Genomic DNA, 105487 nt, shown 5'->3' on the forward strand with positions numbered 1-105487 from the left:
AATACGCAAAAAAACGCACGTAGAAAAAAGTGGAAAAAAACGAGATTGCGGGTGATTCGGGCCAGCATGCCATAGTCGAGTCAAGACCACATGAAGCATGGCGCAGTTGCGCAAGCAGCTGCGCTCAGTGCGCCGCGGTGAAGATGGCACTTGGAGTCGACGTGGGACCGTCGCGAACTGCAGCGATGGATGGTGTCAACAAGGGACTTGACAGACTTCTGTTGTGAGTCGTCGATTAAAGCTGAGAAGTAATTATTTGAGGAGGGCGGAGGATTGGCGGAGGAGGTGAACTTCAACTTTTGTGAACTCAGTTACCTCCTGCATAAGGTGCCTTGCCATTGTTCCATTTACATTTCCATTTGTCGCAAACAAGCACCTACAAAAATCGGTTAGCGGGAAGCTTGTGTTAATATAGTACCTTGGTTAAAAAACTGTCATTTTCGGTCTTGTATGGATGGTCACTTCCATGGATCTGATAGGAGCAGTCGTCAAAAAAGGAAGCGAGTGGGTTTTGCTGATGCTCTCAGCCAGTTGAAGAGTCCATGCAATAAAACAGGTGTGCGAATATTGTGCGGTGATTTTCGCAGAGCACTTAAAATACATGTCCTTCTTTATTGGATCCCTGGGATCTGCAAAGTTACTCCAATTTTGTTTTTTATAGCTCGACCGGGTTATTTCAATGTGTTCCTTGTGGGTTTTTCGGACAAGGAAAAGGCCGATATTCGGCGAAGTTGCACGGATGAAATCGACGTGAAAGATGTTAACCCTATTGATTCTGTGATATAGATAATGCTTTGCGGCTTAATTCCGCTTATTCTTTCAGTTTGTGTCAACAGCAGTTACGCATGTTGTTGTTAAGCTCCCCACAAAGAAAAATAGACATTTTCCATACGCTGCCTTGTATTATGCTGTCGTATCTGGTTTGTTCAACATGAAATATTTAAAACGCAAATGTGCATGCTACAGTACTGACTCCTAATTAAGGTGCGTGGATATTACGACCGAGTTGGCTGTCACATTCTAAAGAAGGGATTTTGCCGGAAGGTGACCATGAATTCAAACACAATCAAGTCGACATTCAAACACCGCTGCTCTCCAAATTCACACAAATAGTCAGCTTGTATGTTCGCGCACGTTAGTTTCGTATTTCAGAATGGGACCTGCACTGATTTTTTCTAGTTTTAGGTACGAAAGGTATCAGAAATCACGTGATTGCAGAGGATGTAACATTTTTTCACACCGTGTGTTCAAACGAGTTCTTATCCTTACTGGTCGAACGTCCGAAGGGAAACAGAAAAGAGCAGCGCTTCAAAGGTTTTTTTTTCTTCATGCTAAGTTCTTAAAGAGTAAGGAAATCACTTAGGCCTACCCTCTTACTTGCGCATCTAGTGTTTTATTTGTTTATGTTGGGTTTAGCACTTAAATATGTAGTCGGGTTAGAACGAAATGAAGCACGTTGCAGTTATACGGCTGTACTCCACGTGGCGCGGTGGAGGCAGCGGTTGATGTCGAAGTGGAACTGTCGCGAGCTACAGCGGAGAACGGTGCTAGCAAGGGTCCCCCTTGATCTCAACCGCTACGCCCCACAGCACTACTTTGAGTGCAACCGCTTTTGCAGCTGCACACATTTCGCATTGATTCTTGATGAGCTGTACACGGGTTTGTTAAATAATTTTATTGGCTAAATTTCTGGCAAAATCGCAAATCAAAAACGATAGCTCGATTTGGTAAGAACAAAACTAAGTCCAACATTTCTCTTTCCAAAAGCAAGGCATTAAGGGAGTTCGAGAGTTGATTAACTCTAATTAGATAAGGTTATCCACAGGTGATAAAGGGTGTGAGAGATTGTGGTCATTCCACACCAGCTGGATATTGCAATAACAGAAAGAAACTTGCAAGATGCCTCACTATATCACTTATCTTCCGCTAGTGAGATCGTGAGAAAGGTCCACTTTCTAAACGACCAGTGGGTTAGTATAGTAAAATCCGTTGAGTTTCCTCCCTCTTCATTGCTCACTTTAAGATTCACCTGGCGGCCTGTCCGGTGCATATCAAGACGCACAAACTCCAGTCCAACGCCGATCTGGCCTCCACTGGCCCTACCACATTCAAAGTGAGACCTATAATTAGTAGTGCGAGAGGTCATACGGATAGGATGAGGAGGTTCCTGAACACAATGTTTGCGCAAGTATTGAACCATATACCTGACAAACACCCGTATGTTCCTTGACCATCTGCGGGCTGCACACCGTACAAGAGACTGTGTCGTGGAGTCAATCGACGTCAAGCATTGAATAATAAAGTATATAATAACTCTGCGACACTTGTTCTGGAACTCCGTCGATTCCAAACTGCTGGAAGATCACTTTATACGGATTCTCAATCTCCCAGTTGATGGTTCTTTTCAAGTCGTGCCTCGACTTCGCTATGGAGCAGAGATTGGCTCCCACTTTAGCTACTTCGTTTATGATCAAAATTCAATCACCTGTTCTGGAACTCTGTCCTTTGTTCTACTCTCAATACATCGACGATCGCTTTGTCATCTGCGCCACCCAAGCGGAAATAGACGAATGTTTTGACTTGTTGATCCGACAGTCCGAACACATAAAATTTACTAGAGAAAAATCACAAGGCAATTGGCTTCCTTTTTTAAACATCCAAGTTGGCATCTAGAACGGTACGTATCAAACGAAATGGTATCTTAAGCTCAGTAATAAGAACATCTTGGTTCATTTTCTTCCTGTTCATCTACCTCAGATGAAGAAAACTGTGATTAATAATATTATTAATATTAATAATGATATTATAATAATGATATATTAATATATTATTAGTCCTGGGGAGAGAAAAGTTAACCTTGTCTCGCGAAATTGCTGTTTCTGATGGTTATGAAATCCGAACGTCTGATCCAGGACGATACCGAACTGTACGAGCACGGGAATTGAAAACTTTTACCACAGATGAGATATCTCTCTGCTTTCCTTACTTCTGCGATCCTTACATCTCCGATGAAATGACCACTGCTATCAGGCAGTGTCTGAGAAGTTGAAATACCACCGAACAATTTGAAACGTTAGCTAGTTCAGAATAGTTTATACGACGCCATCTGTACAACACTGAATTGAATTATTTGTCCCACAGCGAGATCAGGAGACTGCTTAAGATCCGTTGTGATCTACCTGATTTTTTGCACGAACTGTGACGACGAGTATGTTGGTGAAATGGCACGACCGCTATGTGTCCGCATCGAAGAGCACGTGAATGGAAAGAAAAGGTCACGGGAATGGACACCTTTAGGTGCCCATAGAACACAAAAACGTGACGGAGGCTACTCTGAAATCAGGGCCCAAATTTTAGCGTACGAATCTAAAAATCTCGAAAATCGCTAGAGACGCTAGGGCGTTTTGGCTCCACGCATTCTGCGCAAACTTTTTGATTATCAAAGTCTGGCGAGTTGCGACGCGTACAGTACGAGTGCCTATACGAATGCGCTCAGTTATAGTGTTGATGATCATATCACGAACACTATAACTGAGCGCATGTGACAGTAATTTTGATGAGATAAGCTTCCTTGCAAAGACATTAAACTTTAAACTGCAAAGATAATATAGCTAAACTAAGACTAGCTTTTAATAAACTCACGTGAACAACTCTATCTTTTATAGTAATCACTTTAAACCATTGGAGTGACCGATTGCACGTGAAAGACTTTACCTTTTATAGTAATCACTTTAGAAGGTTTAAAGTGATTACTCTAAAAGGTAGAGTCTTTCACGTGTTATCGGTCACTCCAAATCCAATTTTGTCTGACGTTCTCCGTTATAACACACTTTTGGCAGAGGTTACATAGCACCCGTACAAGCAACTCTAGTTCCATAAACTGAACTTCATGTTCATAGCGCAGGTCAACCTTTGAAGGTGTTTGGAGGTAATCGGGCGCTGCATTTAGTTAAGTAGGTAAATGCAGAAACGGTTGGTTCATTGTTGCTTTATATCCACTTTGTAGCTGTCTGTGCTTCTCTGAATATGACTCAGTGGAAATAACACATCCACGAGTTCAATCCTTTTTACCTCCACCTTGACAGTAACTGAAGTTCTGAACGAGGTTCTGTTGCATCTACTTGTGTTTCTAATATTGATGTAGTCAATGGACAATACAAAATTGATAACTTCTTGTTCGTGAAGCGAATGCTGCTACATCGTTGTCAGTGACATTCAGAGGGTTAAGAGGTTTCATTCAGAGGTTCAGACTTATCATCTCATATTTGTCCTTTTTTCTGCTAAACTAATGCAGTCCGTCTAAACAATTGATTAGCCTTCCCTCTTTTATTGGTACAAAGAATTTTCAGCCTCATCAGTGCAGGTGGAGGATCTACCGCTGTAGACGAGTCTTGGCGAGTTATTAAAGAAAGGCCGTCTAAAGCTGCTACTCTGGTATGCTGGTCTGTGCTCTTAGCAGTTTTCAGGATCTAGATTTTATTCTTGATAAAGATTCGATAAGAAGTTTTCCAGATCATACTTATGTTTTGGTTTTTTTGGTTTAGATATCGTGCATTATTATCGAGAACGGTGAAGATTTGGGTGCTCATGGAATCAATATTAACTTCGTTAAACAACTATTGATGAAAGGAGTTCCTGTACTGTATGAAGAAGTGCTTTCGCAGTTGTTGCATAATGAAGTGAGTCACAAGACAGATCACCATGCTTTGAGAAATGTGGTCAGCCGTCTTTCATCAAATCAATTTAACGCAAGCGGCTCTTCTTCAGAAGTAGTAATCAGAGATCTGGCTAATAAAATTTCCCTGAGTCACCCTTGAGATCAGAATGTGAAACAATCAGTTTCTGTAGTTCTCCACTTTTTTTTCCGCTCGTGTATTGTTCGTAGATAACATTTCTCTACGCTTCATTGTTTCTTATACTTTCTTCTAGCTCAAACTTTGTATTGGTTTTCTTACTTGCCATATTGATTCACATATTCAGCTTTAGGTCTCACAAATGTGTGTTTAAGGTCTTTCCAAATCTGGAGATTATGATGACGCATGCTGTTTATTATTGGTCCAATGAGCACCCCGTCAAGTTGACGCTTTCAAAACAAGAGCTTGATTCTGTTCGGAAGATCTGTTTGGAATCCGAAAACAGTGAAACGGAACACGAAGTGGTTGGTAACGTATGTGAATACGTCATTTTCCGTCACCTCAAGCTTAGTTCTAGACTTGAAGGATACTGATTACAACTCAGGAGCAGTAGAACTGGAGTGGTCTGTAGCTATAGTCGAATATATGGAATGCATAATAGTAACATTCAAGTAGAGTGCTTTGAATCTACATTTCTTTATTTTTTCAGCATGCAAAAGGCCAATTCCCCTATAAAAAGGTCAAGATATAAGATTGGAACATTGTTCGGTTAGCTGCATTATTGTTACTTAAAAAATTCGAGTTATTTCTCCTTCAAATTTATGTGTATAAATTCGCAGTTGATTGCAATAGGTCGGCGGATACCTCTGAAGAAGCACAAAATTTGTAATGTCACCTTGTGGAAGAGCAAGAATTCTATTATTACGTTTATTATTACATTACTATATTATTATTATATTTATATTATATTACTATTTATATTATATTACTATTTCTGTTATTTTACGTCCTCACATCACCCTGGAAGGTGGACTTCCACGTCGAGGTCACTGTTGTTGGAGAACGCGGTGGAAAGTGCCACCGAGCTCTCGATCAGTGGTGACACCTTAACCTAAACTAGTGGACAGACAAATGGTACAGTAAGATACTCGTTAAAAAGAGAAGTTTCCTGACACACTTTTTAATAGGAGTCATGAATTGATGGGTTAAAATCAATATATTCTTAATGAGGAGTTGGGTCTAAAAGTTGGGAATCAAAGTTAAAGTAATTCTGGGTGCTAGCCGCATCCCAAAACCTACTCATTGTGAAACTGGGTTCCACCCGGGATAGAGAAAAATTTTGGCCAATTTTCGCATTTGAGAATAACGAATATAGTTAATGTTTGGTTATTACTGGTATATGAAAAGGCTTCATTGGTCGTTTACTGAAGTAAATCATGGGATGAGTTGTATACTTTAAATCTTCAACTTCTAATCGATCGGTTGTACTCCCATGTGTGCAGATGTGACGATTTGTCTAGGTCGCACTTTGCTTCACTCAAAGTTGCCTCGCCAGCAGTTTTGTAGAACGTTTTATCTGTATGATTTTCGAGTTAAAGGGCTAATTTTTTAAATAAGATATCGCGTCTCTGAAGTATAGGAAGGGTTAAGTCCCTGATAATTGTGAACAGCAACACAACACCACATAGTCTGGCAACTTATCTATGCCGAACAACACGGATGGCGAGTCGTTTGCCCCGTAGGCGTGTCCGGAGGTGGGGCCTAGTCAGGGAAACCGTCACGCTTTCGGGCAAACAGTTACATTTTTGGACAAACCGCTACGCTTCTGAAAGAAACGGTGAAGTGAGGGAATAATAGCGAGATTTGAGGGCGAAAAGAATTAGTGAAGAAACAGTATTCGACAAAGTACATCAGAGTTCAAAAGGCGGATGGAACTCAGAAGAAGTTTCCTTTGAAATCCTAACTTCGACTAGGGAAAATCTAAGAGGAAGGGACAAATAAACAGATAAAATGAAAATGGTGTAATATGTAGGCATTAGCCGATCAATGTTGATCTAGTTTCACCATCTAAGCACAATTCGTTCACATTGGAGCTGCCTCTGAGCAACTTCCTTAAAAGTGATGGAAAGGCCACATAATCCACAGATATCTGTTTCCGATCAGCTTCACTATTGCCAGTTGCCGTCTCTGAAGGAGAAAACACTTCTTCTTGCTCTTCGATTATTTCGAACGAAGCGAGAGAAGGAATCGAGTCTTAACACTTAGGATTCCGCTTTTCTCACCATTTGTATATATTCAACATCAAAAAGAAGAAGTCTGAAATCATCTGTAGTAGTGTCGGATGCTTTAAAAGTGGAGCTGCGGTACAGGTAAACTTATTTTATTTTTTTTTTTCGTTTCCTTTTTCGAGACATACGAATTCATATAATTGAGTAGTAGAAGTAAAGGACAGCCAATGCTGGCTTTTGCCCAGATTCATTCTTCATGTGCACAAATGGAGCGAAGTATGGTTAGATAGCGTAATTCGATCGTCATTGTTCTCTAATTCCGATGAATTACAATATATTAATATTATTTGTTTATTTGGCCTTTTCCAATAGTCTTTCGTAGTTAAGAATTTGAAGGAAATGGTTGGTTCTCACCCACTTTATAAATTCTGTGTTACTTTGTCGTGTACTGCTCGACTATTTCTCTTATTGCATCGTTCTTCTCAAGAGTAGCGGTTTACCCGATGATGCTCCGCTCCTAAACACACAGGGGAAACACCAAAACACCCGAACAACTTCACTCATCCCTCATTTATTTATTGTCTTTAATCTGGGTGTTTGTGGGTGCGTCATTGAGAATCTTCAAGAAAGAAACTACATTCAGCTTAAATAAACATAACATTGCCTGATGGCACTCACTCTCAGGAAACTCTCTTTGTTACAGCCTTACTAACCGTCGACCACAGTCTCCCAACTTTCGAGCGAAGACAATTCATGGATCAGTTTTTTGAAGACTAAACAAATGGTGTTTGCTGAATATTGAAAGTGGGGATGAAGACTTGGTGAGAAGGCAGCGTTCGACGAAATTTTCGACATTGCAACCTCTCTACCGCTACGTAACCCCTCTCCTGTTGCGGACATTATTCACAAGTTTTTTGGAGAGGATGCGCAACTTCTACGCAAATCAGAATTTCGAAACATCAGGAACACTCCGAGCACTAAATCAGCAAGACATTTGCGAAAACACGTCGACTCATGCACTCCCACCCCACGAAATGGGGATAATTTCAAATGCTGCCTCTAAGCAGATTCTACTTGTCTGGTCCAATACGTATCTGCATTTTGTAAGGGCACACTGGTCATTTTGTGTTTTGGCATTCGTCTTGCGGACGCCTGTGAAACCCAAATTGAGCCTACCTAGTGACGGAGAGATCTCAACTGTACCTTCCCCAAACGCTCTTTCTAAATCCAGAGTTCATAAGGTGCTGAGATAGAATTTTGATAATTTCTGGTGAAGTAGCAGTAGTAGTAATAGTAGTGAAGTAGTAGTACCTTTTGAGCGCACTGCGGAGAAAGCACATCATACGTTTTGAAACTTTCTTACCTTAGGCCACTACTAACCAGAACAGCTGCCAACTTAGCACTTGTGTAAATACTGCGAGCTGCTGCCGTTCGAGAAGCTTGTGCAGGGCTATGTGTTTAAAGACGATACATTTTGACGAAGATACGGATGACGGTGTCTGCAATATCAGATCGCAAACTAATTTGAGTATTGGTCTACTTTCTCCTATGGATTTGTAGTGCGGCTGTTTCAATCCGCCTAAACCCAACGTTGCAGTCTCCGCAAAGGCAACGTATCACGAAACTTAGGATGTTGGGATCGCTAGGGGTAGGGAGCCCGTAGATCAGGAGCAGCTTTATCATGCTCAAGTTCCCCTCGTAATCAAGAAAAAAAGATGTGGCATACGGAACAGCCCTGGTTGCACCCGTATCCTCAACGATGCTCCTTATTATAAGTAGTAATAGATGATAGTCTGTAACGTGTCTGCGATTGTGTAGATGAGGCAGCTTCTGATGACAAGGTTGCTTCCTTTTTTCTGGCTCAGTAGACAGAAGTTAAAGTGATGACGGCCATTGTCGTGAACTACAACACCGTCAGAATCTATTCATGCAGAGATTCAAACACCGCCAATTTCGTGATAAGTTGCCTTGCACAGTGTTCCAAAGGAATTTCACTAGAAAACAAAACACGGAAAAACATTCATTTAGATCAGATTTGAGTTCGTGTATAAATTAAAAACTACAATTATTACTACACAGTTACGGTTTTCGATTTTGGGCTTCGCTTCTTTATTTATTGTATTTCGGAGGGAGAAGCAAAAAGCGGATTGACTTTCCTCAAAATCACTAGTTTGCTCACATGGTTCAAATGTTTTAAGCGATAATAAGAAAGTTCCACCGGTTCTCATAAATGTGGTTCCTAGAGTTCCTAGAGCGGCACTCAAGTTGTAAGTTATCTTTCAGCAGGATTTATCACTTCATAATAATGTATTTCACTAGATAAGATATAGAAAAGAATAAAATCACTGGCGTATCAATCCACTTGGGATGCGCCAACGCGTTTTACTGAAGTTCGTAATCGTTGGAGTATTTGGAACGGGTGTTGGCCCATACAATGACTTGAGGGAGCCAGCCGATGATCAAAACAGCGCTTTTGTCTTCCCAGACAAGTCTGCTACCAATTTATCGACCGGGGGTGAAAGAATGGAGTTGCACTAGGGCGATAACATATAACTGGCATTATTTCTTACGACCGAATCACTCTAAATGCTATAGGATTTTATTATTTACATTTCAGAGTTCAAATAGTAAGTTCTCTGGGTCGCCCACAGTGTTGAATTCCCATCTAACGAGCGTGAAGAATGTGAACGTTGACGCGTCAGAAACTGTGGAATGGTAAGTAGTGATACCGAATTTTCTACGTTCTGGTTCTGTGGTTCTCGAGAAAAGATCTTTAATTTAATCGTAAAGGAAATGTAGTATGAATAGAACTAGCTATGTGTACACTTTGGAATGTATCAGGAAATAATTCTTTTTCGTACTAGTTTATGATTCTGCTTCAAATCTGTTTTTTAGAACTGTTCCCCTTAACTCGATCCTACATCTCGTTTCTGACACTAACTTCATAAAAAGGAAAAAGTATTCGCTACTTCCCTCAGTTTCGATCAGAAACTCAATGCCACCTTATCATTTTTCATCGGACTTCTGCACTTGTAAAAAAAAAAAAACTTTGATCTAATTTTGTTGCGGACTGAAATGAAATGTATGGTGAAGTCAAGTAAAGTAGGATAGCAAGGTATCGTAAAGTGAGATATTTGTAGAGGAATCACTCAAACGGCTCGCTTCATTTACTTTAAACAAAGTAGTACAAAATTCGTATGTGATTTGCTGCTTGCAGGAATTGGTATAAGGGTTGCGATGATCTACTAGACGATCTGGAGAGGGAAATAAAGGAAAATCAGCTGAGACAAAAACCAGCATCGCTGTCCCAGACGAGCGTTGCGGATGAAGACAAGGTTTTGTTGTTCAGTTCAAACTACTGCAAACCTCGATTTTTATGGAAGCTCTCTTGCTTCCACAAGATCTTCTATCTCTTGAGCTGAATAATTCCCGCCATGAGTGACATAACCTATAATATTAAGTGCCGATATAGACTTTACTTGGTGGTTTCATTGACTCCAAGTTCTAGACGTAGCAGTAAATAGCATGGAGCTCTTAGCTTTGGACAAAAATTCACTGATAGTGAATTGGGTGAACACTCTGAACACAATGGAGAAACTTCGCACCTTTTTTTTCAAAAAAAAAGCCCACCAAACATTGACCTTCAGAAAGCGTTAAGCTTAAAATTAGCGGAATCGGTGGAAGCTCTCCCGACACTTTGAGAATGAAAATTATGGACTAAATTAAACTTCATTATGGAAAAGCTGTACCATGTTGAACTATGTAAATTTTGCTCGGCCATGTAAAATAGATAGAGAAGTGTCAGTTGAGTAAAATGAGATTACACCTTTGAATACTTTCGTTCCACTACTCGCCATTACGGCCCTCTTTAAAGGCTGCGTACCACGAATCTGGGGTAGTACGGATTTCAGGGGGAGTATACGTATAGGGTAGATTATGGAGACCGGGGTGGTTCCGCTTATCTCTCCCTCAGTCACTGCAAGCAGCCGGCCCCTGAATGCTGTCATATACGATGCCTTCTAATGCAGCGCGCCACCCTTGTACGCGTAGCGTCCCTTACTGCCTATCGGGGCAGTCCGAATTGATTTTCGACGAATCGCAGGGCGGAGGCGGCACAAGAGGTGGAGCGTTGCAATAGATGGCGTCGTACAAAACAGCATTCTGGAGGCGGCTGTTTGTCAGTCGGTCTTCATAATCTGCGACCCCTTATACGGATACCCCACATGAAATCCGTACCACCCCAGATTCATGCTGCCTTTAAGTGCTGCCCCTCAGGCATATGAGAATGTCTACCTTTTGAGAAATTGTGTAGAAAAGTTAGTTGATTTCGGTCTCTTTCTCTCCTAAAACTGTCTAGAAAATCGAGGAGCACACCAGAGTGTTCCTGTGAGGAACTCTTCTGACCGCGCAACTTAACTTCCAGTTCTTCTTCTCAAATTTCCTTCATAACGACATTTTCTAGATGCCTCTAGTCTGTCTTAATCATGAAGAAATGGTCATTGGGACGACAGCGGAAAATTCTGAGAATGCTTTGAATGACTGTGGTCTTTTCGAAGTTTTCGATTTCAGTGATCTCCAGGTAGTAGGGCTCCATTGTGAGGTTTCGTGAGACTTGTTGTAGTGTTGAGAGAGACATTTTCTGCAGAGTTTTATCGCAGCTCCTTCATTCGAGGGATGTTCGTGGAGCGATGTAATGCTAACACGAAGTCACATGATCCCGAAAGCATTGGCAAGAAGTGGAATGGTCAGTTTTACTTAGCTTTTTTGCTTTCTCATTTGTACTTTTTTGCTGGGATTGCACATCGTCGCTAGTATCCATATTGTTTAATATCAGATGGTAACAATTGCCCCATTGTGCATTGCTACCACCTCATTTTAGCGCGTTGAGCATCTCCAGCTGGTCTCTGTCCTTCATGCACACACTTACTCTCCGGCATTTCGATGACAAACAGAAACCTGTTTATTGCTGTCTCTCTGTGTAGTTGTGATTATACAAAACATTACAGTCAGATCTAGCTAACTTTTCCAAAGCAAGAGTCTACCTTCTGGTAATGAACTTGCAATGAGGGAGCCGGTAAAAGGAGCTAGTACACTACTCACAATATGTTATTCTAATGATTGCTGGGTTAAAATGTCACGCAAGAAATCAAGCATAGGTCCTCTTTCTGTCTCCACCCATCGCAATTGACGCGAGAGAAAGGGGGTGGGGAGGAAGTTTTCACGATTCCTTCCGCACTTTAGAATGTTACTGTCTATGTTTGCAGATTGCAAGAAATATTTCTTCCAGGTTTTCCATGAAATGTTTTTCATGATAAGTCATAGAACTTATAGATAGGTAAGGCCATGTTCTAGAGATATCTTCTAGATCTATTTGTTTTAAGGCATCACCAAGCGAATCTGGAGTGGTACGGATTTCCGATGGAGTATTCGTATATGGGGTGGTACATTATGAGGAGGAGGGTGATTCCGTTGGTTTCTTCCTAATTGCCGTGGAAAACGGCCCGGAAGGTACGGCTTCGAGCGTTCCGGCGCACTGTTGCACTGTTTTCTAAAAGGAGTTCACGCCAGCCCTGTGCAGCGCCGCATCTTCCGGGCCGTTTTTTACGGCAATTAGGAAGAAACAGACGGAACAACAGCCCTCTCCATAATCTACGATCCCGCGTACGAATACTCCACCTGAAATCCGCACCACTTCAGATTCGCGGTATGCTGCCTTTAGTTCATTTTTGTATGCATATAAACATCAAATATATGTATGTGTACATAACATATGTACCCAGTGCATTCTGGAAAATCCAACATATTAAGGAAAAGTGTAGAAAGGTAAATCTTCTTTCTTTTTATTTGTTCAAAATAGGATCATTAGATGTAATGTTTCTTAGAATAGGTAGCTGTGGAAATTTTTATGCCCGGACGATTCTCTGTATTCCCTCAAATTCGACGACTTTGGGAGGCAGTTGGTTGCGAGACTTGTTCGGGAGCAGATGTCGGATTTTTGCTGTTGAGTTTTCTTAAAGCTGCATAACAGCAATAGTTCTAGATGAGTTCCTCTTTTTTTTTGGCTGAAAAATCGATTTAGTAACAAATACTATACCGTTAGTTGAAAGGGTAGGTCTGGGAGGATGAAAACACTGACTTGATAATCAGCTGCCCCCCGCAAGTCATTGCATAGGCCAACAAGCGTTCCAAAACCTCAGCGATTACGAATTGCAGTAAAAAAACGCGTTATCGTATCCCAAGTGGATTGATACGCCAGTGCCTTTATCGTTTATCCTTTATTTTTTCATTTCAATGAAAAGTGGGTTCGTAAGCAGTTTGCCGCGTTATATCAATTTTTGTTTCCCTTTCTTCAACTGCACAAGGTATAGTGCTTTCCTTCCAGTGCTCAGGTTGATCATATTTTGTCGACTCGCTACATGCGCGATATCTAGAATATATGTAGACGTGAGTGCATTCCTTACATGAACATGAGCACATTGGTAGGGTAGGACAGTATGTGTTTTTCTTTCTCCCAATCAATCTTTTCTGTATAATATTTTCGGTATTTTCAGGAATGCGGCTCGTTTCCAGACAACTTGCGGCAGTTCTTCGAAGCGCTTATAGTGGAGATGCAGAATAACACTCCATCTTCGTTCATACACGATTTTATCTGTCATGAAATTGTCATTTCTCTACAGAACTCGCTGCATCCATCACTCTTACCATCACCGGATACCTTATCTCGTTTGTTCCATGATATAGCAAAGGTTCGGTTAACTGTCGCGAAATTGCATTTCGCTTAAACCAGATGTGTTCCAGCCAGAGTTTGGACAGAAGTTCGATGCGGCAAGTGCAGTTTATCGCTTACTTATGTTTTTTCTCTATCAGTTTCCGGCTTGCAACGAAGAAGGTCGTTTTTACTGGCTACAAGTAAGAGTTTTTCTTTCCGAACCAAAATTTCAATGATCCATCGCCTGCAGGTGCTCACAGACGGACCACTGGATGGTGCTTGCGCGCCGTCAAGTGACCGTCGCGGATCCTTTCTTGAGTTCAACAACCTGATGTCAAGAGTCGCTGGTTTCAGGAAGATGGTTCTAGAGACTTTCACGTAAGATATTGTTTCTTCACCATTCGTGGCTGCTTGTGGATTTTAAAGGCATCACTCCACGAATCTGAGGTGGTACGGATTTCAGATGGAGTATTCGTATACGGGATTGGAGACTATGGAGAGGGGGGTGATTCCGTTAATTTCTTCCTAATTGCAGTGAAAAACGGCCCGGAAGATACGGCTTCAGGCGTTCTGGCGCACTATTTTCTACAGGGAGTTCGACTGGAGCGGGCCAGCCTTCTGCGGCGCCGCATCTTCCGGGCCGTTTTTTTACGGCAATTAGGAAGAAATGGACGGAATCACCCCCCTCTCCATAGTCTCCCATCCCGTATACGAATACTCCACCTGAAATCTGCACCACCTCAGATTCGTGGGGTGATGCCTTTAATGTCGAAAACAGTAATATCATATCAAAGTAGTTCCTTTAATGCACAATGTGAGCTCATTTTGGTTTTAGCCCTCCATCTTCCTAGAGGAACAATAACAATGCATGAAAATGTTTAGTTCGATAGAAATTTAGTTTTAGTCATGATGGATCCAGTCGGGATCTCATGGAATTCATCGTATCTGTGCTAGAAGTGGACCTATTCAATATGGAGGTAAAATCACTGTGTTCTATCCTACCACATGCGATAATCTTTTGCCAAGACAGTTTTAAAATGCGCTAGGATGATGTGCTACGTTACAAGCAAGCTGTGTTTCTATGTTTACCTCCTCAGATCCTTTGATTATTTCTAACCTCCGCTAGTGGCATTGCATGCCGAGAAGGACGGAAACAAACTTTTGAAAAAGCCTCGCCTTTATTGATCAGAATGATCTCTGTGCACGAGTATAAGAGCTGTTCCGCATGGGATTTCTTTAAGATCGTATAACCTAACACCTCTTCCCAAAATCTCTCCAAGCATAGTGGTAGTGTTACATATTCTTATAGCGGTCTCTTCACATTTTTATTCTAATTACTATTGTTTCATATACTCACTTTCCGTTATCGTGGATAATATTTTTCTAATGAAGTTTACAAAATTCAAAAATCAATTTTGAATGAAGGAGTAGTTTATTCTTACAGTATAACGCTCAATATTATTAGCCGCGGAACACGTAAAATTTCAGTAACGCTTTGCCATCGAGCAATCTGCACTTCAACCTTAATTTTCAAAATTTTTACTATGATGCTTTTTAATTTTAGTGCTTCTAAAATCAGGTCATCCTGCTTTCCTTAGATCTCATTGTTTTTTTAAGCCTTGAAAGTGATTGTTGGGTTCCAATGCGAGTATAGCAATGTGATACCCAAATACATCTTACTTGACTTAATCGGCGGTCTAATGTCATCGCCTGACGCGATTACCCGCATCTTCGCCGAGGTGTGCCGTTTTTGAAGACAGCTCTGCCCAACCTTCTCGATCTTCTGCGAGAGCTTGCACAGAATCAATCCATTCGTCGCTATTCCATATTCTGCGAAACCTTACGTCTCGCCTGAACTGCCTATCCACGCCGAGTGTCCTCAGGTCCTCTTTCACCGTCTCAGTCCAGAACTTCCGTTTTTGGCCAAGTGGCTTCTTCCAGCTCGAACCCGACGAACTCCTCAGAACTCGTTGAACAAGGCGATCTGCCGGTCTCCTTAATATATGACCAAAGAAGCGAAAACGACTTACTTTATCCAGATTCAATGGCGGTGGAAAATGTTGATATCTTCCACGTCTCATCCACATCAATTTCTGCGTAAATATCTTCATTGTGACATACCCTAGGCCAAAAGTAGCCAAGTAGCCGTCTAAGCAGCTTTCGTTCCGTGCCGTCAAGCCTCTCCATAACCGTTGATGGTGCTGCCCAAGTCTCCGATCCGTACATCATGATGGGGCGAATTGCGGATAGGTAGACTCGCAGCTTGACTTCGTTGGTGATGGGGGTCGATCACAGGCATTTCGTTAAAGAGTTAAATGCAGAAGTGGCCTTAGCGCATCTTTGCTGAACATCTCTTTCGTAGCTGCCATTGTTCTTCAGCGTACAGCCTAGGTAACAGAACACATCGACGAGTTCTATCGGTTGTCCGTCCACCCTGATTCCCGTTCGTGGTCTCGAAGAGATCCACATCTGCTTGCATTTATCAGGGCGTAGGCGTAGTCCATAGGCTGCAGCCAGCTTCGATACAAGGTTGACAACATGTTGAAGTTTCGTACTGCTTTCCGCGAATATAACATCGTCGGCGTACTCGAGGTCAGTAAAGTGGCACCCAGATGGTGCCAAGACAATGTCGGCAGGACACTGGTCGACTGTTCTTCGCATAATTCGATTGCGAAATTGAACAGGAAAGGTCCTGCCACTGCCCCTTGTCTTACTCCAGTTACCACTTCAAACGGTGTTGTACATCCGGCTGGTGTTCGAACTGCAGCAGTTGTTCGTTGATTCATGTCATCAAGCAAGCGAACGAACTTTCCTGGTACTCCATCGGCGCTGAGCGCGTTGAGAAGACGGTCTCGGTGAGGAGAGTCGAACGCGGCTTCAAAGTCCAGAAACGCTAGTTGCATTGGCTTCGAATACCGCACCCAGATTTCGATCACTCTCCTGACAATGAACACCTGGTCAATCGTAGACCAGCCAGGACGAAAGCCAGCTTGCTCGTCGCGCGTTTTTTCTTCGCGATGTTTAATAAGTCGGTCCAAGATAATGCGCTCCAATACCTTGTACATAACACGCAGCAAAGAGATTCCTCGGTAATTCCTAGGGTCCGTGACGGATAACTTCTTGTGGAGGGGAATTATGATAGTGTGTCTCCACGAATCAGGTATCCTTTCGTCTATCCATATTGAACGGATGATCTTTGTCATCTCACGAATCCCAGACGGAGGAAGATATTTTAGCATTTCTGCGCTAATCCCGTCGTCCTCGCCAGATTTTCCATTCTTCATTTTTTGAATACAGACCAGGACCTTCGACACGGTCGGTGGCTCCTCGTTAACCGCGTATGTCGGTCTATGAACGTGTTCGAGTTCAGGGGCTGACGGTGCTAGCCGCTTCAGCAAGGTCTTGAAGTGTTCCTTCCAAATTGGAAGGGTTGCTTCACCGACAGCTACCCCATTGGCAGTGTAGAGGACAGGGGAACATGTTTTCATTTTGCCGCTATACTGTTTTAGTAGAGCATAGGTTTTCCGCGGGTTCCTGTCCCCCCACGCCTTCTCAAACTCCATCGCTCTTGACGTCCACTCGTTATCGCGGTCTTGTTGCAGTTGACGACACAGCTTCCTTCTAAGACGCTTTTCCTGATTGAAGTCACCAGCGCTGCGCGCGTCACATACAGAATTGTATGTGGATTTTGTTTCCGCAGATGCAAAGGCAAACTTCTTCCGCGGCAATAGAACCGGGAGCGTTTCCCTTGCAGCGTCCGTCCTGGACGGTGGTCAGAGTCGAACGCGACGTCCCAAACAGCTCTATATTTTCGGATATCTGACTGAGGAATGTTCCTCGCCAGAGCGTAGTCGAGCTGAAGTTTAAGAGTCCTCATCTTCCGCTTGCGCTGCTCTTCAGGCGTTAAAAGGGTTGACCCCTGCAACGTGAGCTGATGGCGTCGATGATTCCTCTTAAACGTGGAAGCGATGATGAGGCCCGTCTGTTCGCACAAGTCGACCAGACGGTCACCGTGCGCTCCGCTGCATAGTACCATTTTCCTAGCACATCGGATTGCTGTTCGAGTCCCATCTTTTGCGTCGATTCCGACAATGACCACCTGCTGGCTTGGTATTTTAGACATCAACGCATTGAGTTCATCAAAGAAGGCGTCCTTACTGTTGTCCTCAGTGGTTTCCGTAGGTGCGTGAGGCGCATCTAGACAACGTTGAGCCAAATTCCTCCATCAGGTTCTTGTAATCGTTCCTCACAGCTATCGCGCAGCCACCTACTTTGTTCTCATCAGCATCGCCGCAGTATATGGTGTAATTTTCGATGCTGATGACGGGCCGATCTCTCATGCGTGTTTCCTGCAGTGCAGCAGAAGGCACACAGAGATATCGCAGAAGTCTGGATAGAGCGGCATGTTGGAGTTCACTCGATAGTGTTCGGCTGTTCAGCGTGACGAAACGAATGTTGTTGCCAAAGATTCCATGCTCCCTTCAGGCAGTTGACCTTTCAGGTTATGGGCTTTGGCGGTATGCTGGACGACTTTTTGCAATATATGGGAGGCTTTCGCCATATAACAGTGCAGGTTATATAGCTCGTACGTTCCCAATGCGTACACTCGAGCGCCTGATTGCGTTTAGTTAAAGCAGGGCCACCACGTGCAGGTAGCAATCAAACTCGTATACGCGGCCCCCCAAATACATCTAAAAGAAACATAATAAATTTGTGCGAAACAGTGTCTCCTACATCGATGGTTGGAGAAAAGTAGTGTGATTCGTGGGCTATCTGGCAAGATACGGTGTTATGTTACAACTCATGGAGATTCTACGCAAATCCACGAGAGTAGTTTTTTTTTTGAGTAGAGTTTGCAAATGGTTTGTTCTCGCACATATTTGCACGCCACTGTGCACTGAATTTTCTTTAATAAGAAAATAAGAAGCTAATAGTTAATAACGATTATAATAAGAAGTTTTGCAAGATAAAACCATTGCTTAAATATTATTTGACAGTACACTGTTCGCATCATACACAATAGCATTTCAACGATTTGGCTGCAGTTAAACTCAATCATCCGAACGTGTGAGATGGAAGTTCACTAGAAAAATTCCCCAGTTCTAGCAACCCCGCGCGAAAATCCTCTTTTTTTTATTCCATGCGAACCTGTTTCAACGAGGCACTTCACAACAGAATTTTTAAACTCCTTTGATACATCCAACTCTGCGACAAAATCCCCTAGCTAAAACTCAAGTATACAACATTCTGTGATTGAAATATATAAATGATATGATGGATATCGTGCGCTCCAGCCAAAGAAATCTAGCTGAAAGTTCGTTTATTTTGTTTTGTTGTGCCAACCTCCTCTGTAGTACTTTGCAATAGCGGAAGAACTTAACGGGTACAAAGCTATGGTCTTTTGAGAGCGTAAAAGTGAATCATAAAAGACGAGACTATGCGAACAGTCAAACGTGACAATTCGCTGAGACTAAATGTGCCCTTTAGCTCGTTACTGTGTGCATGAAATTCTTTTTCCCGGGTGTGCCAACGCACGCACCCTACTCCTTCACTTCTTTGTATCTCTAGCTTTTTTTCTTCTTCAGGAGTATTTGCAGGGATGTGATGGCCTTGATACTAGCCAAAAGAGTGGAGAAGAGGAGGAAACCTGTAATTCTTCAGTGCACTCTCTGGCTAGGTAAATATTTTCTTTCTTTCTTCCTTCTTTGCTTCCTTTCTTCCCTTCTTTTTTTCCTTTCTCTGTCTTTCCTTTCTACCTTACTTTGTTCCTTCCTTCCTCTTTGTCTCAGGTGTATCTGTCACATCAACAAAGAAGAGCACCTTTTCACAAAGGGAATGAATTCTATGTTTACACTCTGGTTCGAGTGTTTCGGTCGGGACGTGTTGCTCTTGAACATGCCTCTGTGCAACCTCCTTGATCTACAGGAACGGCTCGCACAGATTCCTCTATTCGTCACTTCCCATATGCTGCAAAACTTGGTGTGTCACTTGAAGTGCCTATGAACACCGAGCGATCCGGGTATCTCTAGGTCGACAATGTCTAGCAGTTCAGCGTATCGAAACACAGTTGTTACCGAAGATTCCATACTCCTTCTTGGTAATTGACCTATTTTTTGATGGGCTTTGGCACCATGCTGGACATCGACACCTTGTTGCAATATCTGGCTAGCTTTCGCCATATAACTGTGTAAGTTATACACCTTGTATGTGCCCAGATTTGAATATATACACCACATACACGAAACAGAAGGGGTTGTATATTACCGAATCTGAGGTGGCTCATCTCTTCTCAATCGTCGTAAAAAAACGGGGGGGGGGGACTTTTTTTGTTCCCACGAGGTACATGAAGACGCTCCACCCTTGTGAACGCACCCCATCGACGAGCAAGCGGTCGAAGATCAATGAGGTCTTCTCATTAATCTATTCATGTGAACCCAATGAAAAGTCTCCCGAGGGACCAGAAAGTGTGCCAGGAGGCGCATTACGTACATTGTGGGAAAGAAAACGCCGGTATCACGCCGTTTTTCAGGACGACTAGAGCAAATCGTGTGCGCCCACTCATATTCGACCGAACATTCCAATTTCGTATATTTTCTTAACAAAGTTCTTCTTGAATGGTTTCGTCGAGATGTCCTTTTTAACTCATTACGTGCTTTCCCTACACTTTTTTCTTTCGTTCGAAATGTTTGTAGCTCTCAGATGCCAATAATTTGCACAGAATTCATTTGTAACTCTTGTAGTAAGAATGCTTCTCTGCTCCTTGAGCAACCCCAGAGCTCTTCGGTTCTGTGCGGTGTGCCACTGGCGTGCATTGTCTTCTACGACCCACATGAAAGAAGAAAACGTGGATTGGACAAGGCTTCAATGGAGACCTGTTTTGCAATTGTCGACAATGCTGTTAACACTACTTCTGTGCGTTTTTACAGACACTCTTTCACTGTTCCTCCTGTCCATACTCGCTGTTTCAGATTATGTGCGCACGTCTTTCTTGGAGACTGCTGTCAGTGTGCCTGGAAGGACTGCGCTTCTTTCTTGCCAATGTAAACTCTCATATACGCTTTCTTTTTGAATGGCTTCATCCTGTTTTTCAGACGTTGAAACTTTTCCACGCAGAGGAGATCTCAATCGATCTGCAAATGGATGTCGAAAGGCTTGGGCGTTATCTTGTCAAAAAAGGTGAGCACATTCTTTGAACAGTCTTGTTCATAAATACAGTGTTTCAATTTAGGCCTTTCTGTGGACGAAATAGTTTGCTTATTGCCTATGAAATGGCTTTCGGACATAATCCGTACAATGGGTTAAACGAGATTTTGTACTGCGTAGTATGTAAATAGTCTGCTTTCCAATTCCTACCTCGTTACTTCTCCATCGCTATTCCTGTCGTTCATCGCACTTGTGTGATTTTCATACATAATAAAGTGCTGATTAAAATTTTTTCCTGCGCAAACAATTTGACATACCCTTACCCTTGTTGCCACTGTCCTAATGTCAGTTAGTTGTTCTGTGAATGCTGTTGAGACTAGAGAAAGAAAACTAACTCAGTATTGTGCGGATAACGTTACCCACTAAAATGGCTATTAAATTTTACGCTGTTAGGGAGCCAGATCGGAGAATATTTGCGTTTTTAAATGTTGGATGCTGCCTATGAAGTGCTTCAAAATCATTGCATGTTTAATCCTCTGCATAGCAAACCATTTTAATTGCTCTTAGAAGAACGAAGAAATGAACATATGCTTTTTTCATTTGAATTGTCCCTCGCCCGACTTTGTTCTCTTGCAATTCTTCCTTGTTTTTCCTTCGTATCTTCTCCACAGTTTACATATTGTACTTTTTCATGACACTTTGAATCTGTAAAGTGACTTGGAACTAAGGAGTAAAGAGTGGAATCGCATTCTTTCCTCTCTCTTTGTTGAACCCTTATATTTATATGTACTCCTAATTGTGATTCTACCATGAATCGCTAATGAATCCTCCACGGAATGCCACCAGAATCGAAAACATTCATCTCTATATTTTTTCTGCTACGACCCATCTTTGTCGGGCGACGAAACTCCTTTACATTTCATATCACCTCATTTGTTCACGTTTTTCGGATGAGTCGGATATCACTAGAATGCATCACTCAGACATAGGAGAGAGCGTGGGTGATCATCGTTGCGTTACGATAGTTTTTGTTGGCTCGCGACAGGTCCCATCGTTATTATGACATAGAGTTAGTTCGAACGACTGGGAATCTCAGAAGAGAATTACGTTTCCTTCTTTTATTGCCAAGTAACTATCTAAGTCTGAACTTTCATTGCGAGCTCGATGTGGATGGTCCCGTAGATCCAGGCGAACGTCTCCGTACACCTCGTTCGTATCGTTATTTAAAGACAGAATGATTGGCTGAAAATGTGTATGGTGAAGAGGAAGGAGCTCTACATTTCCTTTTTCTTCTGACGAACCTGCACATTTTCGTTTGTATCCAAGCTGCGAGGTTAGCGCGATTAGAAACGGAATTCGTGCATGAAGAACCACCAACGAACGAAGACAACGAACTAATGCTTGCTCCAGACGTCCACTGTGCCGCGACTGCTTTCACACCGTAGGTTTGTGCCAGCTGTTTCATGTATTGGATCGGATCAGTGTCCCAACTAAATTTGTTTTGGATTGCCGATCAATTGCAGCCACAACCAGGTGCAGGAAGTACCTACCTTGTTGTTCCAGTGATGTAAACGATCAGCTTGTTCTTAGTGGAGTAGTTCTTTGAAAGAAATGTGTTAGTGATGGCTTGCAGTGAGCTACAATCAGCAGTCTAACAATCAGAACTACAATCCATCTAAATTCCTTAGTGTGCAATGAAAGCCTACAGCTTGAGCGTTTGTCCTTGTGATCCATCTTGTGAAAGTGTTTTGATAGTGTCGATCAATGTTTGCCTGTAAACACGCATGTGATGACAATTCTAATGGTAGGGCTTTGTGCTCATTGCTACGCTTGCCTTACCTGTCTTGTCCACTGTGGAAGTTCGTACCGTAAAGCTCGGAATCAATAGCAGTCGCCACCAATGCGAATTGTGTTTTGCCGTCGCCAATAGCGTTTGGACTCACGAAGTCGATCAGTGCTTGTTTGAGCTGAAATCTCCCAACTTATGGGTTTTTTTCAGAAAGTAGGTCTGAATTTTTGAAGCGGTTAGAGTTGCTCCGTACGGTATGAGGATTTGGAGGTCAGAGCTAAAGCTCAAGCGAGCGAAAATTTGCACGGAACGTGGTTGAGTTATGAAGAATTAGAGCTAAAATATGCGAGTTTTTTCAAGTGGAAAGAACAAGGATAGGAAGAAAAAGAGAAGCTATGACAGTAAATTTTTGGTATATTCGGGTCAGAACTACCTGAAACTCGGCACACTTGCGTAAGCAGCTGCGCTCGAAGCGGTGCGATGGAAAGCACCGCTTTAAGTCGAAGAGGGCCCCTTGGTAGCACCACTCATCGGTGAATTACGTTCCACCTCGATTCCAACCGCTACTTTTCCACTACACCACTTCGAGCACAGCTGCTTACTCAACTGCACCGAGCTTCATGCCGTTTTGACTCGACTATAAGTATATGAATGAGAAGCTCTCTTGCTACGTGGTGGATAACAGGGAAAATGTAGTTTTGGTGTTTTTTTCCTGGAAACTCTATTTTCCTTTTTTTTCCTCTTCGTAACTGTAGGCTAGATGTCATACCCTCTGTAACTAATGGTTAGGTTTCAGAGCCTTAGTCATTCACTTCCAGAAATAAGAATGCAGTTGAGGCCCCCCACCCCCCACAAATGCACCTTACTCTGTATAACCAACCATGGGGGCTAGTCTGAAATTCCGTTAGTGCTACTCTTACAAAATGAGGCTAAACGGTGCTGCTGCCTGGGTTGCATCGAACTGCTTCGCTAAAATAGGAAAAATTAAGTTTCAAACGTCGATCAGATTTTCTTCAGCAAACATCAAAGTTTTTGTATCCGAATGTTTTTGTGTCTCGGATCTATCGATGCTGCCGACAGCTATTCTTTGAAAACATAGCCGAAATTATTGGTTTCACACACTCAACTCACTTGAGCGAAATCACTAGCACTTATAGCGGAAGAGGTGTCAACGATCAGGTAAATATCGTAATTGAGGCCCGAAAGCTGGCATGGTACGGATGGATCCTGGCTAGGAATTGGAGATGTGGGAAGCATTGTTGTTGAGGGCATTCCAATGCCACTTAAAAACACATTCAAAATTGAACGAGGCAGATGTTTACCTTCAACGTTTACAAGAATAGCGGCTTGTATTTGATCTAGTGAAACTCACGGGCATCCGTTGATGTAAATCCACTGAGTTACGAATTGGAGTTGATCGCCGTTGAAAGAGTAAAAGACGTTGCTGAAAAGATTTATAAGGAAAGACAAGTTCGTTATGAACTGATCTGCTTTGATTTTTCTTATGCTTTAAAAACCAAGATGACCCCGATGGCTCAGAAATAAGCATAGACTCACATCCGTACCGTTTTCAGCTTGGAAACTACTCAAAATCATCCTAGTTTGATGCTGAAGCTCGGAAACGAATACAGGGGATGGGCCTACTGGGATTATACTCCGAATAGAACTGCTCAGTTGTTACATAATCTTTCTGCTACCGTGTGATGAGGCGAACGGTGAATTTGTTACAGTGGCAGCTTCGAATGAATAAGTACAAACTGCGACACTTATACGCGACTCGAATTCGGGAACCTTTGCAAACCTATCAGTGTCTGCAAATTTTTGAAGATTTTCTTCACTTTACACACACTTAAGTTACTTGTCCACCTTTTTTGGATTTGCTTCGACTACCTCGGTGTGTACAGCTTGCTAATTTTTACCGGTATAGATGAGGATATCTATGTACAACTCGTGGTTCCCAATCTAAGCGTTTTGTTGAGAAGCCGAGCGCAGTAATTTCAATATGGTTTATTTTCTGCAAACTTCTTCTGAAATAGAGAAGGTCATTTTTTGAATGAGTCATAATATTGCACGTCTAAGTCCATCAAACACGAGAAAAAGAAATCGAAAGAAAGAGAAACAGAATCTTTTACAAATTGGTGAAATGACAGCGGAAAGTGGTCGATGCGCTTTATGTTTCATTTTCGAATTTTATAACTGGAAATTCACAGAAGAGTATGGAAAGTTCCCTAAGAAGTGTTACAGATTGCAAAAGATGTCAATTCATGCATGGGATGCGATAATTTTAGGATGAAATTGTTACAAGAACGTGTTAATTCATTGCAATTTACTTAACGGCGGATCATGTTCCCTAACATACAACAACTTTGCAAATTTAAATGGAACTACTTGTTTTAGGACCGCTTGAACACTTCTTCGCGAAGTTTTGCTGAAAATGCAGATGTTAAATCTTCTGTAACTTATTAAAACGAAGTTCTCACCAAATCTCAATTTCTCCTTATTTTCTCTCTAATTTTTTGGAAATTGTCAACTAACTTGAGTATTAGTAATTAAGTATTTGCACTCATCTTAGAGAAAAAAGTGTATATTAGGAACTGGGGAAACTCTTTCCACAAAATTCAGATGACTAGCCAATGCTTTTCACTATTGGAACCATTGAAGATTTCCAATCGTAGTTAACAACGAGACACAGGTAGTGATTCAGTTGTTTTGTCAAAGAGAAGCAGAGCCCAGTATGTTTGCTTCAAGGAATTCGGACCACGCTATCTGTTGCACACGAAATGTCTGTTGGACAAAAAAAGTTCCACCAAGTTGAGGGCAGCATATCACGATTCCACCGCGATGAGGGGAGAAGCGTGAGACAGGGTGGTGCATTCTGGGATCCGGGATGGTCTTTCTCTCCCTAATCGTCATTCCTACGAAGTACGTTAGAACGCTTCTCTACGTACACATTCGAGACCTCTCAGAAGCCAGTTCATTGGTTGGGGAGAAGACATAGTTGATCTTCGATCGCCCGCATGCGGATGGGGCGCGGGCACAAGCGTAGCGCGTTGCAACGAAATCGTCGTAAAAAAAGGCGACTTCCACGCCGTGTTTTTACGACGATTAGGAAAAGATAAGCGGAAGCACCCTTGATCCCACAATCTACAACCCTATCTTGAGCTTCTCCCGCGTCAGATTCGTGGTATGCTGCATTTAAAGCAGTATACATACATTGGTTCCCCAAGCTCATACATGAGTCATCTACAGGTGAATTACAAAGAAAACGTTGCAAGCAATATAAGTATAATAATAAGTATATAATATAAACGAATTCTTATTGATTCTACTGCAATAGGAGTTACCAATTTACATACCAAGCGTAAAGCGCGTCATTATCATTTACTGAGCAAAATCACCTCTTCACATTTGTATCTCAAGAAACCATTGATATCTTCGGTTCAGTATATTCCTTCCGAAATATGTCCTACTCTTTGCTCTCCTGCTTCTATCGGAAAAGAGCATAACTAACTACCTCCACGTCCAGCATTTTGGCGTAGAACTATACGCCCCATCTCACTTTTCACGCCTATCTAAAAAAATGCCTATCACGTGAAAATGGAGTCTAATGAAACTGGTTCCCAGCCGTGTAAAAAAATCTCAGAAAATTGTAGGATCACTATCGCGATCTTTAGAATCACAGAACTAACAAAGAACTCATTTTTCAGTGGTGCAGACTTTATCCTTTATGGCTTTTCAGCGCTTTCCTTCCCATGCGCAGAGCTTTCACTGTTTCTGTTAATCACTTTTATCTAGGCTCTTTTTTGTGGTTGTGTTTTTTTTCACCGATTAACCTACCGCTGGTAACGTTTGCCTCTTAGTCGAAATTGTTCTTGCAAAGATTATTTATTACTAAGTTTACAAACATGTATACTTTGTCAACCAGCGTATTAACTTTTTTTCGTATTCTTCTTCTTTTTTCCAGGGTAAGAAGGGACCCTTCAGTTTTATTCCTAGCTTCCGGTTATTCTGTTGTTTTGTTTTTGAACTTCGTAATTTTTGTGGTGTTTGGCGCGTAACAGTTACGCTACAGCATCCTTCAGCATGCTAGGTCTCACCAAGTTCTCTGAGCAGTCCAGATTGTAATCTCGGACCCATTAGATCGTTTGTTCATCTGCTCATACTGTTTCGTAACCTCTCTAACGCTTCATTCCTCGCAGTTGGGGGAAATCGATTCAGTACCTACAGTTGGTTCAACACCGACGTGCGATATTTACTTATAGACAAGCTCTGCAGATGAATGCTAAATGAGCACAATTTGCAGCGAACTTCAACTAGGCCACAGAAATGAATTGCTATGTAGCCAAACAGAGTTTTCAACAAAATTGGCTACTAATTGCAGTAATTGCATTTTTAAACGCGGCAGCGAAGAAAGGCAGCCTGCACACGATGCGTTTCAACGACAACCGTTGGACCAGAGCCGTAAACGACTGGGGTCCACTCGACATGAAACGCAGCGCAGGAAGACTGCCGACCCGATGGCAGGACTTACGAAGTCTTTCAAGAAAAATCCCTATGCTCGTCGTGTCTCACGCGAAAGGAGAAACCACTGGGCGAGTCTGGCAAACGAACGGGACAAAACGGCCAACTATGTAGGAACAGCAGTCAAGGTGATTAAAGTGAATTACATTTTTAAGCATGGCACTTCCAATGGATTCCGCATGATTATTACAATATTCCAGATGGTACTAAATCACCCTGTACTGGTTGTTTTTTTTTGTTGTTCAGAAGTCTTCCCAATCGTAAGCGTCCTTAGGACTTTTTTATCTGACTTTCTTCCTTCTGCTCAATTGCTTTCATTTGATAAGTTCTTAGACGCTCTCTTGATTTGTACACCCTTTGCGGTGAATTATATCAACACAAACATCGTAAACTTCCTGGTTATTTACATGAAATTGGCTTACTATCAAAGCCGTGTTGAACGGGAAAAACAGAACGTGGACGAGAATGCAACGTTTATGAGGGTACTTGTTCGCACCACTAACAGAAGTGATTACTGTTCCATCAGCTCTCTGCGAATTAATTTAATAAGACGAACAAAGGAAATGCCACAGTCAAACAACGAAGTGAAGATGATTTTCTCTGTCTTATAATGTCATAGAAGAATGGGCAAGATGCTGCTGTTTCTTAGAGTAGTGGCAGAGGAAGGACGCAGAGATATCCCTATGGAATTGGAACGAAGCCAAACCTTATCCAAAAATTCATTAACCAAAGACAATTAGCTGAAAAATAGCTTGGTTGAGTCCGATAGTTGTGGTTAAGAATAGACTGAAAATTAATTAAATGTGTTGGGAGATAGAAGGTCTCCTAGCCGAACGTCACTGGGTGTAACGGCCTGACTCATATTTGACCCGAAGACCGATCCTGATTTGTCATCACTATGATAATTCGTTTTATTTCACGCACTTGCGTTACGTTACTTCTTTGAATCTCCTAAATTAAATAACGATAATATGTGTCAAACAGATTAACGTTATTTAATGTAGGAGATTCAAATATGTAAGTCTTAGAGGAAGAACACTGAAACATCTACAGAGCGAATTTACTGAGTATACTTGAAACAGTAGGTTGCGTTTGAGTTTGTTTGCATGATGATGGTCTACTCCCAAAGATTCGTCGAAATTGCTGTCTTTTTGTTACCGCATGAGGCATTTCTGTTGAGCTCGGAGTAGCCTGAGCAACCATTATCTTTGGAGGAAATCACTAGGAATCACTTATTCTCGAATTTTGTCTGAGGCGCAAAAGTACAGTAAAATCCTAACTATTGAGATAAGAAGTCCAAATAAATGCAGATGTGTAGTGGTTCTCCTTTTTTTGCAATGCTACTTAACTTTTTGCAGACATAATCGCGGATTTAGCTGAGACAAGGCCAAAGATACTGCTTAGGAACGTTCAGACTTTCATATAAAAGTCTTTAGATGTTAAATGTTAACTACAACTAACGATTCGTCATACCTAGGTTGTCCGGTGAACTGCGGCAGTGCTGTTGCTTGATTTTGGACGGATTTACCACCAAATCCGACGGCAAGCAGCTGAACGTAGTATTCTCTGTCTTCTCGTTAGTTGTGTTAAAAATCTGACTGACCATATCATACTTTCTTGTGATTTGTGCAAGAATCGAGCTACCTAGCACCGTTGTTCCAGTCCATCTTTAATTTTGCTGGATTTTGTTGTACGCAATATAAGAGACTGCAAGGTAGTAACACTTACGCGTCGGCAGATACAACAACCATGATGTGTTTGTATCCGTAGCGAAATCCGCTCGATGCCTCCACTTCGGATTCTTCTTTTACTAGAGCTCTAGAAAATTCGAAAGTATCTCTGTGAGCATAAGGACACTTTTGTTGTCCATACATACTGGTAAAGGTTACGGTCACTAGTGTTGTCATGTGCAATTGCGTTGATCGAGTTGACAAGATTCGTTCTGTTGACACTTGACGACAAGCTACCATACGATTTAGCACTCGTGGCGTAAGTATAAATGGTGACCTGAAAAAAAAAACAATATACTGCTCTTATAATACTTCCAGTTATATACTTTCTGACTGTAATTTCTTTTGGTTTAAGTTTATGGGAGGAATGCTGGGGATGTTTAAAGTATGGGTTACGGTATTCAATCGGAGTGTTAGCGGTGTTTTGTAGGTTTAACAATTTTGAGACAGATTACAGTCGAGCCTGAGTGAGGGTTTCGATCAATGCACTTTGGCGAAAGAGCTTCTCACTAAGAGATAACATTCTCGGGTTTGTACAACGTTGGGATCTCTCCACTAGTAGGTAGGGTTGTGAACGGAGTTTGTGAATTTCATTGTGAAAACTCCGTTTCATATCCATGGATTTGACTGCGCGGGTTTCAAGTGGGTCATGCCTATACGGGGACGGAGATTATGGGGAGGAGGGTGATTCCGTTCATTTCTTCCCAATTGCCGCAAAAAAACGACCCGAACGATGCGGCTTCGAGCGTTCCAGAGCGCTATTTTCTTCGACGAGTTCTACTGGAGCGCGGCAGAAATGCGCGCGCGTTTTTTGCGGCAATTAGGAAGAAATGGACGGAATCACCTTCTTCCAGGAATTCTACGACCCCCATAGGCATTGGCATTACCAACCTGAAACCCCCACCACCCCAGATTCGTGGGATGATGTCTTTAAGGAAGTAAATATTAACAAACGACGCCGTGGAACAAGTGAGGAACGTGACCTTATTTTTCGAGAACACATCAGTTATTTCTTGACCGTGTTTTCGCAGAGGTCATACAGTCCGGTAACTCCAGGTGGTCCAAATTTCTCGAATTCTTGTATTTTTGGGAGAATTGTCAATCTCTTCATAACTGCTTGTGGAGAGATTTTAAACTAGAGCACTTCTCATGGTCGCTGTCTCTAAGAATATGATCTTCCTTAAATTACGGAGTGTTTAATCGAAATAATATAATAAATATGCGGAAGTGACGTCGACTATTACTGCAGCGAGGATTAGCGTGGAGTCAATGATATGTGGAAATGGTGTGGAAAGGGCAGCTGAACAAAGTATGGAAAAGCTTGCGAAGCCTTATGTTAAGGGCAAAAAAGTGTGAGTTTTTTTCTCAAATATTGAGCTATATTATTCATCGTGGAAATATGCTATGAATTAGCACCAGTTGTACAGAATGATCGAAAAAAAGTTAGTTGAGATCAATCACAAGCAGTAACTCACCTGCGAGTCATACTTCGACAATGTGAGTTGTGATGTGAAGTCGAGTAGCCAGTTCTTGATCTAGAAAGAACGAACGGTTTTCTTATCCTTCTATGTAGCTACGACTTCATCGGAGATAGCAAACAATGCAAAATTGCGACAAATACCGCTCGTCAAAGCCTTGTAGACGCTGTTGAAGTGCTTTGTAACGTGCAAGTTTCTTTGAAACGAGGATAGCGAGGAATAGAGATTCTTGGACTTACTTTCACGAAGTCGTTAGCTGAGACAACGTTAGAAACGTCGACGAGAAAGGTGAAGTCCGCATCAATGGCCTGAAGATCACAGTTTTCTTTAGTTTTATTTACTCTAGAGCCGTCACCTCGCATACCTGTGGGATGCAGGGCACCTGTAGGCACAGCTTTGAAGCTTGTGCTGCGAAAAGAACCGAAGCGAGAGTGATGACGGTCCGCATCGGGAACGCAATGTGCTACACTGATATGCGATATCAGCTTGGTCGTTACCTTACTTCTTGTCGATAGGAAGAACCACACGGTGGCAAGAACCATAGAGCCAGACTCTGGAACGAAAATTCTCGCTGACATTGCGACCTTAATTGCTCACTTAAAGGCCAGAGATAATGTTCTTAGAAGAAACTACAACTCAATACTCAAGAAAATTCAGAAAATAATCCGGATTATGGGCTCTTTCAGTAGCTTGAGCGAGGGAGCCGATTCGCGTTGTGTTGGGATCGTAAACATCCACTTACCCGCTCCGTTCTGCAGGTGCAGGTAGCCGTCCCACCTCACAGTGACTCTTAGAAATACTTCGTCACGTCTGCATGAAGACGTGGAGTGCGTGAATGAATACCTTCGTGCTTCGGTTTTCTAATACAAAGGGTGCAGCCTGTTTCTAGAAAATGGACTCATGTTAGAAGAACGGAGTGGTTGACCTTGATTGAATTCAATATCGATTGATGTTTATGAACACGTATGCAACATATATATGCGGACTTGCGGAGGCCAGCCGTGCCAGTCGGTGTCTTAATTTCCCCAAATAAGTCTGGCACCAATCAAACGACTTCGAAAGGGTGAAAGGCTTTGTTGGGCTAGAGAGATTTCGAACGATCGGAAGTGCAGACGAGGTGAGAACATGTTGCCACCTCGGCACATCCACGCAAGCTAAAACAAACCTAACAATAAGAAGTGAGGTTGTAAATAAATAAAAACCCGAGAACTTGGGAGCAGTTTTCGGCTCTTCACCCCAATTCTTGAATCTAGGTCCATGAGAACAATATTTTAGTGTTTCCACTAATTGCTCCATCTTATTCATCTTAGCAGAGGAATTAGTTGTTCGAAGAAATGGAAGAAATTATTTTCGGCGTTATATTTATCATTTACGTCTCTCTCCAGAATCTCACTCACATTATTTTATATGTCCAAGGATTTCGTAGCGCTCCACAAAATCCGGTTAATATTTTATTCTAATATACAACCGCATATTCAAGTGCCTGCAATCAGTTTGCTACCTGAAATCACACTGCTGGTGGCCCTACTAAACGCAATCAAGCGTTCGAGTGTACGCATTGGGAACATACGAGCTGTACAGCCTGCACTATTGTATGGCGAAAGATTCGAGAAAAGAAGAAAAGCGTGGTGTTTTCCAGCACATCGCCAAGGCCCACAACCTGAAAGGTCAACTGCCTGAGGGGGGCGAGGGGAGCATGGATTCTTTGGCAGCAACCATTTGTTTCGTCAGGCTGAACTGGTGAATAATGTCGAGTCTCCAACAAAGAACATCAGACCTCCTTGTCCTGTCTTCTACGATATCTGTGTGCTGCCCTACTGGAAACACGCATCAGAGATCAGACCGTCATCATCATCGGAAACTTCGCTATCTACTACGACGATGCTGGTGAAGAAAGGAAAGTAAGTGGCCGCACGATAGCGGCAAGGAACGACCATAATAACCTGGTGGAGGAATTTGGCCCAACGTCGTCTAGATGTGCCTTTGTACGACCGCTGTATCGCTGAGGACGTAGACTCTGGATCGTAAGTGCTCACGCACCTGCGGAAACCGCTGAGTACAACAGTAAGGACGGCTTCTATGATGAGTAATTGTACCTCAATTGTAAAATACTCAGCCAGGAGGTGGTCATTGTCGGAACCGACGAAAACGCGAAGATGGAGCTTCAAAAACAATCTGATGTGCTAGGGAAATGCGGGTGAGCGCACTACGGATGCCGCTGACCGTCTGTCCGACTTACGTGAATAGACGGCCCTCATCATCGTTTAAAACTAATCATCGACGCCATCAGCTCACGTGGCAGGGTTCAACCCTTTTAACGTATGAAGAGCAGCTTTCTCCTTAGTCAGACTTCCGGAAATCCAGAACTGTTTGGAACGTCGCGCTCGAAAAAAAAAGAATGCGGTGCGAAATTCTTCCGACGTTTGTCTATTCATACTGGCGTGCGAACCAGAAAGAAGTTTAGCGATGCGGATTCCTTCACAAAGTGCATCCAGGACGCTGCGAGGGAAACACTTCCAGTTCAAATGCCGCCGAATATGTTTGTCTCCGCCGAAACAAAATCCAAGTATAATTCAGTATGCACAGCCCTCATCACAGGCGATCTCAGCCAAGAAAGACATCTGAGAAGGAAGCTACGCGGCAAACTGCAAAAAGACCTGGAAAACGGACAAACTTTAAGAGCGAAGTAGTTTGAGAAGGTGTGGGAGGACAAGAACCCGCAGAAAACCTATGCTTTACTAAAATAGAATAGTGGGGAAATGAAAAGATTTCCGAGACTTCCAATGGAGTGGGTGTTTGTAAAGCAACCCTTTCAATTTGGTAGGATCACTTCAAAACTTTGAAACGGCTCCTCCTAAAATCGAGCACGTTTATAGACTGATATATGCGGTTAACAAGGAACCACCGACCGAGTCGGAGGTTCTGGTGTGCGTGCACAAGATTAGAAATGGAAGCGGTTTTTGAAGCCGATGCGGTTAGCCTTTCTGGATTTCTAAGTCACTTTCGACACTTTCGACTCTCTTCATCGAGGGCATCTCCTCAACGTGCTTCTTGTCGATGGTCTTATATTCGCGGAAGAGAGTACAAAACTTCAACATTTTGTCAGCCTTGCATCGAAGCTTGTTCGAGCCTCTTAAGCGCAAGTAGGTGTGGGTCTCTTCGAGACTTTGAATGGGAATCAAGGTGGACGGACAACTGATCGAATGTCGATGACATCTGTTACCTGGAGAACAACAACAGCTATGAGAAAGATATTCAGCACAGAACGCTGAGGCCATTTCTGCATCTAACTCCTTGACGAAATGTCTGTGGTCGATCCCCATCACCAATGAAGTCAAACTGCAAGTCTACCTATCCGCAGTTCGCCTCATGATGATGTGCGGATCGAAGACTTCGGCAGCACCGTCTACAGTGATGTGGACTGCATAGCACGGAAAGGAAGCTGCTTAAAGGGTTACTTGGCTACTTTGGCCTAGGGTATGCCTCAATGAAGATTTCTACGCGGAAATTGATGTGGTATACCGGCGGATTACACGGAAGATATCAACATCTTGCATCGAAAGTAGCTACAGAAAATCGTCTTCGCTTCTTTGGTCATATATCAAGAAAACCGGCAGATCGCTTCGTTAAGCGAGTTCTGAGAAGTTAGTCCGCTTCAAGCTGGAAGAATCCAGCCGACCAAAAACAGAAAATCTGGACTGAGGTGAAAGAGGACCTTAGGGCACTCGGCGAGGTTGAGGAGATCAGGCGAGACCTCAGATTTCGCAGGATATGGAATAGCGACGGATGGATTGATTCTATGCCAACTCGCGCAGAAGGCCGAGAAGGTTGGGCAGAGTTCTGTTCAAGAACGGCACACTTTGGCGAAGATGCAGGTAATCAGGTATGCAAGTAATAATGGTGTAGGTGATTAGGTCAAGTAAGTCAATACTCATACTCCAATCGATTCGTGACTTCGAGATCTATCGATTGGATGGAACTGGAATTTTTGAGACTGACCAATAAAACAGTTTTGACTGCGATTCCCAGAGAACATTCAGAAATTTTAGATAAATCCGCCTTTTCAAGAGAACGATACTCATTAAAGGCATCACCCCACGAATCTGAGGTGGTACGGATTTCAGGTGGAGTATTCGTATACGGGATCGTAGATTATGGAGAGAAAGGCGGTCCCGTCCATTTCTTCCTAATTGCCGCAAGAAACGCCCGGGAGATACGGCTTCGAGTGTTCTGACGCGCTGCTTTCTACAGCGGGTTCGATTGGAGCGCACCAGCCTTGCGCATGGGCCGCATCTTCCGGGCCGTTTTTACGGCAACTAGGAGGAAATGGACGAAATCACCTCTCTTCCCATAATCTACTGCCGTATACGAACACTTCACCTGAAATCAGTACCACCTCAGATTCGTCGTGTGATGCCTCTAAATGATATTAGTACCGTGCAAATCTGTATTCTTCAAATTTTCGCCGCATACTCCAACTTATTTAAAATGAAAGGTCAGGTACAGAAGAAGAAAGTGTAAAGCTTGCAGCAAAACTCTCAGCAGAAATTCATGCCATTCCAAATAAGAAAAACGAATCTGCTTTCTCTACACCAAAATACTTTAGGTAATAATCGGATTACTTTTTTAATACAATTCCTTACTAACAAAGAATAAACAAGACTAGGGAAGCAGAAAATAACCGCATTCGCGTCTTTTTCGTCTTCTGTCAACCAATTAGCGACTTTAGTGTATCATAACTTGAACAGTTACATTGCAAAAGTTACCCAGATATTGCGCAGAGGTGTTGTTCTCCAGCGCAGCACCCAAGCCCAACCTAAATAAGTCAGATATTTAGAGGGAGCGAGGAATCTTTGCTAACAACTCCGTTTCGCTGAATTACCGAACATTGTCATTGTCGACTTGAGGTGGTCGGAGCGCTCGTGGTTTCGACAGCCAGTTCACGCTACACGCGAAATTTTGCAGGCTATGAAAATGTGGCGAATGGATGGATTCTGCGCGAGTTCTCGCATTAGATCGAGAAGGTTACGCAGAGCTGTGTTCAAGTGTCATAAGCTAAATCTACTCCAAATTCAATGCTGCCACAACTTGTCCATCCGAGATGAACAATTTCTGCAGTAATTTGTGGATGATATGACAATTTTTGCAGCGAAATGGGCTGCGCCTCGCTTTCCCTAAATAATCTTCACGCATGCTTCCATTGTGGCTGACTTGTGATCGGTAGCTTGTGGAACAGCTGTGCCCACTGCAACGGAAGATCGTAGGAGTCATTCATTAGATACACAAGAGACGGCTGTACAAACTATGCGTCAAAGAGATGGCACACTGTAGATTCCATTGTTATGTACACCGTATAAAAGGAGTGGATGGGCGTGAAGTACTCTCAACACTACCTCCACTCGCAAAATGCTTAACAGCCGTGTAAGTCGCCAAAACTGTTGAGTACACTTTATAATTTTGGATTGATAGGTTCTTCAGACAATCACTCTCTTTTGCTTCTTCGTTCTTTTCGCCGCCGTTGTGATGGGATCAGAAAAATGTGTGGATGAGCTAGGTAGTGTCATCTTCCTCTTCTTAGCTACTGTGCATCTGTTATCATAATAACTCTTCAGGAAGTCACTGCGACGTCTTTAGCTCGTTCTGTTTCGAGCCGAAATGGGCCGACATAAAAGCGAAATGCGCCAGAACTTGCGGTGTTTGTACTTTGTAATTTGTCTCTAAAACAATGCTCCAACAAATGAGTTCGCCTCTAGTATAAATAGAGCCTATTGTGTCGTGCGCGGTTTTTTGTTCCGATCGGTGTGGTCTCGAACTGGTCACTCGAGACAGCCGTGTTGTATGTTTGGATTGTATTCTATTACATACAAATAAACGTATTGGCATGAAACCTACCTCTGTGAAAGACACTCCAACCTGAAAAACTCTTGCTTTTTTTTTAGTAGAATAAGCGGCTCTGTGTTTTTATTTTGGAACTTGCTTGTCAAATTGAAGAAGTACATTACTACGAAAATGCGTTGGCGTGTGTTAAACCTAGAGACAATGTTCCGGTCTCCTGCAATGTCGTTGACGTCGTAGTCGTGGCTACTTCTCTACCGCAACCTCTTTTTCGAGTGATTACTTCTGATCCTTGAATAATCGAGCAGAACGTGGCCGGAGAGCTGGGAAGAAATACTGGAGAGCGCAGAAAATAAGGAACCAGCCAACAATATGCATCCTTCACTTCGCAACATCATGCTTAACTCGTTGAGAATTAGAGCCTGTTTGAAATTCATCGACAATACACAAAACTGTCCAAGTGCGGTACTCTGCTCCCTTCGAAGGAAAATTCGATGCTCTTTGTGTCCCATGCGAAACGAGAAACCACGGGGCGGCTCTAACACCCCATCGGGACATATGGAAGTATCATTGGCGCCCGCTCGAGCAAATCGACGACCAAAGGGAGTGAAGGTGGTCAAGGTGATGATACTTTTGAGGATGTCACGTGCGTTTCCGATTAGTATTTCGACTGCAACTCTCTTATCAGCAGGTTAAAATCTTCTACTAAGGTACGGGATGTTTTGTAGCTGCGTTCTTTTTGCACACCATGGGCTGCCAACAATTTTTATAGACGAAAACTGCAAAGTTTTCAAAACAATGTTTCTTTCTTCATGTTTTTCCCCTGTTATAAGCTGCGAAGATGCCTGTGGAATATACCTGACTGTAGCAAATGATCTACTTGTTTCTCGCTGTCCTAAAAAAAAGCCAATAACGTTCCCTCTGTTTTAGATCGTTTTTTAGTCATCATGCTTTTTTTTTCCTCATCCACATTTTCTTCATCTTTTTGGCTGAGTTAAGAAACTATTTTAGAAATTTATTCGACCAGTGATAAGAAAACCTATTATCAAGGCAATGTAGGACACGGGGCAGTTATTGTGACAATTTGATAAAATATTTCATAAAATGCACAGCAATGGAGAAACAGAAGAGAAACAAGGAAAGATTCGATCGAGAAAAAAAACTTGAGACAATTTATTACATCGAATTGTATCATATTCGAAAGCAAGTCAGTGAAGATCGGAGAAATTCTCCTTGAGATGCTCAGAAGGATAATTTGATAATTAAAGGAGCCATTTGAAGGCTCGTCGCACGACCGCCGGAACTGAGGCCCATTCGAAAGTTATAGTCTTTTCGTCCTCAGACTTGATGGTGGCCTAAGTCAAGAATATTTGACACAAATAATACAGATTTATTTATATCTATTTGCATCTACTACCTCTACTTTGATAAAGAGTAAAAGAAATAGAATACCTTGTACTTCATTTTTTGGGAAGGTTGAACATCTTTGCTTATACTTCCAGCTGCTTGCTTGGCATTATCGTGAAGATATTGTGCCAGTAACTGCGCAATACGATCAAAGCTAAAACAAGTTCGTTTGTTTGTACGATAAAGAGGTAACGATACCGAGTACATACGCATTTGCTGCATTCACACATGTGTTAGGATCTAGCGGATCTCTAGTCATTCCGTAAGGACATGCACAGTAGTGTCCACCGGGGGTATTAACGCAGCCGTGGGAACATCCACCATTAGCCATAGTGCATTCGTCTATGTCTGTAAAGAGAAATGTTGACAATTTTAGGATTGATTCCAAGTGTTAAAAGGTGCATAAACTATGGAGCTGGTAAAAAGTAAATGCCGGAGAAATCTAACCGATTACTTCTCTTAGAATTTTACCAAACCTACAATGAGGAGAGGAAACTTTCGATAGCGCCGTAACTGAAGTCGAGTACGATGCTTGTACTAAGATTAAGAAAAAACATGAGCCCTGCAGTGAACTGCTATTGAATAATGCTTATGTATTGCTCTAATCGTCTTTTAACCGTTAACTTATGTAAATTATTGGAAACATAAACATTGTTCAGTGACTGTTTTGATGTTAATTTACAAAAATTCCTTGTCATACCATAACAATATCCTTGCTTGAGTACGTATCCAAATGGACATCTTCCTGCATGCGAATCGATCTAAATTACATGTAAATTAAGAAGAGCCTGAGAATATATAGCTCCTTTTGTGTAGACCTTGCAAGGACACTCCTCTTCCGTTGCAGGAGGCAGGGTAGAAATCGGGCGGTAATCGTCGACGATGAAATCACAGGATGGTCTGACTATCGCTTTGCCTTGGTCACAAAGACAGTTGCACGGAGAAATTTGTGTGGGTTGTTGCTCTTCCACTGTTATATCTACAAGTGAAAGGGTGAAAAGAAACTGAAGCGATCAGAAATTTGCCCTGCATTTATTGTTGCGAGAATTACACTTCCTTCTCATATTTCTGAGAAGAAAAATAAAACTAACTTTTGTTCAGCGACACTTCAGTGCAATAATCTTCAGAAGGATTTGCAGATTGTGAGATATTTGAGTGTGTAGTAATGACACAAACGGTGTAGTTATGATCAGTGGGTAAGTTCTAAATGAGTTAATTGTTAGTATAAAAAATGAGGCTGTGTTGAACCACCTACATCTATTAGTGTCCCAAAACTGTCTCTACAGGTTGCAAATCGTCGTAGCCAGTGCTTGGATGGGGTAGACGGATCATGAGTATACATGACAGTATAATTCTGTATACTAAGGCTTTAAAAGGTAACTGATAATAATTGAAGTGTCGAAAAAGTACCGATTTAGTGTTAGTGCAGCAGGTCCACGTCACTGAGAACGAAGTAGGTGACTTGGGGACTGCCTCTACGTTTGTGGGGGTTAGAAGGGTGGCTGGGAGAACTGTAATGGTCAGCATTGGAAATTGTACTGTTTAAAAAACCTTACTACTGTAACAACACAGCAACCTGTTGTTCTTCTTGCGACGCTAGGCCTCATCTTTGTTGTTGTAGCAGATGTTTTAATTGTTGTAGCAGTGACATAATCACAAATAGCATAGGCAAACCAACTATTGAACAATTCATTCGGTGACGTCCAGTCAAGATGAATCACTCTGAAAAGGTACCACTGCGAATAATCGACGTTACGCGACCCTAAGAGTAGCGTAACATTCTCTCTGACCTCGTGCCTGCGCCTGTCATATCCGTCAGCAAGTTCGTGGATGGTTTACGAATTGATAACCCGATTATGTTGTGTCCAAAGTCATCAGAAGCATACTCTGCCGAAGGTAGTGCTGCGTCGCTGAAACAAATATGTTACGCAAAACACATCGAAAAAACGTAGTTGGTTTTTCCCACTACCTGCTCGTGCTGTCCGCGCTAACGATGAGCATTATCTTGAATGACCCTCTGATATGATTATCGCTGGACATTTCTACGAGGCTGTCTACTCCAGCTCCAAGTTTCGCAGATTCTTCATCATCACTAAAAGACGAATACATCTCTCATTGATCAATGCTCCACCTTCTTTATCTTATCGTCTGTTTACGGTGTCCATATGTTTTGCCTAGACAGCTTCCCGAAGAGACGAAGCGATCATATAGTCGTAAGTACTTATGCAGATGACGGTGACGCAACACAGTAGCGTGGCGGTCACCAGCGGATGGATGAGAGCCCAAGGCTATATTTGTCGGCCTGCCATAGCTTCTCTCTGGTCCTGTCCTACTTTAATCAATCACACACCGCAACCGTTGGGCAAACAGCAAATAAATAAATATATAGTGAATCAAAGCGTTTTAGAACCTTAGTTGTATACGTTACTTGGATAAAACACATTGTTTTTGAATGAAAGAATATCTTAGTGTCAACGTAAATAAAGTATTCGATGTACATGAACGAGAACAACGACGAAAGCATAAGAGTAAAGCAAGAAATCAATGAAATAAAACTACCACTTCGAATGTCATAATCTTTCTAATTGTTGAAGCGTTGTTAGAAGGGAATGACATTGGGAGGTTTTATGATATTTTCAGAAAATGTCGTCAGATTAGATATTGAAGGAGACAATTTTCGGGTACTTTGTTCAACCAGGCGTCTTAAGGCTGTCCATCAGTGCACGAAAACTCGAGAATGGGTCTATGTCTTAGTGGTAGTCTTCGAAGCCAAGCAATAGACGTGGAATAAGGTTGGAAGAAGGCTAACACTGCTCTGAACTAGTTGTATTCATTTGTTGAGCAGGCCTTTCAGAAACTTGCTGATCCTTGCAGATTTGTAGATCTTAGAATGTTTAAAATGAAAGGTCCCAATTGCATCACAAGGTCACATAATTCCATTCAAACCTCGATCACTATAGAGATCGCTGAAGTAAATTCTATCCGTTATAGGAGGAGCTTCAGTAATATTATTGATGTTTTGTGATCCAGACAAGCGTCAGCAAAGTGTGGAGTAGGGCTCTTTTGTGGGATAATTAGGATATTGGTGTTCAAGATATCTGCCTTCGGAAGACGCTACGGAAATTAGGATGAAAATCTTTGTCTAGTCATACCTTAAGAACACTAATTGTGGGTACTAGCGGCCGACTTTGCCTCGCATGCTGTTAACATTATACTTTAATGGGAAATCAATGTCAAGTTGGGAAACTTCGAAGATTTTCTGCTGTTCTAACAAAGAAATATTGCCGTATACTATTTTCCTACATCAAAGGCAGCGTATTACAAGACTGACGATGTTGTGGTCTCCGTGGGGAAATATAGAATTTGTGCTGTATGAATGTGGTTCTGCACAGTTTCCTCGAATCATTCTCAAAAACGGCGTGTGAAATAGCGTTTGTTCTTACGACACACGTGAAAACGCGTCACAATGGTGCATGACGAGCGAGCGACCAGAAATCAATGAGGTCTCTCCAGCAGCATATTCGATTAAAACCAATGAAGAGGCCAATGCTGAGGGAACCGGAGCGCCTACTAAGATGGCGCGTCCTAAAGTTCCTTGTTAGGGAATAAGGCGGTTCCCACACGCTTTTTGAAGCAGATAAGGGGGAAATGAGTGGGACCACGCTCATACCCGCAATCTACAACCCGAACTCTATGTTAGTCGACAGAAACCCTATCGTCAGTTTCGTGATACTCTGCCTTTAAAATCATCACCCCACGAATCTGGAGTTGTACGAATTTCCAGTGGAGTATTCGTATACGGGATGGCAGATTATTGAGAGAAGGGTGATTCCGTTCATTTCTTCCTAATTGCTGTAAAAAGCGGCTCGGAAGATACGGCTTCATTCGCTTTGGCGCACTATTTTCCACAAGGAATTCGACTGGAGCGCGCCAGCCTTGTGCACGAGCCGCATCTTCTGGGCCGTTTTTTACGGCAATTAGGAAGAAATGGACGGAATTGCCCCCCCCCCCTCTCCATAATCTACTATGTCGTATACGAATACTCCACCTGAATCCGCACCACCTCAGATTCGTGGGGTGATGCCTTTAACCATCTCCCACCAGGAGCCTACGCTTTTCCTTTACGGCTGCACGCATGCAACAGAAGATAGGGAAGAGGCGGAAAAGTGTTGGAGTATTCAGAGTTACATAGTTACATTGCTCACTATCCAAAGTGGAGGTAACCGTCTCGCTACGAAATAACATCTGAATAAGTGTCTCCATGATTCACTCTACATCGATATTCCGCATATGGCACGACACACGAAGCAAGTTTGTTTGAGACATGCAGAAAAGAACTCGTCGACAGCGCTGATTCAGCTACCTAACGTTCTGCAAATTTGCTTGGGACAGAGTCTGGACAAACTACTGTTTTGTAATGTAAAGTTAAGTTAAGTGTAATGTGAATTTGAGTAAAAAGTAAAAAGAGGGAAAACAACGAGCTACTGCTGGCTTGCAGATTTTGGCAGAATCAATCCACGCCATTCCACGCCCCAAATAAGAGTAACATCAGTAGATACTCGAAGAAGGAAATGAGATGTTCTAAATGTTAATGACCAGATTTTCAAAGAAATTAATTGTGCATAATTTCGACTAGCTGCCGAGAAATCCTTTTTCATCGTAATCAGTCTTTTACATTACATATGATTGACTGTCTCGAGTACGTAAATCTGAATAGTAATGATCACCTGTCTTGAATAACATCGTTTAGAGCAATTCCGATATCAGAAATTGAGAGTCCTGCGCGAGCGTCCAGAACCTTCTGACTGTTTACAGTCATCAAATTAAACCTTAAGTGCAACAATGTCATAAAGAAGCAACGAGATCAACAAAAGGACTTCAATTCTTACAACAACATGTTGTCATCTTGAGCGAATCGTTTTTGGAAAAACTGTGTTAGATGATCCATCACAAGGCGGAAGTCCTGAAACGGTTAACAAAATGATAGAGCACAGTTGACGAAGAATGTGTTCAACTGGGTGAGCTCGACGCGCTTCCTTTAGTGCAAATCAGATATGAGAGGAAATGTACGGAGCACGTGTAGCGTTCTCACTTGAGATGAACACATCTATCGCCGACTGTGGACGCATGGTTAATCTCTACAATTTTGTTCTGACCCTTTTCGTATCCAGTAAGAACTACTGTCTCAACGATAGGAACTGCTCCTGAAATTTCCGCAAAACTACAGTTTCGCACATCTGGGCAAATGTATTTCTAATGGCAAACGGGATATTTTGCTTCTTGTGACTTTGTCGTAGACTCTTTTAATTGTATGATGTTATTATCACCTCTGGTGAAGATCGAGCTGTCACATCTACAAGAATATTCATTTGGTACGGTCGCTTGACACCATCGCTGCAAAGTGGCGGATACTTGAGCGAGCGAAGGGTGACCCACGGCTGTTGTGTGACACTAAATATAACATGATTGAGATACCAATAAACGAAGCAAGTACACTGTATGTAACAGTGCAGTGTATAATGTAAATATAACAATGTAAATATAATATAATATAACTAGTATAATGGATGAATACCCAAATGACTGCAGATCTCTTTTGGTTGTGCGGTGGAATGTAGGCTCGGTCGCAGTGATGCCATGAGCTGGGGTGATGTAGCCACAGAGATGCCGGCTAATAGCTGATATTTGGTTGTCAAGTTCAAATGCGGTAGCGACCTCATAGACGCGATCAGGATATTCGCTTCCTTAAAGTTAGATTGCGTTCTGCTCTACAACTCGGAACTATTAATCTAACTTGTTCACATACCCGCAATTCGTTTCAAGGTTGCAAGACCTTCACTGTCTGCGTTAACCGCAAGGATGAAGAGCTGCACATTATAGGTGTTGCGAAGGTCTTCAGCCGCTGGGGCAGCATTTCCTCTATAACCTCGTCGGATCGAGCGAAAAACGCGTGTTTGCAATGGTAGAGAAGAGAAGTACAACTAACCTGTTCTTGCCATTAGTTATCATTATCACTACTCGTGTTGCGTTCTCCCTTCCATGCAGCTTTAAAAATAAACATCGGTACTATATAGCTACGCGTATGAGAAATAGAATCCAACCTGGAATTGTTGTCTGGCTGCGTTGAGACCGTATAAGGCAATCGCAACTCCATCATTAATCTTTGTGGAATCGGAAATCTGTTGTATCAAATCGATTTTGTCTTCATAATGTCCAAGCGCCACAGGCACAGCTACTTTATCGCTACAAAAATTTCACTTGAGTACTGAAGGAGTGTCTTTATCCTTCCTTCTTTATTAGTTCCATTCTGCGATCACCTGTAGACAACGAAACCGATGCGAGCAACATCAGGAGAAAGATCGAATCCTGCATCTACCAGCTCGGCGACACTCTCCCTCATCTCATCGAATTCCTCTGGAGAAAAATTCTCCGACGAATCCAGCATAATAATAACATCGGCCTGTAATTGCCAACCCTTACATGTCTCGACTGCTTGATCAGCGTTGATGATTGTCAATTGTAATATGAGGGCATTTAAATGGATTAGCAAACAAACAAAATAGAACTGCAATCTGGGCGGAAAAAACTTCTCTTCTTTTACCTAAACATATGAAAACTTGTCATCAAACAGGGATGATTGGAACAAAGATGACTCATAGCTTTCTCCCAAACATGGGGCACCGTAACGTGAGAAGTCACGCGCGCCAGGCAAGCTTGACCCGTCCGAAGCAACGAATGTGAGTGACAGTCGTTGCCACGTGAGGTTACGGGAGGTCGCGCCCCCAAAAAATGTGCAAGCACCAAATCGGCGTCATTTGTCGCCAACAGCTTACACTTTCCGCATCGCATGGTCGCCTTACTATTGTCCATCAGATGCGATCGAGTTGGGATCATCTCTAAGTCTTCAACCCGAGTGAAATTAGCTATGGCGTCACCTTAACCGCAGCAGCTAGTCAGCCATGCCGATTCTAGCGCAAAAGCTCATTATACAGCATCTGCACAACGCTTCAGGTTGTTTTGGTCGGGCTCTAGGCCTGTACTTCAACAAAAATAACGTCTATTTTGGGAATTGCAGAAATTGCAGCAAAACTGTTGGGGTTGTATCTATATGTAAACAGTTCTGGAGACAGGTCTAATAGGACCGGACCATCAAGTTCACTAAAGAAAAGTCTCGAACGCTTACCCTCCCTAGACGGTCGAACGGATGTCTCACTGAACGCAGTAGTAAGATCAAGAGACATTGCAAGCTGAAGAAAGTTCCCCAATTGGGCGAACTCGTTTATCATAGTCCGTTCAAGACTGCCTAATTAATGTTGAGTGAACGGATACGTTCAGGAGCAAGCGACTTCGATCTGTTTTGAGGGTCCCTTGGCGCAAACACAGCAGCTAGTGTTTGGATTTTAGCCAGCCTGCGGAGTTGGGCGGAGGTCCCACCACGCAAACGTCAACTGTAGGCCAGTCAGCAACACAACGGGGTGCAGAACGGGAGTGACGAATTATTGAGGGTCGGCGTCAAAAGTGTAGTCGTCTCATCGACGGGACCCAGCTGGTGTCCTCCTCCACCGAGGACGTGACGCATCGCGCCTGCAACCACGACATGTTTGATGCTTGCGCTATTGTGCACTCTGACCATAATGTTTTCCTTTGGTTTCTTTCCCTTGTCTCTCCATCCTTCATTCTACTAAGTGATCACACTTTATTTGTTATGAGTCACGTTATTTTTCTTTTACCAGCTTTAGTTTACGCTCTGTTTCGAAAGTACTTGGCCTTTCTCAAGACCCGCAATAGGCGCACTTGTCAAGTGGATTTAGTGTAACTGTCGAGCCTTGTGTTGACATTCAGCCTGGTAAGTCATTCTGTAAGGCTGAACGAGTTGCAGTGTTGCCCCCTGCCTTTTTACATCAGGTTACTGGTTCTCCGTTTCCCCTCCATTTTAGAAAAATTCGGTTATCATAGCAGCTCATCTATTCCTATATTTCAATTTTTTTTTCAATGGTGACCGATAGCAAGCAAAATGAAGGGGAAGTGGTATCGGACGGGATCTTAAAAGTTAGAGCAGTGGTTTTCAAGCTGGAAATCAGTGGAGTATCAGCCGCAGTAAGATGAAAAGTGATATTCAAATGGAAGAAACCCAGATATATTCGGGTCAAAACGTTCTGGAGTTCGGTGCGGTTAAACAGAGCAGGTAAGCAGCTGCGCTCGGAGCGCCGCGGTGAAGCCAGCGGTTACGATCGAGGTGGGGCCATTGTTAACTTCAGCCGGACGCTAGCGACTGTCCAAACTCGGTCGCGGCCGCTGGTTCCACACCTCTGATTCGAGTGAAACTGCTTACGCAACCGCGCCATTATCAGGTAGCTTTGACACAACTATGTGGTCTCTATACGGGAGCCGAGCTGGGATAGAAAACAGACGAGTGGTAATATTACGTTATTCAGAAAAATGCAACAAGAATTTTAAAAAATCTGGAATTTCCTGGGAATGAACCGAATGCTCCAGCAAATGCATGAACCTTGCAGTTCGTTCTCGAAGCTTTTCATATGTGGGCGTGCAAGGGTGCGAGCTTGTTAACGTGCAAAACATGACATGTGAAGAACAGCTATGCAAGTCGCTTTGGAAACTCGCAAAAGAATTGCAAAGCTCTGCACCCTGTTTTCCGTCCTCCGTATTCGCCTTGCGCCGTCAGGCTGGTACAGACGCTGAGACAGCACGGAAGAAGTTCAAATCCTGAGCAAAGAGTACCAGTGATTTCTCGAACAAATGGGCGAAGGTTCTAGAGGTCTACGGTGAATATATCGTTGAATCCTAATAGTTTAAAACAAAGTAGATTTTCTCCGAAAGAATCGACGCAAGACTTCTCAATAGAACCAAATGCGAAGTACACGTTGCGACCCATGCACATTTTCCACGCAAATAATCAAGCCTGTTTTCTGAAAACTGACTGTGGTGCTGATCCATGTACTTGCTGCCGTCGAGAAAAGTCTGAGTATGAAAAAAAATAAAGGGAAACAAGCTGACAAATATATCTCCAACCTGGTAATCGATTTGGCTACACGAACGAGATGGCGTAGACGACTGAATAGTAGTCTTCCTAACAGGCCAAGTGACTTGAAAGGTATCCGCGGGAGCAATCTAAATATTTCCACATAGTACTTCTTCTCCACCTTCATATACTAACTGATTATAGACTTTTGTAGGCACTTGGCGCTTCAATATGGCTGCTAATACTTATATGGCTTAGAGATGTACGAACTTGCATGCCACGTACAGACCCATTCTAGAATGGGACGGTAACTGAGTTGCTGAAGCTGTCTGCGCAGTGTTTCTTCTTTCTAGTGTTTCCACCAGCTCATTCTTTCCTAAGCCAAGACTATACACTCGGATCAGAACTACCTGACTTATGCTTCTACAGAGTGAGCGGTTGGTACCTTCGCTAGTTCCTATCAGGCAATAAATCAGGATGTATTGATCCAACCTGTGCTGCGTTCTCTCACTGACTGCGAGGGTCGACGGCGTTACTCTAAGGGCTCTATTCGAGGCATATGGCAGCAGTTTTCTTAAAGGCAAAATAATGCCATAGAAAATGGTCATAGCTCAACCTTTTACAGATCTACTACTGTTCGAGGAACTATAACTAATCGTGTTCGCAAAATTATAATGTACACTTTTTATCGTTTGAGATGTCTATTCTTGGATTGTCCTTGTCGGTGATCAGAAGAGAGTTAAATCTCAAGACATTCAAAACTAACTCTGGAAACAAAAACGGAACATTGGAGGAATAGTAACCAGATTCTTGTTCTTTCTCAGAAACATCAGATGAGTGACACTCTCTTTAGTCATTATGTGATTCATTTAAGACAGTGAACACAGCCATGCAGCCAAAAGTCTCTGGCTGCGAGAATTTCAGCATGGACCCCAAATCAGGCCTGTGAATGGATACGTGGGTTTAACACGTGCCACTCAATGAAAGAAATGATCATCATCTCACTTTGCAAATCATGTCGGCAATGGGACCAAGAGTCTCCGAGTCAGTGGCGATCCATCAGGCTTTGTAACCGGATAGATCACATTGCCACTTTCGTCTGTGGGTTGCACATTCTTTACTGACAGCTGTTCTCATCGAAGTGAATCCACTTACGTAGTCATGCGCAGCAAGCATCAGTTGGGTAGAGGAGACTCCGTCTTCCTCACGGAAGATCGTTGCTTACATCACGGTGGCATCAGTTGGACATAGGCTTTCCATCGGAACCAAGGGGTAGCTTCCACTGATTCATCAACGTAGGCAATGCGCTTACCATTCTTTTCCGACAACAGGAGTAGCATCAGGACGTCTAAAGTGCTAAAGTATCGGTGGGTTCGAGTGAGCGAATCCTGATTCGAGAGCTTTGTAACCGGATAGATCACGATTGCATCACTTTCGTCTGATGGAGTTAATTCTTTACTGACCAGACTTGCTTCGGACGACAGGAACACTTACGTAGTTGCGTCAGATAGCATCAGTTGGCCGTAGATTGGGCTAGATCACGTCTTCCCCAAGAGGCTTACCACTGGCATCAGTTGGAATAGGCATTTCGCATCGGAACCAGGAGGGGAGCCCCTGATTCATCAGTCAGGCAATGGCTTACCATCTTCTATCCGCACATAAAACAGGGTTAGATAGTGTACGCTCTGTTGCACTATCGGTGGGGCAGTGGACTTACCGTCTGGACCCACAACAGGGTAGATGTAATTTGCCTGATTCAGTCTGTGGGGAGGGAGCATGACCATCAGGTCCCATATGGTCTTCCTTCTTCATCTCTTTTCACCATAATAAGCTGACCCTCATCAGTGTTTTCCCAGCAGAATTTCAGTTGTTTGGTTAGTGGCAGTTATCTCATCAGCTGCATTTCAGGGTAACTCGGATAGCATCACATTTTTTGCCACTTGTCGTCTGTTCGCGTGTAACTTCTTTACTCGAAACCAGCTTCATTCCGAAGGAATTTCACGCACGTGTCAGAAGCATTCAGGTTGGTAGTGGCGATCCCGTCTATCCACAAAAAGAGCTCTACCACTGGCATCAGTATGAGGATAGCCTTTATCCATAGGGCATTTGTATACCGGTGATAGGCACGATGGCTTCACTTCTCGTCCACAACAGCGGTATGATCGTAATTTCCTGATCTGAGCTGCTGGCCAGCAACTTCTTTCAGTGCTGACTCCAAATTTGGTTTTCCTTTTACCCGTCTTGTTTCGCTAATTCGATGGAGTAAATCGTCCATCAGTGATAGTAGTCTCCCAGAAGCGTCTGTTGGAACTTCTGCATCCATCAGGCATATTTGTACGACGCGGATACGATCCTTATCATTGCCACTTTCGTCAAAATGATGGAGTAATTACGTCTTACTGAAAGTTCTTTCATTACGCGATAATCCAAAACCTTAACGCTGTTTGATGTGTCAAGAACAGCAATGAGCTCAATGGGAGAGGCGATCCAGCAATCTTCCCCAAGAGGCTCCTACCACTTGGCATAACAGATTGGCCAATAGGCATTTCCATCGGGAACCAAGCGTTGGATTTGTCAACTGGACGACCGAACTCATCGGTGGGCACAGGCAGCCCATCATCACCAATTGCATTCCCGACAACAGTGGTAGGATGAGGACGTCTGTGCATGATCGGTGGGGCAGTGGATCTACCGTCTGGACTCCACAACTAGGGTAGATGTCAATTTCCTGATTCATCTGTGGGGACGGAGGCTGACCATCAGGTACCACAATAGGTCTTCCTATCTTCATCCTTTTCAATAATAGTACCCTCATCAGTGATGGATAGTTCCCAGAAGCGTCAGTTGGTAGTGGCGATCCATCAGGCTTTGTAACCGGATAGATCACATTGCCACTTTCGTCTGTGGGTAGTGTTTTAGTAATAGCTTCTTCCGAAGGAACACTTACGTAGTTGCCAGAAGCATCAGTTGGGAGAGGAGATCCGTCTTCCCCAAGAGGCTTACCACTGGCATCAGTTGGAATAGGCTTTCCATCGGAACCAAGGGGAGCCCCTGATTCATCAGTAGGCAATGGCTTACCATCTTTTCCGACAACAGGGTAGATAGGACGTCTGTGCATATCGGTGGGGAGTGGACTATCCGTCTGGACCCACTAACAGGGTAGATGTACATTTCCTGACTTCATCTGTGGGGAGGGGCTGACCATCAGGTCCCAATGGTCTTCCTTCTTACATCCTTCTTCAATAATAGTACCCTCATCAGTGATATAGTTCCCAGAAGCGTCAGTTGGTAGTGGCGATCCATCAGGCTTTTCTCCTTCTTCAAGACTGCCCCCCACTGGCATCAGTTGGAATAGGCTTTCCATCGGAACCAAGGGGAGCCCCTGATTCATCAGTAGGCAATGGCTTACCATCTTTTCCGACAACAGGGTAGATAGGACGTCTGTGCATATCGGTGGGGAGTGGCGATCCATCAGGCTTTGTAACCGGATAGATCACATTGCCACTTTCGTCTGTGGGTAATTCTTTACTGACAGCTTCTTCCGAAGGAACACTTACGTAGTTGCCAGAAGCATCAGTTGGGAGAGGAGATCCGTCTTCCCCAAGAGGCTTACCACTGGCATCAGTTGGAATAGGCTTTCCATCGGAACCAAGGGGAGCCCCTGATTCATCAGTAGGCAATGGCTTACCATCTTTTCCGACAACAGGGTAGATAGGACGTCTGTGCATATCGGTGGGGAGTGGACTACCGTCTGGACCCACAACAGGGTAGATGTAATTTCCTGATTCATCTGTGGGGAGGGGCTGACCATCAGGTCCCAATGGTCTTCCTTCTTCATCCTTTTCAATAATAGTACCCTCATCAGTGATATAGTTCCCAGAAGCGTCAGTTGGTAGTGGCGATCCATCAGGCTTTGTAACCGGATAGATCACATTGCCACTTTCGTCTGTGGGTAATTCTTTACTGACAGCTTCTTCCGAAGGAACACTTACGTAGTTGCCAGAAGCATCAGTTGGGAGAGGAGATCCGTCTTCCCCAAGAGGCTTACCACTGGCATCAGTTGGAATAGGCTTTCCATCGGAACCAAGGGGAGCCCCTGATTCATCAGTAGGCAATGGCTTACCATCTTTTCCGACAACAGGGTAGATAGGACGTCTGTGCATATCGGTGGGGAGTGGACTACCGTCTGGACCCACAACAGGGTAGATGTAATTTCCTGATTCATCTGTGGGGAGGGGCTGACCATCAGGTCCCAATGGTCTTCCTTCTTCATCCTTTTCAATAATAGTACCCTCATCAGTGATATAGTTCCCAGAAGCGTCAGTTGGTAGTGGCGATCCATCAGGCTTTGTAACCGGATAGATCACATTGCCACTTTCGTCTGTGGGTAATTCTTTACTGACAGCTTCTTCCGAAGGAACACTTACGTAGTTGCCAGAAGCATCAGTTGGGAGAGGAGATCCGTCTTCCCCAAGAGGCTTACCACTGGCATCAGTTGGAATAGGCTTTCCATCGGAACCAAGGGGAGCCCCTGATTCATCAGTAGGCAATGGCTTACCATCTTTTCCGACAACAGGGTAGATAGGACGTCTGTGCATATCGGTGGGGAGTGGCGATCCATCAGGCCTTTGTAACCGGATAGATCTACATTGCCACTTTCGTCTGTGGGTAGTGGCTTACCATCAGGTCCCAATAGTCTTTCTTCCAAAGGAACACTTACGTAGTTGCCAGAAGCATCAGTTGGGAGAGGCGATCCGTCTTCCCCAAGAGGCTTACCACTGGCATCAGTTGGAATAGGCTTTCCATCGGAACCAAGGGGAGCCCCTGATTCATCAGTAGGCAATGGCTTACCATCTTTTCCGACAACAGGGTAGATAGGACGTCTGTGCATATCGGTGGGGAGTGGACTACCGTCTGGACCCACAACAGGGTAGATGTAATTTCCTGATTCATCTGTGGGGAGGGGCTGACCATCAGGTCCCAATGGTCTTCCTTCTTCATCCTTTTCAATAATAGTACCCTCATCAGTGATATAGTTCCCAGAAGCGTCAGTTGGTAGTGGCGATCCATCAGGCTTTGTAACCGGATAGATCACATTGCCACTTTCGTCTGTGGGTAATTCTTTACTGACAGCTTCTTCCGAAGGAACACTTACGTAGTTGCCAGAAGCATCAGTTGGGAGAGGAGATCCGTCTTCCCCAAGAGGCTTACCACTGGCATCAGTTGGAATAGGCTTTCCATCGGAACCAAGGGGAGCCCCTGATTCATCAGTAGGCAATGGCTTACCATCTTTTCCGACAACAGGGTAGATAGGACGTCTGTGCATATCGGTGGGGAGTGGACTACCGTCTGGACCCACAACAGGGTAGATGTAATTTCCTGATTCATCTGTGGGGAGGGGCTGACCATCAGGTCCCAATGGTCTTCCTTCTTCATCCTTTTCAATAATAGTACCCTCATCAGTGATATAGTTCCCAGAAGCGTCAGTTGGTAGTGGCGATCCATCAGGCTTTGTAACCGGATAGATCACATTGCCACTTTCGTCTGTGGGTAATTCTTTACTGACAGCTTCTTCCGAAGGAACACTTACGTAGTTGCCAGAAGCATCAGTTGGGAGAGGAGATCCGTCTTCCCCAAGAGGCTTACCACTGGCATCAGTTGGAATAGGCTTTCCATCGGAACCAAGGGGAGCCCCTGATTCATCAGTAGGCAATGGCTTACCATCTTTTCCGACAACAGGGTAGATAGGACGTCTGTGCATATCGGTGGGGAGTGGACTACCGTCTGGACCCACAACAGGGTAGATGTAATTTCCTGATTCATCTGTGGGGAGGGGCTGACCATCAGGTCCCAATGGTCTTCCTTCTTCATCCTTTTCAATAATAGTACCCTCATCAGTGATATAGTTCCCAGAAGCGTCAGTTGGTAGTGGCGATCCATCAGGCTTTGTAACCGGATAGATCACATTGCCACTTTCGTCTGTGGGTAATTCTTTACTGACAGCTTCTTCCGAAGGAACACTTACGTAGTTGCCAGAAGCATCAGTTGGGAGAGGAGATCCGTCTTCCCCAAGAGGCTTACCACTGGCATCAGTTGGAATAGGCTTTCCATCGGAACCAAGGGGAGCCCCTGATTCATCAGTAGGCAATGGCTTACCATCTTTTCCGACAACAGGGTAGATAGGACGTCTGTGCATATCGGTGGGGAGTGGACTACCGTCTGGACCCACAACAGGGTAGATGTAATTTCCTGATTCATCTGTGGGGAGGGGCTGACCATCAGGTCCCAATGGTCTTCCTTCTTCATCCTTTTCAATAATAGTACCCTCATCAGTGATATAGTTCCCAGAAGCGTCAGTTGGTAGTGGCGATCCATCAGGCTTTGTAACCGGATAGATCACATTGCCACTTTCGTCTGTGGGTAATTCTTTACTGACAGCTTCTTCCGAAGGAACACTTACGTAGTTGCCAGAAGCATCAGTTGGGAGAGGAGATCCGTCTTCCCCAAGAGGCTTACCACTGGCATCAGTTGGAATAGGCTTTCCATCGGAACCAAGGGGAGCCCCTGATTCATCAGTAGGCAATGGCTTACCATCTTTTCCGACAACAGGGTAGATAGGACGTCTGTGCATATCGGTGGGGAGTGGACTACCGTCTGGACCCACAACAGGGTAGATGTAATTTCCTGATTCATCTGTGGGGAGGGGCTGACCATCAGGTCCCAATGGTCTTCCTTCTTCATCCTTTTCAATAATAGTACCCTCATCAGTGATATAGTTCCCAGAAGCGTCAGTTGGTAGTGGCGATCCATCAGGCTTTGTAACCGGATAGATCACATTGCCACTTTCGTCTGTGGGTAATTCTTTACTGACAGCTTCTTCCGAAGGAACACTTACGTAGTTGCCAGAAGCATCAGTTGGGAGAGGAGATCCGTCTTCCCCAAGAGGCTTACCACTGGCATCAGTTGGAATAGGCTTTCCATCGGAACCAAGGGGAGCCCCTGATTCATCAGTAGGCAATGGCTTACCATCTTTTCCGACAACAGGGTAGATAGGACGTCTGTGCATATCGGTGGGGAGTGGACTACCGTCTGGACCCACAACAGGGTAGATGTAATTTCCTGATTCATCTGTGGGGAGGGGCTGACCATCAGGTCCCAATGGTCTTCCTTCTTCATCCTTTTCAATAATAGTACCCTCATCAGTGATATAGTTCCCAGAAGCGTCAGTTGGTAGTGGCGATCCATCAGGCTTTGTAACCGGATAGATCACATTGCCACTTTCGTCTGTGGGTAATTCTTTACTGACAGCTTCTTCCGAAGGAACACTTACGTAGTTGCCAGAAGCATCAGTTGGGAGAGGAGATCCGTCTTCCCCAAGAGGCTTACCACTGGCATCAGTTGGAATAGGCTTTCCATCGGAACCAAGGGGAGCCCCTGATTCATCAGTAGGCAATGGCTTACCATCTTTTCCGACAACAGGGTAGATAGGACGTCTGTGCATATCGGTGGGGAGTGGACTACCGTCTGGACCCACAACAGGGTAGATGTAATTTCCTGATTCATCTGTGGGGAGGGGCTGACCATCAGGTCCCAATGGTCTTCCTTCTTCATCCTTTTCAATAATAGTACCCTCATCAGTGATATAGTTCCCAGAAGCGTCAGTTGGTAGTGGCGATCCATCAGGCTTTGTAACCGGATAGATCACATTGCCACTTTCGTCTGTGGGTAATTCTTTACTGACAGCTTCTTCCGAAGGAACACTTACGTAGTTGCCAGAAGCATCAGTTGGGAGAGGAGATCCGTCTTCCCCAAGAGGCTTACCACTGGCATCAGTTGGAATAGGCTTTCCATCGGAACCAAGGGGAGCCCCTGATTCATCAGTAGGCAATGGCTTACCATCTTTTCCGACAACAGGGTAGATAGGACGTCTGTGCATATCGGTGGGGAGTGGACTACCGTCTGGACCCACAACAGGGTAGATGTAATTTCCTGATTCATCTGTGGGGAGGGGCTGACCATCAGGTCCCAATGGTCTTCCTTCTTCATCCTTTTCAATAATAGTACCCTCATCAGTGATATAGTTCCCAGAAGCGTCAGTTGGTAGTGGCGATCCATCAGGCTTTGTAACCGGATAGATCACATTGCCACTTTCGTCTGTGGGTAATTCTTTACTGACAGCTTCTTCCGAAGGAACACTTACGTAGTTGCCAGAAGCATCAGTTGGGAGAGGAGATCCGTCTTCCCCAAGAGGCTTACCACTGGCATCAGTTGGAATAGGCTTTCCATCGGAACCAAGGGGAGCCCCTGATTCATCAGTAGGCAATGGCTTACCATCTTTTCCGACAACAGGGTAGATAGGACGTCTGTGCATATCGGTGGGGAGTGGACTACCGTCTGGACCCACAACAGGGTAGATGTAATTTCCTGATTCATCTGTGGGGAGGGGCTGACCATCAGGTCCCAATGGTCTTCCTTCTTCATCCTTTTCAATAATAGTACCCTCATCAGTGATATAGTTCCCAGAAGCGTCAGTTGGTAGTGGCGATCCATCAGGCTTTGTAACCGGATAGATCACATTGCCACTTTCGTCTGTGGGTAATTCTTTACTGACAGCTTCTTCCGAAGGAACACTTACGTAGTTGCCAGAAGCATCAGTTGGGAGAGGAGATCCGTCTTCCCCAAGAGGCTTACCACTGGCATCAGTTGGAATAGGCTTTCCATCGGAACCAAGGGGAGCCCCTGATTCATCAGTAGGCAATGGCTTACCATCTTTTCCGACAACAGGGTAGATAGGACGTCTGTGCATATCGGTGGGGAGTGGACTACCGTCTGGACCCACAACAGGGTAGATGTAATTTCCTGATTCATCTGTGGGGAGGGGCTGACCATCAGGTCCCAATGGTCTTCCTTCTTCATCCTTTTCAATAATAGTACCCTCATCAGTGATATAGTTCCCAGAAGCGTCAGTTGGTAGTGGCGATCCATCAGGCTTTGTAACCGGATAGATCACATTGCCACTTTCGTCTGTGGGTAATTCTTTACTGACAGCTTCTTCCGAAGGAACACTTACGTAGTTGCCAGAAGCATCAGTTGGGAGAGGAGATCCGTCTTCCCCAAGAGGCTTACCACTGGCATCAGTTGGAATAGGCTTTCCATCGGAACCAAGGGGAGCCCCTGATTCATCAGTAGGCAATGGCTTACCATCTTTTCCGACAACAGGGTAGATAGGACGTCTGTGCATATCGGTGGGGAGTGGACTACCGTCTGGACCCACAACAGGGTAGATGTAATTTCCTGATTCATCTGTGGGGAGGGGCTGACCATCAGGTCCCAATGGTCTTCCTTCTTCATCCTTTTCAATAATAGTACCCTCATCAGTGATATAGTTCCCAGAAGCGTCAGTTGGTAGTGGCGATCCATCAGGCTTTGTAACCGGATAGATCACATTGCCACTTTCGTCTGTGGGTAATTCTTTACTGACAGCTTCTTCCGAAGGAACACTTACGTAGTTGCCAGAAGCATCAGTTGGGAGAGGAGATCCGTCTTCCCCAAGAGGCTTACCACTGGCATCAGTTGGAATAGGCTTTCCATCGGAACCAAGGGGAGCCCCTGATTCATCAGTAGGCAATGGCTTACCATCTTTTCCGACAACAGGGTAGATAGGACGTCTGTGCATATCGGTGGGGAGTGGACTACCGTCTGGACCCACAACAGGGTAGATGTAATTTCCTGATTCATCTGTGGGGAGGGGCTGACCATCAGGTCCCAATGGTCTTCCTTCTTCATCCTTTTCAATAATAGTACCCTCATCAGTGATATAGTTCCCAGAAGCGTCAGTTGGTAGTGGCGATCCATCAGGCTTTGTAACCGGATAGATCACATTGCCACTTTCGTCTGTGGGTAATTCTTTACTGACAGCTTCTTCCGAAGGAACACTTACGTAGTTGCCAGAAGCATCAGTTGGGAGAGGAGATCCGTCTTCCCCAAGAGGCTTACCACTGGCATCAGTTGGAATAGGCTTTCCATCGGAACCAAGGGGAGCCCCTGATTCATCAGTAGGCAATGGCTTACCATCTTTTCCGACAACAGGGTAGATAGGACGTCTGTGCATATCGGTGGGGAGTGGACTACCGTCTGGACCCACAACAGGGTAGATGTAATTTCCTGATTCATCTGTGGGGAGGGGCTGACCATCAGGTCCCAATGGTCTTCCTTCTTCATCCTTTTCAATAATAGTACCCTCATCAGTGATATAGTTCCCAGAAGCGTCAGTTGGTAGTGGCGATCCATCAGGCTTTGTAACCGGATAGATCACATTGCCACTTTCGTCTGTGGGTAATTCTTTACTGACAGCTTCTTCCGAAGGAACACTTACGTAGTTGCCAGAAGCATCAGTTGGGAGAGGAGATCCGTCTTCCCCAAGAGGCTTACCACTGGCATCAGTTGGAATAGGCTTTCCATCGGAACCAAGGGGAGCCCCTGATTCATCAGTAGGCAATGGCTTACCATCTTTTCCGACAACAGGGTAGATAGGACGTCTGTGCATATCGGTGGGGAGTGGACTACCGTCTGGACCCACAACAGGGTAGATGTAATTTCCTGATTCATCTGTGGGGAGGGGCTGACCATCAGGTCCCAATGGTCTTCCTTCTTCATCCTTTTCAATAATAGTACCCTCATCAGTGATATAGTTCCCAGAAGCGTCAGTTGGTAGTGGCGATCCATCAGGCTTTGTAACCGGATAGATCACATTGCCACTTTCGTCTGTGGGTAATTCTTTACTGACAGCTTCTTCCGAAGGAACACTTACGTAGTTGCCAGAAGCATCAGTTGGGAGAGGAGATCCGTCTTCCCCAAGAGGCTTACCACTGGCATCAGTTGGAATAGGCTTTCCATCGGAACCAAGGGGAGCCCCTGATTCATCAGTAGGCAATGGCTTACCATCTTTTCCGACAACAGGGTAGATAGGACGTCTGTGCATATCGGTGGGGAGTGGACTACCGTCTGGACCCACAACAGGGTAGATGTAATTTCCTGATTCATCTGTGGGGAGGGGCTGACCATCAGGTCCCAATGGTCTTCCTTCTTCATCCTTTTCAATAATAGTACCCTCATCAGTGATATAGTTCCCAGAAGTGTCAGTTGGTAATGGCCTTCCGTCTGTTCCCAGTATCTGCGGTTTTTTAGTTGTTGCTTTCGGTATGTCATATTCTGCTATATGTGGTACGTGGAGCGGGAAAGCTCCTGTTTTTTTGCAATGTCTTTGCAGCACGTCTACGATGAATATGTTATTGATCCTGTCGAGTGACGTTGTCGTTGCTCTGTCATCGTCATATTGGAGTGGAGTAATAAACAATTTCGCAAAGCCATCATCTTCGTCGGGTGTTCTGTAAGATCGGATTTGTAAGTTTCCCCCTGCTTTTTTACATTCATCGGAAATCCTAGACGTTAGTAGCATTGATTTCTAATACTCCTAATTTGATTGCAGATCTAATTCTTCCCACTAATGACACTGATAGCGCTTACCTTAATTGATATTTATGGATATTTGCGCCAATCCAAAAGAATATGTTTAGGTAATCAAAGCTTGCTCGATGCTGTGAGACCAGCTGTTCTCTGGATTTTTGGGACTGAGTCTGCGTGGACTTCGCATACCACACGAAGACGTGAGCAATTTCGTTGCGCAGGTGTTCTGTTATCTAACACATGCCACCCATTTTTTCATGGTAAACTTCCTGGTAGCTATTACTTACTAATGTACGAGGCCGAGAGCAATTGCGGTCAATTTCCTTAATTGTCCTGAAAAACGGAATAGTAGGTGGTCCTACTACAAAGCAGCTAGTTACGTGCGTTATCTGCAAGAACTGTAACCCTCCGTTTATACCAGCGAGAGGGAGATACAACATCAGCAGTTCATTTATTGTCACTCGCAGACAGAGAAGATTGTAATTGTCACTCGCAGATAACCCTCGCTCGCAGATTTAGCACGTTACTGAATGGCTTGTAGGAAAATTCGGCCCCCAAGAACGTTTTCAAGATAACTAGGAGTTGACCATGATGACGCTCATTCTCGTGTCGATCACCCTTCACTCTTCTCTTTTCTTGGAGAGGTTCCGTCAATTCACTTGCTCCTTGTGGATGATTATTTTCCCTACTGCAGCAATATTGATATAAAATAGATAAACCTACATTTAGATGATGAAACTTTAGGAATGCAGAACATAAGCAAGACTGAATTTATAGATCTAATCTTCAGTTCTGAGAATTGTTTTAGTGAATCGGAGCTTCTGAAAGTGAGCTAAAAGTGATTCCAAGTTACAGGAACCACGAGTAGACAAAAAGTATTGGAGACTTTTGCAAGGATCAGAATAACAAGAGAAACTCTAGCAATCTCTACCCGAAAAAATAGAATGACACAGGTTATATTCTACTCTAGAAAACTAGAAGTGCTTTGGCAAAATGCTAGCAAAGGTTGGTCTAGAGGATGGTTCAATGAGAAGGCATTTCTCATAAATGTAATCTAGCAGGCGTCGTGTTGAAACAAGTGTAGTATGGTAGCGGGAACATTAATCATTAAACGTAGCTTCTCACAATCATGCTGCGCTTATCCCAACGCAGGTACACGCATCGCTGCCATTGCACCCAAATTTTAACATGGTAGATGAAATGTAGTGGTACAAGAGTGTTGCAGTTGATTTTGGTGATATTCAAGATAAAATGGACTCTGCATGGTAAATGTGGCATAACAAGAATTACTCCTTTTCACGTGGCTAAGTGGAATAAAGCCTACTGTGTCCCCTTTGAGAATTTTTTCTTATGTTCTCCCCAACTTAATTTCTCATATTTGAACGCAAGGAAGGCTGCAGTGGTAAGAGGTTCCATTGCTACTGCGTGGTCTGTGGTTTGGAACCGATCAAGATCTTCTATCGTTTAAGGTGCAAATGCGTTTTTTTTTACCTCAAACGATTCTGGTTTGAAGTCATTTATGCATTCGAAAACGGATTGATCAACACAAAACACTTTATTCCTTCATCCTTGATGTTTAAACGCTGCTGAGAACCTTGCTTGGTCGCAGCTTCCGGGGTGGGTAAGTAGGCAGTGACCGACGCTGTACGCAACTGAATATTATTAACCATGTAGCGTTGGACTGCTGAACAACAAGACTTCCCAGTCAGAGCGTATTTAATTAATGGTTGAAGTTACAAATGTACTGAGCAGGAATTTTGCCTACATTTGGTTTCCATGTCCTGTTTTCACGCCAACAGCGTTTGTTCACCTTGTTCAGTCCGCTTTCTACGGGTTGTTAGGTTAGCTCACGCAGAAATGGCTTTCTCATTCGAAAAAAAGAACCAAGATAGAAAATGAAAATATAGACGAGAATCGTGTTGTGTCCACGTGTACTTCGACCGTTTATCAGACACATTCTGGCCGGGAAATCTTGTTTAGCTGTGCATCACTACATGGTTACTAAATTTCTAGGTTTGTAGAAAGTCACTGCTTCACCCCGTCTGCTACCTCACCGAACAAGCTCCACCGAACAAGATGATCCGGCTCATCATATCGGATCATAGACCGCAGCAAGCGCGGTTTCAATGTCCGCACCCTGTACTTCGGAAGCTAGTGCTTGTTGCTAGGGCAATCGATGGCCATCATAGAATCGCTCACAACCAGCAGTTGTTGAAAGAGAACTCTCTATCGCTGACAGGCATCGCTATGGATAGTGTGATTTTTCTGTGGGTTTTTGTTTTTGTGGGTTTTCTCCAATTCGCATTCATTATCATTTGAAAACATCTAAGAACGTTACGACCATGTATTGGGAACTTACAAGTAATATCTTGAAAGGTGTACTTCACTGTTGGCACAAACTCCATTTGTGATAGCAAAACCACCGTAAAAAACAGGGAGAACAAAATATCATCATATAAACATGGTTGATCTTGAGTGGTACGAAAAAAGAATTTAGACAGAGTGGACGTTTGCATTTTTTTTGCTACGGGGTTTTGTTCGCAAATCAAAGTTGAATGTATGGAAAACCATGAGTTAATTTATAGCTCTACATTACGCCATCAAATACAGTGCCTTGTTTTATACATGTAGAATGATGAAGTTGGACGGTCAGCCTTCGAGAAGCAAAACTGAAGCTGAAACAATTTTAGAAAATATTTAAACAGCGTGTTAGAGACTCACTTTAAATTAGCACACTAACCGTGCGAAAATCCACGAGAAAGATATTGGGTTAGGTTCTATTAATGATATGTATTTATTACTACTAGTATGGAACTACATAGTAGAGCGATTCTATCACGCGCAGGTCCACTAACTTCACGGCAACTCTGCATAACGAAGGTTTATTTAGTAGCAGAGGTTAATGTAGCAGTTTTAGTATCGCTAATTTGCATAGTAGTAGTAATAGTAGTTAAACCTGTTGTTGAATATGAGTCAGTGAATGAATAGTCTGAAAGTATACTGAAAAAGGAGAAAAAAGTACCTCAACATCTCCTGACCAATGAAAAGTGCGATCTTCGCACTGTCCGCGCGAGGAAACATGACGAACTGCTGTTTTGCCGGATCATAGAGTGAAACATGGTCGTGAGAGTCATCAGCCGAGAATTGTATTCGTCGAAGTTCATCTCTCATATGCTCCTTCTCTTGATATCCTCCAAGAGGAAGAGGAACGACTACGTCTTTGCTCCCGTAAATTAATCCAATGCGAGTTACATCGGGAGACAAGTCAACCTCGTCAGCAAACTCGGATACTGCTCGTAAAATGTTCTCGAAAGTAGGCTTCGACATATTTCTAGTGCTTAAGGCAAACAGTATATCCATCTTGAGGTGCTTCAGAGAGCAGTTTCTGTCACGAGGTTGAGGAAGTGCGACGCCGTCAGGACCAATAATCACTCCTTCATCAGTGATGAAATTTCCTGAAGCGTCTGTTGGAAGAGGAGATCCGTCCGGCTTCGTCACCGGATAGATAACTTTTCCACTTTCGTCAGTAGGTAGCTCCTTGGTTACTGCTTCCTCACGTGGGACTGTGACGTAATGTCCACTGCTGTCCGTTGGCAGAGGTTGTCCATCCTTGTCGAGAGGAACACCGCTAGCATCGGTTGGCACCGGTCTTCCGTCCTCTCCGAGTGGATGACCTGATTCATCTGTCGGTAGTGGCCTTCCATCTGAACCGAGAACTGGATGAATAGGTCGCCTGTGTTCATCAGTCGGTAGAGGCTGGCCATCAGGTCCAACTACTGGATAGATGTAGTTTCCAGTTTCGTCGGTTGGTAACACTTGTCCATCAGGACCCAGAGGTCTGCCTTCTTCGTCTTTCTCAATGACTGTTCCCTCGTCGGTGATGAAATTTCCTGAAGCGTCTGTTGGTAGAGGAGGGTGATCCGTCCGGCTTTCGTCACCGGGTAGATGACTTTTCCACTTTCGTCTGTTGGTAGCTCCTTGGTTACTGCTTCTTCACGTGGGACTGTGACGTAATGTCCACTGCTGTCCGTTGGCAAAGGTTGTCCATCCCTGTCCAGTGGAACACCGCTGGCATCGGTTGGCACCGGTCTTCCGTCCTCTCCGAGTGGATGACCTGATTCATCTGTCGGTAGTGGCCTTCCATCTGAACCGAGAACTGGATGAATAGGTCGCCTGTGTTCATCAGTCGGTAGAGGCTGGCCATCAGGTCCAACTACTGGATAGATGTAGTTTCCAGTTTCGTCGGTTGGTAACACTTGTCCATCAGGACCCAGAGGTCTGCCTTCTTCGTCTTTCTCAATGACTGTTCCCTCGTCGGTGATGAAATTTCCTGAAGCGTCTGTTGGAAGAGGAGATCCGTCCGGCTTCGTCACCGGGTAGATGATGTTCCCACTTTCGTCTGTTGGTAGCTCCTTGCTTACTGCTTCTTCACGTGGGACTGTGACGTAATGTCCACTGCTGTCCGTTGGCAAAGGTTGTCCATCCCTGTCCAGTGGAACACCGCTGGCATCGGTTGGCACCGGTCTTCCGTCCTCTCCGAGTGGATGACCTGATTCATCTGTCGGTAGTGGCCTTCCATCTGAACCGAGAACTGGATGAATAGGTCGCCTGTGTTCATCAGTCGGTAGAGGCTGGCCATCAGGTCCAACTACTGGATAGATGTAGTTTCCAGTTTCGTCGGTTGGTAACACTTGTCCATCAGGACCCAGAGGTCTGCCTTCTTCGTCTTTCTCAATGACTGTTCCCTCGTCGGTGATGAAATTTCCAGAGGCATCAGTTGGTAGGGGTGATCCATCTGGTTTCGTCACCGGATAGATAACTTTTCCACTTTCGTCAGTAGGTAGCTCCTTGGTTACTGCTTCTTCACGTGGGACTGTGACGTAATGTCCACTGCTGTCCGTTGGCAAAGGTTGTCCATCCCTGTCCAGTGGAACACCGCTGGCATCGGTTGGCACCGGTCTTCCGTCCTCTCCGAGTGGATGACCTGATTCATCTGTCGGTAGTGGCCTTCCATCTGAACCGAGAACTGGATGAATAGGTCGCCTGTGTTCATCAGTCGGTAGAGGCTGGCCATCAGGTCCAACTACTGGATAGATGTAGTTTCCAGTTTCGTCGGTTGGTAACACTTGTCCATCAGGACCCAGAGGTCTGCCTTCTTCGTCTTTCTCAATGACTGTTCCCTCGTCGGTGATGAAATTTCCAGAAGCATCAGTTGGGGTAGGGGTGATCCATCTGGTTTCGTCACCGGATAGATAACTTTTCCACTTTCGTCAGTAGGTAGCTCCTTGGTTACTGCTTCTTCACGTGGGACTGTGACGTAATGTCCACTGCTGTCCGTTGGCAAAGGTTGTCCATCCCTTATCCGAGAGGAACACCGCTGGCATCGGTTGGCACCGGTCTTCCGTCCTCTCCGAGTGGATGACCTGATTCATCTGTCGGTAGTGGCCTTCCATCTGAACCGAGAACTGGATGAATAGGTCGCCTGTGTTCATCAGTCGGTAGAGGCTGGCCATCAGGTCCAACTACTGGATAGATGTAGTTTCCAGTTTCGTCGGTTGGTAACACTTGTCCATCAGGACCCAGAGGTCTGCCTTCTTCGTCTTTCTCAATGACTGTTCCCTCGTCGGTGATGAAATTTCCTGAAGCGTCTGTTGGAAGAGGAGATCCGTCCGGCTTCGTCACCGGGTAGATGATGTTCCCACTTTCGTCTGTTGGTAGCTCCTTGCTTACTGCTTCTTCACGTGGGACTGTGACGTAATGTCCACTGCTGTCCGTTGGCAGAGGTTGTCCATCCTTATCGAGAGGAACACCGCTAGCATCGGTTGGCACCGGTCTTCCGTCCTCTCCGAGTGGATGACCTGATTCATCTGTCGGTAGTGGCCTTCCATCTGAACCGAGAACTGGATGAATAGGTCGCCTGTGTTCATCAGTCGGTAGAGGCTGGCCATCAGGTCCAACTACTGGATAGATGTAGTTTCCAGTTTCGTCGGTTGGTAACACTTGTCCATCAGGACCCAGAGGTCTGCCTTCTTCGTCTTTCTCAATGACTGTTCCCTCGTCGGTGATGAAATTTCCAGAAGCATCAGTTGGTAGGGGTGATCCATCTGGTTTCGTCACCGGATAGATAACTTTTCCACTTTCGTCAGTAGGTAGCTCCTTGGTTACTGCTTCTTCACGTGGGACTGTGACGTAATGTCCACTGCTGTCCGTTGGCAAAGGTTGTCCATCCTTCTTGTCCAGTGGAACACCGCTAGCATCGGTTGGCACCGGTCTTCCGTCCTCTCCGAGTGGATGACCTGATTCATCTGTCGGTAGTGGCCTTCCATCTGAACCGAGAACTGGATGAATAGGTCGCCTGTGTTCATCAGTCGGTAGAGGCTGGCCATCAGGTCCAACTACTGGATAGATGTAGTTTCCAGTTTCGTCGGTTGGTAACACTTGTCCATCAGGACCCAGAGGTCTGCCTTCTTCGTCTTTCTCAATGACTGTTCCCTCGTCGGTGATGAAATTTCCAGAAGCATCAGTTGGTAGAGGGTGATCCATCTGGTTTCGTCACCGGATAGATAACTTTTCCACTTTCGTCAGTAGGTAGCTCCTTGGTTACTGCTTCTTCACGTGGGACTGTGACGTAATGTCCACTGCTGTCCGTTGGCAGAAGGTTGTCCATCCCTGTCCAGTGGAACACCGCTGGCATCGGTTGGCACCGGTCTTCCGTCCTCTCCGAGTGGATGACCTGATTCATCTGTCGGTAGTGGCCTTCCATCTGAACCGAGAACTGGATGAATAGGTCGCCTGTGTTCATCAGTCGGTAGAGGCTGGCCATCAGGTCCAACTACTGGATAGATGTAGTTTCCAGTTTCGTCGGTTGGTAACACTTGTCCATCAGGACCCAGAGGTCTGCCTTCTTCGTCTTTCTCAATGACTGTTCCCTCGTCGGTGATGAAATTTCCAGAGGCATCAGTTGGTAGGGGTGATCCATCTGGTTTCGTCACCGGATAGATAACTTTTCCACTTTCGTCAGTAGGTAGCTCCTTGGTTACTGCTTCTTCACGTGGGACTGTGACGTAATGTCCACTGCTGTCCGTTGGCAAAGGTTGTCCATCCCTGTCCAGTGGAACACCGCTGGCATCGGTTGGCACCGGTCTTCCGTCCTCTCCGAGTGGATGACCTGATTCATCTGTCGGTAGTGGCCTTCCATCTGAACCGAGAACTGGATGAATAGGTCGCCTGTGTTCATCAGTCGGTAGAGGCTGGCCATCAGGTCCAACTACTGGATAGATGTAGTTTCCAGTTTCGTCGGTTGGTAACACTTGTCCATCAGGACCCAGAGGTCTGCCTTCTTCGTCTTTCTCAATGACTGTTCCCTCGTCGGTGATGAAATTTCCAGAAGCATCAGTTGGTAGGGGTGATCCATCTGGTTTCGTCACCGGATAGATAACTTTTCCACTTTCGTCAGTAGGTAGCTCCTTGGTTACTGCTTCTTCACGTGGGACTGTGACGTAATGTCCACTGCTGTCCGTTGGCAAAGGTTGTCCATCCCTGTCCAGTGGAACACCGCTGGCATCGGTTGGCACCGGTCTTCCGTCCTCTCCGAGTGGATGACCTGATTCATCTGTCGGTAGTGGCCTTCCATCTGAACCGAGAACTGGATGAATAGGTCGCCTGTGTTCATCAGTCGGTAGAGGCTGGCCATCAGGTCCAACTACTGGATAGATGTAGTTTCCAGTTTCGTCGGTTGGTAACACTTGTCCGTCAGGACCCAGAGGTCTGCCTTCTTCGTCTTTCTCAATGACTGTTCCCTCGTCGGTGATGAAATTTCCAGAGGCATCAGTTGGTAGGGGTGATCCATCTGGTTTCGTCACCGGATAGATAACTTTTCCACTTTCGTCAGTAAGTAGCTCCTTGGTTACTGCTTCTTCACGTGGGACTGTGACGTAATGTCCACTGCTGTCCGTTGGCAGAGGTTGTCCATCCTTGTCGAGAGGAACACCGCTAGCATCGGTTGGCACCGGTCTTCCGTCCTCTCCGAGTGGATGACCTGATTCATCTGTCGGTAGTGGCCTTCCATCTGAACCGAGAACTGGATGAATAGGTCGCCTGTGTTCATCAGTCGGTAGAGGCTGGCCATCAGGTCCAACTACTGGATAGATGTAGTTTCCAGTTTCGTCGGTTGGTAACACTTGTCCATCAGGACCCAGAGGTCTGCCTTCTTCGTCTTTCTCAATGACTGTTCCCTCGTCGGTGATGAAATTTCCAGAGGCATCAGTTGGTAGGGGTGATCCATCTGGTTTCGTCACCGGATAGATAACTTTTCCACTTTCGTCAGTAAGTAGCTCCTTGGTTACTGCTTCTTCACGTGGGACTGTGACGTAATGTCCACTGCTGTCCGTTGGCAGAGGTTGTCCATCCTTGTCGAGAGGAACACCGCTAGCATCGGTTGGCACCGGTCTTCCGTCCTCTCCGAGTGGATGACCTGATTCATCTGTCGGTAGTGGCCTTCCATCTGAACCGAGAACTGGATGAATAGGTCGCCTGTGTTCATCAGTCGGTAGAGGCTGGCCATCAGGTCCAATTACTGCATAGATGTAGTTTCCACTTTCGTCGGTTGGTAACACTTGACCATCAGGACCCAGAGGTCTGCCTTCTTCGTCTTTTTCAATGATTGTTCCCTCGTCGGTGATGAAATTTCCTGAAGCATCTGTTGGTAGGGGTGATCCGTCTGGTTTCGTCACGAAAGGTTGTTTTCCTGCAAAAGAGCTTATTCTAACAGTGTTCTCTATGATCACTTCTGAAAGTAATAAATAAGGGATGTAGTGTGATATGGTTTAGGTTGATGCATATCTCGTGAGTGTAATGGAAAAGGTAATCCCCGGCATTTTCTGCAATAATTTTGTCCGAGTTGGAAGGAAATCAGGTGTTATTTGAAATAATTGGTATGGTTCTTCAGGTCTCGAGATGATTAGGGAATTGCGCTCAGCAAGGAACGTGACACATTACGGATTTAGGAGTGGGAATACGCCCCAACCCAAAACATCTTCGGAGTCGATAACGAGATTTGGTTGCCGTTTCCCCGTAGTTACAAGTGCGCATGGAAGTAAAGAAAATTGCCAAAATGTTCTGCACTAATTGTCAGAGTTTCGAGCTCAACAAAGTAGTAATATTTTGACTTCTCAATTTTGTTGGTTCTTTCACAGATCTTCAGGATAGAGATGATAATCTTTAGGATATTTGTGACATTTGTGGGGATCGGATGAGCCGTGAAAAACTTGGATATGAACAAGAATCGTTATGAAAGCGGTATGAAGCATCGAATAATCCTATCGAATGAAGTGTAAAACGCTTGGGAGCGGAAATATCTACTGAGTGCATTATCGACTAATTTGCAGTAGTGTTCTTGTGTTCAAAAAAAAAATTGAAAAAAGACGAACTTTTCAGCCAACGACCACTAGTCGATTGATGTGCGATTTGTTTTTGATGTGAAAATTCTTGTTTTTGAATCAAGAGGAAATTATCGATATTTTTGCGCATCCTCAATGCAGGGTACCAATTTCGGCCCCAACGGCTTCATTACGTCGGTTAAAAGTAACAAAAAATGACGTCGAAAGTGATCTGTTCTGTCTACTTGTCACTCAACTTGACGACCTGAAAATAATGATAAATAAAATTGAGGGAAAAGAAGCATGACAAAACCTCATATAGCAAGAAATCATCCAGCAAACGGCATATAGCACACTGCCAATGCTCTTCATTTCTATGCGGTTTTTTGAGTTTGAGAAGAAAAAAAGTCATACCTAATAGCTGAGATTAAGGAAGTCAGAAGTGTGAGGGAGTAGTCAGTATTTTAATTTCTAGATGATTGCATTTACTTATTATGACCTCGAGAGCTTAGCACCACCAAGAAATGTTTGAATCTAATACATATTTCGTAGATTATATGTTCCGAAGTACATATTTAGAAACTGCATGTTCCGATTTCTCGACTTTTTTTAGAGAAAACTACTAAGTACTGATCACAGAGATAAGATCATTTTGCCTTCCAACTACAGGTTTGGGAGAGGAGTGTTAAACAGACCCCTATTAAGGATATGTGACAGTCTTTCGAAAACGCTGCTGCTTGTCGAGGAAAGTCTCAATGTTGCATCCATATAATTAGATGCTCATGAAAAGCCTTCGTTTTTTATTTTACATGAGCATGGTACCCATTACTTGAGAGAATTGAGAAGAGTGATCTGGTATTACGATGCGAAAGCCTCGCTAATTCTTTGATGCAACCATTCCTGAACTTCCTTCCTTCTCACTGATGTGCGGTGATCACAGTTTTTGTGATCCCATCGTTTCGAAAAGTGTATGATAAGGAAGATACTATTATTTCCAATCACATAGTGATAATGTATCTTCACACACGGTACCTTACAAGACAAACAACGTATTATAATAATACTGATGAAGATACTCTGTCTTTCTGTTTATTACTTCGAGATAGTTCGTTCCACTGATGTGCACGACAGACTATTACTATCTAACGTTCGTAACGTAACGTTATCTAACAAAGTCGGATTAGTTTAACGATTTTGAAGACGCCAAAGACACAGATGATAACAGCTAATGCACAGAAATATCTCTGGTTACAATTTGCTTCCCACGAATGTTCGGATTCTAGAGGGAGCAAACTGAGAATAACCAAACAACACAACAGAGCACATAGGGTATGGGCTCGTTCTCGAAAGAATAACATATTTTAAACTCTGTCTGCGATGCGATCTATGCATCTACGCAGTCTCAAAAAAATCCTAATGATGATGTGTGAGTAGTAATGTCTTTATTTGCATATTTTTGTACTGCAATTCAAGGAATCGCTATCATTCCCTCTGATCTACCGTCTAAGAGATATTTCCATTTGCTTAAGAATGTCTGCGCACGTTTAACGTTATTTGAGTTAACGGGAGTGTAGTTAGAATGATGGTGTAGCGCGACAATGAAGAACTAACACAGCGCTTCCGTTACCCGTTCTAGTCGAATTTTTCGGAAAACAAATAAATTAGGTGTATTCACCCTCCCGTACAGCGATCTAAAGATGGTAGTACTTCAGGCCAAGTACCCCTTTATATTCGTTCTTCTGAAGACAAAAGTTCGAACAGGTGTTTTGAATTAGTTGTTGTTTGCTCAAATCAGCATCTACACAACTTTGAATGGAGGGGAGGACTTCACCGTTTTTCTTGAAGGGCTTGATTTTTATGTTCGTAGGGCAAATTTCATCTCAAACAGCACTCGTCGATTGTTTGAATGAGTTAAGTTCCCTTGCTTCGCAAACGGCGTAAACACTATGTAAAACTTCAGCGGTAGATATCTAGTATTTAGAAGTAGCTTATTGTTTATAATAACCAGCGTTGATAACATTGTTTACCATAACTGATACTGACGCACTTATATGTGAAACCAATTTATACTTACAAAACATCTCCAAGTAAGCCAGAAATCCATAAAAGTGGAAAGAAGTTGAAGATTGAAGGTTTTTTTGGCGTTTGACATAAAACTTCATCGTAAACAACTATACTCTGTCGATGAACAATAACATAATTTCCGTTATTAACTTCCCTCATTTTGGATAGTCTTATTGTTGGAACGGAAATAATAATACACTGAAATAGTATTAAATAAAGATAGTATAGTTATTAATAGTCATAATGAAAAAGAGGAATATAAATGCATATGTTCCCTATTCGCTCCCACTCATACTTTTCAAAATGAATTTCTACTTTTTTTGTTCCATTGGTCGATTTTTCATCCTCAAATGCAAATCAATCTGTTGAAAACGGGACCACAATTCTTTGCTGTTACAAGTGCACTTTTCTAGTTGTCCCTTTCAATGACTGAAACTACTGTTTGCTTCAAACTTATATCTGCCTCCGGAAATTCTATATGCAGATTTCTACACCATATTATGAATTAGTCTTCTCGGTAGCTAATACTTCGGTGAAAATCCGAATATGATCAGACACTCACCAATACCTTTTAAGCATACGAATTTCTGAATTGCCTTCGAATCGCGCGTTGACCAACTTTTCTCATCAAGATGAACAAGCTTAACATCCTTTTCCCTTATGGCTTCAGCTAATGAGCCGTCTCGCAAACTAAAAAAAAAATTGACGACTAAAGAATAGAAAATTTCTGCACATTCGCTATAGTGAAACTGCAACGCGGCATACCTTAGTGGTGTGACATGCAAATGAAGAACAACTGTTGCTCCACGTTCTTCTTCCATTAGGAGTTGCATAGCAATCTTTAAGGCTAAATTAGCATCAGGAGATCCACCGATTTCTCTGATTTCATCAAATGAGTTGACTAATTCTTCTTTATCCCTATAGTGTCCTATGTCTATGGTGACCTCCGTTGTAGCTCCGTAGATTATTTTCCCGATCTTAGGCATACTTTCTTCAGGTATGGATTTGATAAATGATTTAAGCAATTCCTTAATTGGTGTGAGATATGGTGCACTCTGGTGGGAACTTTCAACAATGAATAGAAGAGTCTCAGTTTGAGGCTCGCCAATAGCACATTGCTTTGATTTCAAAATTGATTCAGTATCGCTACTTTCTCGTGATAGCAATGTGACGTAATGTCCACTGCTGTCCGTTGGCAGAGGTTGTCCATCGTTGTCGAGAGGAACACCGCTAGCATCGGTTGGCACCGGTCTTCCGTCCTCTCCGAGTGGATGACCTGATTCATCTGTCGGTAGTGGCCTTCCATCAGAATCTACAACTGGATGAATTGGTCGCCTGTGTTCATCAGTCGGTAGAGGCTGGCCATCAGGTCCAACTATTGGATAGATGTAGTTTCCAGTTTCGTCGGTTGGTAACACTTGTCCATCAGGACCCAGAGGTCTGCCTTCTTCGTCTTTTTCAATGACTGTTCCCTCGTCGGTGATGAAATTTCCCGAAGCGTCTGTTGGAAGAGGAGATCCGTCCGGCTTTGTCACCGGATAAATGACTTTTCCACTTTCGTCCGTTGGTAGCTCCTTGCTTACAGCTTCCTCACGTGGGACTGTGACGTAATGTCCACTGTTGTCCGTTGGCAGAGGTTGTCCATCCTTATCGAGAGGAACACCGCTAGCATCGGTTGGCACCGGTCTTCCGTCCTCTCCGAGTGGATGACCTGATTCATCTGTCGGTAGTGGCCTTCCATCAGAATCTACAACTGGATGAATTGGTCGCCTGTGTTCATCAGTCGGTAGAGGCTGGCCATCAGGTCCAACTATTGGATAGATGTAGTTTCCAGTTTCGTCGGTTGGTAACACTTGTCCATCAGGACCCAGAGGTCTGCCTTCTTCGTCTTTTTCAATGACTGTTCCCTCGTCGGTGATGAAATTTCCCGAAGCGTCTGTTGGAAGAGGAGATCCGTCCGGCTTTGTCACCGGATAAATGACTTTTCCACTTTCGTCCGTTGGTAGCTCCTTGCTTACAGCTTCCTCACGTGGGACTGTGACGTAATGTCCACTGTTGTCCGTTGGCAGAGGTTGTCCATCCTTATCGAGAGGAACACCGCTAGCATCGGTTGGCACCGGTCTTCCGTCCTCTCCGAGTGGATGACCTGATTCATCTGTCGGTAGTGGCCTTCCATCAGAATCTACAACTGGATGAATTGGTCGCCTGTGTTCATCAGTCGGTAGAGGCTGGCCATCAGGTCCAACTATTGGATAGATGTAGTTTCCAGTTTCGTCGGTTGGTAACACTTGTCCATCAGGACCCAGAGGTCTGCCTTCTTCGTCTTTTTCAATGATTGTTCCCTCGTCGGTGATGAAATTTCCTGAAGCGTCTGTTGGGAGAGGAGATCCGTCCGGCTTCGTCACCGGATAAATGACTTTTCCACTTTCGTCCGTTGGTAGCTCCTTGCTTACAGCTTCCTCACGTGGGACTGTGACGTAATGTCCACTGCTGTCCGTTGGCAGAGGTTGTCCATCCTTGTCGAGAGGAACACCGCTAGCATCGGTTGGTACCGGTCTTCCGTCCTCCCCGAGTGGATGACCTGATTCATCTGTCGGTAGTGGCCTTCCATCTGAACCGAGAACTGGATGAATAGGTCGCCTGTGTTCATCAGTCGGTAGAGGCTGGCCATCAGGTCCAACTACTGGATAGATGTAGTTTCCAGTTTCGTCGGTTGGTAACACTTGTCCATCAGGACCCAGAGGTCTGCCTTCTTCGTCTTTCTCAATGACTGTTCCCTCGTCGGTGATGAAATTTCCAGAAGCATCAGTTGGTAGGGGTGATCCATCCGGTTTCGTCACCGGATAGATAACTTTTCCACTTTCGTCAGTGGTAGCTCCTTGGTTACTGCTTCTTCACGTGGGACTGTGACGTAATGTCCACTGCTGTCCGTTGGCAAAGGTTGTCCATCCCTGTCCAGTGGAACACCGCTGGCATCGGTTGGCACCGGTCTTCCGTCCTCTCCGAGTGGATGACCTGATTCATCTGTCGGTAGTGGTGCACCATCAGAATCTACAACTGGATGAATAGGTCGCCTGTGTTCATCAGTCGGTAGAGGCTGGCCATCAGGTCCAACAAGTGGATAGATGTAGTTTCCACTTTCGTCAGTTGGTAACACTTGTCCATCAGGACCCAGAGGTCTGCCTTCTTCGTCTTTTTCAATGATTGTTCCCTCGTCGGTGATGAAATTTCCTGAAGCGTCTGTTGGGAGAGGAGATCCGTCCGGCTTCGTCACCGGATAAATGACTTTTCCACTTTCGTCCGTTGGTAGCTCCTTGCTTACAGCTTCCTCACGTGGGACTGTGACGTAATGTCCACTGCTGTCCGTTGGCAGAGGTTGTCCATCCTTGTCGAGAGGAACACCGCTAGCATCGGTTGGTACCGGTCTTCCGTCCTCCCCGAGTGGATGACCAGATGCATCCGTCGGTAGTGGTGCACCATCAGAATCTACAACTGGATGAATAGGTCGCCTGTGTTCATCAGTCGGTAGAGGCTGGCCATCAGGTCCAACAAGTGGATAGATGTAGTTTCCACTTTCGTCAGTTGGTAACACTTGTCCATCAGGACCCAGAGGTCTGCCTTCTTCGTCTTCCTCAATGACTGTTCCCTCGTCGGTGATGAAATTTCCAGAGGCATCAGTTGGTAGGGGTGATCCGTCTGGTTTTTTGATCGGTACAGTCTCAGTTGTCAACTGAAGAGGTTCGCCTTCTTCCGTTATTTTTTCCGGCGGCATTACGTAGTTGCCTTCCTTATTTTTCTTCAAAGGATGTCCCTCTCGATCAAGAGGCACACCTTCGTCATCCGTAGGAATGATGTTACCCATGGAGTCAATGTATTGTCCACTCTCATCCATTTTTATTGGCTCACCATCAACAATCAGCAGAGGAATCTCAGGTGTTCTTTCGGAAACGATAGTAGCTCTTCCGCCGGGTACAACAACAAAATATCCATCTTTATTTATGGGGAATGGATTTCCATCCTTATCGAGAGGTCTGCCAATGGAGTCTGTCGTTATAACTAGTCCATCAGAATCAATTGGACGACCGCTGTCATCCAGCGGAATGTCTTTTCCATGGACATCGATCATTTTAATAATTGGCATATTGTTTTCATCCAGTGGAAGTGGTTTTCCGCTCGCATCGATCAGTGGGTAAATCCATGCTCCTTCTTTGTTCTGAGGAAGCTGTTTTCCGAAAGGATCTCTTGGAATACCTTCTTCATCGATAATGATTGGATTTCCGTTGCCATCAACAAGCTCTCCTTCAGCGTTCACGTTAAGGGGAACACCGTCAGGCCCGACAACAAATGGTAATTCCCGACCGCTTGCATCTGTCGGTCGCAATGTAGACTTCACCTCCTCAACCTGTAGAACCTTGCCATCCGCTCCAGTTGGCAGTGGAGATGCGTCTGATCCAATGAACCTTCCTGTTGAATCTGTAGCTACTATAGTTTCTAATTCGCCAGGTGCTACAGAACTACTTAGAATTTCCTCCGGCTGCACTTCCGTTGTAAATGCTGGAGGTGTCACCTAAAGCAATATTATTAAAAAGGCAGAAAAGCGATATACGACGAAGACCAATAGACGGACTCTAACGATTGTGTACGTAGTCGGAGCGCCTGTAGAAGGTTCGCATGACTTCTCGTCGTCACTTAGTACAAAACCACTGTGACAATAACATTTTGACGCTACAGTACCATCATCCTTCTCTTCAAATGTGCATGCATGTGCACAGTCACATGTAACACCTAAATCAGTACTATAATGAACCATTAAATGACAGGGGAACAACTTTTCCCTCCACAGCATTTTACTCAAGAATGTGTACGTACACCGTGATGTGTATGCTCAAATAAGTGGTTTTTTACAATGAGATTTCCACAGTTTTGATCCGCATCCATCAATCTCATCAATTCTCTGAATTCTTTGCTATTGGGTGAAGAGAACTTCTTGATATGTGAGTTTTTCCCTTATCGTCACACTAATGATAATAATAGAACGAAGTCCGACGAACTGTATTTTCTACGGAAACTTAATTACTTAGAAATATTATTCATATCTTAACAGATGTCGAACCATTTCGGTAATGCAGTTACACAGACAGATATTGGCTGTGTAAATTTGTCAGGTTCATTCCGGAATATCAATAATTTTCGAACATAAAGCATTTGGTAATCGAGGTGCGCTATTGTGATTATATAGAAGGGCTGAACTACTTTTGTTTACAAATTTCGAACGTATCCTTTACATAACAAAAGCGTGGTGTATGCTTGTTGGGAGTCATAGCTCGCATCCCCTTTAAGTGATTTTGATCAAACATTGCCCACACATTTTTTGGGAGGGGATCTATGTTCTGAACTCTCCCCTTTGTGTAGTATATCTCGCTGCTCAGTATTTTATTGAGCATAATGCATGGTGAATAATGTAATTTTTCATGAAGTTTTTTCTTCATAAAGCATGAAGTTTGAGGGAGCATTTACAAAGAGGTGCATTAAAATCTAACGGAAGCTCTAAGAAGGAAAAAATAAAAATGAATGAAAAATGCTAGAGAGTAGGTTTTAGAATAAAAAAGGTACTACTCATCTTCATTTTGAGAAAGAAATTGGGAAACTGCATTATTCAAAAAATGATGCAAAGCATACAATGCGACACATTTTGGTTATTTTTCAGTTGTACTTGCAAAGCTCTGCAAAGAAAATTATATTTAAAGGAAACATAGTTATGCAGCGTTGGGATTGAGCTAGGAAGTTTTGTTTTCACAGAAACACGGAAAGAGATGAAAGAATAGTCATGAAAAAGGTGCGTATGGAATAATAATTTTGCAGATGAATCTTCCCAGCCACTAGTAGCGGAGCTACTAAACACTAGAACTAGAAACTAGAACTAGAAAAGTCAAGATCAAATAAATTGTTGTGTGCATCTACTCAAACCACAACGCACATAGCTGAATGCATTGGGTAGCTGCGTAACAAAACAATCCACCCTTTACTTACTACCCAACATTTTTTCTTTACTGTATTTCTCCCTTTATATTAGTGGGATATTGAAAGTACTTTCCAGAAAACTCTTTGTTAACTGAAAAATGTCCTTTTTGGCAGGTCTAATTTTCTCTATGCTGCGTGATGCTCTATTGAATTACTTCCTGGCTACTTCCTGGCTTTGAGAGACTAACCGAATTTGTTAGTAAAACGTCTTACGAACAAAAGAAACTTAGTGACTTATAATTCTAAATGACAATCTGTTAACTCAACCCCAGGTGGACTGTCTGAGTTTGAATCGGAAAATTTAGAAATTAGATAAAGATATGCAGATATTCTATTCGCAGTGTATCGAAATATTTACCTCCCGGTGGAGTTCTGACAGGAACCGGTTCACTGGGTAGGTTATCTCCTTCATAAAATTCCGCTGCGATCTGCAATTAATGATTTCCTGATTGATTTGTCGAGAAATAAAGAGCATATGCCGTTGTACCTGAACTGCGTAATCCGTGTCTGGTTCAAGACCGTCGAGGACAACTCCGCTTGAGACGTCGGGTGTGGTCTCGTAGAATTTGACGTTAGTGGGGTCGTCCAATTTCCAGACTTTAATACTGTATTTCTGAAATATTCTACATCTGCACAGGTCACACACATGGTCGGATACATCTGACAGCAAGGAACAATAGGTATTTCTACTACTGTGATCAAAAAGTAGTAAGACTTTTCAACATGAAACTCCTGGGTTTATCCTGATGCATAATTTTTCCCTCATTTTGGCACAACCTTTATTGACATCTGTGTCAAATTTCATGAGCGTCAGTTGTTATGAGTTATGTCTGTTAACGTTTGTTGACGTTTGCGATCGAGGAGACGATCGAGGAGATAAAAGCGGCATTGAAGAAGGCGTTTAAGGTCATCCCACAAATCGAGTGTAACAAATGTTTCGAAAATTGAAACAAGCGTTGGCATAAGTGTATTGCTGTCGAGTGGGAGTACTTTGGAGGAGATGAAACAAATTTTGAAGAATAATATACCGTTTTTGTTTTATTTGAGCAAGTCTTCGTACTTTCTGATCACAGTAGTATGTCATTAAATTGTGATGCTGAAACCAGAGGAGGGTAGGGCTAACTCCTTCAATACTAACATATAATAAATACGATATAACATTTAACATAATATCTTCGTCTTTCATCGCGAGTGAAAATGAACAAGTTGCAGTGTGTTTGAAGAAAAGTGAAATGATAACTGCAGGTGAGCATGAAACTTGGGATGCGAGAGCACGTTCAACTTCAGCTATGAACTGCAGAAGATTATGAATATGTATGCAGCGAACAGCTTGCGAGACGAACAGTCAAGTGTCCTTATTTTTCCATACTAGTCTTTTACCAAATTACTGACCAAATACGAATGAAAAGTTTGTTTGGTAATAGAGGGTGTCCAACCGTGACCAAGGCAGTTGCACAGGTGACCCCTAACCGCTGCGTTGTCTTTGTCATGTTTTGTTTTCAGGAGCGATGTAGGCTGTCGTTACGAATACTTCTATGCGCTATCACACAAATCAGTATTCGGGAAAGGGAATGGGAGAGTAGAAAAACGATACAGGAAACGATTTCCTCCCAGGAGTGTCAATTTCATTAAGTTCCTGAATTTGTATTGCCAATTCCTTTAGAGTTTATGAAAGGGAGCAAAGCCTTTCCAGGCGCTTTCGTTTCACCTGAGAACGCTAGCACTATGCCTGCCGAGCTTACCATGTGTTGTTATTTCTAAAAATCGCACTTAATTTTTCTACGGGACATGGATTCTACGTGTGTAAATAAAAAGACTTAATTTTCTTGAAATGACAAAAAGGCTAGTTGAGGGTTAATTCGAAGACAATTACTGCTAGATCATGATAGATTTTTGTTGAAAGACACTTACTTTCACTGGTTGCGAGGTGATGGCTTCTTTGAAATCGACAATCGACTCATCGTTGATGTTTGTTCCAACTCGGATGTCGCTGGGTGGTTCTGTAAATGAGATCTTTACGCAAACTGTCACCAGTTATAACCGAAATTAACTCACTGGGTGTCATGACAAGCAGGGTTGGAGTTTGAATTCCTTTCTCAGGGCTGTCAACCACAAGGTAGTAGTAGGTTCCTGGTTCCATATCAGGCACAGGGACTCTGGTTAAGGTTGCTGAATCAGATGGCAGCACGGTCCAGTCGTCTTTTGGCAGGTCCGGGTTATCTGTGTACCGTATCACCCAATCATTCTAAAAAAAAAAACAATGCATTTGATTTGTCAGTACGGAGTACGGAGTTTCTTCAATACTTAATAGTACACTTACAGGTGGCTTGAGATAATCTGGCAGGTTATCGCTGAAGACCAACACCACCTCGCCATTTTCTGACTTTGAAACGACAAAGTCATCTTTCCATTCAGGTTCAAGACCTGAAGCATAGTCGTGACATAATGGACTCTTGCATATTCAATTTTTTTAGCTGTAAAATCAAGGCGTGCATAAGCGTGATATCGACAGTAGCAACTATTAGATTAACTGCTCAGTTCAAAAATTAACTACAGAAATATAATGTTTGGGCGAAAAAATTATTGACTCCTGTACTTTCAGCCGATCTTTTCGAGTTTGTGACATGAACTGTCAGAATAAGGTTGCAAGTTGAGATTTTGCAGAAACAGCATCAAGTTTTTCTTGGAAGTTTCCTACTTTAGTAACTTTTTTACGGAAAAGTGGCAGTAACAGCTACTTCATTAAATCGTTTTGTGCTACCAAGTTGAGACCCAGATGCCATGGGCTTGCGCATGGGAGTAGATACGACTGAGACGAGTGTGAAATATTGTGAGTCCTAAACCTAAACGATTTGTACCTTCTCATATCCTATTCTGAAGTATCCGCCTATATCCGTTCTAAATGTCCTCAACATACAAGAATTTTTCTCATTTAAGAAGGAGTTATTCAGTAGACATAATTTTAGCACTCCAAAATGAGAAATCGATTTTAAGACGATTAATTTGAACAATGCAGTTGTTGTGAGCAGCATGAATTAATGACTTCCCTCTCAGTTGACCTCCGTTTTTCTATCCTTGGTTTTTTCCTCTACCTTGCTGAATTACAAGGACAACTGCTGAACTAGATAACTCGATTAATTGTTTCGTTTGAAGTGAGTTGGTTGCCTGAGGAGATTACAAGACTCACTCAGATACAAACAAAGGTAAGAAAAAACTCCAAAGAAATACTAGCGAACTACTCTGAAAAGAAGTCACTGTAATATCCTGTAGAATATGACTAATAACTGAGGGAAAACGTTTTAGTTGCTATGAGAGCGCGAGCGCTATCACCTACGAAATTGCATCCCTAGTCATGTCGTTTCGACTGCATTGTATCTTTCACCGATATCCAGGCAGTATCACAACACTTTAGTCTCTCATGAAACACATGGAACATCTACGGTGATGATGCTCCATGTACCACGTCAATCAGTCTAGGATACGAGCCTCACCATGTTTTTCTGTTTGTGACTGGACCGAAAGATTGCATGTAGAATTCTCCGTTACTATCTAGATTTGTGCTGCTCAAATCCCTGTAATTCAAAAAGACAAAGATCAAAAACCGTCTCGTCGCTTGATTTTTTACGTGGAATTCAATCTGTACGGGGAATTCTATCAAGAAGAAAGTCCGGTAAAAAGCAATGTTATCTAGAAGTAAATTTTGTGGGATGCTGTCTGAGCAGACGTAAGGGCATGGGTTGGTTTTCTAGTAATCACCCAAGTGTAATGTGTATTTCTTTCAAGATTTCACACCTGGCAACAAGTTAACATTTATAGTCCAGTTTGCGTGGCCGAGTGGATTCTGCGCTACACAGTTGAAGGTCGTATCTTCTGTGATGTTTGCCACTTTCAGAGAAAACTGGGCGTGCTTGGCTGCCGTGTCGACCTGGACTAGGTTTTTGTATGCAGTTTCAAATAATTCATTGAAAGATCCCTTAGGGGACACTCACTGTGCTCGGATCAATTTCATAAGTGCCTCCTCTAATCCATTTGACGGAGGGCAATGGTAGTCCTGTGGCGTTGCAGGACACTGTGATTTGTGATCCGGGCAGCACGTCGATATTTGTACTACCAGCCACTCCATTCTCACCAGTAGAGATTTGAATGTACGGCGCGTTACCTGCAGTAGTCAGTGGGTGCAAATGGTGAACGAGCATTGCGCCACGTAATCGCACTGAGAACTAACGAACCGTCTGGAAGAGTCTTCATTATACATGGCTCGGAGAATACGCTTGGACCGTCAGGATAGATGGCGCGAATCTTGAAAACATAGTCAGTGTCTGGCTGAAGCAAGTTCTGGATTCTATGCGTGAGTTTGTTCGGATCATCAATGACAATCTTCGACCTGAAAAAAGCAACTAACTTTAATCCTGTAAAATAAGATCTAAAAAAACAGAAGTGAAATAGATTATGAAGAATTTTATTGAGAAGGACTCTATTTAAAAGGAGTTTGATAGTTTTCTGTAGGTTTCATGTATTTGTTTCTTCTTTCGCGTACAGCACACCTTCTTAACTTAAATGCAGGAAGCCACGAAACTGACGAGGTTGGAAGCATTTCACAAATAGATAGGTGTATCGGTGTAGTTCGTGACCATGAGCGTAATCATGCTCAATTTCGGCTAGTAGCTCAGGAAGAAGAAGTGGCAAACAGCTTCTGTTCCAACAGTCCCCCCTACAAACCAAATTCAGAAGCTCAGACAAGCAGCAGAAGCTCAACAACCTGCACGGTCGCTAACGCATGACGGATTACCATCTTCTTACACCCCATAAGTTGCATCGTTAGGAACACCAGTGCAACCAAGGCTTTTTCATACGCCTTTTTCTGGATTACTAGGCAGAAGTGAGCGTCGTCACGCTCATATTCGTTAACTATGCGCCTACCCTCATCCGTTCGTGAAGAGATCACAATCCCCAAACTCATAATCTCAAAATGATACGTTGTCTTTAATGACCGTAATGCGAAAACACTTGGAAGTTCAGTGGAGGTGGAGATTAAAGTATAAAAATAAGAACGTACCAGTCGCTCAACACCTGGTCATCAGCGTCGACACTCTTGTCACCGGGTACATAGTATATTTCATAGCCAACAGGTTTTACGTCGGTTGTCGTAGGCTCTTTCCATTCCACCACCGCTGATCTCTGCCCATCTGGCTCCACACGCAAATCCGTTGGTGGACCTTCCCGAGCTTAAAGCGACGTTAAAAACCAAGCAATCAGGAATGTGATCACTGTTTCTAAAACCCACCTCGTGACATGGTGCGGATGGTGTACTGGTTCGAGTATGGGCCAGGTCCGTCGTTGTTGATGGCTTGGACAACCACCGCATAAGCAGTATCTGTCTCTATGAAGTCCTTCAAGTCCACTTTTCTTGTGCCATCTGCATCGGGAGTGTCGTGATAAGTCAACCACTCGTTGATTGGCCGTGACTGAACCTGACCAATCTGATGAGCTGGATCCTACAAAGCTGACGTTTCGATCCGCATGAGTCAGTCTGTGTTGAACACAAACCTGATCGTCCAATGGTGTGTAGTAGATAATGTACTTGGTGATATTGCCGTTGGGGATCGTCGGAGGATCCCACTGCACAGTAATCGTAACTGGCTTGTCTGCTTGCAAATGAACGTTCTCGGGTGGTGATCCGGGACCTAAAGCAAATTTCCGTCAGACATGGCGTTACCACATCCAGAATCTTACTACAAAAGTTGTTAAAAGTCAACTTTTACAATCGAAGTGTTCTAGAAAGCCTGCGAACAATTAGAGAGGACTGATTTGGAACATTTCAGTAAGGGCAGTCTATATTATGGACCTTTAGATGCTTAGTTCAGCACAATTTTTCACTACATCATTAATCGACGCAATTTCTATCTGCATTATTTATTTTGAATCTATTTCGACATTCTAAAAACAGGAAGATGCTTTTCGCAAAGGTGTTCTGATGCCTCTATGTCGCAATTCTTTTCTTTTTTCCAACCACTTCTGCCAGTTTCATTGTTCATCGTTTACTATCCTTAGGCCGGACTTTGTATAATTATTGTGCCACTCAAAGTGACGCGGTAGGACCCAACCTCAGCTGCGCAGCACTGCTGAAGCTAGTATTGGCTCCACAGCGATCTTTAACGTAATTGTGGAATTCGGCCACAGGTCAAGCTGTCTTGCCCAATGTAGACTAGCCATTATTAGTTGATTAGAGGATCATGCTACGAGATAAAATGTTTAGAAATCCTTCCTTTTTTCTAAACAAATTGGGTCATTTGACATTTTTTGCCTTATGTAACTATTAGTCTGAAAGTGGGGCTAAAGTTGCACTTCAGATTTCTTGTGGTTCTAGATTCGTTCGCTTTCATTGATCAATAAAAATTAAAATTAGTGGTACTTTCCAAAAATTTTTGCTAGAGAGTTAAATTTTCCTTCTAACAACTGCGTTTTAAATATTCTTTTTAGACGCGACGACGCTTAAGCATTGATAAAAGATTTAGTAGTTTTTTTCTTAGAGGAGTCAGGGCATCACTTCGAGAATATTCTAATTTGGTTTCACATCTATATTCCTTCAGTACACTTTGAAAACATTTTTCGAAGTATTAGATATTTTCGTCCTTTTCTCCTACTATCAACATAGGGTTATGTGCCAACATGAAATGACATTAACGTCATCGTCATACTTAAAAAGTTAGTTTGTTTGTATGCTTGCTTCCAATGCAATTTTTGTGGGAAGGGAGGGTATTACTAACTTGGAGGACACATGCTGGGAGACAGACATGCGGATGAATACATAGGGACGAAACGCAACACACGCAGTTATTACGATTGTGAAAAGGCTCGTTCATTTTTTGACAAATCCGCTTCGATTTACAGTTCGGTACTGCTGAACCAATAACTGCCTTGCGCGTTTTTGCGCCGTCGCGCCAAATTTGTAGTTCCCAGCGCTCGCTGGCATCGGCACACAAATTCAACGCCGTGGGACCCATCTTAAACACCACGAAAATAAGAAGTAGGAACGAAAGTTTCTTGTACGTTCAAACTACAAAGTTTTCTTTTCGCAACAACACGAGAACTGAAGCAGTGAAAAAAAAAACAGAAACACACACGGAACGAAGTAGCAAACAATCCACATACAAAAAGTCACCAAAGAAACAAAAGGACTTTTTGTGCAAATGCTGAAAATGAAAAGAATGGAAACATTCAAAAAAGAAAGAAGGCAAAGATTTAATCTAATGCCAGAATTGGACGTACAACGAACTTAATTTTTTGTTTGTCTTTAACTGAAACTCTTAAACAATATGACATGTTTTCTCTGCAAAGAAATATAAAAACGTAATTGATAATTTAAATAGCATGTTACATCAGCAAGATTTGCGGAAAAGAGAGATATCACATCAAAGATATTGCCCAGAGAAGAGTCACACTTTCGAATCACATTTTCCTAGTTTTTGAGTCCTACGTAAGAAAAAGGTACTTTACTTTTGAGAAACTTCAGAAGAAGAATGTTCCGAAAGAGAATGCGACAAGTTTGTAATTAGTGGATGCAGTAAACAAAAACTGCCAATTCATCTGTTCAATCGAAGGACAAATCACTTCTACTGCTTTGAATTGAAGATGAAGATGCTCATAAAGGTTTATATGTTCTCCTCAACACATGACTAAGAGGGTGGGTGGAGCTGGTTCGGTTTCCACAAGTTCAAAGCTTTACATCTCATTAGGGTAGTTTCGCGACACACAGGCAAGCACACACAAGCGCGTTACTATATAGGCTGATGGTGCACCACTTAGCTGTTAGCTCCGTTCCATACGAGGTAGTAGTTCTAGTGGTTGAATACAACAGGGCGTGTAAGGAAGAGAAGTACCAACAGGTTTAACTGAGAAGAGATGAAGAATGTGTAGATAATACAGTAACAAGATGAAAATCGTATAGAAGATTAGAAGATGATGGTTCGCGCTGTGATAAAAGCTGAGAAAGATACCAGATATGTAAAGTTTATGCAGAACAAAAGATCTTAGCAAATTTTTGCCGTTTCTACCTTTCCACGGGATATTCACGGGAAAAGTAAAAACTGTCTGAAATGAGTCAGTCAGTACCTATCATCATCGCTTCAAAAGTACCACTTGTTCTTACTGGAAGGGGCTTATTGTTGAAGAAACTAGGCAGTACTTCTCATGGAACTGCCGCGTAAACTAAACGTAAACGTAAAGCTTGCGAGCTCTAGCTTACCTGCAACAAAAACTGTGAAGTCAGTCTCTTTGAGTCCTCCTTTGTTTTCCGCTAGACATTTCGCTTTCACAGTCCTTCTCACATCAACCAACTTAAGTGTTGGTCCATCGGAAAGTTGCTTAAAAAATCTCGGATTGAAATTGGCTTGTAGGATAAAAGACAATTTGTCTCTCTGATTCTCATGGAAAATTTATGTAACGAAATGGCGAGATCATTGGCATATTTTTCTTGGAATCCACCGCATGGTTTAGCGGAGAGGAAAAAGGAAAATTATGGAAGCATCGTGCAACTCCTCGTTACTACAGGTTACTACTATACCTATGTAAGATCGTTGATAGCAAAAATCATCTAATACATTTTTTTGGAATCGATCTCCGACTCCTCAAAACATGGGCAACAGTTTAGCAACATCTGGCCCCGTTCCAGTTCGAATCTCTTGAGACCACCGGACCACATTTGCACAATCCTACATTCTGCCTTAACTTATCACAGAATTAGAGCATAGAAAAGAAAGTATTTGGTGCTTATCAGTCAGTTTGGAGTGGCCAACGCGTTCGATTTCGAGTCAAAATCGTAGGGATTTTATGGATACTTATTCTTCCTGTACAATAAATGGTGGGGCGAGCAATCCGGAAAAAGTTAGGTACCAATTAATCAACCTCGCAGGGGTGAAAGGCTTTATTGATCTGAGGACGTTTCAAGCTATAAGCTGGGCGATATTTGAGGGAAATCTTATCTAGGAGTGTGCAAAACCACCATAATCCTTATGACTGTACGATTGCCCATCACAAAATCATTCTTTTTTTAGCTGCAAAACATTTTGTGTGGCAGAAACAGTGAAGGTTTTCTTGAATACGATTCTTGTTAATGTTGCGTACAAAAAACCAGCGGAAAGATTTCCATATAAATCCACGTTTCAAACCTAAAAAAGAAAAACCTCAAGCACCAGACTATTAATTAAGATGACAAAACAAATTGAATGATTAAGATGACAAAAATACGAAGATTTCAACTTGATTTCAACCTGATTCCCTAAATTTTTGAGCCGAAAAATTTCAAACTTTCAAATTAAAGTGAGCACCCACACTATCAATAGAATTATGGAAGCTCGCCACTTCAGATCACTGGGTGCACGGAGGTGTTCAATCATATTTCAAGCGTTTCAGGAGCATTTGAGATGAAGAAAAAAGCTGATTGGAATGTCGTACAACAAATTTGAAGAGCAGCAAAGTTTCCAGTGGGAAGTTTTACAACTTAGCCAATTAAGATTTCTAATTATTATTTATTAATCGTACAAAATTTTGTTAGTCCACGCTCTCGAGCTTTTTGTGCGATTTGGTTGCGATGCTTCCTGTATTGGGACCTTTATGGGAAGCAATGCAAACACGGCTATTTACTCGCAATTTTGCGGTGAAACTCAGATTCTCATATTGACCGAATTTTTACCTTATCCATGCCTCATAAAAACAAGCGGAAACAAAAGCCGCAAATGATACAATGTCCAATAAAAATGCAAAGGCTGGATTGGTCCAAATAGCAGGAGGCGAACAAAACGAAGTGGGCAAGTATCGCGCAAGTATAGTATGAATGGGTTCAATTTAAAACACTGCCGTTTATTTTGTAACATGCTATGCGGTCTAATATCTCCACCGTTAATAAACCATTATTATAACGAATACTGTAACGACTGTCAAAAAGTGGCAGATCATATATGAAAACGAGTCTAAAAGACAGATGTTTAGAAAAAAAAAACTAGAAAAAGTTAATGAAATTGAAAGAATTGATTCCGAGTGTTTATTCCTGGGGTTGCGCTCTCTTCGGGAAGATTAGGAACAACAAATGTACTCAAGAGTTCAGTTCGCGAACGGAATGGTGACGTCTACGATGGCGTCGATGCAGCAAATTTCCATCTAGCCGATCATACTGCTACTTTAATTCTTGCGTTCATGATCCAGTGTAGATATTAATGTATCTACTATACGTTAATATCTACACTGGATCATGAACGCAAGAATTATAAACGAATTTCTAAACAATATTTCGATACTCGCAATTAGATGATTTCGCAACTTAAATGCCGTTCTGTAAGGTGAGTTCAAACTTCGTTTGGTCTGCAAATTTACTTCGCATGCTATGAACATCAAGTATGTCTGAGAAAGAAGAACTCACATTGCCCTCGCCGTCCACCCAACGGATTTCAGGTGGTGGGAACCCAGCCGAACTGCATATTACTATATAGTCAGTGCCAGCAGGAACGCGGATCTTGTTATCAGGTGCATCCACATTAACCTCAGGTTGCGAAGGTGCGATCACTACAACCAGCGCTTAATTGGTCATAGAAGTGCTAAACGAACAAACTCGCACACCTCCATCTCCAGTTGTGAACATGGACGGTTCACTAGCAGGACCATCAATTTCTCCGCGCGGAATGATCTTCACATGATATTTCGTATCTGGATTGAAATTCTCTCCATCAATAGGTACAACCTGAAAGGAGTACGTCCATTTCGTCGTTGTTCATGTACTCGTTCGCTAGAAAATGTAAATCTAAAACTAACAGTGATGTTGTCAGTGTCGTCTGGATCCGTATAGCGAAGTTCTTTCCAGTCCGTTTCATCAGTTGGTGGGTCCTCAGATGTGTAGAGGATGACGAAGTCCTGGATATGAGCAGGTCTTGTTGTTAAAGTGGCAGCAGCACTGGTACCATTCACACTGTTTTTATTTTGTAAATAACAATGTTAGCATGTAAAAATCTCTTTAAAAGTTCTCTATCTCTCGGATAGTCCAAATATTTGAATGGGTAAAAAGATCATATGGTATTTGAGAACGTAAATGAAGAGAATTATCAGCAGCGATTTTATACAGAAACATCTCCGTAGCATTTATGTGAGACAGAAATGTGAATACGATAAAAGCAATGGTTTCTGATTGATCGCCTTCGATCCGCAGCATTCATACGAAAAAGGAGTACAAATACGGTAAAACCATGGGTTTTTTCACTGTACTTCTATTCATGTCTCAAAGGAATGCTGAGGATTTGCTTGTGTATTGAACACATTCTATCAATCTTACACATTAAACTTACCACTTTATTTAAATCCTTACGAAACACGGCTAAGTCAACCTACTTCACTGTGAAATTTTCTATGAAGCTGAAATTTTCCCTTGTGCAAAACGAGATTTTTTCCCTTTCTGACTTCGGCAGTTCGAGAAGGAAACGATCATAATTATAACAGCAACCGTAAATGGACGTAACTCCGCCATGAGTCAGGTCTTCTTAACCTTTCTGAAGTGCACTCTTAGGACATTTCTTCAAATTTCACTTCTTCAAGCATCTTGCTCACCCAGAAGAGCAAATGGAGTTCAGAGGAATTGCTAAGTCAAGAGGCATGAAAGGAGGAATATAACACGTTTTGGGCCCGGAAAGCGTCCACAAATCTTATCGTGACCAGAAGAATTTGGTGTTAAGTTTCGACATGGAACCCGTCACGATTTTTGAAATGAGCTAAATGAAAAGCTCACCAACAGTTTAGTGGCAAAAGCAATGCAATTTCAATGACAAACAACACGAAATCTCATAGGTAATCGAGGATGAAAAAATATTTAAGGAGAAGTGAACGGAAAGTTTTAATAAATATTAACTGCTCATTACATATTCAAGTTGCTTTTTCTTCGAGAAAGCGACGTAGAACGAAGATGACAGTATGCAAGTATGAAGTGTAGAGACCACTACATGTCAGCGTCATCAGATAATAAAATGTTCCGTTGTTAGTGAGAAAATTATGAATGGGCCAGGGATTCCAGGATCTCATTCAAAACATCAACATTCCAACTTTGTTACATGACTATGCCCTGCATCCATAGAAACTGCTTTGAATAGTTAGAAGAAGCCAACTACTCGAAGAGAAGAAGAAAAAGAAGAACACAATAAGAGGCCACCTTTGAATTTTGCAAGTTTCAAACACTGTAAATACATGGTTGTCAAGGATTTCAGAGAAAGATTTTTTCATCACAGAACTGAAAGAGATATGTAGTTACCAAGTATTGAATCGTACGAGATACCATGAACCATTCTTATCATCACCTTCAAAATCATGGCTTTGTAATCACAAAAACAACCGAATTTGAGATGCAGACTTCAAAGAACTAGTAAGAAAAAATAATTCATGCGTTTTCGTTGTGATGATAAAATCTGATTAAGAAATATGAGGACGAAAACATTAAAATGACAATAAATCTGAAATTGTTGTCGAATACCAGTAACCATCGACTCGGATTAATTGACTATTATTTTCACTTAGTAAACTTAGCTCGAGTCGAAATATTCCTCTTGGGACTCACCTTAATTTGTTTGTCTGGTGATTCAGGATCTACAGGAGGTACAAATTCGATCATAATGGAGTTGTTGTCGAATACATTGATTTCCGGATTTACCACTCGTGCAGGTGCTGCATGTGAATGAAAAAGTGTGGATCAATAAGAAAGTTTGTGGAATAGACAATATACCGAGTGGAAGCGTGCGGATAATTTGCGGAGCAGAAAGGACTCCAGGTCCACGGTCGCTGACCGCCTGCACTCGAACCGCGTAGTTTTTCTTTGGATCGAGTTGAGGCAGCTGATGGTTGACATCTAAGCCATCTACAGTAGCAGTCTTCCATTCTTCAGGCTCCGTGGCTCCTTAAACGATCATGTCCTGAGCAATTTCAGCACGACTAGACAGCACAGAATTAACATTCTAACCTTCGGGTACTTCCCCATAGTGGACAATATAGTTCGTGATTCGTCCGTTCACCTCATCTGGTGTTGTCCACTCGACATTGATCACTTGGTTTGGCATAGGAAGCAGTACGATTTCGTTAGGAGGTGTACCAGGTCCTGAGGAGAACCCGATTATTCTCGAATATTAGACTTCAAGATCAGAAATCCTACCAGAGATTTGGATTTGCACCACCTCCTGGGTGCCTCCAGCTTTGTTCTCTGCCTTGCATGTTGCTGATGTGTCCTGAAAACATCTTTTTCCAGCAGCTAACTATTGAATGAGCATCTGGAACCTGCCTTGATTAAATCTGTGAGTTGTAGCGTCCTTCCTGGGATTCGCTCTCCATTTTCCAATACCCAGTAGACAGTTGGTTGTGGTATGCCAGTCGCCGAACAAACAATAGTTACGGAGCCTTTAGGATCAACAGAAACAAGGGTGGTTGGCGGATCCAAGGTGATTACAGGAGGCGTTTCTGGAAATAAGAAACTCTCTGAAGCAGCCAGTACGTTATGATTTCAACTAATTGATGAGTGCAAGCGTTGGATGTCTAGCACGCGGGACTGAGTCGATTTTGGACGTATGATTTACGTATTTAGCGTTTTAAAACAAATAACTGATTCTGTTTGGAGGCAATTAGCAGATAAAACTTAGGAAAAGTGTTAAATGAGCGAAATATAATTCAAGAAGAGCACGATCCATCAATTTGCCACATAGCTGCGAACAATACATACAACATGGTAAAAGAAACGTATTGATGGCTTAAATAGATGCATAGGGTACCTCCACTTCCCGTTTCGAACAGCGTTGGCTCAGATGCTGGTCCTTCCGACAAGTCGTTAGTGGCTGAGATTCGCACCTAAAACGTGCTAATGCGATGTCTCAAGGCTAACTAAGAAATGCATCATATCCCAGATAGAGGAGTTCATTTTGCCTCCGTTTCGCACCTCTAATAAAACAACCTCAAGTAGTCGCTTCTCACCTTATACGGCGTGTTTGGTTTGATGTCATATTGGTCCTTGTCAATTGTGATCGTACCGTGATCGTCGGTGGATGGCACTTCAATGCGGGGCCACATTTTGTAGTCCTCATCCACGGTCCCATCATCAGGTGCGAAATAAATCGTGTAAGACTGAAGCAAAACGTCCTTGAAGGTCATCTAAGATGGTAGACCAGCGTAGTCCTACCTTGATCGGTCCGTTAGGTTCTCTTGGCCCAGACCAGGTTATGTTCACTGTGTTATCTTCGGCCACCGCTGGCAAGATGTCTTTAGGTGAATCGAGTGGAGCTGTAAAGTAATATGTTTTTTTAACAATGGAACGACTTTGAAAGATATAATCATGAGCACCTCCGGAGACGGTATCGAAATGCGAAACATCCGAGTGCACTCCCTCTCCGGACGGATTCACAGCTGCAATCTTCACGTAATAAGGACTCTCCGGCTCCAGCTCCCCTCTTTCGAACACGAGTCGTGGCTCGCTTGGATCAGTCACTTCAAATACTTGCCATTGGTCTACTGGTTTCGAAGGATCTCCCGTCAGGTAGACTTTATAGCTCTAAATTTAGAGCTTGAAAGTTGCCCACACCAGTCGCTGGTAGTGAACGCAATGAGTCTAACCGTAATTTCTCCGTTTGGATACTTCGGAGCCTCCCAAGTTAGAGTGACGCGGTTGTCTGGGTCCACAATCGTTTTGATTTCCCGCGGTGGACTGCCAGGTTCTGGAAGGAAAACGTATATAGTTTAATCTTCGAGAGTAGTATCCATTTGTTCACTATTCCTCAGAAACTTCTACGGATATGGATAAAAGGCATCATCCCACGAATCTGAGATGGCGCGGGTTCAGGTGGGTTATGCTTATACAGGTTCGTAAGTAACGAGGAGGAATATGATTTCGTCCATTTCTTTCTAAATGCCGTAAAAAAACGGCCCGGAAGAAGAGGCTTCGAGCGTTCTGGGGCGCTACTTTCTACAACGAGTCGGACCGCGCCAGCCTTCTGCACGCGCCGCATCTTCCGGGCCGTTTTTTTACGGCAATTAGGAAGAAATGGACGGAATCACCCTCCTCCCCATAATCTACGACCCCGTATAGGCATAAAACCCGCGCCACCCCAAATTCGTGGGGTGGTGCTTTTAAGTGTTCTATGAAGACGAATCCTAGAAGACATCAGAAATTCGTGATAGGTTTTTTTCTGAAAAGGACTCTGCCGCAAGTAGTGGTCTTTCTTCGCAAGCTACGTATAATCTACCACCAGGAGAAAACTTACTGTTCACTATGAAAGAGTGTTTGTCTTCCACGGTACCATCCGGATTTCTGGCTTGACAAAGTAATGTCCTTTTTGTTGAAGTTGTCGAGTAAACCTGAAAGCATGAATAAGTAAAAAAAAATCAAACAATACATTCGCCCCTTCCTCCGTGCCTATTTGTACGGAATGCATGAAAAGCAATGAAGATTCACCTGAATAGAAATGTAACGATGATCCTTTGCTGGGTCAGGAGTGATAGGAATGGGAACGGGTTCCTGAACAGAAAACGATTATTGAAATACTGACAAACTTGTACGCGGCAGATTTTCTTCCACACTAACATCGCCGCTCTCGGTTGAGTTCATCGGCAGCCAGCTGTAGGAGACACTAGGCATCGGACGACCCTCAGCGATACACCTTCAAAGATTTTCGGCTACTCTCGGGTTTTCAACCTCAACCAACAAATATCCTTACTTGAAGTGTATGGGTTGAGCTGGGTCCACCTCTGTCTCTGCAACTTCATCACCAATGGGAGGGTCGCTGATCTCCAGTCTCACGGTAAGAGGAATTTCTGCAAAGAATAAATGCATTCAATACAAACGGAGGAAAATCTACTGCATCCTTCTACTAGGAACATGTTTTTGGATGCTGCGTCTTCTGTGGTCGGCATCGAATGTGTTCAGTTTTGTTCAGATCAGCTGTGTCCGCTTTCGATTGGCGCAGGGAAATGAGGAGATTGAGTGTCGCCTGAGGTGCAGAAAGAGTGCCCGAATGAGTTGCGTGCAGCCGATTGCACCCGGCTGAACATATCCTGGCCTACGGTGTGTCTTGGTCGACATTCGTGGCCAATACATTGAGAGATTAGAAATGAGTCAAACTTGTTTTATTCCTTATTTCTTTATTTCCTTTATTTTATTTTCTATCTTCTTTGTAGTGGACGAAGAACACTCGTGGAAGTAGCAGGCTCGGTTTAGCAAAAATCTACAGAATGTTCGTTTTAAAATCACATGAATTAAATATTTAGATAGTGTTCTCGTTACAAAAAGGGTCAACAATTTTGAGCGCAGTCATCTTTGTGGTATGTTTCGTCCATCACGTTAATGCAGTATTTTTATGCAATTAAAATGCTTGTTTAAAGTCACTCACGTCTTCTTCCGGTGGTCACTTCGTAGGCTTCGGAGATAATGCCTGGGCCATCATTCGTAGCAGCCTGGACCTTCACCACATAAGGCGTGTCCTCATCGTCCACGTGAACGGTGAGATTTCTGAGCATCTTTTGTTGGTTTATGCACCGTATATTGTTCATTCATTTCATTTCATTTCATTTCATTTCATTTCGACATAGTCGGGTCAATACGATATGAAGATAAACAATATAGATGCTGTAGTTGCGTAAGCGGCTGCGCTCGAAGCGGTGCGGTGGAGCGCAGTGATTAGAATCGAGGGAGTACCTTTGTTAGCATTCTTCGCTGCAATTCGCGATGGTCCCATATCGATCCCAGCCGCTTTCTTCAACGCACTCCTTCGAACGCACGCACACGCAACTGCACCGTGCTTCATATCGTTTTTCACCTTACTATACTCGTCGTCTGGACCAAGATACTGTGTGCAATTGCGGAAACACATGTGCCCGTAAACACGCCCAGTGAGAGAATGGGGGCGCGGAAGAGAGCAGAAATGACAAAAAGGGTGCGAAGTGTGGGCAGACGAAGAATGCAATTTTAACAACAGACGACGTACCGCAGAAATCAAGATGTGGCAAAAGTGAAATTACGAATGCGTCCAAGTCTCCGTAAAAAGAGGTTGTATTATAGTTAGAGAAAACAAAAATTTTGACTGTTAAGTTGTAAAGACGCTCTTTACGGATATATATGTATGTATACTGTAGCACGATATGCAGTAACATTTGAATACAATGTGAGGGCTCCCGCAAGAAGCGATATTACATAGGTACACAAGTGATCCAGTCAAAATACGAGAAAATGAAGAAGAAAGTGAAAAGAAACGAAAGCGGCGGAAGAGTGAAAATGTACGAAGCAAAATGATGGGCATATGCAGAAACGACTTGTGAAAAATTAGAAAACACATCCGAATATGAGTTGGTTTCTTAAATAATTTTCAACGGAAGGAAGTATAAAAGGAATTCAAAGTCGAATGAAGACTTTCTTTCCCGTTGAAAAAAAGAACCCGAAGCAGTAGTCAACGGAACTTCTAGGGTCTTTTTCAAGCTGATAAATTAAACGATTCCGATTGAACCTAACCTCACATCACCGTCGACCACTTGAGATTTCCATTCCGCTAATGGTAGATCAGGATCCTTGGTGTAGTAAACGATATAGTTCTGCAATAGAGAAATATCAGGATGAATTCGACTGGTTGCGCTTCATACGTACCTTTATACGTCCATTAGGCCTTTTTGGTGGTTGCCAGGCCACATCAAAACCAGTATGCATTGGAGTCGGCTGGATATTCATCGGCGCACTTCCCGGCCCAAGAATTTTCACCTCTGTCTTTTTCTCGTCTGAGCCTTCCGCGTTGACCGCCTGAATTGCGGTGACTTCCCGTTAGCAGCAAGCTGATCTCGGAAAGTGCATCTCACCTGACAAGTTGCCATTCCGGTCCTCGTTGTGCTCTGAGCAATCAGCTTGCTCCTTGAACGTTCCTGCGCATCCATCGGAGTTATGTCATAGACGCGGAACTCGTCCTACAACGCTATTAATGGAATCGAAATGTTGAAAAATGAGAAAATTTCTAACCTTTCCGTCTTCAACGAGTTGCCCGCTCCACAACCAGATAATTTTTGGTTTAGGTACTCCAATAGCCTCGCATTCAATGCTGAGTGGGTCGTTACTTGGCTCCTTGACGACCTGATCGGGTGGGGTCACCATCACGAAAGGAGGACGAGCTGAATTCGCAGGCACTTCATTCAGAATTCTATTCCTTGTCTTCTTAGCTTGATGTTTTTCTCGGCGGAATGCAAGAATCTGATTCCGAACAACGAGGTTTTCAAAGTCTAACACTACTTTCAAATTTGAAGATGCACAGCTGGTACGATTCATTCCAAGACTCGATACATGCGTAGTGACTTGTGTTGATCTGAGTCAGACGTAAACTTCACGTTACTGCAGCTCAGGGTCTATGATGTATCAGAACCCTGTTAATCGCCTGTATTTTTTTACAAGGATAGTGTTCAAAACAAAGAACAAAGAACAACAAATATCTTCGTTCTAACTTTGGCTTTTAATTTGATTTTGTCACTTTTTGAGAATGTTGCGTGATTTGTCACTGAGCTATCACCTTCGCCTCCTACTTGGTGCAATCCACCTCCTTTTATTCCGAATGAGTCGTTTACTTTATAGTGAACAAACGGCAGAAATCCTACCTCCCAGCCACGTGGTAGCATTAAATGCGCCACTAAGAAGTCCTTCACCGAGCTTGTTACGACCACGGATCCTGAAGGTGTACGGGGTCCTCTCGCTCAAGCCAGAAACGGTTGCCGTGTGAGTGTGAGGATCATCCACACGATGTACCTACAAACAATTCTAATCACCATCGAATGTACTACGGCACTGAAGGTAAGACAGACTTTCCACTGATCTTCAGGAAGGTTTGGATCGTCAGTATATAAGACATCGTAACCAGCCATGGGTGCGTTGGTTATTCGTGGTTGTTCCCATTGTAAGTTCACCTTGTCGCCATCCACTCGATATCGGATGCGCTCAGGAGCAGTAGGACCTGCAGCCAATCGCTTTCGCAGTTCTGTCATCACGAAAAAAAAAACGAGCTGCTAAATTACCAGTTACAGTGATGTTGATACGCTTCGTGCTCTTTCCAGCTTCGTTCTCCGCCACACAAGAAAAAACCGTGTTCTCAATGACACCGCCTATGTGCATCTTCATAAATAAGGTCTTCTCGCCGTTGTTCAATGGACGGCCCCTGTGTCGCTTGCTTTATTTTGATATTCTTATGGACACGAAAAATGTTGTTAGCCTACTTATGTTGCCAAGTAACCACTGGTACTGGATCGGCCCTCGTTATGTTACAGCCGAGTTCAAACGGTTTCAATGGGCCCACGAACAGCTCCTCGCCTTGCTCAATCGTTACGAGAGGTCGAGATGCTGAGAAGGACACATTTTTGATAATGTTAAGTATTTATTTGGGCTAAATTGAGAAATATTTAGTTGATTTATGAGGTTGAGCCTAACAGCTTGAAGGTTTTGTGGAAAACTGGAATTGTTACCATTTTTGGCAACGTCAAATCAGCTTTGATTTCATACCGTTTATGATTCTTCATCAGGAGATCTAAGGAAGTACCAATGTGCAAAGTACGATCCCTCAAGGATCATAAATCAGCTGCACATAGTCTATATGCTATATAGTACCGAACACTGCTCATTTATACACGCTAGCAGCTAGCGTTGCATCGATGTACTAACGTTAAGCAGACAACTACGGTATGTGCAGTTGCACAATTCTTCATTCGTGAAAGACAGACCCTTTATGAGCTACTCAAAACTGTAATGTGCAGCAAACGCGCGCTATACGTATTGTTCCAGCTGGATTTCTAAAAAAGAGTGCCGACAACTTTCTGTGCTTCCAAAGTATTCCTTGCAAATTCTGGCACATTTTCTGCAGGTTTTTCTTCCCTTCACCATATCCAGAGTTGGATACGATGAAATGCTGCTTATTTCTGTGTAGCAGTTTCAGTAAACGTTGAGCGAACCTGGTCTTAAAGTGGTCACAGAAGCAGGGTTGCCCAGTCTGCCCGGCCCCATCTGGTCGTTCGCTCGTAGTCGAATGAAGTACTGTGTGTTGGGACGGAGATTTTCAATTACTGTGTTACGGTTCGGCTCTGCAACACACAACCTCTGAGATACTGCCGAAGAGCACCATCTGTGTAACCCACCTTTCACTTCCAAGCGCTGCCAATTCTTGATTGGTTGGTTTCCGTTGTTCGTGTAGTATACGGTATAGCTGGTAATAGGTCGATTGATTACGTGTGGCGGATCCCAACGGATTGTAATAGTGGTCCTTCCTGACAGCGCACCACGCAGCACCGGAGCCGAACCAGGTCCTAGGTAAGAACACTTTGCTTGCTTACATACTTGTGTATATTGCGTACACTTGCGCTGCGCGCATTTCTTACCTGTGATGATCACTTTCACAGTTCTTTCTACGTTACCCAACGTATTATTCGCGTGACAAGTGAATTCAGCATTTCTGAATAGCTCTTTGATGATGAGGATTTGTTCGTTCTTCACCGTCCCCGCCTTGAGGGGAATGTTGTGCACACGCTCATCACCCCTATAAAAAGTTCATTCGTGGAAATCACAGAGAACCTGGCTGTCCAGTAAATGCTACCTCTGCCAGAAAATATCAGGAAAAGGATAAGCGACAGCAGAGCAGGTGATGTTTATATTTCCTCCTGGCGGCACTTCATAGGGTCCTGCCGGTTCAACGTACAACTTCGGAGGTCCTCGCAGAACTGAAAACAGCTGTACCTCAGGTGGTCATCCTCAGACGAAAAAAAAAGAAATAACCGACGTAGACATTTGGCTCCCTTCGGACAGGTACACGAATATTGGTTGTCGTCAATAGACAAGCAAGAACACCCCGCCAGAGATCTACACAGCGTTTTTGGAATCGGCTCTAAAAGGCACATCAACGTTTCAGACATAAGAAACAGATAATTAGCAACTGTTTTGCGAGTTCGTGTGATGTGAGCAAAGAAATGAGAAAACGATGTACTTATGCATGTCTTGCCATCGGTGTCCAGGGTCATTCCACGCGGACATCGACACTCCACATGTTCGTCGTTCACGGACAGGCAAGAGTGACTGCATCCACCGTTGTCGGCCTCGCACAGTCCTGCACGGTGGGATTGCAATTTGCACACGATAGTCCTGCGGACTGAGCTCACCTTTTCCGCGACAAACTGGCAGCGTGTTGACCCACGACTTCTGATGACAGAACAACGTATCGACTTCGTCGATCATTTCGTAGCCGAAGTCACAGTGATATTTTACGAAAAGAAATGACCTGAAACGTGTTCATCTGGCCACTCACATCGTACACAATTTTAGCCACAACACTAGCTCTCGAAGCTCCTAGGATTTTTTACCCCTGAACATATATTTAGAAGGTGTAGCTCTCAAATGTGTAGCGTGTGTATGTATTTACATTGCAATTCACTGCAATTATCCTCATTATTACAGAAAGTGACCTGAACTCAGACGCTGAACATTGTGACTCCTTCTCTGCGATTTTGTTTACCGTTTATTATACCTGCAACTTGTAATCTTCTGCGGTTTTAGGACTAGAGGTAAATGGCAAAAGAGAGAGCCGTGTACCGTAGAGCTGAGCAACCTAGTTTTTATTATGACCATCCAAGACAATTGGCATTAAGAATACAAATGATTAAATTGATATAAGAATACTCACTTCGGGGTGAGAGTCATGTTCTTAGGCATAAGTTTCCCTTGCTGTCTGTAGTATTGTACGATAAGGCGTCGTAGATTGTCGGGCGGTACAAAAGCCATCGCTCGAACCCTAAACATCTAGAGTCTACGAGTTCTAGCACAACGATTAAATGGTACTCACGTTGCGTGTGGAACTACTGGAGGTGCTACCAGCCCAGATGTGGTCCTACCCGTCACATCTGTACATGTCGTGTCGAGGTCTTCGTAATGCGGGTAGCATATTTCACGTCCTGATGCCTACAACGAGGAAGATGCTCTCCAGCTTTGATGCCGCCTTTTATGTCTCACCCTTGATATAACACACTTCCCAGCGTCCGGAGGTGGAATCGGCGGTGATGACACTGAAAAGAAGATCGCATTGATCCGGAAGATTTAAAATATGAGGTAAGCAGCGAGCCAGCGAGCAGACATAGTAGCATGCTGCACTAGATGGGACAGTCAAATTGGCAACCGATCCAGGCACCTCGGAAGCTAGCGAGCATGTTAGTATGCCGGTTAGGAAATATATCCATGCTGTTAAAAGATGAAGCGTTGCTTTGAAGCTGGAGCATCTCCATAGAGGCAGCGGGTGGTCCTAGGCAGAACTTACCAAGCCGGCACACCTCACAACGTGCTACACAATTACCAGCACTGCAAATATCACAACAACTGGTGACGTTTTCACAACGCTGGCTGTTGCCACGACATTATCTGGGAAGCTGCCTAGTGGTCCGTGTAATCCTGTTCACGATATCGTTACGATTAGTCGACCGCAACACGATGAGGGGTCACGACACTCATCTTTACACTGACTACGACTAGCGCTTGCCTTCTTCGTCCATTCCGCAAAAGTGGGAGGCTTGATCAGCAGACACAACGCAGCGACCGGTCCCGTTTGCGCTGAGAACCACTGCGCCTCGACTCCCATAGCGAGCACTGTCATCATCTGAATCGCTTGCCACGTCTTCTGATGCCTTCAGCTTCGTTTTTGACTTGCACCTCGAACCGGGGCCTCCTGTAGACATGCCCCCACCACTACATACTACTCTCTAAACTACATCAGAAGATCAATCCGATGTTCTGCTAAACTTATAGTGAGATCGTAAATGCTGAGAAGAGAAAGATGTGAATAATCCTCAATGATAGACTGAAAGAAGTGAAGCTGGCGGTGTAGGAGCGTCAATGAGGTCGAATGGAGGTATGTCGTCTGCCTTTTCTAATGAAACTGTACATGCCTTTAAGTGCCTGTGCGACTGCGTAGCGTATTTGCAGTTTTCGATTATCAAAAGCATGCTGTTTGGTCGGCAGAATGAAAAATGGTCTCTCAGACGCCGATCCTCGTTCACAGCGAGCGAGAGCAAGGTTTGCAAAGTGCGGTGCATAAGAAGTTTGCCGTGAGGAAGATGAAAGCAGTGAGTTCGGCGAAAGCCTCAGTCGCTGAGAGGATCGGCCAGGAGACCTGAACATGCGGTGCAATAACTTCCTAGCATCTACCTAGAATCGGACAGTATCTGGCTCTTTTCGCCCTGCGACGCCTCAGCGGTTCCGGGTAAAGGACGTCTTGATAGTACGTCGAGGCACGCGTTGCATCGAAACCCGGCAATACCACTACGACCGGTTGTACATCTTAAACTCAAAACATTCTCTTCATTGCTCTCGAGCTGCTCCCTCACCTTTGAAACTACTCACGGAATTCGGTTCGTGACAGGATGTTCTACGCTAGGCCATGTTATGTTCTTTTGAAGTCGCCTGCCCTACGTACAATTTGAAAAAAGCGGAAAATTCGATACATTCGCATTTTCTCCTATGACTAAGTGCGGATTCTACGCTAAAGATTCTGTTCAGCACTTCTTTTTTCGAAAACAAGAGTGACGAAGACAAACAGCTGTATTGCCAAAAGCAGAATTATAACAGCTCCATTTTGAAAGAACTTTTAGATGCCAGCTTCACTTTGGCGAACAAGTAGTTGAATTAGTGGTTTCAATAATGAGAAACCTTAGCTGCGACTTGCAACTACTACGTAGAAATCTGGATAGCTGGATAAGATTCCGTGCAGCAGTTGCATCATTTGAAAATGCGCGAGCATTTCGGAGTCTTCGCCTCACTTCAGCGGTTGCATCTTTACTTGGACTTTCTAACGGAGAAGACCGCCGAAAACCTCGCGCCTCTCGAGGGAGAGAGCCTGTACTTTTACGCGCCTGAGCGCTAAATTTTTTGGCAGTGGTAATTTTAATCACCTGGCAGTTTCCTCCTCATTGACTTTCTTACAGTGCAACAATCATTGAATTCACCTGCAGAAAAATTCAACATGAAGATGAATTGAAGAGTTCAAGAAGAGACAGCGAAGAAATAAATAGCTTGAGGAAAACAGAATGAGGTGAAAGAGACAGAGAAGAGACGAGGAACATTCGTGTGGATTATGGTGGACGACCTTCGGCCACTACCTTCGATACCCTGTCTTACGGACTTACTTCGTGTCGGCGCTCGCTTAACTCGCCGTAGCTCACGCATCCATTCCTGGATTTGCAGATCACCCTGCAGATCGTCCACAGCCGTTGTCGGCACCAATTCCTGTACACTGTCCGTTCTTTCGAGATTCACGTAAAGCTCGAGATTTCCAAGTACCTGTGCAGAAATGGCCAGCGCCCATAGCGCCAGAAGGAGCAGATGAGGACCGTTCATCTAGTCGCTCTTCTGAAATGGACACCTTCAGTAGCATTTATTATCTCTCAACGGAATCTTTGGCGTCCGCCCGTCGGCCACTCGTGTCATAGCTTGACCGATTGCTTTTACACCGCATAAGTTTGCGCATTTCACACCTAATCATCCGTTGTAGCCGCTTTCAATTTTGCGACGCATCACTAATGAAACTAGATCAATGGTTACGAGAACTACTGTACTTTTAAGACACTACCGACGCTAGTTGTTTTGCAATTTTCCTGAATTCTTAGGGTTCGAATTCTGAGCTAGTAAAGTGCAGCTAAAAATGCCGCTGATCGCTCGCAGTTGCTTTTCGAAGGTCTGCTTGCCAAGTTGAACAATTTTTACACTGAAACTACACGTGTGTCCGCTATATATTAGAGGAGTGATCTTTGTTGACTATTTAAACGCTCCATTCGATCCATTTGTGCCAGATGTTGCCAAATGAAGCGATACCAGCTCAACGGTCTTCAAGAAAAAACTTTGAGTCGCAATCGCTGCGGCATTTCCTCAGCAATCTCAGCAGTAAGGAAGGATTTTACTAGGCATTAATGAAGTGGGCAGATTTCGAAAAAGTGATTTTGAACAAACATTTCTGGCCCTTCCACTTCTGAACTTGTTAGTTTTTTTTTTCAAACTGAAATCTGGAAGGACGAGGAAATGAAGTGAACGACCAGCATCTTTCTCTTTTCCCGTTTCAGTTCATGCTTCTCGTACTTTGTGATACCTTTTGGTGACGGCTCCTTGCAAGCTAGAGAACGAGCCCACTAACCCCAAAAAAGTGCACACATGTACTTCACAGTACTTCCGTCTACCAATATTCTGATGAACTAATGAAACCTCAAAGCTGAACTGACCTGTTTGCCTGTAGAACTATTGTGGTCAGTTTAGTGCCCCATACACTGAGTCGAGACAAAGATACTGACCTCCTGTGGACTGATACCTTTCGATCGTGAGTCGTCTGAAAAGTACGCGATCAAGAAACGAGCATTCATAATTATGACAATGACGCTGGCGAGAAACAATGGTTTCGAATGGAATAAGCTAGGGACAGGACCAGAAGTACATGCGTTGAATTGCAAGGATTCATCATAGCAATCTTTCAGAGGGGCAGGGAAATGTAGCGTAGTACATAGCAGAAGTGCGAGAGAGTGAAGAGCGCAGGGGTGTTCGTAGTGTAAGAGGTAATGGACACATTGCTCCTTCTTTTTCATCGAGGGCAAGTCGCTCAGTTCCCGGACGTTCGTACGAATCCACTTGTTTTGGCGTCCCCATTCGAAGGAAGTGCGAAAGCTGTGCACTTAGGATAGACTAGGTTGGGTCACCAGAACCCCGACGGAGTGCATGAGCGACTGAATGCGGATGGGACGGCATCGAAGCTTCCTATGGCGTTTACTGTTTTGGAAATTCGATCCTCCACCACAGGACATTGGCTGCCACAGGGAACGGCGCTAGTTTTTGTTCGCCGTTCGGCTATGGACGAAAAAGACGGCATTTGCACGGATGCCTACTATCAACGAAGGCAACGAAAGGAGGTACAGTCCTTCCCAGAAGGAGGCCATATACACATGGCCAGCAACAAACGTAGAGGAACGCACTGGACACAATTTATATCTCTGCAAAACGAGGCACCGCCCCAACTCTCATCAACATATGGGTGTTTCTTTCGAATAAACTATTATTATGAATAAACAGCAAGCAAATGTTACATCAAGGGCAGCTGCAGTTACTGTCGCAGCGCTTTTTCAGCGGAATAAAATGCACTAGTGATTTGAACTAATTTACCGTACATCTCTTCGTACTGCATGGCATCGCACTGCCTTAGATATTGCCTCGTCCAAGATGTCGGAGAACCTACTGAATTAATGCATGAGTGAGTGATCTTTTAAACTTATAGCTCCCCGGAAAAGTTCATAGCGAGCAGTATGTGGTCCCAACATAAATGTCATCCGAAACTTCTCGTACTTTCTAATCTGTCTCTCCAACTCTTGTCGGTGCGCACACATTTAGACAAATTTAAAAATAGAAATATGAAAGTCGTTTCTTTCCAATCTGACCAGAAATCTTCAAGCTCCATTCCTTTAGTTTATCCACACAATTAGCACCAAATTTCCAATCACGGAGCTGTCCGTAGGCAGCACCGAGTTTGACGAGTCATTTATGAATGTATGTGCCTTATAATTTATAATTCTACTGCAGTTTGATCATATCCTTAACACGTATCCTCAAAAGACTACACATGCGGCTCCCGATCCCTTATTCATCTCTCGATTTTTCGAATTTCTTTTCTTTTAAAGTCAATATACTTGTATTCAGATATGGAAATCAGCATTATCGTTAATGAATAAAATTATGTTTAGACATATTAAAGCAGTAGAAAATATGAAGATTTGCAATTACAGTGTATAATCGGGTGAAGCATGAGATAGCAGATCTAAAGGGCATCTCTGATGCACCAACAGTTGTCGAAAAGGATAAACAATTACTCATCCATGAAATAAATAACAGAGGTGGAAATTCGCCAGCAAAGTGAAACGACTACTGAAGCCTATGAGAAGTGCGAATGAATCTTTAGATGAAAGACGTTGTGATTGCAGGTCACTTGTATGCGAAGAATTTCCAAAAATTACCGCTGAGAATAGGGCAAATGTTGCTCTGCTATTGTTTTCTTAATTCACACGAAACCCTACGTTTTCTGCTCTCCTGCTTCCCAAAAGGCCTAACGCAAAAAAAGAAAGACGTTTCTACAATAACTCTAGAAATCCGAGAACCTTGAAATTCAACACTACTACAAAAACCACTCATCTAAGTAGCGATGGTCTTCTTCCACTAAGGTAGGGAAATCGACACCGCTGATCACATAATTCACATGGCGCAACTCTTGGCCAATTGATACGGTAGCCTATGTCATTGCTTGATAAGACTGTGCACAAGGAAACGGAGAAATGATTCGACGGACCACTTCGAAGGGTTTGAGTCCACGTGCACGTCGCGCTATTCATTATTAACGTGGAAAAGTCTGCAAACTTGCCGCAGCGCACAAAGACCCACATTTCATCCGTCACCTCTTCGGGCACTGTAGCACTTGTAGAAGAAGCGCTTGATTGGTGAGTGCAGGGCGGCTGTGTAAAATCCTCCATATAAATTTAGATTAGGCGACAAAAAAAGAAAAGGAACTGCTGGAACTCGAGAACTTTCGAACGATGGCGAATGCAGGTGAAGAAGCTGACAAAACAATGACAGTTGCATATTTTGCGTAGCTCTTTTACTGCTTGTTTTCTACGCGACGAAGTCAACAAAAACAAGGCGATCAACGAACGAGAACAGTTTGCGAACGTAGTGAAAATCAGTAGCTCATAGAAGAGATGCCGCTACTATTACAACCATGAGTGGCGTCGTCAGTTTCTAAACATTTCCAGGCTACAAGAAGATGCAGAAAGGCGAAGCAGCTCCTGTGTGGATGAACTGTCTTTATTCATATCTTCGGAAAAGCCTCCTTGCATGCATATAATTATGAATACGCAAACTCGTTTAGCTTGGATACGAGTCCTGGCGCCTTCGAACTCATCCTTCATTTGTACTTGTATGATCGACTGATGTGACTTCAACGAAATAAAGAAGGACTGCGATGAGTTTAGAACTCCCGAAATTGAATAATGTAAGTTTCACATCACTTTCAGCAAACGCTACAATGTTGGCGTTGCTGCAAACGTGGAAGACCAAGTAAAAACCAAAGGGCTTGTCATGCGTTAAAAGAGCGGGCAAGGTTCTCCCCACAATGTAACGATAAAAACTTCTACGAAAAGCTTAGCGCCAAGCACTGACGGATGCGGTTGAGCGATGGACTGATTCCGCGCGAATTGTCAGGATAGATTCGAGAACGTAATTTAACATTAGTTCGAGCGGAAATCAAAGGAAAGTGAAAGTGACTCGGAGAAATTCCATTGTTTAACAGCAGCAATAAGGACGAAGTAAGCGAATCAACGAAGGATCAAATTGCATCTTCAACAAGAATCCCTTCAAGCACGAAGATGGGAATGAAAAAAAAGGAGAAGAAGAAAATATGTTGTAGAACAATGAGTCAGCATGAGGACATTCCTAACTCGAGGCGACGCATCGCCCGTTGCATAGGTTGTAATGAAGATTTTTTGCCACCAGTACCAGGATGATGTTGAGCAAATGTTAGGTACAAGCCAGGTCGTTGCATTCGTCACCGCTACCACAGAAATTAACTCGCGTTGATGTTTACAGTGTGAATCCTGGATTAACAACTCAACAGAATGCATCTTTTCAGAGTTTTCTCAGAAACAAAGCCGGGAATCGTGATTGCTTTTAGCACCGCGATAGTGCAATGCAATTGAAAGAGCACGTTCAGTGGCTATAAACAGTGTAAACGCTCGTCGTCCAGGTAAGATCAGTTGCTGCCACTCTGAACCACATCAGCGATGTAATAGACATAGCAAAGACGAACTGAGCCGGGAGTATCCTAGTCGCCTCCTCGCACCTGGTCTGTTGGACCACTTGGGCGGTCATGCCCTTGAGCACGGAGCGCCAGACGATGATGAGCGATCCGCGGCTTGTATTCCGTCCCGAAAAATGCCGCAATTTGTCCGCTTAACCCGAGGTGTAATGCCAACCGACGCGAGCGTGGTGCTCACAACACTTGCGATGACTTGACTTGAGAGCGTGATAAATAATCGAAACTTAGCAGTTCAGGTTTCTGGCCGCAAAGAACAACAAAGAATTCAACAATATCCATTTCTCTGTTGCTGAGATCACGGTGAAGACCTGGTAGCGCTTGTTGTGGGAGGAGTTCGCCTGCTAAATCCTTCCGCTCTAAGTTAAGCTCTGTGCTCAACGAGCAAGTCGTGAAGTTACATTAACGTCACAGCTGTAATGCTAATTCGTTTTCCAAAAACTAGCGGTGTTGCCGGCTACAAGTTATTCTTGCTCAGAGGATTGTTGACTGCCTCAGTGAATAGCCCCCATTCCAGCTGACCTAATTCATTGCTATTCTTATCAGTATTACTATATCCTGTCTAAACTATCAGACGTACTTTCACTCTGTGATGAGAATGTCACGATATCAAGTAAACTGCGCTAAAATGTTTATCTCCTATAATATTACTCCCCATCTCGTTTCTATTACTAGTATCTTCAGCATTTAAGAAAAAACACCAAAAATTTCTCCACTGTGATTCGTGCTAGGGAGACTTCTCATTCTTTTTTCTATTTTTTTTCTAGTGAAATAAGAAGAATATGTAATATCTATTAGGAATATTGTTGCTGTTTCCGTTGTATTTAGAAATGTTCCTCACCGTCACCCTACCAACTCATTCATATATGTTACCGCAAGGTTTTTCCTTTGCGCAGAATATTCGTTTTAATAGCGGCATGTACTACACCACATCTATTCCTCGAAAGCAGTTCCGAAGCACCACGAATGCGATGAATATTATGTAAGTAAGTAAGAAAATGTGAAAAATCCCTAATCCATGCCAATGTCCGGACAGCCACACATCAGGTCACCGAGCACATTCCTTCCTCTTATTTTCGAGAAAGAATCAAATAAATTAAGATAAATTTACATAGAACAGCTAGGGTTCAGCATATTTCCAACGACCCAACGGAATGAATCATCAAGCTCCTTCTTGCCAACCAATGGGGTTCGATGTGTGACTGCTGTCCTCCGCAAAAATAGG

At 43.6% G+C, this 105487-nt stretch overlaps 7 protein-coding genes across 15 annotated transcripts; 2 read left to right on the forward strand and 5 right to left on the reverse strand.

Moving 5' to 3' along the window:
* Positions 1–450: 450 nt before the first annotated feature.
* On the forward strand, positions 451–14677 carry RB195_010890 (uncharacterized protein; the record flags this gene model as incomplete). Of its 3 annotated transcripts, XM_064192075.1 has the most annotated exons (17): positions 451–556; positions 662–759; positions 824–920; positions 985–1120; positions 1186–1314; positions 4350–4434; positions 4545–4679; positions 5009–5167; positions 9480–9577; positions 10080–10197; positions 11325–11441; positions 11508–11606; positions 13414–13608; positions 13661–13771; positions 13822–13949; positions 14476–14548; positions 14618–14677. In XM_064192075.1, the coding sequence occupies 17 exons, from the start codon at positions 451–453 to the stop codon at positions 14675–14677; spliced, it is 1944 nt and encodes a 647-aa protein (XP_064049658.1). The 3 variants fall into 3 exon arrangements, with proteins under 3 accessions (XP_064049658.1, XP_064049659.1, XP_064049660.1); XM_064192077.1 differs by lacking the exon at positions 14618–14677 and having other exon boundaries at positions 14476–14617; XM_064192076.1 differs by lacking the exon at positions 14618–14677 and having other exon boundaries at positions 5009–5158; positions 14476–14617.
* A 597-nt stretch (positions 14678–15274) lies between these two features.
* Positions 15275–15682, reverse strand: RB195_010891 (uncharacterized protein; the record flags this gene model as incomplete). The annotated part of the gene is made up of 1 exon (XM_064192078.1): positions 15275–15682. One exon carries the CDS (start codon positions 15680–15682, stop codon positions 15275–15277), a length of 408 nt encoding a protein of 135 aa, XP_064049661.1.
* A 303-nt stretch (positions 15683–15985) lies between these two features.
* RB195_010892 (uncharacterized protein) lies at positions 15986–17911 on the reverse strand (the record flags this gene model as incomplete). The annotated part of the gene is made up of 3 exons (XM_064192079.1): positions 15986–17333; positions 17396–17768; positions 17839–17911. The coding sequence occupies 3 exons, from the start codon at positions 17909–17911 to the stop codon at positions 15986–15988; spliced, it is 1794 nt and encodes a 597-aa protein (XP_064049662.1).
* A 164-nt stretch (positions 17912–18075) lies between these two features.
* Positions 18076–20873, forward strand: RB195_010893 (uncharacterized protein; the record flags this gene model as incomplete). Of its 2 annotated transcripts, none has more annotated exons than XM_064192081.1 (6): positions 18076–18144; positions 19157–19248; positions 20312–20483; positions 20540–20611; positions 20663–20747; positions 20800–20873. In XM_064192081.1, the coding sequence occupies 6 exons, from the start codon at positions 18076–18078 to the stop codon at positions 20871–20873; spliced, it is 564 nt and encodes a 187-aa protein (XP_064049663.1). The 2 variants fall into 2 exon arrangements, with proteins under 2 accessions (XP_064049663.1, XP_064049664.1); XM_064192080.1 differs by having other exon boundaries at positions 19169–19248.
* A 1064-nt stretch (positions 20874–21937) lies between these two features.
* RB195_010894 (uncharacterized protein) lies at positions 21938–30680 on the reverse strand (the record flags this gene model as incomplete). Its single annotated transcript, XM_064192082.1, has 14 exons — positions 21938–21956; positions 22016–22204; positions 22265–22351; positions 22421–22486; positions 22554–22681; positions 23635–23785; positions 23876–23947; positions 28498–28574; positions 28628–28691; positions 28753–28842; positions 28901–29031; positions 30230–30289; positions 30472–30540; positions 30597–30680. 14 exons carry the CDS (start codon positions 30678–30680, stop codon positions 21938–21940), a joined length of 1287 nt encoding a protein of 428 aa, XP_064049665.1.
* A 6649-nt stretch (positions 30681–37329) lies between these two features.
* On the reverse strand, positions 37330–64463 carry RB195_010895 (uncharacterized protein; the record flags this gene model as incomplete). 3 transcript variants are annotated; one of them, XM_064192083.1, is made up of 28 exons in its annotated part: positions 37330–37422; positions 37520–37628; positions 37684–37822; positions 38175–38235; positions 38293–38453; positions 38566–38677; positions 38730–38828; positions 38885–38985; positions 39051–39196; positions 39265–39384; positions 39444–39566; positions 42202–42303; positions 42364–42437; positions 42802–42925; positions 43050–43218; positions 43281–43393; positions 43461–43519; positions 43576–43717; positions 43792–43934; positions 46505–46603; positions 48970–49596; positions 49657–49790; positions 49864–50959; positions 51013–57841; positions 60943–61810; positions 61879–63152; positions 63225–63373; positions 63444–64463. In XM_064192083.1, the coding sequence occupies 28 exons, from the start codon at positions 64461–64463 to the stop codon at positions 37330–37332; spliced, it is 14286 nt and encodes a 4761-aa protein (XP_064049666.1). The 3 variants fall into 3 exon arrangements, with proteins under 3 accessions (XP_064049666.1, XP_064049667.1, XP_064049668.1); XM_064192084.1 differs by lacking the exons at positions 48970–49596; positions 49657–49790; positions 49864–50959; ... (3 more) ...; positions 63225–63373; positions 63444–64463 and adding an exon at positions 47460–47471; XM_064192085.1 differs by lacking the exons at positions 37330–37422; positions 37520–37628; positions 37684–37822; ... (15 more) ...; positions 43792–43934; positions 46505–46603 and adding an exon at positions 48589–48767 and having other exon boundaries at positions 48970–49149; positions 49212–49596; positions 49864–50985; ... (2 more) ...; positions 63166–63230; positions 63296–64463.
* Positions 64464–64531: 68 nt separating this feature from the next.
* RB195_010896 (uncharacterized protein) lies at positions 64532–99767 on the reverse strand (the record flags this gene model as incomplete). Of its 4 annotated transcripts, XM_064192089.1 has the most annotated exons (58): positions 64532–66666; positions 69924–70051; positions 70127–72106; positions 72202–73928; positions 73989–74146; positions 75741–75810; positions 75870–75995; positions 77294–77382; positions 77438–77627; positions 77703–77806; positions 79175–79307; positions 79372–79541; positions 79612–79766; positions 80439–80607; positions 80667–80877; positions 80930–81066; positions 83628–83745; positions 85797–85939; positions 85994–86114; positions 86186–86284; positions 87969–88075; positions 88134–88304; positions 88368–88502; positions 88557–88629; positions 88683–88858; positions 89167–89242; positions 89366–89515; positions 89571–89671; positions 89732–89939; positions 90002–90102; positions 90649–90742; positions 90840–90902; positions 90969–91044; positions 91102–91198; positions 91774–91892; positions 92889–92968; positions 93021–93170; positions 93227–93331; positions 93384–93532; positions 94010–94157; positions 94214–94362; positions 94424–94563; positions 94622–94745; positions 95351–95479; positions 95534–95701; positions 95774–95931; positions 95989–96112; positions 96172–96276; positions 96376–96495; positions 96548–96666; positions 97069–97176; positions 97228–97343; positions 97395–97447; positions 97915–98100; positions 98580–98711; positions 99323–99376; positions 99557–99656; positions 99711–99767. In XM_064192089.1, 58 exons carry the CDS (start codon positions 99765–99767, stop codon positions 64532–64534), a joined length of 12684 nt encoding a protein of 4227 aa, XP_064049672.1. The 4 variants fall into 4 exon arrangements, with proteins under 4 accessions (XP_064049672.1, XP_064049671.1, XP_064049669.1 ...); XM_064192087.1 differs by lacking the exon at positions 97915–98100; XM_064192088.1 differs by lacking the exons at positions 98580–98711; positions 99323–99376 and having other exon boundaries at positions 97915–98031.
* Positions 99768–105487: the final 5720 nt, after the last annotated feature.

The sequence above is a fragment of the Necator americanus genome, chromosome III, assembly GCF_031761385.1.
Source record: "Necator americanus strain Aroian chromosome III, whole genome shotgun sequence".
NCBI classification, from domain to species: domain Eukaryota; kingdom Metazoa; phylum Nematoda; class Chromadorea; order Rhabditida; family Ancylostomatidae; genus Necator; species Necator americanus.